Source organism: Trichomycterus rosablanca, chromosome 4 (genome assembly GCF_030014385.1).
Source record: "Trichomycterus rosablanca isolate fTriRos1 chromosome 4, fTriRos1.hap1, whole genome shotgun sequence".
Lineage (NCBI taxonomy): Eukaryota > Metazoa > Chordata > Actinopteri > Siluriformes > Trichomycteridae > Trichomycterus > Trichomycterus rosablanca.
This window is the reverse complement of record NC_085991.1, coordinates 20139248-20283426: the sequence shown is the minus strand read 5'-3', so window position 1 is coordinate 20283426 and position 144179 is coordinate 20139248. Positions and strand designations below refer to the sequence as shown.

The following is a 144179-nucleotide window of genomic DNA, read 5'->3' as shown; positions in this document are numbered from 1 at the left end:
TCAAAGATAATTTGTCAGTACTTTAATTTGGCCTGTCAAAGCATCCATTAAAAAAAACCCTAATGTTTGGAAATTACAATTTATAAGCAGACTTTAAACTAATTGTCACATGAACAAATTTTATTTTAATTATATTGTTATTGTGTGATTGTTTTACTTTCTGTCATCTCTCTTTATTAGGATTAAATGTACCAAATTGGAATAATTAAAATGTAGTGTTATTTTAAATGTTTCTTACAAATGACCTAATAAGACTAAATATACAAACACTATTGAGGTTTGCAAGAAAAAAAAATGATTGGGTATGTTGTGGTTAGCCAAGTTAACTAACCTGACACAAGGTTTAAATTAGGATAACAGCATTTTCTCTAACAAGCTTAGCAGATGAATGCAAAACTGAAATTTTCCAGCTTCAGATAACTTCATACAGCTAATCATCTGTAACGAGAGGAGTTTTAATTAGCTAGCCAACTTATTTAGCCAACTTGGTTTAGGGCCAGGGTTTTTCAAACTTTTTCTCAAGCGACCCATGATATTTTATGCGACCCAGGCAACACAATCATCTTACTCTTTCTATACAACATGTAACATAAAGCCTCGACAAGGGGGCGTCCGCATATAAGTTTATTTTATTATTAATTTTCTCTGCTACCCATTTTTTTTTTGGCTCATGACCCACCTAAGGGTTGCGACCACCTAACTTAGGCAACCACCTAACTATCTTAGTTAAAAAAAAATGGCAAGACGAAGTATGCTGTTAACAAGCTAAGTTTAACCTATTTTCAAATGAGAAAAGTGAGATGTTGCAACAAATAGAACTACAAAAGTCACAGAATTTTTAATAAATTATGTACATGCATTCCAACACATTAGTTTCATGTTGAAGTTCAAACTAATTTTAAGTTTACATGATTAAACTGTGGTAACTATACAGATTGGAAATTATTTACATTTTTGCCATTTAGCAGACGCCTTTATCCAAAGCGACTTACATTACAGTTACAGTATGAGCAACCGAGGGTTAAGGGCATTGCTCAAGGGCCCTATAGCAGCAACCTAGCAGTGGTGGGGCTTGAACCAGCAACCTTTGTATTACTATTACTGTGCCTTAACCACTAGGCTACGGCTTGCCCTAAATTATGGGTGTGTTTGAAAACATTGGTGTATTTGGACACACTACTTAGACAGCGATTACAGCAATTACGTCATCACTGTTTTGCTTACTAAACTAAAACACAACCCGCTAGCATGCCAGCTTACATCTCCCTCTATGTACAAAAAATCGTTACATTGTCACTGACAAACCCGAATTTGCAAATTAATTATAACTATACATCTTTATACAAATAAAAACCCAATAAGAATTTATTTACATTTGAAAAAACAATTACTTACTGTAATTGTAATTTTTTGCAAGTAAAGCACAGTTTTGAGCCTAACTTCAGTTTGTAGTACACAAATTCCCAGTACATTCCTGCCATAGTGACACAAAAGATTGTGGGGGTGATGCACAATTTCAGGGTCAAGGGAACCTGGGTTAAACTCTAAGTGGATTGTCAAGTCAAATGTATTTGTATAGCTTTTTTAACAGTGGACACACAGATTCCAGGACCAAAAGCCTTGCTGAGCAAGCCGAGGGCAACAGCGACAAGGAAATACTTCCTTAAAATTAAGTACAAGACACCTTGACAGGAACCAGACTCAACAGGACCCATCCTCTTTGGGTGGCCTAGAGCAGGGGTTTTCAACCTGTGAGTACTTGTCTGGGGGGGCGCGAGTGCCTGACCGGGGGGCGTGGCATTACGAGATTTTTTTACTTCTAAAACTAAAGCAATTCATTTTTCACCCACAGGAGACATATTTCATTACTCTAACTGACCACGCTCACACGCACGTTTAATGTTATTCAGTTCCGTCTGAAAAAAACCTTCAAAATAGAGCTATCAGCGAAGATAACCGGTGTCAAAAGCAACGACCGCTGTTATAGGATGTGTTTGTGTCTTTAAGAGAGACGATCTGTTCACAGTATCGATTATAAGTGACTCAGGAGTCAATTAATTTTAAGCGCAGCGTAAGTTTCTTTTCTCAGTCATCTCTCTGTGTTTACTGTTATAATGAATGTTGCGGTTGTAAATAAACACCAACTACTACAGAACATTTTGTGTGACTCGTTTACCTTTAAAAGCTCAGGCTTAATTATACTGAGTATTACCACAGAGTCAGAGTCGTTCTGCCTGTGGAGCTAAACGTTTTCAGTCAGAGCAGATGATCCCGAACTAACCAACTTAGCAATTGATGAACTTTTGTCTATGCTCTGTGAAGTAACGTTTTCTGCTCTCATCTACATAAAAAAGCAAGAACCGCTTATGATTTACCAAAGTGAACCACGAATTTATATAATGTGCTGATAGAATCGGCTCAGATGGGGTCGGACTGTATTATCTTTTTAAAATAATATTTTCAATCAGCAAAATTATATAATGTGCACAACATTAATTACGTTCTTTTAGCTTGTCAGAAGCTTTCTCAATGATTTCTGTGCGGTGGTTGACGAAGGGGAGGGGGGACGCAAGTTCACGGTTGGCACACGAAGGGGGGCGCATGTCCAAAAAGGTTGAAAACCCCTGGCCTAGAGGGTAAATGAGTTTATTAGAGTTTGATGAGTTTGATGGCTAAATAAATGTATTTCTTACAAAACTTACAGCAAGTAAAAAGCATGAAGAATTTAATCATTAAACTAAGTTTGAATCCCACAGTGAGGTAAGGAGATTATTCCAAAATCGTGGGGCTGCATGTGAGAAAGCTCTTCCCCTGCGGTAGATTTTTTTTATTCTTGGAACTGTAAGTAGACCTTTACATTGTGAACAAAGTAAATGTGCTGGGTTGTAGTGCTCAGTATGTTCACAAATACTGTATAGTCAGGCTATGTAGCACTCTGTACACACTGTAAAGTGTGTTTAAAATTATTACTCAAGTGCCTTTCGATACTATGAAATACAGGAAAGCTAATTTAGTAAAATAACTTCACAATTATAATGCTGGACGATGCATAACAAACACAACATGTAAAAATGTAATAAGATTTGCACTTAGTTATGCAAATGAAATAAAATAAGACTTTTCAAACAAAGATGAAAATAATATTTCACAAATCCAGTCTTCTTCTTGTTCCTCAGCCTTTGTCCCGATTTTTGGTTATGGGGTCGGCATTCCTGGCTTCTTCCCGTTAGGGGTCGCCGGCGGGATTTGGCACAGTTTTACGCCGGATGCCCTTCCTGACACAACCCTCCCTATTTATCCGGGCTTGGGACCGACACTACAAGCCCGGAGGAAACCCACGCAGACACGGTGAGAACATGCAAACTCCGCACAGAACGGACCCAGACCGCTCCGCCTGGGGATCGAACCCAGGACCTTCTTGCTGTGAGGCGACAGTGCTACCCACTTAGCCACCGTGCCGCCCAATATTTCACAAATCCAGTATATAATAAATAAATATATCAGCCTATCTGCTTATGTATGATCCTTTTATTTCATTAGCAGTAAAAAGTTTCTTGTTTGCAACATCACTAATTGCCATCCAGAGAGCATCTTTGGAATGGTACTGAAATCCACCTGAATCCACTTGCTGCTTCAGAACTGACCATTCATTTTCAATAAAGTTTAAATCAGTTGAGGAAGCAAGCCACTTCACTATCTGGCCAACAGCAAACTGTTACTTTGGAGCAACTTTGGCAGAACTGTTGCTCCAAGAAGGTACCCATCTGAGTTACATTTCACTTCATCTTGCACAAGAAAAGAGCCAATTAAGTCATCATTGATGATACAATCTCAACATATGACACCATCACTGGCTTGTTGATGCTTCAGATACAGCTTTTACATTCTTTTATTTTGCTGTAACATCTCTTCTTGTCCATTTTGAAACTGCTTAATACCAGCAACTAGTGTGTGCAAACATAAATGACTGGGTTTGCTAAAACAGCAAGAAAAAGTGAATTTATGTAACACTAATTCATGACCAATTAAGGATTAATTTGGAGCAGCTGTGCTAATTAATAAAAGGTTATATTGACATGTAGCCAAAAATACATGGATTCATAATAATTCTTAGGATAGTAAATGGGTTTTATAATTAATGAGAAATTGTAGTGTACTAATGCAGACTTTACTTTTGTGGTTTCTGAGCATTTATTATTTACATGAACAAATTGAGAATGAATCCTTTAACATCTACTGTATTTCTAGTTTATCCTGTAAAGTATTATAATCTCCAGTAAATGTTGCACTAACATCTAACAGAACAAAAGTCAGATCAGTTGCGAAAACCCTACAGCCTTGTCCCTGCATGTCCTATTTTAGTAATCTGTCTCCTTCATTTTTTTTCCCGTATATCCTTGGTGAATTAAATATATTCCTCCGTCTGTAAATTTACATTATTGCTGATGCTCTTTTTGGCATGATGGGGTCAGATTACAACCAAAGGGACAGAAATGCCATTCCACTGCAGAATTCATTCTAATTTTGTGTTCTTATTCTCTTGAACTATATATCTAAAAGAGAGACATGTTCAGACAAACACTCACATTTAACCCCATGTAAATATACATTTCACTCCAATGAACACCATTTTCTCTTTCTATCATCTTCACATTGTATTCTCCTGTGCATGTGGTAAAAAAAAAGCTTTCAGCTCAACTAATCTAATGATGAATGAAAAACTACTAATCTGACACTTTTAGAACCATCACTATTTATGTAGATAAACAAACATTCACACTTTTGTAATAATGTTTAGTTGTACTTTTAAAGTGACTAATTTTGGTTTAGTTTATCTTAACACCACTGTTGTTTAGTACTTTAAAACCACACCATTTTACACGATTTGTACATGATGCTTATGTCTCTTGGCACAAAACATAGACTTTTTCTATACTTTTCTATTTGCTCATTGAGGCTCTGCCAAATTAGGAATCTCAGTACAAATTAATTACCTAGAATAAATGAGATTTTGTGTGCTATTTATTTTCCTGCTGGGGTGAGAAAACTGCGTAAAGGAGTTGTCTGGTCTTTTAGAAACATTGCTCTTTGAAACACTTTACCACCTTGCGGCAAAATCCATTGTGATGCCATTGAGTCGCTGTTGTGCTGCCTGCTGGCAAACGATTGGTTAAGGCATTACTATGCATGATAGTGTGTCAATAAGCTAAGTTACTTGCAGGTAACAGGGCATGGGTTGGCAATCAGGCGTCTTCAGTATAAAGTTTATATGATGAGATCAAAATAAGATAACTACTGATAATGTGTAATGATGAAAGAAATGAAAAAAAGAAGTAAAGGGGAAAAGGTACACAAATATTATCAAATATATAAATGTATATCAAAACACGATGAAATGGACTACAGCAAAATACGAAGAAATTGCACTGCAAAGGGTTTATAATGAGCTAAAGTAAATACTGGGTATTGTGAAGACAAGGAAGCACTTAAGGTGCTGTTGGAGTGCCTGTAGTTGTTGGAGCGAGACTTAGATAGAACAAAGTGATAGTAAGACAGATGGATAATTGCATAGATAAATGGATGCTGATAGATAGTGAGGTAAAGAAAAAGATGAAAGTAAATCCAGCAGGTGGCTTTGGTGGGTTGGGGTGAACATGATAAGTAGAGACAGTATCTTCCAGCAAGGTAAAGTAATTCTGCAGCATCTGCCAAGCTCATGGGGCTATTTTTAATAGAATTAAGCATGTCTCGTTATCAGCTGAGCAGCCAAGCACTGAGTGAGGCGAGATTGAAATAGAGATTTCCAATTTTAGATAGTGTCACACGCATCTCTTTGCTGTAAGAGCAAATCAGATGCCATCATCTCTCTTTATCTCTTTTTTTCTTTCTCTCTGTATATACTCTATATGTACAAAATATGTCGAAACCCATTTTCTTTATGGAGTTTATCTCTTCATTGGTAACAGCTGTATTAAATCAAACATATTAAATAATTATTTGGGTCAACACTTTGGAGAATGCCATTTTCTTTTCAAGTAAGGGTTATAAAGACAGTTTAAAGTGTTTGGTGTGGAGCAACCTGCATAGCCTGCACAGAGCCCCCCACAAAGACCTCAACCCCTCTAAAAAATCTCTGGGATAAAATGGGAAGCTAATTGCAAGCCATACATTCTTGCCCAGCATTAGTGCCTTAGTCTTTTGGCTAAATGGGCACAATTTTCTACAGACACACTCCAAAATCTTGTGGAAAGCTGTCATTACCTCAAAAAGGAGGCCAACTCGATGCTACTAGAATATTCAACAAGCTTATGTTCAGGTGTCCACATACTTTTGGCCATATATTAAATTTACCATATAAAGCTTTTTAAATGTTTTATTTATTTATATTTAATTTTAATAAATGTTACTGCCTCAGTTTCTACATGCTCAAAATTTTAATAAATACAAAAGTTGTTTACATTTTGGATCTATACCACCAGGGTCCAAACAGAACCCTGGTTGCTGTGTGGCACATGTTCAACCTGCTTTTTATTCTTAACTTAACAAAGTTTTTTATTAACTAAACTGTTAATGCATTTATCTTTGATTTGTTATCTAATGATTCATCAGTCATCATTTTCTTTTTTTAGTTATTGCAAGTGTGTCAGGATGTGCCTGTTGGGGACTGGTTGGCTTTTTCTGCCCATAGGTTTCATAGCACTTTCATAGCACAAAAATTTTTAAAATTGTTTTTTCATCATTGCATTTAAGTTAAGTAACAATGGCTTTACCTTGATATTGTTTTCTTAATTGGTGACTTTTGATCTAAAATCTTTTGGGTGTAAAATGGCACCAAAAACAAAGGCATGAAATGACTCCCAGATACAAACAAAACATAGGAACCTGTTGTTGTCATCAAGGCTGTTGCTAAATCAGACGCCTGCAATTGCAGTGTGTCTTGAGGCTCTCAACCCAAAGCGGACTCACAGCAAGTAGTAGAGATGGACTTCTAATTACCTCCATCAGCATTGCCACACACAAACACTTACACACATGCACACACAGTCCTCTCTTCTTTTTTTGTCCTCTTTATGCCACACGGTGCTCTGATAATAGCATACAGTAAGAGGTGAGAGAGAGAATACCCCAGCACACACACACGTACATACAGTCCTCACTTCTTTCTTGCCCTCTTTATTCCTCACAGTGCCCTGATGATAGCACACAGTAAAAGGTGAGTAAAAGAATACCCCAGCACACACACAAACACACACACAATGTCTGTGTTAAGCTGGTGCCTGCAGGGACCACTGATCTTTCTAAATGCCGAATGGAAACCAACACCCACACCCTGCACTTAAGACCTGCTGAGGGTGCTTTGGATGGGAATAAATTAGAGAACCTAATCTGTGCTGGAGGCATAAAGCAGTACATCCAGAACAGGCAGCCAACTTGTATAGCTGATGCAGAATGTTTTCAGAAGCCTTCACGTTATTGTCTTGTGAATTTGATTTTAACTGAATATAATTGTCATTTTTACCCCTTTTTACTCACATCTACCCATAACTGACAAACTGAGAACTGATTATTTGAAAAACCAAAAACTGTTGAAAGAATATTGAAAAATTAAAACTAAGAGAGATTATCTTATTTATAAAAGTATTTAGACACTTTACTGTGGCACTCCACATCAGGTGCATCCTGTTTCCTTTAATTATCCTTGGGGTGTGTCTAGAACTTAACTGAAGTGTTCCTGTTGTAATTTAAATTATTCAAACATAGTTTGGAAAGGCAAACACCTGGGTCTACAAGGGCCCACAATTTACACTGCATCATCAGGACAAAAAACAAGCCTTGAAGCCCATAGAACTGCAACCTTGCTCCCACTCCCAAGAGGGTTGTAGATTGTTACGTGCCACAGATCACAGATAGCATTGTTGAGTATTGAGATCCATGCACGTACATCCTCAATTAATCACCCCCTGTGTAGGCGCCTCGACCAGCCAGCAGAGGCTGTAATTGCAGCAGCAATGAGGTATCGCTGCTTGATCCCTACGGACACGCAACCAATCATATGTCTGTGTAGTCTGGCCAGTTAAATAAATTTTTTGTAAAACTCAATTCAATGTAAATTGATGTCTAAAAATGGCAATTATGTCTATTAAAAATAATTGTTTAATCCTTAATTGTCCTTACAACCAATGTTAATTGTGTAGAATTGTTAGTGTGCCTTCAAAAAATGTTGCATTAACTACAATACTTACTTTTTTTGCATATTTGTCACACTTATATGCTTTAGTTCATCAAACTGCATTTAGTATTATAAAATCTAACCCAAAATGTCATGGTTTCATTTATTGAAGGAAGTGAAAAAGTAATTGGAAATAAATTAGCCAGTTAACCAAATTCAATTGACAATCAAGATAAATTTTATTAGCAGCAACAATGTAACATTACTACCAGACATGTTGAATTAAAATCTTAAATAGAACCTGTAAAGCAGGCTAGAGGGTCACAAAAAGATGTGAAACAAAATCATTTAAATCTACCAATCTGGAAGGAATAAAGCAATTGCTCTAGAACTCAAACCACAATGAGAGCCATTGTCTACAAATGGGAAAACTTGGAACAGTAGTGAACCTTACTGTGCCTCACTTGCCTCAGACTTGGATTACTTGTCAAAATTAATGGAACCTTGAATTCCACTCTCTATGAAACAATCCTGAAGGATAATGTATACCTATTAGTTTGTAATCTAAAGCATTGATGCATGTGGGTTATTCTCAATAGAAACAAGAATAAGGTTTTGAAGTGGCTTTGAAATCCTGACTAAAATACTAATGAGATGCTATGGCAGACCCCTAAAAGGACAGTTTGTGCTCACAACACTTTAACCATTCATGTCCTTCTAGTCAAAAGTACAGTAAGGTCAGGCACTGATGCTGAAGAGGTCTGGCTCAAAATCATTGTTTAAATTAATTTCACAGGTGATTAGTGGGGTTGAATTCAGGGCTCTGTGCTGGCCACCATAGTTTTTTCCAGACTTGTCAAACCATGGCTGCGTCCGAAATCACATACTTAAACAGTATGTACTAAATTTGAGGCAGTGCACACTGCTCAGCAGATAAAGCAGTAAGCTCTTTTAGTACACAAGTAGGCAGTATGCACACAATCTCAGACGTACTATGTCCGCCATCTTACCTACGTCAGGTGATGCATGACGTCACATTTCAAAATCAGACAAAATTAATTTTGTCATTCTCCACAAAGCTAATCATAATGTTGTTTAGGGTTGTACACAATCATAACATTTTTAATTTGTATTGTCTTACTTAAACCGCCGACTCTCCATTTTCCATCATCTTTCTTCTTTCGCTTCAAATGCCTTTGCAACTTCAGTTGAATTATGGGATAGATTATTGTGCTGTGTTTGCATACTTAAAAATGGCTGCCCATGCAGTAGGTCATCCAGGGACTTTTTTTGCATACTGTTTAATGAATACTACGTATTTGGACACATTACCCACTCTCGCATACTGCTGTTGCGTACTGTTCAGCATTGAAGTATGCGATTTTGGACACAGCCCATGTCTTTAGCTGGGCAATAAACAGACCCAAATGGCAGTGTCAAAGGGAAGGAATGTTGGATAGTGTTTCTACTTATTTATGCTGGGCATAAGGTGACAATTGTCTGCTGACAGGTCTAAAAAAGTAGCAGGCGATTTTACACTTGTTAAAGAGGGAAGGTGCATGCAACATTTTGTAGTGGGGACTACTTAATGGCTAAGGACTACTTTAAATTAAAATGGGAGGACCCCACCACCACCTTAACAAAGGGAAAACCATTATAATAATAAAACTATTATAATCATTATAAAAACTAACTAATTATTGATGTCACAGTGTCTGTATTGAGCAAGGGAGGACCTTGTATATTTTTCATATCATGCACATTTCAGTTAATGCCAGCACTTTTCTCACTGTATGATGACTGACATAATGACAATTTGTAATGAGTAATTTTGTTACAGAACCATGTCATTCTGCCTTCCTATAAATGGCCAACAGATGGAGCATGGAGGTGATGATAATTGATGTGTCAGTTTTTCCTATTCTTGATGAGCATTAATTTCTATTTATGACAGTTTTTTCCTGACAGATTTGGCAGCTCCTCTGTTGGCAAACTGCTTTTTCTTAAAACTGTGAAGATGGGCTTGGTCCGGTCTTGTTTTTTTTGTTGGCGGATGAGGCCAGCACACTTTTCAGGCATCACATGGGAGCAGCCCTGGAGGAGTAAGCTGCCCAAAGGCGATGTGATGGGCCTTTACCAGAGTCAACCCCACATTTAGACCCCACATTCTTTTCATGGAATCTGCTGGAGTGCAGAGCTGTGATTGAACTCTCAACCTTTTGGTTGAAAGCCCAAAGCTCTACCCACTAGGCTACCACTGTCAACATTGCCTTAAGGTTGCCTTGATGGCAGCATGTGTCTTTCTAAAATCCTCCATTAGTGGTACTTTCAAACATGTGCATATAAGTTATACCATGAACACTAAAACACCCACTTACCATTATAAATGTTGGCTTTTGCACCATTTTCTGATAGCAGTCTGGATGGTTCTTTTAATTTTTGGCATGGATAACTCAATGCCTGCATTTCCTAAAAACAAGCTGAAACATGGTCTCACCTCACCACAGCACACATTTCCTCTGTCTTTTGGTCTATCTGTGATAAGAGAACTTCTGCAATTAATGTATGGCTGTGTTTTTGAGTAATAGAGTTTCAGGTTGCATTTTTGATGCAGTGGTGTTACGTTTTTGTTTTTTGCCTCTTTATTCTTTCCTTTTTGTGACTGCAGTTTAATCATGAAAATTAATAACTTACAATTAACACAACGACTTCATTCATTCAACTTTTCTGGTTTATAAAGAAGTTTAATCCACAAAGTCTCAGAGGACCTGAAAAAATGATGAGCAAAGTTACCTCTTAGGCTTCTTCTCTATGGGTATTTTTAACTCCAATTCCACGCCATTGCTGAGAGTGAACATCATTTCTCTCATAAAGGTACACTATTAATAGAAAGGTGTGTATGTCTAAAAGGTTTAGATACTTACGAAAGTATCTATATCAACAATAAAACATGTTCTATATTGACAAGATGTGAAAGGCTGCTCAGCACGAAGAACCCACATCTTCTAAACCTCCACAAAAAAGCCAGGTTATAGTTTGCAACTGCACATCGGGACAAAGATCTTATCTTTTGGAGAAATGTATTTCCTTCTAATGAATCAAAACAAAGGCCATAATTACCATTGTTATGTATAGAGGAAAAAGTGGGAGGCCTGCAAACCAAAGAACAAAATCCCAAACATGAAGCATGGGGGTGGCAGCATCAAGTTGTGGTGGTGCTTTGTTGCAGGATGGACTGGTGCACTTCACAAAATAGATTAGGAAGGATTATGCAGATATTTTAAAGCAACATCTAAAGACATTGGCTTTTACAAACAAACAATGACCCCATGCTGGTAATTTTAAATTAATGTTGCAAAATTGTAAACTCATGATTTCAACTGTATGGATCATGAAGAGGTTAAATTGTATGTTGTTAATTCAGTGAGGAAAGCAATGTATGCAGTGTCTTTAACTTTTCTGGAATTATGTGTTGAAGTTGGGCATGGCTTGTATTCCCACCTTGAACTTAAGTGTACAACAGGGCTGCAGTCTTGCACAGGGCATCACACAGGCCCATTCGCATAACCACACCTTGGAGCAATTTAGAGTACAAGCTTGCAGAAGCAAATGGACACTAGTTTTAAATGCTCTACACAATCCACATAAATGCAGTAATTTCTCATCTATGTCTTAAAAGCATAAACTCTCATGTCACACAGATATGGTATGCAAGCCTGAGAGGAGAAACATTAAGCAAAAATAACATGTACATTTTACACTGATGTCCCTGATGTTAAAAGAAAGGAGCATAATTTTTTATTAATTCAAAACATATTAATTGGGTTGATGAAGGTGGCCTTTGAATTTTCATTGAACTAAGCTCATTTATATTATTTGTCATAATTTATGTTATGTAATTTATTTTATACACATTCTCCACTGGCCATTTTAAATAGATGTTTAAGTCAAAGAAAATTAATTTAGAGAAGAGTTAAAAGGCATGCAAAGGGAACCTTTTGTGTCTTTGCTATCAAAATTGGTCATTTTCTCTTTTCAAGCTAGTTTAACCAATAATGTCCATGTCTTGGGTCCTGGATTCCAAAATTAATAAATTTACATTTGTGACATTTGGCAAACACTTTTATCCAACACAACTTGCAGTTATGACTGAATACAATTTAGGCAAATGAGAGTTAAGGGCCTTGCTCAAGCTTTAACTGGCAACATTCTGATTACTAGGACTGCCCAGTTTCTTCTTATGTAACTTTTTTCTCTATTTTTACACTCGTACACAACACTAGTACACTCTAAGAAATGAATGTCCTATTATTTCTGTTTGTTTATTGCTATGGTGTGCAACTAAAACAGACTGGTACAAACTGGCTATGACTATACTTATATGTCTGTTTAATTTGTGCACTACCACTATTTTTGTTAAATATTATTTAGAATACACAATAGTTTGAACTTGGTTGTTTCTTTGAATATTTTACAAATAAATAGAGGAAGTTAAAATGTCAACCTGTATTGTGGCAGTTAGTCATGTAGCATTAAGACACATAAATTTCTAACCAGTTTACTCTGTGACTGTTAGATGACCTGTGCATTTCTGTTGTCTTTGCTATCGATGTAAGCTTGTACATACATATCAACTGAACACTTCTTGGCATTTCATTCTCTGTCTCATCACCACCCAGGGCTGTTCATGAATCTCCAATTCTCTCTCATTGCTGTCTGTTTGGTTTTGCATCTACCTCCTCCTTCTCCTCCTCCTCCTCATACTCCTCCTTTTAGCTGAATGAGGGATGACAGTATTGATGGTTGTTCTTGTGACAAGGAAGACGGAGGTGCTCTATTATTAGTGGAGACAATAACAACAACACAGGCCATAATCGAATGAAAAGTGCCTGCAGCAGTCTGACTACTTGTGCAAGGCCTGCAAGATCAGACCCACTGCAACAATGAACATGTAGACAGAGAGGCTGAATGTACAGAATTCCCATCACACAAATAGGCCCATTTTATGTGTTTTACATTAAATAAGCAGAAAAGTCAATGATTGAGTTAGCTCTTTAAATAAAAAGTTTTTACTGCCACCATATCAAACAACTAATGAAATTTCCCTTAAAGTGTTTTTGTTGATTGTGACATGCATCTCTGCATTAAATCTACTATAACTCTGACAGTTACTTTTTAAAATCCCTCATTTAAAATCCCAGTTACTTTTATCCCTAGGACCCCACACATTGTTTGAAATGTTTGTGTTAATCAATTAATTAGAGCTAGCTCTGCAACAACACAAACTATTTTAATACTTTTGGGGTTTAAATTCAAAACGCCACATAAAGCTAATAAACCCAAGATAAATTAAAATGTTTATGTCAAAACAATATTCTATATTACAGTTTTTCTGAGTTGCTAAAACACATTTCCTGAAATTTCCTCTCCTTTTCTCAAAACAGTAAACACAAAACCCAAAATGTAAGCTGCTCTCACAAAACCTGACTTGTCTTGCAAAATCAAACAATCAACTCAAAACTATCTTATCTTTGCTCAAAACCAAACACTGCCGTCAAAATACACACAGTCAGCCAATGCATGAACACTACACAGCAGTCATTACACACTACATAAAACAATACAAAACACTGTGCTTTTACCATAGCAAAACCGAACATCTTTATTCAAGAATTTTTTTGTATACATAAAAACATATTTACTGATGTGTTTATACATTTATATACTAGAGAATCAACAAAGAAATACAGTATATGAACAGCAATCAATCATTTATTCTGCCTCAGGATCATGTCTCTGGGCTCGATCAGGCCACACAACTTCATCTACATCACAGGCAATATTCTCTAATAATTCTCTAATATCTAGGCAGTGGGAAAAAAATCATTTTGCATTCCGTATCCAGGCTTGAAAAGAATCCACTCTAATGTCATCACATGCTGCATCCATTGACTGGAGTAGATTTTCCTGGATATACTGAGAAGAATTCCTCACATGTGTTTAGGAAGGGAGAGTATGCTGGAAGGCTTAGATTTATGAAACGGAGGTTATTGATAAACCACTCACATATGTTTTGACAACGGTGAAAGCTCACATTGTCCCAAACGACACAGGATGCGTTCTCAGCTCAGGATCCCCCGCTCAAGTCCAAGCAAAGCGTCTTGTAGACCATCCAGAAATGTTAGATGTTCTGTGTTGTAGGGCCCTACCATGGTGATGCAGAACCCCATTGCTGTTGATGGCCACACATACATTTTTAGCAATAAGCAGATGCTTTTATCCAAAGCAACTTACAGTATACAGTCTAAGCAACTGAGGGTTACAGGTCTTGCTCAAAGGTCCAACAGTAGCAACCTGGCAGTGGTGGGGTTTGAACCTGCAACCCTCTGCTTACTAGTCCAGTACCTTAACCGCTATTGTTGCCCTTCATTGCTAAAGTCACAATAGAGCTCAGAAATGCCACATGCATTTGAAATTACCTGTTTACCTACTAATTTTAACCCTTTTTACTGATATGACACGTGTGCACAGTTTTTACCTGTAGTGTGTTAACAATGACAATAGTGTGTTCGTTGTGTTTAATCTTTGTGACGTGTGTGCCATTTTGCATCAAAGTGCGCTACCATGAGAAATGTGTGTTAGTCAGTGAGAATGTGTTTAAAGTTTTGCAAAAAGGTTGAATCAGGTATGAAAAACGGTGTCAAACTAGGAGAAAATGGTTTAAGGTTTTGTGAAGAGAGTGATTCATTCAATAGACAAGTTTTGGCAGTTGACAGATGTGTTCCAAGAATGGGGTTTAGTGTTTTAGCGATTGAGAAAAACTGTAAGATTCTGGATAATAATACTGTAATAATATGCAAGTTGCTATTAAGTTGCTATTCAGATGTTATACTGTAGAACTTCTTACCTGAAATATTACAATTCTACAGGCTTTTGAGCAAAGATAGTACTACATTCTGCCCAGTGGCTTTGTAGTACCTTTAGTAGCTTTGTAGCTTCTTGCACCTGTCTGCTTGTAGTTTCTTAAATTGTGATCAGGACTTATTCAAGTCTAATTTCTAGAAGAATTTATTTTTCCTTGTCAAACTAAAGAAGGGTTTCCATTGCATTGTTTTCAATTTTGTGTCCTTATTCTATTTTAAATAATGCTTTGATTTCATTGCAAAACAAAAGCGTCCAGTACATTGTGGCACTAATATACAAAAAATAAAAAAAACAAAAGCTTATCTTAGTTTGTGTTTTTCAAAATTAGAATTTATATCTCTGTGTTGTTTCATTAGGAATATAAAGAAATAAATATCAAGATAAAGGTTCAGCATTAGAAATGAATTGATAACCACAGAAGTTCTGTTTCAGGACAAAGTTCAAAACACATGACAGTCACAGTCATGTGGCTCTGCAGACAGGTAATATTGCAGCTGACACAGTCAGTGGAACTTGTCATAAAGTTTGCAATTACAAAGCCCTGCAATGGTAAAACTGGTGAAAAATAACACATAAAGAGAATAAAAACATACAGGACATTTGTTTAAAATGATCAAGTAAAGAATGATAGTGAAGACTGGTTCATTTAGCACAAGAAGCACACCAAGAGACCAGAAAAAGAAGATTAATGAGAGAAGAAAGAAGGATTAAAGAGGCGAGAAAAAGCACAACAGGAAAGAAGGGGAAAACAGAATAGACGGGACAAAATATTGATTTTAAAAAGTAATGGACAGAAAAGAAGAAAACATACTTAGCCATCTTAGTGCTTAGATTGTAAATTGTTGAATTATTAAAACAATAATGCAGCAACTTGGTAAAATGGCACTCACCTACCCACAGGTACGGGACTTGGGTATTGTAGTGTTTAACTGTTAACTGAATCATATCTGTTAGTTGTTGTGTTGTTGCTGTGGAGAGCACTACCATTTATTGCCCAACTACACCATAGGCTTTAATATACTTTAGTGTTTCCTGTTAAAACCTTGTCAGAAAGGCAGGGGATTATGTATCAAGAAGATTAGACATTTCTTTTTGCTTTGAGGTTTGTGGTTTCGTTCAATTATCCATGAGCTAATGAGCAAAGTGGGGGACTGCCTCAATATCATTCCATTGTTCATATACGTTTTTTAATTAATGGATTTTAAAGTAAAATTGCAAAAAAAAAAAAATTGTTTTGTTTCAGGGGCAGAGTGTTAATTATATAAAGAGCATTAAAGTGTACAGGATTCAGACTAGTGATGCTATATTTGTCTCTGCTTGTGCCATATTTGTGCCTAGGTTCTCTCCCATTATACTTTACTATAGTTCTTTCTTATTTTCCTTTTTTTTTGTCTGTTGCTGGAATGTTTTTGCATGCCATTCTTCTTGAGGTAGATAGGAACCAAATAACAGGCAAAAGGTATCTGGGTTGTAACAAGATAAAGGCAGAAGCTTCACTCACTTGCGTATTGTGGAATTACTTTTTTATTACTTAGATTAATAAATAAGTAATGAGGCAAGATGTTGACCATGGACCAGTTGTGAACCATCTTATTTTGAAAACTCTGACTATTACTTTTCATCTTTGAATTATATCTGGCATTTCTTTCTTCCCACATTATTTTTTTCTTACTTATCTATCTGATCTAAAAAGTGTGGACGAAGAGAAACAGTCCATGAAAAATGGCAACTAAATCACCAAAACAATCACATATTCACAGCCAATCATCAGTGTCAGCTGTAAAAGAGCTCTAACACTTTACACAGCAGCTTATAAAGTGAGATTTAAGCCACTTGAGCCAACTAAAAGAGTTTCAAAAGGCCACACTGTGGAATGCTGAATTGCAGTATTACTGTTTTAAGGGAAACAGCCTTACCAGTGTATATCAAATTTGGCTAGTCAAATCACATTGACACAATTCTTCAGCATTATACAGGGCACTATACAAATATATTTACCACTATATCCTGTCAGGGTTGCTGTGGGTCATCCTGGTAATGGTCCGATTTACTAGGCAAAAATCAGAAAATACCTTGGACAGGTTGCCAGTCCATCACACGGCAGATACACAATCACACACATTCACACACACACACTCATACTTAGGTCAATTTTCTCCAGGCCTGACTGCATGTCTTTGAACTTGTGGGAGGAAACCAGAGCACCCGAATGGAAACCAATAAGGACACAGGGAGAACAAGCCAACTCCACACAAAAAGGACCTTGCCCGCTCAGTCAGGGAATTGAACCACTGTGCCATGTATGACGAATGCTTTAAATATTTGCCTAAAAGCCATTTACTAGGAGACACATTTACACACACAGTAGGGATTTTTCTGGAATGGTTTGATGAACACCAGGTTGCATTTAAATGCCACCCAAAGCCTAGCAAATGAAAGATATTTATTAACCTTTATGGGAAGGTATATATCTGCACCTCCTTTATTATTAGTTTTATTTAAAATGATCAAATATCCTTTCACAAATCATTTACAGTGTGTATAATGTATTTTAGAAATGTTTAAGCTGTTTTGAACCCAAAATTGCCCAAAAATTCTATTTGGCCATTCATATCGACGTTACCATCAGTTTATGTTATTTTGTCTATCCTCTGTATGTTACTCATACTCTCTCCTACAGTCTCTACAATTTATGTATCCCTCTTTCCTATATTCCTTTATAGTAGCTATTTAGAGGTTTTTGCAGCCATGGTAAATTAGGCTGAAGTGATTAGCTCTGTTTGAAACGTGATTACATTGCTTTGCTGATTTGCCTGGCAGATGCCCTTAGCCATGGAGACATTCTCGTCAGTTGCGTCTTTACACTCCGCCTGCTTGCACAGCTGGAGATTTTACCACAGAGATTCAGGTTAATTGCTTTGATCATGCATGCCGCACTAGCTCCCTTACGCAAATGCATTACCCACTTCATTGCTCTCTAAAGCCAGAAAGTGTTTTTTTTCCCCCACCAATTTTTTTTTTTACTCTTTCTATTCGTAGGGTTATAAATTAGTGGGTTTTGCTTATATTCCAAAATCCCCAGTGTACAGGGTTTTTATTGCTAATTATGTAAGGCCATCTGCAGAAAAAAGCAGAGGCAATATCATTGTAAAGCAAACTTATCACAGACTGTAACCAGGTGGATTGCTCAGCAGCTTTTACTTAGCTGTACTTGAGCCTGGCTGTGATAAAAAAAAAGCAGTACACACAGTCTTACTTCTGCTGTGCAACACTGCAATTTTCTTAAACATTTTTTTCCTTAAAATACATTTTCGGAAATAGAAGCATGTTTGTGCGTGACTAATGTGATGAGCACTTCACAGCTAGACAGAAAAAAGGCAGAAGTCTGTGTGTGTTCTTAAGGATTTGATTTTGGAATTGATGGTTTTAATTACAATCCCATACTGTGAATGAGGAGCCGGATGAGTTTAAATGAGCTACATGCATAAAAATAAAAGATTCCCATGATTTCTTCTTTTTTCTTGCCTTCATTGTGCTTGTTTTAAGCTTAGGGAAAGAGAGATGAGGGATTAACTTTTATCGTCTGCCAATCTCTAACTAGCTAGGCCTCCATATCTTGTTTATCCCTGCTATTTTAATCTTCCTCTTTTTCTCTCTAGCAATGGCTCTATGCACTCATTCCTTCTCTTGATTTAATCTGCATCTTATCTCTTTGACAATCATTTATTGCTTTCTCATGAATTCTTTTTCATTGTATGATTGTGTGTACTCGTGTCTGATACATTGCATCTACATATGCATTTAACAAGGAATTGTTCGTCAATATCTTTTACTGGTGTGCCTTTAGGTAAGCCTGTAAGGGTCAAAGAAACAGAACAAAACCAAAGCAATGTAAACCTTTCTAAGATTACTGACATTAGATTCACAAGATTTAAAGTAAGTGTTAACTGTCAATGATTTGTTTAATTATAAGAATATTATGGATAAAGGCTAAGGTAGAGAATATGATATGAAACATCGATTTCCACTGTTACGCAGATGACACAATTATGTATATATATATATAAATATGTATATACAGGGGTTGGACAAAATAACTGAAACACCTGTCATTTTAGTGTGGTAGGTTTCATGGCTAAATTGGACCAGTCTGGTGGCCAATCTTCATTAATTGCACATTGCACCAGTAAGAGCAGAGTGTGAAGGTTCAATTAGCAGGGTAAGAGCACAGTTTTGCTCAAAATATTGCAATGCACACAACATTATGGGTGACATACCAGAGTTCAAAAGAGGACAAATTGTTGGTGCACGTCTTGCTGGCGCATCTGTGACCAAGACAGCAAGTCTTTGTGATGTATCAAGAGCCATGGTATCCAGGGTAATGTCAGCATACCACCAAGAAGGACAAACCACATCCAAAAGGATTAACTGTGGACGCAAGAGGAAGCTGTCTGAAAGGGATGTTCGGGTGCTAACCCGGATTGTATCCAAAAAACATAAAACCACGGCTGCCCAAATCACGGCAGAATTAAATGTGCACCTCAACTCTCCTGTTTCCACCAGAACTGTCCGTCGGGAGCTCCACAGGGTCAATATACACGGCCGGGCTGCTATAGCCAAACCTTTGGTCACTCGTGCCAATGCCAAACGTCGGTTTCAATGGTGCAAGGAGCGCAAATCTTGGGCTGTGGACAATGTGAAACATGTATTGTTCTCTGATAAGTCCACCTTTACGCCCCAAAGAAGCGTACCACCCAGACTGTTGCATGCCCAGAGTGAAGCATGGGGGTGGATCAGTGATGGTTTGGGCTGCCATATCATGGCATTCCCTTGGCCCAATACTTGTGCTAGATGGGCGCGTCACTGCCAAGGACTACCGAACCATTCTGGAGGACCATGTGCATCCAATGGCGGTGCCGTGTATCAGGATGACAATGCACCAATACACACAGCAGACTGGTGAAAGATTGGTTTGATGAACATGAAAGTGAAGTTGAACATCTCCCATGGCCTGCACAGTCACCAGATCTAAATATTATTGAGCCACTTTGGGGTGTTTTGGAGAAGCGAGTCAGGAAACTTTTTCCTCCACCAGCATCACGTAGTGACCTGGCCACTATCCTGCAAGAAGAATGGCTTAAAATCCCTCTGACCACTGTGCAGGACTTGTATATGTCATTTCCAAGACGAATTGACGCTGTATTGGCCGCAAAAGGAGGCCCTACACCATACTAATAAATTATTGTGGTCTAAAACCAGGTGTTTCAGTTATTTTGTCCAACCCCTGTATGTATATATATATGTATATACTGTATATATATATATATATATATATATATATATATATACAGGTCCTTCTCAAAAAATTAGCATATTGTGATAAAGTTCATTATTTTCCATAATGTAATGATAAAAATTAAACTTTCATATATTTTAGATTCATTGCACACCAACTGAAATATTTCAGGTCTTTTATTGTTTTAATACTGATGATTTTGTCTTACAGCTCATGAAAACCCAAAATTCTCAAAAAATTAGCATATTTCATCCGACCAATAAAAGAAAAGTGTTTTTAATACAAAAAAAGTCAACCTTCAAATAATTATGTTCAGTTATGCACTCAATACTTGGTCGGGAATCCTTTTGCAGAAATGACTGCTTCAATGCGGCGTGGCATGGAGGCAATCAGCCTGTGGCACTGCTGAGGTGTTATGGAGGCCCAGGATGCTTCGATAGCGGCCTTAAGCTCATCCAGAGTGTTGGGTCTTGTGTCTCTCAACTTTCTCTTCACAATATCCCACAGATTCTCTATGGGGTTCAGGTCAGGAGAGTTGGCAGGCCAATTGAGCACAGTAATACCATGGTCAGTAAACCATTCACCAGTGGTTTTGGCACTGTGAGCAGGTGCCAGGTCGTGCTGAAAAATGAAATCTTCATCTCCATAAAGCTTTTCAGCAGATGGAAGCATGAAGTGCTCCAAAATCTCCTGATAGCTAGCTGCATTGACCCTGCCCTTGATAAAACACAGTGGACCAACACCAGCAGCTGACATGGCACCCCAGACCATCACTGACTGTGGGTACTTGACACTGGACTTCAGGCATTTTGGCATTTCCTTCTCCCCAGTCTTCCTCCAGACTCTGGCACCTTGATTTCCGAATGACATGCAAAATTTGCTTTCATCCGAAAACAGTACTTTGGACCACTGAGCAACAGTCCAGTGCTGCTTCTCTGGTTCAAAAGTGGCTTGACCTGAGGAATGCGGCACCTGTAGCCCATTTCCTGCACACGCCTGTGCACGGTGGCTCTGGATGTTTCTACTCCAGACTCAGTCCACTGCTTCCGCAGGTCCCCCAAGGTCTGGAATCGGCCCTTCTCCACAATCTTCCTCAGGGTCCGGTCACCTCTTCTCGTTGTGCAGCGTTTTCTGCCACACTTTTTCCTTCCCACAGACTTCCCACTGAGGTGCCTTGATACAGCACTCTGGGAACAGCCTATTCGTTCAGAAATTTCTTTCTGTGTCTTACCCTCTTGCTTGAGGGTGTCAATGATGGCCTTCTGGACAGCAGTCAGGTCGGCAGTCTTACCCATGATTGCAGTTTTGAGTAATGAACCAGGCTGGGAGTTTTTAAAAGCCTCAGGAATCTTTTGCAGGTGTTTAGAGTTAATTCGTTGATTCAGATGATTAGGTTAATAGCTCGTTTAGAGAACCTTTTCATGATATGCTAATTTTTTTAGATAGGAATTTTGGGTTTTCATGAGCTGTATGCCAAAATCATCAGTATTAAAACAATAAAAGACCTGAAATATTTCAGTTGGTGTGCAATGAATCTAAAATATATGAAAGTTTAATTTTTATCATTACATTATGGAAAATAATGAACTTTATCACAATATGCTAATTTTTTGAGAAGGACCTGTATATATATATATATACAGTGTATCACAAAAGTGAGTACACCCCTCACATTTCTGCAGATATTTAAGTATATCTTTTCATGGGACAACACTGACAAAATGACACTTTGACACAATGAAAAGTAGTCTGTGTGCAGCTTATATAACAGTGTAAATTTATTCTTCCCTCAAAATAACTCAATATACAGCCATTAATGTCTAAACCACCAGCAACAAAAGTGAGTACACTTCTAAGAGACTACACCCCTAAATGTCCAAATTGAGCACTGCTTGTCATTTTCCCTCCAAAATGTCATGTGACTCGTTAGTGTTACTAGGTCTCAGGTGTGCATAGGGAGCAGGTGTGTTCAATTTAGTAGTACAGCTCTCACACTCTCTCATACTGGTCACTGAAAGTTCCAACATGGCACCTCATGGCAAAGAACTCTCTGAGGATCTTAAAAGACGAATTGTTGCGCTACATGAAGATAGCCAAGGCTACAAGAAGATTGCCAACACCCTGAAACTGAGCTGCAGCACAGTGGCCAAGATCATCCAGCGTTTGTGATACACTGTATATACTGTATATATATTATATATATTATTTCCCAGAACTGCCTTAACTCTCCTGGGCATGGAGTTTACCAGAGCTTCACAGGTTGCCACTGGAATGCTTTTCCACTTCTCCATGACGACATCACGGAGCTGGCGGATATTCGAGACTTTGCGCTCCTCCACCTTCCGCTTGAGGATGCCCCAAAGATGTTCTATTGGGTTTAGGTCTGGAGACATGCTTGGCCAGTCCATCACCTTTACCCTCAGCCTCTTCAATAAAGCAGTGGTCGTCTTAGAGGTGTGTTTGGGGTCATTATCATGCTGGAACACTGCCCTGCGACCCAGTTTCCGGAGGGAGGGGATCATGCTCTGCTTCAGTATTTCACAGTACATATTGGAGTTCATGTGTCCCTCAATGAAATGTAACTCCCCAACACCTGCTGCACTCATGCAGCCCCAGACCATGGCATTCCCACCACCATGCTTGACTGTAGGCATGACACACTTATCTTTGTACTCCTCACCTGATTGCCGCCACACATGCTTGAGACCATCTGAACCAAACAAATTAATCTTGGTCTCATCAGACCATAGGACATGGTTCCAGTAATCCATGTCCTTTGTTGACATGTCTTCAGCAAACTGTTTGCGGGCTTTCTTGTGTAGAGACTTCAGAAGAGGCTTCCTTCTGGGGTGACAGCCATGCAGACCAATTTGATGTAGTGTGCGGCGTATGGTCTGAGCACTGACAGGCTGACCCCCCACCTTTTCAATCTCTGCAGCAATGCTGACAGCACTCCTGCGCCTATCTTTCAAAGACAGCAGTTGGATGTGACGCTGAGCACGTGCACTCAGCTTCTTTGGACGACCAACGCGAGGTCTGTTCTGAGTGGACCCTGCTCTTTTAAAACGCTGGATGATCTTGGCCACTGTGCTGCAGCTCAGTTTCAGGGTGTTGGCAATCTTCTTGTAGCCTTGGCCATCTTCATGTAGCGCAACAATTCGTCTTTTAAGATCCTCAGAGAGTTCTTTGCCATGAGGTGCCATGTTGGAACTTTCAGTGACCAGTATGAGAGAGTGTGAGAGCTGTACTACTAAATGGAACACACCTGCTCCCTATGCACACCTGAGACCTAGTAACACTAACAAATCACATGACATGCCGATAAGGTGCCTAAAAAGTAAATAAGGTGCAAAAATACAAGTAAGGTGCAGAAATTACTTGTGCAGTTCCAGGAGGTGTGCAAAAAATGCAAGTAACATAGTCAATACAGTTCAGTGTGTGGCAGCAGAAAATTTCCGGAGGAAATTGTTATGGTACTGAATTGAGGAGTCTGATTGCCTGAGGGATAAAACTGTTACACAGTCTGGTTGTGTTAGTCCGGATGCTGCGGTATCGTCTCCCAGACGGGAGCAGAGTAAAAAGTCCATGTGATGGATGGGTTGGATCGTCCACAATGCTTAGAGCTTTGCGGATGCAGCGGGTGTTAAAAATGTCCGTGAGAGATGGAAGAGCGACCCCGATGATCTTTTCAGCTGTCCTCACTACTCGCTGGAGAGTCCTGCGGTCCGACGCAGTACAATTTCCGAACCAGACAGTGATGCAGCCGCTCAGGATGCTCTCGATTGTTCCTCTGTAGAACGTGGTGAGAATGGGGGGTGGCAGATGAGCTTTTCTCAGTCTTCTCAAAAAGTAGAGACGCTGCTGGGCTTTCTTGGTGATAGAACTGGTGTTGAGTGTCCAGGTGAGATTCTCCTCCAGATGAACACCGAGAAATTTGGTGCTCTTGACGATCTCAACAGATGAGCCGTCGATGTGCAGTGGGGAGTGGTCCCTTAGTGTCTTTCTAAAGTCAATTACCATCTCTTTGGTTTTATCCACGTTCAGAGACAGGTTGTTGACTTGGCACCAGTTGTAGATGTTGTATCTCCTCTCTGTACGCTGACTCATCGTTGTTGCTGATGAGTCCCACCACAGTTGTGTCGTCTGCAAACTTAACGATGGAATTCGAGCTGTGCATTGCTGTACAGTCGTGCGTAAGCAGAGTAAACAGCAGTGGACTGAGCACACAGCCTTGGGGAGCGCCGGTGCTCAGTGTGGTGGTGCTGGAGGTGTTCTTACCGATCCGGACGGACTGAGGTCTCTCAGTCAAGAAATCCAGGATCCAGTTGCAGAGAGAGGTGTTCAGGCCCAGCGTGCTCAGCTTTCCAATTAGATGCTGAGGAAGGATGGTGTTGAATGCTGAGCTAAAGTCTATGAACAGCATCCTGACGTAAGTGTTCTTTCTGTCCAGGTGTGTAGAAGCCAGGTGAAGTGTAGTGGATATGGCGTCGTCCGTTGAGCGGTTAGGACAGTACGCAAACTGCAGTGGGTCCATGGTGGGAGGCAGTAGGGTCTTAATATGCCTCATGACTAGTTTCTCGAAGCACTTCATGATGATAGGCGTGAGTGCTACGGGACGATAGTCATTGAAGCATGACACAGATTACTTCTTTGGCACGGGTACGATGGTGGTCGTCTTGAGGCACGTTGGAACGATGGCGCTGCTCAGGGAGATGTTGAAGATGTCAGTGAATACATCTGCCAGCTGTTCTGCACATCCTTTGAGCACTCGGCCAGGAATGTTGTCTGGTCCAGAAGCTTTCCGTGGGTTGACTCTGTGCAGAGTCAGAGTCCAACTCTGGTTGGGTCTGGAAGTGATGGTTCTAGTGGTAGTGACGTCCTCAATGCATTTGCTGATGTAGCAGGTCACTGAAGTCGTGTACTCCTCTAGATCAGTGTAATCGCCGTATGTTGCAGCCTCCCTAAACATGTCCCAGTCAGTGCACTCAAAACAGTCCTGAAGAGCAGAGATGGATCCTTCTGGCCAGGTTTTCACCTGTTTCTGTACAGGTCTGGAGCGCCTGACGAGTGCTCTGTATGCTGGAATTAGCATTACAGAGATGTGGTCTGAGTATCCGAGGTGGGGGCGGGGCTCCGCCCGGTACGCACCGGCAATGTTCGTGTAAACATTATCCAGCGTGTTCGCTCCTCTCGTAGCAAAGTCCACATGTTGATGGAATTTAGGGAGAACAGACTTGAGATTTGCATGATTAAAATCCCCAGCGATAATAAACAGCCCGTCTGGATGAGTGTTCTGCAGTTCGCTGATGGCTCTGTAAAGTTCGCGATGGCTCTGTAAAGTTCCTTCGCGTTCGCGCTGGGCGGAAGATACACCGCGACAATAAGCACGCTGGTGAATTCCCGTGGTAAATAAAAAGGTCTGCATCTAACAATAGCAAATTCCACCATCGGAGAACAGTACGCCACAACAAGCACAGAGTCCTTGCACCATTCGGTGTTAATGTAAACACAAACGCCTCCTCCTCGTGTTTTACCGGACTGAGCTGCATTTCTATCGGCGCGATACGATGCTAGCCCGTCTAGCTGAATGGCACTGTCTGGGATGTTGTCGCTAAGCCATGTTTCAGTGAAAATTAAAACACAACAGTCCCTGTACTCACATTGGGTAGTTCGCTGAAGTCTGATACAGTCCAGTTTATTCTCCAGAGAGCATGCATTTGCGAGGAATAACGATGGTAGAGCCGGCCGGCTTGGGTTAGCTTTTAGCCTAGCACGGACCCCGGCTCGCTTTCCACGCTTCTGCTTCCTCGAGCACCGCTTGCGGCGCCCCCTCCCCTCAGCTGCTTCAGGTAACACCGAGGACTGCAGGTCTGGTTCGCGAAGTAGGCAGAGTTCATGCAGAGTTCGCTGCAGATCATCTTGCAGGTTGGTTTCTGACTGTTTTCTCAATTGTAGCAGTGTCTGGCGGTTGTAAACTAAGTCAAAAGTGCTTTCCATACGTTTATAAACAAAACTGTCCTAAACAAACTTACAAACTTTTCCTGAAAACAACAAAAAAACACCGTTTTTCGACCCCAGAGCGGCCGCTGCGTGTTAACGCGCCGCCATCTTGGATTTAAGTCATTAACTTTCTTTGATTTAGTTCAGATAAAACAGAGGTATTACATGTGAAACTTGAGCGTCACAAAGATTTTGACCCTTCCTTTGAAGCACATACAGTTTAAACTTATGTCAGTTAGGATCACTACTATATAAGAATGTAAAATTTTTGAATAATATTAACGATAATTATTTTTTATTCTTTATTTCTTTCATCAAATGTTAAACATGATGTATTTTATATGATGTATACATGCTTTTTTTTGTTCTGTTCTTAGATTGCTGAGTTATTCTTTGATCAGATTAGTCCATTTGGATGACCCCTTTTGCCCAAGGTTTAACTTCCTGGCTGATGTCTGAAGTTGTTGCTTCAATATCTTCCTCATAATGTCATCTATTTTGAAAAGTGCACCAGGCCGTCACAGCAAAGCACCCTCACATCATGCTGTCCCCCATGCTTCACATTTGGAATGGTGTTCTTTAGCTTGTAAGCCTCTCCCTTTTTTCCTTCATTCATAATGATGGGCATTATGGCCAACATTTCCAGTTTTGTTTAATTAAACCAGAAGATCTAAAGATCTTTGTTTCCATGTGCAGCTGCAAATTGTAACCTGGCTTTTTATAGTGGTTCTGGAGCAGTTGTTTCTTCTTTGCTGAGCAGCCTTTCATGGCAAGGTTTTACTCCTACAGTTTTTCTAAATTGCTAAAACACATTTCCTGAAATTTCCTCTCCTTTTCTCAAAACAGTAAACACAAAACCCAAAATGTAAGCTACTTTCACAAAACCTCTGACTTGTCTTGCAAAATCAAACAATCAACTCAAAAACAATTTTATCTTTGCTCAAAACCAAACACTGCCATCAAAATACACACAAATCCAGCCAATGCATAAACACTACACAGCAGTTATAACACACTACATAAACATTACAAAACACTGCTTTTATCATAGCAAAACCAAAAATCTTTATTCAGGAATTCTGGATTTTTTTTGTATACATGAAAACATAATTACGGACGTGTTTATATATTTATATACTAGAGAACCAACAAAGATATACAGTATATAAACTGCAATATATTTATTTATTGTATTTACAGTTTGCAAAGTCAATCATTTATTCTGCCTCAGGATCATGTCTCTGGGCTCGGTCAGCCCACAGCACTTCATCTATATCACAGGCAATATTCTCCCTATCTAGGCAGTGGGAAAAAAATATGCTTTTGCAATGAAACGGAGGTTATTGATAAACCACTCACATATGTTTTGACCAGGGTGAAAGCTCACATTGTCCCAAACAACAAAAAAACAAACACAGGATGCTTTCTCAGCTCAGGATCCCCCTGCTCAAGTCCAAGCAAGTGTCTTGTAGACCATTCAGAATGTTCTGTGTTTGGGGCCCTAATGTAACATGGGGATGCAGTATCCTATTGCTGTTGATGGCCGCACATACACTTTACATTTTCGGCATTTAGCAGAGGCTTTTATCCAAAGCAACTTACAGTATACAGTCTAAGCAACTGAGGGTTAAGGGTCTTGCTCAAAGGCCCAACAGTGACAACCTGGCAGTGGTGGAGTTTGAACCTGCAACCCTCTGCTTACTAGTCCAGTACCTTAACTGCATGTACATGTGCTGCTTTACACAGAATACAGTATTTGATATTACTGCTATTGTTCTTGGTCATCCTCATTTTCCTCCTTGCCCACCACCTCTGACACGCTGTCCTCTTCTTCTTCTATTGTTGCCCTCCATTGCTAAAGTCACAATACAGCTCAGAAATGCCACATGCATTTGAACTGCCTTTTATCCTGTTTACCTACAAATTTTAACCCTATTTACTGATATGACACGTGTGCACAGTTTTCACCTGTAGTGTGTTAACGATAACAATAGTGTGTTCGTTGTTTTCAATCTTTGTGGCATGTGTGTGCCATTTTGCACCAATGTGCGCTACCATGAGAAGTGTGTGTTAGTCAGTGAGAATGTGTTTAGAGTTTTGCAAAAAGGTTGAATCAGATATGAAAACTGTGTCCAACTAGGAGAAAATGGTTTAAGGTTTTGTGAAAAGAGTAATTCATTCCATAGACAAGTTTTGGCAGTTGACAGACGTGTTCCAAGAATGGGGTTTAGTGTTTTAGCGATTAAGAAAAACTGTAATGTACATACTTTTGTACCTGTTTCCCTCAACATTACACATAGTCACATACTTTCTTTTGTATTTTTTTATATACAAAATAAAAAATTTATATCTCAACAAAGTATGTTTGTCTGTAGATGAAAGAACACATCTTCTTTCTGAATGGTATAATATGGCTGCTTGGTCACATGGTGTTTAAACTTGCTTAAACAGATGAACATGGTACCTTCAGGAATTTAAAAATTGAAAAAAAAGATGTACCAGACTTGTGGAGGTCCAGGATTCTTTTTTTTTTTTTTTTTCTTTTTTTGTTGTTGTTGTTGTTACCCCTGTATTCCATCATCTATTCTACTGTCTACTGAAATCCAAAGTCTAAGTATGCCAGTGTAGGTAATTTACCTGACATGCAATGCAAATGTAGCACAATTTGGTACAAAACCAAATCTGCTCCTATAAAGTCTTTTAGGACTTACTGTATTTACATTAAATACAGTCAATTGATTTCTATTTGGATTCAAATTCTTCACACTATGCCCAATCCCTGCCTCTCTTTACTGTCTGTACCTACAGTGTATCACAAAAGTGAGTACACCCCTCACATTTCTGCAAATATTTTATTATATTTTTTCATGGGACAACACTATAGACATGAAACTTGGATATAACTTAGAGTAGTCAGTGTACAGCTTGTATAGCAGTGTAGATTTACTGTCTTCTGAAAATAACTCAACACACAGCCATTAATGTCTAAATAGCTGGCAACATAAGTGAGTACACCCCACAGTGAACATGTCCAAATTGTGCCCAAATGTGTCGTTGTCCCTCCCTGGTGTCATGTGTCAAGGTCCCAGGTGTAAATGGGGAGCAGGGCTGTTAAATTTGGTGTTTTGGGTACAATTCTCTCATACTGGCCACTGGATATTCAACATGGCACCTCATGGCAAAGAACTCTCTGAGGATGTGAGAAATAGAATTGTTGCTCTCCACAAAGATGGCCTGGGCTATAAGAAGATTGCTAACACCCTGAAACTGAGCTACAGCATGGTGGCCAAGGTCATACAGCGGTTTTCCAGGACAGGTTCCACTCGGAACAGGCTTCGCCAGGGTCGACCAAAGAAGTTGAGTCCACGTGTTCGGCGTCATATCCAGAGGTTGGCTTTATAAAATAGACACATGAGTGCTGCCAGCATTGCTGCAGAGGTTGAAGACGTGGGAGGTCAGCCTGTCAGTGCTCAGACCATACGCCGCACACTGCATCAACTCGGTCTGCATGGTCGTCATCCCAGAAGGAAGCTGACGCACAAGAAAGCCCGCAAACAGTTTGCTGTAGACAAGCAGTCCAAGAACATGGATTACTGGAATGCCCTGTGGTCTGACGAGACCAAGATAAACTTGCTTGGCTCAGATGGTGTCCAGCATGTGTGGCGGCGCCCTGGTGAGAAGTACCAAGACAACTGTATCTTGCCTACAGTCAAACATGGTGGTGGTAGCATCATGGTCTTGGGCTGCATGAGTGTTGCTGGCACTGGGGAGCTGCAGTTCATTGAGGGAAACATGAATTCCAACATGTACTGTGACATTCTGAAACAGAGCATGATCCCCTCCCTTCGAAAACTGGGCCTCATGGCAGTTTTCCAACAGGATAACGACACCAAACACAACCTCCAAGATGACAACTGCCTTGCTGAGGAAGCTGAAGGTAAAGGTGATGGACTAAACCCAATTGAGCACCTGTGGCGCATCCTTAAGTGGAAGGTGGAGGAGTTCAAGGTGTCTAACATCCACCAGCTCCGTGATGTCATCATGGAGGAGTGGAAGAGGATTCCAGTAGCAACCTGTGCAGCTCTGGTGAATTCCATGCCCAGGAGGGTTAAGGCAGTGCTAATAATGGTGGTCACACAAAATATTGACACTTTGGGCACAATTTGGACATGTTCACTGTGGGGTGTACTCACTTATGTTGCCAGCTATTTAGACATTAATGGCTGTGTGTTGAGTTATTTTCAGAAGACAGTAAATCTACACTGCTATACAAGCTGTACACTGACTACTCTAAGTTATATCCAAGTTTCATGTCTATAGTGTTGTCCCATGAAAAGATATAATAAAATATTTGCAGAAATGTGAGGGGTGTACTCACTTTTGTGATACACTGTATGTGTTTTATTCTTCTCTGGTGATTTTTTTCATTATCTCCTGTAATACCATTATTTTTTTAAATGGTCTGTCTCTTTTAACACACACAGACACATACACCAAAACTGCACAAACACTTATGCTGTGGAACCATAAATATATGCCAAATATGCTTTGTAGTATTAAGAAAATGTAAAAAAATAAATCTATATTTAAAACAACACAAATTAGAATAGAGAATAGAATAGAATGCCTTTATTGTCATACAACCCCAAATCTGAAAAAGTTGGGACAGTATGGAAAATGCAAATAATAAAAAAGACTTTCTTACAGTTGCTTTAAATTTTAATTCATTGCAGACAGTATAAACCTGTATGACGTCTGGTCAACTTCATTTCATTTTTTAATAAACATCCATTCCTGCATTTCAGGCCTGCAACACATTCCAAAAAAAGTTGGGACAGTAAGGCAAGTAAAGCATTTACCATTTTGCAGGTAGGCCAGTCCAGTACCTGTACCCTCTTCTTCCGCAGCCATGCCTTTGTATTGTGTGCAGCATGTGCTCAACTTTGATTGTATTAAGTGTACTAAACTACTAAATTGAGACCTACAAAAAATCGGGTCTAGAAAGACAGGACGTGGAAGTACTTTTTACTCTAAAGTAAATATATCTGAAGTCTAATTTTAAAATATTTCTAATGTACTTCAAGTGCACTTGGAATACTGATTAAATGTGCTTTATATTCACTTTAAGTGTATGTGAAACATGAAGTTAAATACACATGCAGTAGTATACTTAAGTTAAATTATATGTACTTAAAATAGTCCCAATTTAGTACAGTTTAGTAGACTTTTGTGGTTTTGTATTTTATAGTTGAAAAATGCATGGACATCCCTGGAAAGATGATGTCTTGAAGGCAGCATATGTTGCTCTAAGACCTCAATGTACTTTGCATTAATGCTGCCATCACAGAAGTGTAAATGACCTTTGCCATGGGCACTGACACATCCCCATACCATGACAGACCCTGGCTTTTGGACTTGCTGATTGGATTTTGCTGTTGCTGATAACAGTCTGGATGGTCCGACGAAAAACAAAAAGTCTTTGGTCCGGAGCACGCGACGTCCATTTAAAAAAAAAAAAGACCTGGAATGCTGATTCATCTGGCCACAATACACGTTTCCACTGTGTGATGGTCCATCCTAGATGTCTCAGAGCCAAGAGAAGTCGATGCCGCTTCTGGACATGTATAGAATATGAATAACCTTCGAGTCTTCAGGTGGCATTGCATGAAAAAACATCCTACTATTGTAGTATTATACTTAAAATAGTCCCAATTTAGTACAGTTAGTACAATTAAATACAATTCAAGTTGAGCTTTTGTATTATTTTTGTACAATTACAGTATAATTAGCACTCTTTAAGTGCATTGATCATTAGTGAGACAATAATACACTTTAGTGCACTGTAGTATATTGAAGATTAGTATACTTAAGTCTACTTTTTTCACCAGGGAAATAACTTTATGAAAAAATACATAAATAAACCTTTGTATAATGTATTAAAAGTGTGCTTTAAGTGAATTACTACAGCAGTTGTTTAAGAAGTATTTGAGAAGTATATTAAACTAAATGCAACCTAAATTTAACTAAAATTATACTTCATGGTAATATATTTATTAAAAGTATACTTTTTGATAATTTATTTATTTATTATAATTTTGATAAAGTATGGTAAAAGTTTACTTGATCAAAGTATGACATTAATACAGTTTAACATGTTTGAAATATGTACAGACATTTGCTAGCTTATTTATAGTATACTTAGACGAATCTTAGTGTATTTTAAGTACATTTAATTGGTATGGGTGTCTTGCATATGTGTGAAGGCATCATTGATATGGATGTGTTTATTAAGATTTTAGAGAAATGCATGCTGCCATCAAGGCAATGTCTTTTCCAGGGAAGTCCATAGTTATTTCAGCAAGACAATGCCAGGCCTCATTCTGCACATATTCTCATTCTACAACAGAGGACAGACTTTACGGAGTGCATGTGCTTGACTGTCCTGTTGTAGCAGCTGTAGTCTTGTGTCAAGCAATGATGGCAAAATATCCATGTGTTAAAGTGGAGCAATTAAAACACTTTGTTTCCAAATAATTAAAATGTGTGATTGATAGGAAAGGTGAAGTAACACAGTGGTAAACCATGCATTAAATTCTAAATTTACTCAGATTTACAAAATACAGTTACAACAATATTGGAGCACTGGGAATGTTTTATCTGTACTTTTGTCAGTTAAATAAAGGTTTTAGAGAGATACCAAATCACAAATTCGGTAACAGTTTAAAAAATGCAAATAAGGGGCAAGTAAAGTGTTACCACAAATTGTTGTTTTTATTGCATTTAACAAAATGTACTTGTTTAGAAATATTGTTTGTAGTACTATGCTAACACATATGCTACAATGGTGTATACAACTGTTTGTTTTTTGACTGAACAGAATTTAAGGTTGTTTTTGCAGGACACGTTTATTAAGGCAGGGGCCCCCTGACCCCAGTGGGCACCTAAAACAAACGTTAGTGCTGGTTATTAAAGTGCTCTGCATTGTATGCATCTACTGCAGGTGCACTGAGCCTGTTTAAACAGAACCTCCAGCCATTGTGGGTCCTGGCCACACATTACGAACCTTGGGCTGTGGCATGTTGAAATCAGTTCAATGTGAGAAGAGAGGGGAAAATAGGTATTTTAAACGGCTTTACTTTAAACTATAAGACATTATTTAGCTATGAGGTGAGCAAGTAAAAGTAACAAACAAACAGAGACTGTTAAATCCATTGATTTGTGTCTGTTACAGAGGACATGCTCTATTGAGTGTTTCTTTCCCATCACAGTCAAAAAGAACTAAGGACTTTAATAAATAGTTAAGCCACAAATTGAGTCAAATGGTTTTAAATGGAATTATTAGGTATCATTATTCTGTCTTTTTGATGTTGATTTTTTGTCTGCTCCTGAGGCTTTTAGTGCTGAAAATATTAAAATTCCATCACTATCCCTGCTCGATTTGGGTTCATTCAACTTGAAAATAATTCCCGCTTGTCTGGGTGTGCTATTGCTCTGCAGGTTTGCCCTTGAAAGGTAAAAGTAAAAATAAAAGAAAAAAGGATGAGAGAAAGAGAACGTGAGAGAGAGGGATTAATACCATTTAGGTCTTTAGAAAAATATATTTTAAAACAGTTAAAAAACATAAATATTGGTTCTTTCAAATGTTAAAAGTTATTTATTACATATTAAGGTGAATGAAAACCCATACATAAAGCCTCTTTCACAGTTCATATCTCACAAATAGAAAGATCTAAATTACAAAAATCTCTTAGCCTTTCGCAACATGGAAACAAATGGTTCACTGTTTTTTCAGCATTACAAAATGGACATTTAGGCCCGGATTCAGGTGTGCCATGTGTCTGTAGCTATGGCCCATGTGGATCTCTCCACTGTAGATCCCCAGTGCATTTTTCATTGGCGGTTTGTACAAACATTTTCTCTAAACCAGTCTAAACCAAACACTTCTGTTTTTCCAAACTCTGGTGTTCTAAAGGTTTTAAGGACCATGCATGATAAAGAATCATTTAAACTATTTTAACTATGATATATCATTTCATATAATTTTAACTATGATATGATGTGCTGATAGTTAAGACCCTGTGTCTGCTTCACAGTAATGGTAAGGTTTAATTTAGGCAATGTTTATATTTAACAGGGCTTGTAATGATCAATCCTGATCTAGTCTAATTGAACTCAGCTATCAAATTTGGTTAATTGGTTATTAATTGGAGTACACTTTAAGTCATTACATACACTTTGGTTGAAATCATTACATTTTGCTAAATTAATGTTGCTAAAACATTTTCTGAAATTTCCTCTCCTTAAAACTTTTCTTGCCTCTTCTTTGGTTCGAAAAGGCCTTCCCATGAGCATTGCGGCAGAGAAGTTAGGGAAGCATAAAGCACAGTTTATTTATGCATTTTTGTCAAATGTGAGGGAGAATATTTCCTAGAATGACAGTGCATGCTAGTATGCTTGTCTTTCATGCTATATGGACATTATTTTGAAATAGGGTTTTTAGCCATTTTTATTACCAGTTATAGTTAATGTTGGCTATATATTGTAGGTATAAATGTGTATGGGTAACTTTTTGTGAAAAATCCCACTGGAATGTTTTATCTGCAAGCAGAGTTAATAGACAGCAGAGAAAGGAAATAAAGAGGCAATTTGTAATTAGAATTTGCAGTCTCGTTAAGTTGGTGACAGCTTTCACTGCACTATAGCTTTCTGCAATCAATGACAAGAATCTACTTAGAATACTAATGAACCAAGATATCCTTAAGAGTTTGAAACCAAGGAAAGGAAAAATTATTAAGATATTTATGACCCCAATTAATCAGTTCACTAAGATACTCACAATGTCCAAAGGCTGTACTAGACACAGCATAATGTAGTGAGAATTTTCTAAAGAAGTGTTCCAAAGGGCATCTGAGAAGATTGGCTAACTGATGAAGCGAGACACAATACAGAGGGAAAGACATAGACAGAAGGATGATTGAGATGGAGGTAGGCCTGATAGGAAAAAGGAGACAAAGAACATATTAAAACAATACATGATAGCAGAGATGGGGGACTGGCAGAAGAACAGAATGTGAGATGGTGAGGTAGAGAGGGACAGGTGGTGAGTGGGAAGGGTGGTGAGAGAATTTAACTGCAAGAAACAGGCAAGGGTTTTTACAAATGCTAGGAAAGATTTCGATTGAAAATGAAAGTGGTAAAATGTGTGAACAAGCAACAGAGTGAGAAATGAAAGGGGGAGTGATGGATGGAGGAGAAGGGGTGGAGGCAGATCTTGTGGGATGTTTAGATCTCTGTCATGCCTCAGTGAATGCCATGACAGGGTTTTACAGCCAGTTCCTAAGTGTCATACAGCTAAGATGAGGACATTCAGAGGATAGTGCTGCAAAAATAAAGCAGAGCAGGACAGGTTTGGAAAAGGTTTGGAAACAATGATTTTAATGTTTCCCAAAAAATTAAACATTTAAAGCTGTTATTTTGCCACCACATACACAAAAGAAAATGAGAGAGAAAATTATCTTAAGTGATCGAGGAACATTGTAAGGTTTGTAGTAATCAGGTCTCAGTTGATTTGATGTGTTAGCATATATGGACCTTGGGGTCCACTGAGTACATATAGGAAATTAAAAAAAAAAAAAAAAAAAACCCTTGCAGCCATTCCAGTCCCCTGACCTAATAAACAATTGAAACCCTTAAAATGGAGCTGAAGACCAGAGAGAATCTAAAATCTAAAAATGACAATGAATTCTCAGAACACTTGCTCAGCCTTGATCAACAAACTCAACTAGCAAAGAGGGAAGGTCCAGTTCTCCTACATTAGTGACAGAATGTTGCAGGTGATGATGATGCTTCAGATACTTTTTATGGTTCAAAACATTCTAAGTCTGAGATTAAGCCTAAAAGCCCTTTTAATCTTTTTTTTTTAAACCAAGGCTTACTGTATTTGACTTTATATAGTGGTATAGTTTGCTGTTATTTAGTAGAATTGTTGCTATACTGTATAGTTTTATTAAAATATTACCTTTCTTTTTTAAAGAGTTATAAAGTTAATAGCGTAGACACACACCTCAAATGTCCAAATAAACAGCCTTACATTTCAACTTTTTCCTGTACCAGCATTAATGTGCCCCTTTGCACAAAACATGTACACAATGAATAAATAAATAAAATAAAAAAACAAAAAAGGAATGTAAAGGACAGTCTTGCTGACAAAAATGCTTGAATAACCAATTATGAAAATAGTGACTCTTCTGACAGAGCTTAATTTCTGCTGCAACATGGGTCAGCAACAGTTTAGGCTGCTGCTGCTGGTGGTGTGATACAGTGGGCTCCCTAATAATACTGCATAATGTAAATACCACAATTATTGTTACACAATTTACCCGTTCTCAAATAGCCTTTTTCAGTCAGCATAATGCACCATATTGCAAAGCCCTAAACTGGGTCCATGTAGATGATGAAAAATCAGACATGATGACAAGTCTAGCGTGATTCAGTGACTTCCTTAGTAACCATATCTTAATCCAATAGTGCATATTTAAAATGTGCTAAAATTAGAGATTAACAGCTTGAGCTGACAAATATGCATCAGTTAAGATAATGCCATCATGTTAACATAGACTGAAATCTCAAAGCAATGTTTTTAACACCTTGAAAAATCTATAACAAAGAAATGAGAGAGCTATTCTAAGCGCAAAACGGCATGGTGTTCCTAATAAAGAGTCTAGTGTATGTGTATGCTGTAAGCACTCTATAGATAGATAGATATAATAATTTACATTTTGCATTTTGCTAACTTAATAAAAATGATACATTCATATAGAGATACAAGTTAAACGAATAAGGCACTCATCATTGTGAGAAAAGTTTTATTCATGCTGGGAAATGCACCTGTGTAATGCATCATTGGCCAGATTCTATAACAGAGCAAATGCACCCACGTCGTATTAGTATATCACCCCTTATTAATTGTTTACCTATAAATTATAATTTAATCAATTTGCACAAATATTTTACCCCTTACTTTCTAGTGCATTTTATATTGCTCCTCTCTGGCATGTTTCAAATGTTTTTATGCTTTATTTAGATGGGCTGAGCACTGTTTAAATTACAGTGATCTTTCAGTATTTCTATAACACTGATATATTTACAAATGCAAAAGAAAGAACAGTTAAACACCCTTCTAATTTTTAAGTTTAAGTGTTCCAGCTTAACTGTGCCTCACAAAGTGAAGTCCTTAAAAGTTTGCTGAGTTTTGACAAGTTTGGTGTAGAGAAAGTGTAGTGGCCTGCACAGAGACTTGACCTTAACCATACTGAAATAATTTTAATGAATTGGAAGGTAAATTTAAAGTCAGACATTCTCACTAATATCAGTGACTGACCTCGGGAAAACTCTTTGTTTAAATGAGTACAAATTCCAATGGACATGCTCTAAAATCTTGCTGAAATTCTTACCATAAGATAAGAGGCTGTTAAAGCTGATGGTTTTGCATTGAATGTCCAACAAAGTCAGGTGTTTAAATACTTTTGACCATATAGTGTATATAACCTTAACAGATACCACATTCCTTATTCCTTACTAATCAAGAAGCATCAGAGGTTTACACATCGAAGTAAGAGCTAAATAACAAAAATTATCAAGATATGTCAAGATATATGGAGCCTAATTATGAGGATTTTTGTTTTTACTTCCATGCTGCATCAATCTATGCTTAATTAACATGCCGACGTGATTAAAGTTTTAACATAATTATCTTTATCTTTCCCCTCAGGATGATCTGGTCTCTATGGAAAACGGAATAAAGTTTTCTGCCAGCACTAGTGAAAGACGTAATGGAAAAAACGGCCCAACAAAGAAAGAAGAACTAAAGAAAAATGAAGGCAAACAGAAAACAAGAATTTCTGCTATAAACTATAACACAAACTGATAAAGCATAATCTACAATAACTCAACATGTGTGAGCAAATATTTCTGCTAGTGGTGTTTCTCTGCCTATGGGAGGGGCTTGTAGAGGGAGGACAAATGACAAAGGTTGTTAGCAGAAGAGGACTGAGCTCAGTTTACTCCCAGCTGCACGAAAGGTATGGGGTAAACAAACAATGGGACCCAAGTTTGGAGAAAAATGAAATGCCATTGATGAGGCTAAAAGAATTGATTGGTATTGACAAATTGGATGATAAATTAATAGGTTACTCAAATCTTGACCAGAGTAATAGAATTAAATTAGCGTCAAACCAGGTAGAACTTCATACATTTATTTCTCATTCTTCTTTGGTGGATGAAGACTCAAACATAAAGGTCTCAAGGGTGAGCTCTGCGGTCAGAGGTATGCTTGAGTCAAAAAAATATGGAAATGACACAAAAAACTCAGAGGATTACCCTAAAAATGATAGACTTGTTAAAGAGATTGCAGTTCACCGCAAGGTAGATCCTAGTTTATACTTAAATAAAACCAAATCTAAATCTTCTCCAAGATTTAGAAAAAGGACGAGGCTTGAACTGCTTAATAATGCCATAGGTCCAAAGCAAGCATTGCCAGACTCACCCCACAAACTGAACTTGACTGGAGACTTTGGTGTATTAAAGCTTATTTCTAAAGAAAACCTTGTGCGGATTGTAAATTCCAAACTCCAGAATGGTTTAAATTTCCGGAATAAAATGAATCACAGTAGGAAGAGAGATTTAATTGACGTTGGCCCAAGTCGGCTGGAGAATCTTAAAGTAAAAAGACATGATACAATAACTGCAAATGTTCATGAATCTGATCATCATAACAAGACTGTCGAGCCATACTCAAGCAGCATTACAAACCCAGATGTCCAGATGTCTCATATTTATAGGAAGCCAATTACTGGTTTTGATACAGAATTAAAAGAGGAAGAAAAGATGACCGAGTCAAAGAGTGTATCATCCAGTGCGGTTACCAAGCACTACTCACCCAATGTGGCAACAACATCCCGAAGTGAAATCTTGGCCAACACAGAGGCTAATCCCTTTATCAGCCATAGCAGTACTTCTGTGCATGAAGGGATATCACATATGTCTTTTCAGACTGAAACTGACTTAAATAAGAGCTACTTTCTGGATTTACAATCAGAAAAAAATGTAAATGCAAAACAGGACTTAGGTGAAACCATTTATTCTGCAGGATTAGGAATTAGTGTTGGTCAGGAACCAGTAAGTAAAATGTCAGATTCTTTAGACAGTCACATTCTACAGCTTCACCCAAACTCTGACTGGACTGGAGGCATAAACAAGGAAAACAATTGGGAAGTGACAGTGAACACCGTACCTAGACATACTGGACATGGCCTGGTGTTTCAAGAGATGGTGGAGGACGAAGATAAGGAGTGGAATCCAAAGGAAAGAGTTGGCTCTAGATCTAGAAGCAGGCGAAGTTGGATCTGGAACCAGTTCTTTGTCATCGAGGAGTATGCTGGCCCTGAACCTGTTCTCATCGGAAGGGTGAGGGTAAAAATCAATAGCTCTTTTTTAACACAAAGCACTATGTCTTTTATCCCCTCCATTCATGAATGCACTGTACCATCTAGCTCAGGGGTGTCAAACTCATGGCCCGCGGGCCAGATCCGGCCCGCCACGCCATTTTATGTGGCCCGCGAGAGCTTAAACGACTGTACGATTGTTGTGATGGTTCGAGTAGTTACAGAGACGCACTTATAATTTAATGGGAGTCCTGCGCCTTTAACCGGCAACTGCTGACTTCGTAGTCATGGCAACTAACTTTGACCTCGCTGAGTAGCCATGTGACTTTTACTGCAAAAGAACGCGGGGTAGCGTAGTCAGTAACGTAAACAATAATAAATAAATACAGATAATTATCTTGCAATATAATACCAAAGCATCATCTGTAAGTAGTGGCGTTTATATTCTCAGTTGTTTGTAAATGTTTAGTGAGTATATCACAGCGTTTTAGTTACAAATTTACCGTAATTAAATAAATTGTTACTGTTACTATAGCAATTAGTATCTTTACACAAAATGCTAACTCGTTAGCGCTATTTTACGTTTGGTTAAATCTCATATTGTACCAGATGTAACATATGACTACAGCTGTGTGCTTGTACTGTATTAAGTTCTTTATTGCTTTTATTGTTTGTAGTTTTACTTCATTTTGATGCACACAGTGTATCACACAGCTGGGAAGCAAATAAACCGACTGTATTCTGAAGAGAGCTGTCTGTATTAGTGAGGGCAGAATGATTGTCTTAAAAATATACTGTAAAATCCTAAACAAACTGCATCTTTCAAAATGCATGCTGATTTTGTGACCTGCAAAGTGACACATCCCGCCAGTAGATGATGTTACACATTTACACATGATCCTAAAATGTACAAGAAGATAAGTAAGAAAATTAAGCATAAGGAGGAAATTTAATGAAAGTGAAAACAAGTTTGTGCTTCAGGAAGAGAAAACGGTGCGTCTCTTGTGTGATGAGGCCGTGTCTGTGGTAAAGTAGGACAATATAAATACAGAATTTAGCTTCCAAGAAAAACAACAGACTGCAATCTGTCACGAACGGGGGCCTAGGCGAGACAATGGGGCGGACACACACGCAGAGATGCAAACACTAAGAATTTATTAGTAACAAAAGCTAATCACAAGGGCTAGGAACATAGCTAGTAACGCAAGCTAAACACAAGAGCTGGTAACGAGAGCTAAACACAAGAGCTAGTAACATAGCTGGTAACGCGAGCTAAACACAAGAGCTAGTAACATAGCTAGTAACGAGAGCTAAACACAAGAGCTAGTAACATAGCTGGTAACGCGAGCTAAACACAAGAGCTAGTAACATAGCTAGTAACGAGAGCTAAACACAAGAGCTAATAACATAGCTAGTAACGAGAGCTAAACACAAGAGCTAGTAACATAGCTAGTAACGAGAGCTAAACACAAGAGCTAGTAACATAGCTAGTAACGAGAGCTAAACACAAGAGCTAGTAACATAGCTTACAGAGCTAACAGAGTTTACAGAGCTTACAGAGCATAACCGAGTCCTGACCAAATGTCCAAACCAAGGTAACACCAGAGCAGTTCAAAACAAGCCACCAGAGCAGTTCAAAACAAGCCACCATAGCAGTCCAACAAAGCAACATTATAACAAAACAGTTCCCAGTGTGTGTGCTCCAGTGCACCTCTTAAATACAGGGCAGCTGGAGCCAATTAGTTCAAATGAACCAATCATGTGCTGGGGCGTGGCAGGAGACCTAGTGTGCTCATGGAGAGAGGGGCGTGGCACATAAAAGCACCAGAGCACACAGAGGCTTGGTGTGACATAACCCCTCCCTAAAGGCACTCCTCCTGGAGTGCCTAAAAAACACAAACCACAAGGAGGTCCTGGGCCCTGCGGGGCAAATTTAGTCATTAAGTTCATCTTGAGGCAGGCATGACATAAGTGCTGCAACGCCGGCTGCCGACAGAAAACCAGCCAACAAGAGTTCTGAAGCACCCTCTGGGGGTGCCAACTCAGGAACAGGAGCGCCATTGGGGGGCGCCAACTCGGAAACAGAAGCGCCATTGGGGGGCGCCAACTCGGAAACAGAAGCGCCATCGGGGGGCGCCAACTGAGGAACAGAAGCGCCGTCAGGGAGCGCCAACATGGAAACAGGAGCGCCATCGGGGGGCGCCAACTCAGGAACAGAAGCGCCGTCAGGGAGCGCTAACATGGAAACAGAAGCGCCATCGGGGGGCGCCAACTCGGGAACAAAAACCAGCTGCGTGGAGCCTGGTGAAGAGGCTTCGGGAGATAGCTGCGTGGAGCCTGGCGAAGAGGCTTCGGGAGTCAGCTGCGTGGAGCCTGGCGAAGAGGCTTCGGGAGTCAGCTGCGTGGAGCCTGGCGAAGAGGCTTCGGGAGTCAGCTGCGTGGAGCCTGGCGAAGAGGCTTCGGGAGTCAGCTGCGTGGAGCCTTGCGAAGAGGCTTCGGGAGTCAGCTGCGTGGAGCCTGGCGAAGAGGCTTCGGGTGTCAGCTGCGTGGAGCCTGGCGAAGAGGCTTCGGGAGTCAGCTGCATAGACCCTTGAGAAGAGGCGTCCGGAGTCAGCTGCGAGGACCCTTGAGAAGAGGCGTCCGGAGTCAGCTGCGAAGACCCTTGAGAAGAGGCGTCCGGAGTCAGCTGCAAGGACCCTTGAGAAGAGGCGTCCGGAGTCAGCTGCGAGGACCCTTGAGAAGAGGCGTCCGGAGTCAGCTGCGAGGACCCTTGAGAAGAGGCATCTGAAATAAGCTGCGAAAACACTGGAGAAACGTCATTAATCAGCTGCAAAAACCCTTGAGAAACTCCTTGAGTCAGCTGCAAGGACCCTGGAGAGGCGTCCGAAGTCAATTGTGAAAACACTGGAGAAACTCCTTGAGTCAGCTGCGAGGACCCTGGAGAGGCGTCCGAAGTCAATTGTGAAAACACTGGAGAAACATCGCTCAGCTGCGAGGACCCTGGAGAGGCGTCCGAAGTCAACTGCGAAAACACTGGAGAAACATCGCTCAGCTGCGAGGACCCTGGAGAGGCGTCCAGTTGCTTGGGACCTGAAGATTCGTCTTGAATCATTTGCTTGGAACCTGAAGATTCGTCTTGAATCGGTTGCTTGGAACCTGAAGATTCGTCTTGAATCAATTGCTTGGGACCTGAAGATTCGTCTTGAATCAGTTGCTTGGGACCTGAAGATTCGTCTTGAATCAGTTGCTTGGAACCTGAAGATTCATCTTGAATCAGCCGCTTGGAACCTGAAGATTCGTCTTGAATCAGTTGCTTGGAACCTGAAGATTCATCTTGAATCAGCTGCTTGGGACCTGAAGATTCGTCTTGAATCAGTTGCTTGGAACCTGAAGATTCATCTTGAATCAGCATCTTGGAACCTGGTGAGGTTTCTTGAATCAGCTGCTTGGAACCTGGATAGGTTTCTTCAATCAACTGCTTGGAACCTGAAGAGGTTTCTTGACTCAGCTGCTTGGAACCTGAAGAGGTTTCTTGACTCAGCTGCTTGAAGCCTGGTGGCGGCAGCAGCAGAGCTGAAGGAGAATTGTCTGTAGTAGCCTGTGTCTTGAACTCTGCAGGCTGGAACATAAAGCTTGGAACTTTGACAGGAAACAAAACTGGAGAGGACTTGGAACTGTTCGACTCTGTCTGGGTGGCAGGAGAGCCCGAACGTACAAACAGACCGTTTTGGAAACCCTGACCCGTTGACTTACTCCTAAGACCGAGCGAGACAGACGAACACGGAACAGGACTAGACAAACTAGAACTCCTGGAACCTGACTTGGAGACAGGACAGACTTGGACAGACGGACTAGAAACAGGCAAGATCAACGGACTAATAGAATTAACTGGACTAGACACAGTGGCTGGACGAGTTTGAACTAGCGAACATGACCTGAACTGGACTGAACTCGACAATGGCGAATATGAAGCTACTCGAACGGGCAGGATACAGTCATAAACTTTCCTAGACAAAGACTTAGACTGACTAGGAGTCACTGAAACAGACAGAACCGGCAGAGGACTCACCCGAACTTGAGTACCTGAAACTGGAGCCGGTGAACAAACAAAAGGACCCCTGGAGCCCTTGGGGTTACTACAAGGAGCTTCACTAAACAAACGATCCTGACTGGATCCTAACATGGATGTGGGACGGTTACGAGCATTAGTAGCGGGCACTGGCACCCGGACCACATTAGCAGTGGGCACTGGGGGAAATTTAACATCCCCAGTGGGCACTGGATGCCGGGTATAAACTGCAATGGGCGCTTTGCTGCGTGTAGCGTCTCCAATGGGCATGGGGAGGTCACGAGCATAGATAGCGGGCACTGGCACCCGGACCACATCAGCAGTGGGCACTGGGGGAAATTTAACATCCCCAGTGGGCACTGGATTCCGGGTATAAGCTGCAGTGGGCGCTTTGCTGCATGAAAATTTTGCTCTCATGAGGCCCTCGAACACCTTAACCGAGTTCAGCACAGCTCCCCTGTCAGACCACAGCTGCCGGGCCCACTCACGAGCGGCACCCCTCAGCCTGGACATCATAAATCGTACCTTGTCGATTTCAGCTGGCTGGGGGTCCAGAAGGTGCTGCAGGTAGAGCTGGCTCTGCAGAAGGAAGCCGTCGACAAATGAGTTGCTTCCATCATATGGAGCTGGCCTACTAAGCGGTAGGGTCTGAGGAAACCTCATGGAGTTAAACTCCGGAAACACATAAACCAAATACATCTCGCTGTGTCCTTGCCGGGGAACTGTTATGTCACGAACGGGGGCCTAGGCGAGACAATGGGGCGGACACACACGCAGAGATGCAAACACTAAGAATTTATTAGTAACAAAAGCTAATCACAAGGGCTAGGAAAATAGCTAGTAACGCAAGCTAAACACAAGAGCTAGTAACATAGCTGGTAACGAGAGCTAAACACAAGAGCTAATGACATAGCTAGTAACGAGAGCTAAACACAAGAGCTAGTAACATAGCTGGTAACGAGAGCTAAACACAAGAGCTAGTAACATAGCTGGTAACGCGAGCTAAACACAAGAGCTAGTAACATAGCTAGTAACGAGAGCTAAACACAAGAGCTAATAACGTAGCTAGTAACGAGAGCTAAACACAAGAGCTAATAACATAGCTAGTAACGAGAGCTAAGCGTTGCACATCAAAGCACCAGAGCACACAGAGGCTTGGTGTGACACAATCACAGCAGAATACGTTACAATCGGCCCTTTGAGGGCCACCATAATGCTGATGTGGCCCTCGGTGAAAATGAGTTTGACACCCCTGATCTAGCTGGTGTCATCAACTTTACCATTGATTTTCTACATTTCTGGATGACTGAGTTTTCTAACCACTCAATGACATTTAATTAATTATATAGCCAGCAGGGTACTAAAGATAAAAAGTTTTATTGTAGCTTAAAAGAATAAATATTCTTCTGAAAAAGATCTCCCAGTGAGCATTCTAATTAAGATTTTAGTATATGAAGAGTTTGATGAGCCTAGTTTGCAATCAACAGGTAAAGTATGTAAAAACCTGACTATGAGCTTTTTAGACATGCCATTCCAAAACTATGGGCATAAATATGAAGTTATGCACAATCCTGCTGGAACAGGACAGGGCCGTCCCCCAACTGTTGCATCAAAGATGGAAGCATGTCATGTAATAAAACTGATTGTATGCACTTGTTGGACACCTTTTGTATGCACTTAGCTGTTAGCAGTGGATGTGGCTAACATCTAAAAATGAGATCTGACAGAAAGTTTAAATTATATTTTAGTTTCTTTGACTTTCATAATAAAATGATCAGTTTTGGGGTTGACAGGGTAGTTCAGCTGGTAGTGTGAGTTCCATACAGAAACATCAAAAACATGTTTTTTAAGGCTTGATCCTTACTTCAATTCACTGTCTATAAGAAGTTTTGCAGGACCTTCCCTCCAACCATTCAAAAACATTCAGTTGGTCAGTTGGCTGCCAAAAATGCCAAAGAAAAAGATCATTCAAGAAACACACAATAACAAACACCCCCTAAAAAGTGCACTAGTTTTGAGTAAAGGCAAATAAATGTTTTAGCTCTCATCCAAAACTGTCCAAACCAATACTAAAAATCTATTTTTCTTCCACAACATTGATGAGAGAATGAAAAGAAAGAATGTTCTTTTAAGTGATCACATTGTATACAGTTTATTCTGAGTGTGCTCCAATCTACATCCTATTTAAGTTGCAAGTTTCCTTAGTGATGTACAAATACAAATCTCTTTGATATTCAAAATACAAACAAGTTACCTATCATTAAAAGAATGATTAGAACTGTCTTGGGGGGGGGGGGGTAAATTCACAGACATTTCACAATCAGTTGAAGACAATGTTATATAATGTGTTAATATTATAAATGTGACAGGGTGCTCGGGTGGTGCAGCGGTAAAACATAACAGCCCATCCATGTTGAAATTTCAAGCTCTTAAATCTGCTTGTGCAGCTAAAAAGAACCAGTTGGCAACTGTACACAAGTCAGAGAGATATAACCGAGTAACTTAATGTAACTTGACTGGGAGAGAAAGGGATGAAATAAAATAAAATAAAAATAAAATAAATGGACCATGCCTTTGTTTAAAGCAGTAAAATAAAGCAGTAATGTCACAACCAGTGTCATGAATACCAGTTCATTCATTTCACCAGTCAGTTCATCTATCCATGGGCTTCAGCTGTGTTATTAATTTACATGAGACCTGCTAGGCTTGCATTAAAGTTCTTCATGGGCTGGAGGCTCCTTAGCACCTGACAAGGACTCAACTGCTTTTAGATTGAAGCAGATGGCTTTAAACTTAGCAAAGGTTTACACACATCTAATGTATTTGTTTCATAAGAGTATGCTATTGGTCTGAGGAGAAGAGATAATCTGATTATGTTGGGGGTCATGGTTATATTAGACACCTGCTGTGTAAAAGATCACGAGACATCATTTAAAGATGTATCTCAGCAAACTACTTTGTGTTGTTAATTTCACGAAAAACTATTTAGCCTCATTTGAACCCAGCAGGAGCAAGGGAGCAATTAAAAATAAAGACAAGGACAGAGAGTAAGAGTGAAAGGCATGATGGTAGAATGCTATAAAAATTAATGCAACTTAGACTACTTGAACCCACTAATGAAGAAGGGACAACAAAAATACACAGTGTATTAAAATATGAATAAGAAACATTGAATAAAACATTGATTTCTACTGATGTTATGAAGTTGTTTAAATTGTGAGACATACAGACAAAGAAAACATATGAAATAAAAATAAGAAAGAGTGCACTGTTTGATTTGTTTGATTCAAGTGGAAGATGGAAAGAAAGTAAAAGAGTGCAATCGTGTTAAATTCAATTTAATTACAAACCCCTGTGGGGTCAACACTTCTATTCTGCAAGCAAGATCTAAAAGAAAGCAGGAGGAGGGATTAGGTCTGGACTGAAATTTAAATGCTTATAAGGGTGTCAATCTTTTGCTTTCTCTGTTGTGTGTATGGTTGCATGAATGTCTGTGTATGTCTTGGTATGTTTGTGTGTGTGCATTATTGTCATTATTGTAATAAGTGACATTTTTTTTGTCACTTATTACAATAAACAAGGTCCTCCCTAAGCTGCTATGCAGACTTACATAAGTGATTACAAACTTACCATAAATCTACTAATGATGATGATATTGGCCCCAGTTTGCATATTCTACAAATGAAATGATTCTTTCTTCCTAAATAATGCATAGATGGGGAAGTACAATAGAAGTAAATAAGTAAGGGTTTTCATAATAATGTAGAGCAAAAATGGTTATAAATAATAGATGCGTAGCTGGTGTGAGAAATGCATGCGAAGGGCAGGCTAGATTAAAAATAATTAGGTCCGATCTAACTCTCTCTTATTTCACCGCTTCAACTTCTTCAATAACTAGGGTCTGTGGCAAAGAAACTCTAAGGCTGTACAAAAAGAAGTACAAATCTGAATCAGAAAAAGTTGGGACAGTATGAAAAATGCAAATTCAGTTGGGACGGTAAAGCATTTACCACTTTGTAATGTTGCCATTGTTTTGTTAAAAAAATGCATGGACGTCCCTGGAGAAGATGTTGTCTTAAAGGCAGCATATATTGCTCTAGAATCTCAATGTACTTTTCTGCATTAATGCTGCTATCACAGAAGTGTAAATTACCTTTGCCAAGGGCACTGACACAACCCAATACCAAGACAGTTTCTGGCTTTTGGACTTGTTGTTGTTAACAGTCTGGACGGTCCTTTTTGTCCATTTCTTCAAAAAAAAAAAAAAATGGAATACTGATTTGTCTGACTGCTTATTTATTTATTCCCAGGACCTTCTTGCTGTGAGGTGACATTGCTACCCAACAAGCCACTGTGCCACCCTGTCTGACCACAATACACATTTCCACTGTGTGATGGTCCATTCCAGATGCCTGAGAGCCCAGAAAACTTGATTTCGTCTTTGGACATGGTTAACATAAGGCTACTTTTTTCCACATTAAAGTTTTAAGTAGCATTTTGTGAATGTAACTATGTACTGTAGTGGTTAAGATAAGATAATATAGCCTTTTATTATCCCACTGGGGGAAATTTGCAACGTTACATCAACTTTCAGGAATAAGTGATATAAAAAATGTTTATACATATTTTTAAAAATAGAAATGTAAGAAATATAAAAATATATAAGAAAACAAAAATTACAAAGTCTTTAACATCAGTAAACAGATATTGCACTATCCAGTATTGCACAAAATTTCAACAAATGTTGCATTGGTTTAAAAAGTTATTGCACATGCTTTAAGTTTGATTTAAGTGAGTGCAGGTATAAAAACCATATAAAATACTGTGATGATTGTCTGTGCTTAGGGTGGTGCTGGTTATAGAGTCTGACAGCAGCAAGAAGAAAGGAACTGAGATATCTCTCCCTCAAGCAATGCAGGTAGAGAAGCCTGTCGCTGAAGGAGCTGCCCAGTGCTGCCACTGTTTCATGCAGTGGGTGAGCGGTGTTCTCCATTAAGGATGACAGCTTGGCCAGCATCTCTCTCCCACTGAGTCCAGGGTGCAGCCCAGGACAAAACTCACCTTCCTGATCAGTTTGTCCAGTTTCTTTCTGTCTGCTGTCTTAATGCCACTACCCCAGCAGACAACTCCATAGAAAATGGCTGATTGCCACAAATGAGTCATAAAAAGAGTTGAGAACTTTTCTTGTACAGTGCTTGTTTATTGTCAGACCAGTCCAGTTTATTGTTAAGGTGAACACCCAGGTACCTATAGGTGTTGACGACCTCAATATTCCGTCCATGAATATTCACCGGTTTCAGTGGATGTAGCTTAGACCTGCGAAAGTTCACATATTTACATAAACTATTGATGAATGACAGTTGTTGCAGTGCTGTCAGGATTGAGGATCGCGGGTGTTCAGCTTAGGTATGTTTCCTTGCCCTTTACGCACTGAAATTTCTCCAGATTCCTTGAATAATTTTATGTTGTTATAAAACTGTTAATGGATAATTATGTAAATACCCTCTAACTTTTTTTAAGGAACATTGTTTTTAATCATTTCAATAATTTTCTCACGCATTTGTTGACAAACTGGAGATCATCTGCCCATCTTTGCTCCTCAAAGACTCAGCATTTTGTGGATACTACTTTTCTTCCAAACCATGATTACAATAACATAAACTGCCAACTTTTTTGGAATGTGTTAAAGGCCTAAAATGCAGGACTGTATGTACCTATATTAACATCTCACACTCTTTACACCAGATGCCTTCGGTTCTACAAGGATGTCTGATGCCCAGAACATTTTACTGTAAAGCTAAATACACAGATTTGTCTTGTTGGTCATGATGGCTTCCAGCTACCTTGTAACAGCCCACTTGTTGAATAGATTGGCAGGGGGTACAAATTGTAGTATAATGCTCACCTGTCATGCCATTGGGTCAGCAATTGAGATGGAGGTGCAGATAAGTGTCAATTTCCTAAACCAACAGCATCTGCACCTTATTAAGCATTAATTTACTTCAGCTATAAAGGCTAATATTCCAGCCTTATCAGACACCTCATTGCCGGCTCATTGTGTGTTGTGTAGGGTGTTTGTAGTCAGCTGCACAATCTGTAAGGCCGATACACTGGGCTAACCTATGCTTAGCCCTCTGTTCCACCAGCTCTTATGCAGGCTTCCATTTAGACTATTTTTAATTACCAGTGGATAAAGTATTTGGTATAAGTGGTGACTTTGCTCTCGTACTTTTATCTTTTGTTTACGTTTTGTCTTAGAAGTTGTGCATTTTGCTTGGGGCTTATCACAGATGCCTTTGTGGGGTAAGTGCATGGCTACCTGCCTTTTCTGCCATTTGCTGGGGGACAGCATAGGCTTATGTCCCTTTGGGGGTCCTTTTTCTTTTACAGGCGAGTACACATACTGTGATATGTTTTACTTCTTCTACTGCACTTTTTTTTTTTCTTTTTTTTTTTTTTTTTTTTTGGCCATTTGTTATTTTGTACTTATTTTCTCTCCTTTTGTTTGTGGATCTTTAACCAAGTGTCCTGGGTTTATTCTTTTCCAAACTCACAGCCAAGTGACTTCCGCCCAGTTACAGGGGTTGGACAACGAAACTGAAACACCTGGTTTTAGACCACAATAATTTATTAGTATGGTGTAGGGCCTCCTTTTGCGGCCAATACAGCGTCAATTCGTCTTGGAAATGACATATACAAGTCCTGCACAGTGGTCAGAGGGATTTGAAGCCAATCTTCTTGCAGGATAGTGGCCAGGTCACTACGTGATGCTGGTGGAGGAAAACGTTTCCTGACTCGCTTCTCCAAAACACCCCAAAGTGGCTCAATAATATTTAGATCTGGTGACTGTGCAGGCCATGGGAGATGTTCAACTTCACTTTCATGTTCATCAAACCAATCTTTCACCAGTCTTGCTGTGTGTATTGGTGCATTGTCATCCTGATACACGGCACCGCCTTCAGGATACAATGTTTGAACCATTGGATGCACATGGTCCTCCAGAATGGTTCGGTAGTCCTTGGCAGTGCCAATCTAGCACAAGTATTGGGCCAAGGGAATGCCATGATATGGCAGCCCAAACCATCACTGATCCACCCCCATGCTTCACTCTGGGCATGCAACAGTCTGGGTGGTACGCTTCTTTGGGGCTTCTCCACACCGTAACTCTCCCGGATGTGGGGAAAACAGTAAAGGTGGACTCATCAGAGAACAATACATGTTTCACATTGTCCACAGCCCAAGATTTGCGCTCCTTGCACCATTGAAACCGACGTTTGGCATTGGCACGAGTGACCAAAGGTTTGGCTATAGCAGCCCGGCCGTGTATATTGACCCTGTGGAGCTCCCGACGGACAGTTCTGGTGGAAACAGGAGAGTTGAGGTGCACATTTAATTCTGCCGTGATTTGGGCAGCCGTGGTTTTATGTTTTTTGGATACAATCCGGGTTAGCACCCGAACATCCCTTTCAGACAGCTTCCTCTTGAGTCCACAGTTAATCCTGTTGGATGTGGTTTGTCCTTCTTGGTGGTATGCTGACATTACCCTGGATACCGTGGCTCTTGATACATCACAAAGACTTGCTGTCTTGGCCACAGATGCGCCAGCAAGAGGTGCACCAACAATTTGTCCTCTTTTGAACTCTGGTATGTCACCCATAATGTTGTGTGCATTGCAATATTTTGAGCAAAACTGTGCTCTTACCCTGCTAATTGAACCTTCACACTCTGCTCTTACTGGTGCAATGTGCAATTAATGAAGATTGGCCACCAGACTGTTCCAATTTTGCCATGAAACCTCCCACACTAAAATGACAGGTGTTTCAGTTTCATTGTCCAACCCCTGTACATTCCCTGGTCAATAGGGCTCTGTAACTATTCCTAACTATATAAAATGGAAATGCCCCCATATCATACTGTCATTCAAAATAGCAGGTGCCAGCTGATAAACTGTCAACTTATCAGTCACCAGGCAATTACTTAAAAATTATTTAACCTTTACTTACTAAAATTATTTAGCCTTTTTATTTAGAATGATTTTAGATGTATTTATGTACCTAAAATAAACCAAAATCCCACACTTGGCTGGATACCAAAATACAGCTTTATCACTAGGTAGCACAGGTAGACAGGCAAGCTAATAATACAAGTGAAAAGTGGAATTTTAATACAGGATTCTCAGTTCACACCAGTTTTTTTGTCTAATTTGTCAATATTATATGTGAAACTATTCTACAATCAGCATGATTTTATTTATAACCCCAATTTCTATGTTGAGACAATAAGGGAACAATTTTACTTGGTGTACTGGGTACAGGGGAGAACAAAGCATACAGAGCAACAGGTTTGCCACATTCAGTAGCTGTATACCCACAGAAGCTTATAAAATCATCAATAAATGTACATACCAGATAGGTGAACCAAATAAAGTGCTTATTAAGACTGTATATGTGCTTACTGTAAATTTGATGTCTGTGACATGTTCCAAAAAAGTTAGAGCAGGTTTATCTCTGTATTACTTTACAGGAAATACAGAAGAAAATGTTTAGAAACTTGAAAAAGGTTGTGAAAGTGGATTTTTGTTCCATTCTTGCTTATTATAACAATTCAGCTGCTCCATAATCGGAGATCTCTTGTTATTGTGAATCATAATGCTCCACAGGTTTTAAATACTTAGGCAGGCCATTCTACCATCTGCATTGCCTTACCACAAAGCAACGTTGTTGTGGTTTGGCATTGTCTGGTTAAAACAAGAAAGACCATGCCTGAAAAAGATTTGGGGTCTGTTCGAAAACCTAGTGAGCTACTTTGTTGTTTACTGCCTACATAGGCAGCTGCCTAAGTAGAGAGGATTGTAATAAGACATCGACTTATAAGTCAGGTTAATCGAACGCATTATTAGACAGCATTTACTTCAGTTTTTGCTTACTAAGCTAACACGGTTAGCCTCAGGCCATTCAAACCAATGGGATGAAGTGGCACAATGCGCTAGCTTGTCAACTAACATCTCCTTCTGTGTACCGAAAACAGTTAAATTGTCACTGACAAGTCTAAATTAGCAAATAAATGACACTTGTGTGAGAATTTATTTATATTTGAAAATAACTCTGACCATTGTTCACATTCATCCACTATATTTCTAATTTTTTGTGAGAAAAGTTGTGCCGCATTGAATGCTGGGATTGCCTTCACCGCTAAGCCAGCATCCGGTGCTCCCTTGTTATTAAGTCAAAATAGAGTTCAAATCTAAGGTGCCTTACTAGGCAGCATTTTAAGGCATCTAAGAATTCGAACAGCCTTCTTCACGGGAGCGCGCATAGGATGACATAAAATGCTGTATATGTAGAGAGCTCATTATGTTTTCGAACACACCCATTGTTTATATTGAAACATATGTTTCTCCAAAATGTTCCCCTTTAGCATTAATGGTGCCTTACAGACATGCAAGTTAGCTATGCCGTTGGCACTAACACAAATCACCCCTTGTACAAATATTGACAACCCTGAAAAAGATGACAGGCTTTATTGCTAACTCATTAGATCTTTTCGGAATATAAGATAAGATAATCCTTTATTAGTCCCACAATGGGGAAATTCACATCGTTAAACAAGAAATGGTAACACATTGGGAGAGTAGGAGATAAAAAAACCCAGCAACCACATTGTGCTCCCTAAGGAGCACACGATGGTAACACGAAAAAAAGCTCCTTACAGCACACAAGCACATGTAAACATAAGAACATAACATAGTCACACAACGAGCCACAGGTTAGGGATGTGGGGATAGGAAAAGTAACCAAACTACGACAAGCAGCCCCAGCGATTCGCAGCCAGTATGCCGGCGCGCACTGCAGACCCGTCCTGCCGTATTGGTGGGATTAAGCTAAGAGAGTGGAGACGTTGGGTTGGGGTTTGGGAAAAGTTCTGTCAATCCTCCATTCCTGCAGCAAGAAAAGTCTGTACAAAGTTCGCGATAACATGGCTGTCTTACTGCCCAGAATGAAAAAACAGTCAGTGAAGGGGGGTAGGTACATCGCAGCAGGTCCTCTGGAGGAATTTACTTATCAGCGAGGTCGTAGCTGATAACAGGGGAGCCAAGAGCCGAAATTACTGTTGTTTTGTCTGAGCACTAATAAAAATTTAACACAAACTCTCAGAATGAATGCGTCTCTGGTTCATCTCATTTCGCAAAACCGTTAGTTTCTCCAAGATTAAATCCATATTGCGACTAATATTCACAGTCTGAGTTCCAACGGCTCTGCCCACCATCTCAATCAAATTGGGCAGTTTCTGGGGACCTTTGACAACTGACCCAACTCTTTTAATTTCCCGATACAGCAGGGCAAAGCCTAATCCAATCAGCAAAAACCCCACAATCAAAATTCCGAATAGGTAAACATCCTCTACGTCCTCCAACGAAAGAGGTGCCAGGCACACGACCCTCCACTTCCCCCACGAGTCCATCGCGTATCCTGCCATCTGTGTTCCGTCGGGGCATGTGGGTTCCCCCGAACCCGAACTTCTCGATGAGAAGATTGTGTCAATAGCATTCAGAGACCATTTAACCAATTCCATAATTTGTTCTTTGAGGAGCTGTGCTAAGAAAAACTCTGTAGAGTAGAGTAGACGAGACAATACAATACAGGAGAAGCCAAGCAGGGAAGATAGGGGAGGAGGAGGGAAAAGTGCGTCCGTCTTCCACGAGAGCGAGAGAAGGGTATTTCCTACCTTTTGCCCAATGAATCAGACTTACACTGACCAGATGATGAGACTGACCAGACATATGGCCAGACATCTGAAACCATTACTCCATACATAATATGGACTTTAAATTCTGAGGTACTGTTGAGCTACGGTTGACTGTCCTCTGTAGCTAATCTTACACATCTTATGGTTTAGGTCAGGAGATGCCATGGCAAAACCTTGTGAATGGCAATATTCTTCTGTTATATTTTACTTGTAAAAATTTCCAATGGTGCCAATAACTGAGGCATGCAGATTGAAGAAAACTATTTGTTTCAATATTTTTTTCATGAAGATTGTAACCTTTTGTTGCATTAAAATAAAAAGAATAGACAACATTTTTATAGCCTATTTTTTCTGGATTTTTACTTTTATCAAGTCAACTTGTCAAGTCAACTTTATTTATATAGCGCTTTTTACAATATACATTGTCTCAAAGCAACTTTACAAAATCCAGGACCAACAGATACAAAAACCCCTGTTGAGCAAGCCGAGGGCGACTGTAGCAAGGAAAAACTCCCTGAAAATTACAGGAAGAAACCTTGAGAGGAACCAGACTCAGCAGGGCCCATCCTTCTTGGGTGGCCTGGAGGACACTTTAAATAAATACACGATTTACACAAATCATACAAACACCGAATTAAATGATCTAAAAGTCATAACTGGTAATAAATAGATAAATAAACAATTAAATAATAATAGAGTTGTTATCCGCTCTAGTCTTCAATAAAGTCTGTAGTGATTTATTGTCGTTGCAATTACTCCAGACCCGTCACATCTGACAGGAGCAGCATCGTTGTCCCGGCAGTCTCGACTTTAATCCTTAACCTCGGCGGGTAAACAGGTTTCCATCAGAATGCCCTCGGGGTTATCACCCCAATCTAGTAATTTTTAATATCCATTGTGTATCTGTTGCTGCTGTCGGATCACCACACGCCCTCTCTGACACATGTCCAATCTTTGGCCGCTTTTAATCACCTGCCAGTGTTGGGTTCCCACATAGAGCTATATCAAGCACGGAGAGCCATGCTACGCTCCATGCGGGGTTGTCCTGATGTTTTGGGAATTTGTGCCCATTTAGTCAGAAAAACATTTGTATGGCTTGGCACTGATGTTGTTCAAGGAAGCCTGGAGGGATGGTTTGAACTGAATCAAAGATGCCATTAGTCATCCAGCTCCAACTCTCTGAACTGGATCTCTTTTTCAGTCTTCAATTCCAGTTTGCTTATCACCACCATCAGCACAGCATCAGCTTGGCAAGCTTTTGCCTTCTCCTCTGCCTGCATATGTAACTGCACCAACCAAATCCTGTACCAAGCATTTTCTGACATGCCAGTGGACACTGATGAAAGAGGATCATATACTGGCAAGGAATGAGTTACTGGAGGTGCAGCCTCTAACCCCTTGACTGGAGATGCCATATCACCATATCACCCTGAAACCCACTGTGGTGTCTGTCACAACATCTGCCTGTAGAACCCCTATTTTTAATCAATCTTTACCTAATTGCTTGATCTTTGTTCAGCAGCTGCCTCAATACACTAACTTTCTTCCAAACTTACTAATAATTATTCTTAACTTCCCCCTCTTTATCTTCTCACCCCCTGCACACAACATAAAAAAATCAGGGGATGTGAAGTTTTAACTAGTGGCAAAATTAATAGCAAAACGAATCTCATCGGACAAGCCCCCAATTAAATGTTTAATGGAAGAAAACAAAGCTTTTTAGGACAAAGTTTTAAGGACAAGCCCCCAAATTATTTTATAACCTGTTTAGGGGGTGAGCTGAAACACTAATTATTATCAGCGTTCATCAGCACCCCGAGCTGCATAGCACAAATGTAATAGTAAAACCACCACACAGTAAAGAAAATACAGCAAACATACTGTAGATATATATGGATGCTTTCAGAGTGGATTTAATATTGATGATTATTTCACACTAATAGATATTTGTGTCATGGTACACTTTGGTAATGTTTTCCCGCATAGCTCAAGCCAAGTGCTGAGCAAAGCAGCAATCTGCAGCAAGGCTTGTGGTAAGCAAAGCACAAAACACTTCTTATGTGTATGCACTAAAGAAAGCAACAACTTCTCTAGAGTAACTTTCTACATCTTCTTACACCAATAGTGGATCCATGATTTTTGCATACGAACATCTGTAACAACAGCACTTGTTACTACTCTGTACTTTTGTTGCGCAATGCCCACCGTTGATGACGCATGCTTGGCTCCCAAAAACTGGTGAAAACACAGCCGGTTCTCTAAAAAGCTCTTTAGGTAAAAAAGCGCTAACAGAGACACAGCCATCAGGATAAAGCTTAGCTTCCCAGATGTTTGCTGCATTCTTAGATTACCAATGTTGCTGCATTATAGTGGAATCACTATACCACCTTTGGTTCTGGAATCCAAACCCATTTCATACACATACATAAGTGTTATTTTTTGTATCTGTACAAAAATAACACTTATACATCTACAGAGGCAAACACATTCATTAGGGTAATGCAGAGACACAAAGTGCATTTTGGTTCTGTAGTTTTTGTGATTTATTGAACAGCAGAACCATAACATTTCAAATACATGCATTCACGTTATAAGTGATTTGGACGTTGACAGAGGATTTTCCCTTTACAAACATTATAAATGGTTAATAAAAAATTTTTTTAACTAGGGAACAGCATATTACCCTATTATAATAAAAGAAATATAGGTGATTTAGGGGTCTTTGAAACCAGGCTTACACATGCATGACCTTGGCACTTATGTTGTCTGGTATAATCACACACCTAATCTAGATTTTGATAGCATTGTTTTCTTGACACTGTATCTTAACTGAAGATATTTTGGTGTCAGCTCATTTAGGTGACATTAACAGTACTAGATGTAATTGCATGGTTGATCATTACTGTAACGTGTTTAAGCATCTGCCTAGCTATGCGTCTGAGACACATTTTGGTCTGTGACCCTCAAGTGTATGTGTGAATTATGGAGAAAATAAAATTGCAGAGTAAGAGTCAGACTCAATGTGCCATGTTCCTCTTACACTCTTCACCTCCCCATTAAGCTGTTTTTTCCTTCGTTCATCATCCTGCCAATGCTGGGTTTAATGAATGCAGCGGCTTCATTAAGAGCCTCGTTAAGTCCAGTTGTTAAGTCTCGTCGTTAAGGATAGTCATTAATGTCGTTCGTTAAAAACTGTATGCCTGGAACAGTTGGCAGCTTTGACTGACTGAGGCTGAGTATAGAGCTAATAGCTTAGGTTTTTTACAACATGGCATCTTGACAACTTCACATACAGTGGGGTCAAAAAGTATTTAGTCAGCCACTGATTGTGCAGGTTCTCCTACTTAGAAAGATGAGAGAGGTCTGTAATTTTCATCATAGGTACACTTCAACTATGAGAGACAAAATGAGAAAAAAAAATCCAGGAAATCACATTGTAGGATTTTTAAAGAATTTATTCGTAAATTATGATGGAAAATAAGTATTTGGTCAATAACAAACAAGAAAGATTTCTGGCTCTCACAGACCTGTAACTTATTCTTTAAGAAGCTCTTCTGTCCTCCACTCGTTACCTGTATTAATGGCACCTGTTTGACCTCGTTATCTGTATAAAAGACACCTGTCCACAGCCTCAAACCGTCAGACTCCAAACTCAACCATGGCCAAGACCAAAGAGCTGTCGAAGGACACCAGGAAGAAAATTGTAGACCTGCACCAGGCTGGGAAGAGTGAATCTACAATAGGCAAACAGGTTGGTGTGAATAAATCAACTGTGGGAACAATTGTAAGAAAATGGAAGACATACAAGACCATTGATAATCTCCCTTGGGGTCAAAATGATCATGAGAACGGTGAGCAAAAATCCCAGAACTACACGGAGGGACCTGATGAATGACCTGCAGAGAGCTGGGACCAAGGTAACAAAGGCTACCATCAGTATACACACTACGCCGAGAGGGACTCAAATCCTGCAGTGCCAGGCGTGTCCCACTGCTTAAGCCAGTACATGTCCAGGCCCGTCTGATGTTTGCCAGACAGCATATGGATGATCCAGAAGAGGATTGGGAGATTATCATGTGGTCAGATGAAACCAAAATGGAACTTTTTGGTAAAAACTCAACTCGTCGTGTTTGGAGGAAGAAGAAAAACCCAAGAACAACATACTTACTGTGAAGCATGGGGGTGGAAACATCATGCTTTGGGGCTGTTTTTCTGCAAAGGGGACAGGGCGACTGATCCGTGTTAAGGGAAGAATGAACGGGGCCATGTATCATGAGATTTTAAGCCAAAACCTCCTTCCATCAGTGAGAGCATTGAAGATGGAACGTGGCTGGGTCTTCCAGCATGACAATGATCCCAAACACACCGCTCGGGCAACCGTAAAAAGCATTTCAAGGTCCTGGAGTGGCCTAGCCAGTCTCCAGACCTCAACCCCATAGAAAATTTGTGGAGTCCGTGTTGCCCAGCGACAGCCCCAAAACATCACTGCTCTAGAGGAGATCTGCATGGAGGAATGGGCCAAAATACCAGCTACAGTGTGTGCAAACCTGGTGAAGACTTACAGGAAACGTTTGACCTCTGTCATTGCCAACAAAGGTTATGTTACAAAGTATTGAGTTGAACTTTTGTTATTGACCAAATACTTATTTTCCACCATAATTTACAAATAAATTCTTTAAAAAGATTTTTTTTTTCTCATTTTGTCTCTCATAGTTGAAGTGTACCTATGATGAAAATTACAGACCTCTCTCATCTTTCTAAGTAGGAGAACCTGCACAATCAGTGGCTGACTAAATACTTTTTGGCCCCACTGTAAGTGTCCTTAACTGCAAGACCCAGTCCACTGACTGGCCTGAAGGCCTCACTGAATTAACATTCACTTTTGGTTACCATATTATAATGTTCTCTGTAAAGAAGACATGCTAGTGATTCCCTTCAAAAAGCTGCAGAATAGGATGACATAGCATGGAGCTTTTTACCAATGTGAAACTTAATGCCTTTTCTGCTTGACTCCTGGATGTGTTGGGAATCTGCAGATTCCCAGAACTCACCAACAGTCTAATGAGGTGGTAGTGAGGTAAAACACAGAAAACTTGCCATTAAATTGATTCTGGACCCAAGTGAAGGGGCTAAACAGAATCAGCAAAAATAGGGATTCTTATGGTAAAACAGTTACAAAAAAAACAATAAATCTGTCTATAAATAAACAAAAAGACAGACAGTAATGGCTGGTTCAGATAAAGACTGTGAGCACAAGGGGCTGATGCTCTACAGAGCTATATGGAAAGCAATAAATGGATTTGTGCCCGAGACAAGTGTGCTAGCTACTCGGTCCACCAGTACAATGATCTCAACTAAGGAAAACATAAAATAAGTCACTAAAAGGAGCTGGGTTGCTGACTTGACTTATGAATTTTGCTTTACTGAAGTGAAAGTGAGTGTGCAATAGTGGATCAGATATCCGATAAACAATACAGACTTTGCCAAAAAGAAGCAAATGACGAGAGCTCTCTTTTAACAAAGCAAGGTATTGCAGTCTACCTTATTGGCTTGGTCAATAATTAAATAAAGACTTGCCGCTGTGCTCTCTGGGCTTAATCAAATAGCTGCAGAGTCAGCTGCACTGAATCAGTGTTAATGAACGCTGTCACCCCTGTGATAGACTTGGTAGAACTACAGTGGGTTGCTCTGTGTTTCCTGCCATGCAAGGAAGTGGTCGAAAGAAGAGGGGCCAATTACAAACAGGCTTAGACTGCACTAAAAGTAGATGAATCATAATTACATTTCTTTGCTTTTCACTTGATATATCTTTTGTTAGAAAAAATTTTGTTTATACATATCTACTCTATTTAATCACATTTTTATTAACCCAAATTATCCTCTAGACCACCCAAGGAAGATGAAGGTCCCTGTTGAGAATTATGGTTCCTCTCAAGGTTTCTTGCTATTTAGTACTTCTTGCTATTTAGCCGCTCTTGCCCTAGTCTTGCTTAACAGGGATTTTTTGGTAATGGATTCTGTAAAGTTGCTTTGAGACCATTTTAAAAAGTGATATAAAAATAGAGTTGACTTGAAATTTTACTTAAAGCTGTTCTGAACCCACTTAAGAATGTTGTTGACCCACACTGCTGAGCCAAAACATTAATAACACCCCCCACTGCATATGGCACTGCAGTCCACTGACCCCCTCTTATTCTTCTATTTTGTCTGCTGCAGGCACTGCCATTTGTGCCTGCTAAGGGGTGCCCAGCTGACTAGTAACAGAGTTGAGATTCAAACTCAGGGAGACTGGTGTGCTAATGGAATATCCCGGTCACTGCATTTTTGTAACAGTTGTGCACAGTCGTTAAGTCAGGGATATTTTAAATGTTAAGCTAAAGATAGTTCACACTACATGTGTTACATTCAGCATGTGAAAGGCCTAAGTGACTTTGAGAAGGGCAAAATCACTATGGACATACAACTGATTTAAATTATCTCTGAAACAGCAAGGAGTAGCCTCAGGCATTTGTGGTACCCATTAAAACTGGTCTGAGAAGAGATGAGTACAAAAAGGCTATGGTGTCTAGTATGGACTATCAAAAGGGCTACTGTGGCTCAGATTGTGGATAATTTTATACCAATATTCCAGTGGTCCTAGGATAGGATTTGACTAACCTTACAAGAACAAACAATTTAGTAAAGATTAATAACTAAAAACATGAAGGAAATTGCAGTTATATTACTTTGAAAATGTTCACTGATTTTAAATCCATCTTCTAGTCTGTATTCTCCTTGTGCTTTGTTTAATTTTCTTCTCTGTTTTTTTCTTCTGCTCAGCTGCACACTGACATGGATAGAGGTGATGGACGCACTAAATACGTGCTTCGAGGCGAAGGGGCAGGCTCAGTGTTTGTGATTGATGAAAAGACAGGAAACATCCATGTGACCAAGCCCTTGGACAGGGAGGAGAAGGACGAGTATCGGCTGATTGCCACAGCAACAGACAGCCAGACTGAGCATGCTTTGGAGCCCTCTTCCCAGTTCATCATCAGGGTGCAAGATATCAATGACAATCCACCTGTCTTCGAGGATGGGCCATACAGCACCACTGTCTCTGAGATGGCCAACATAGGTAATTACAACAACTTCTAGGTAATTACATCATGGATAATTCCAACAATTTTTTCACCCTCTTGTTCGGATCACCTCTCTTGTACAAACCCCATTTCCAGAAAAGTTGAGACTCTAAAAATGCAGGGAAACATAAAATCTGGTATTTGTTAATTCACTTGAACCTTGAACAGACAAAAAAAACAAAAAACAGATTTTAACTTAATTCTATTTATTAAATATAAAGAAATTTAGAAATTGATGCCTGCAACACACTGGCACGCTGCAAGCTGGGACATAGGTATGTTTACCACTGGGTCACATGATCTTTTTATTTCAATTATTTTTTAATCATTTGGAAATTTAAGATTTAAGAACACTAACTGTTGCAGTTTTGTAAGTCAAAAACTTAACAGTCTATGGTTGTTGTCTGATTTTGCCTGGCATTGTCCTGCTGAACTAGACATGGAGGTGCTGGGAAAAGACGTTGTCTTAAAAGCAGCATATATCTCTCCAAATTACTAGTATAAGCCTCTGCATCAATAATACGTATATGCAGATTAACCATGCCGTGGGCACTGATGCATCCCCATGCCATCAAAGATGTTGGTTTTTGCACTTCTCACTGGTAACAGTCTAGATGGTCTTTGTCAGCTTTGGCACATAGAATTCAATGCCCAAAATCCACCTGAAACAAGATCTTGTCTGATCACAGAACATGTTTTCACCATGTTTCTGTCCATGTCAGATGACTTTGGGCCCTGAGAACTCACCAGCATTGCTGCACAAAATTTATTTGTGGAAAAAGCTTACGTAAAACCTATAGATAAATACAGTGCTGTGAAACGTATGTGCCCTGTTTTCCAATTTCTTCAAATTTTTGCATGTCACACTTATATGTTTCAGATCGTCAAAATGCTGTTTATATTAGACAAAGATAACACAAGTAAACAAAGTACTTTTTTTAAATGATGATTTCATGTATTGAACGAAAAATACTGTTACCCTGCTTTGCCTGTGTAAAAAAAGTAATTGCCCCCTTAGCTACTAAATTAAACAGCTAACCAGATTTTGAATTTTGATCACTTGCCACACCCAGGCATGATTAACCTTAGGCCTTTAAATCTTAACATCACTTGTCTTGCAACGTGAGGCAGGCTAGAAAGTATCAAAAAGCAACACATGGTGCCACATTAAAAAAAAATTCAAATACAGATGCGAACACACAAAAGTCCTTGAAATATACTAATCTGGAAAGGATTACACAATTACACAGCCATTGCAAAGGCTCTGGGACTCCAGTGAACCACACTGAAAGTAATTATCCACAAATAAAGAAAACTTGGAACAATGGTGAACCTTTCCAGGAGTGGCCAGCCTACCAAAATTTCACCTACAATGAATCGCTGACTTATCCAGAAGGTCACAAATGAATCTAGATGAACATCTAATGAACTTCAGACCTCACTTGCCTTTATTAATGTATGCAATTCAGTGTATACAACAAGTTAAAGTATGTACAGTGTATCACAAAAGTGAGTACACCACTCACATTTCTGCAGATATTTAAGTATATCTTTTCATGGGACAACACTGACAAAATGACACTTTGACGCAATGAAAAGTAGTCTGTGTGCAGCTTATATAACAGTGTAAATTTATTCTTCCCTCAAAATAACTCAATATACAGCCATTAATGTCTAAACCACCGGCAACAAAAGTGAGTACACCCCTTAGTGAAAGTTCCTGAAGTGTCAATATTTTGTGTGGCCACCATTATTTCCCAGAACTGCCTTAACTCTCCTGGGCATGGAGTTTACCAGAGCTTCACAGGTTGCCACTGGAAGGCTTTTCCACTCCTCCATGACGACATCACGGAGCTGGCGGATATTCGAGACTTTGCGCTCCTCCACCTTCCGCTTGAGGATGCCCCAAAGATGTTCTATTGGGTTTAGGTCTGGAGACATGCTTGGCCAGTCCATCACCTTTACCCTAAGCCTCTTCAATAAAGCAAGTGGTCGTCTTAGAGGTGTGTTTGGGGTCATTATCATGCTGGAACACTGCCCTGCGACCCAGTTTCCGGAGGGATGGGATCATGCTCTGCTTCAGTATTTCACAGTACATATTGGAGTTCATGTGTCTCTCAATGAAATGTAACTCCCCAACACCTGCTGCACTCATGCAGCCCCAGACCATGGCATTCCCACCACCATGCTTGACTGTAGGCATGACACACTTATCTTTGTACTCCTCACCTGATTGCCGCCACACATGCTTGAGACCATCTGAACCAAACAAATTAATCTTGGTCTCATCAGACCATAGGACATGGTTCCAGTAATCCATGTCCTTTGTTGACATGTCTTCAGCAAACTGTTTGCGGGCTTTCTTGTGTAGAGACTTCAGAAGAGGCTTCCTTCTGGGGTGACAGCCATGCAGACCAATTTGATGTAGTGTGCGGCGTATGGTCTGAGCACTGACAGGCTGACCCCCCACCTTTTCAATCTCTGCAGCAATGCTGACAGCACTCCTGCGCCTATCTTTCAAAGACAGCAGTTGGATGTGACGCTGAGCACGTGCACTCAGCTTCTTTGGACGACCAACGCGAGGTCTGTTCTGAGTGGACCCTGCTCTTTTAAAACGCTGGATGATCTTGGCCACTGTGCTGCAGCTCAGTTTCAGGGTGTTGGCAATCTTCTTGTAGCCTTGGCCATCTTCATGTAGCGCAACAATTCGTCTTTTAAGATCCTCAGAGAGTTCTTTGCCATGAGGTGCCATGTTGGAACTTTCAGTGACCAGTATGAGAGAGTGTGAGAGCTGTACTACTAAATTGAACACACCTGCTCCCTATGCACACCTGAGACCTAGTAACACTAACAAATCACATGACATTTTGGAGGGAAAATGACAAGCAGTGCTCAATTTGGACATTTAGGGGTGTAGTCTCTTAGGGGTGTACTCACTTTTGTTGCCGGTGGTTTAGACATTAATGGCTGTATTTTGAGTTATTTTGAGGGAAGAATAAATTTACACTGTTATATAAGCTGCACACAGACTACTTTTCATTGTGTCAAAGTGTCATTTTGTCAGTGTTGTCCCATGAAAAGATATACTTAAATATCTGCAGAAATGTGAGGGGTGTACTCACTTTTGTGATACACTGTATGTAACATGTATGAAACAATGAAACAAGTCAATGTATATAATTCCACAATACAAAATGCACTGGGCAAAAATGCATTCATATGTGCGTTGCAAGACACAAAACACTGCCGACCAAATCTCCTAAAGCATGCTCAATAATCCAAGTACACAAATATAAATCAGTTCATCTTGACACAAAGTTGTGTTAGCATGGCAGCTCCATCTGCTGCTCTACTGTAGCTGTTAGCTTCTGCAATGTACTTTTAGCATTCATCCTATAACTTGTGTGGGACCTTTTACAAAACACTATGTATCTAGGTTAGACGAGCTATAAAATACATTTATATTTAATCCACAAAGTTGAATCAGTTCATCTGGACACAAAGTTTGGTATGGAGATACGTTTCGTCACTTATCCAAGTGACATCTTCAGTCTGAGCTGGTGGTGAATACCTTAACCTTATATGCAGCCGATTTGCCGACTAAAAAGAATACAAAAGCTCAGCTTGCATTTACCAAAAACAAACAAAAAAAACATCCCCAGGAATTTTGTGATACTATTTCGTGGACTGGTAAGTCATCTGACATAGAATGACCGTTGCATTCCACCATAAAAACATCATGCCAACAGTCAAGCATGCTGGTGATGCTGGAGGTAAGACCTTAAATGGGCATGCTTGAAAACAACTCTACAAAATTCTAGGCCAAATTCTTGATTAATTCCATATGTAATATAGGTTTTAATATATTTTTTATCTTTAATAAATGGAATGATCATTTGTAAGGTCCATTTTGTGTTTACTTGTGTAGTTTATTTTTAAGTTCCCACTTGCACAACCCTTTGTCTGACCAGAGAGACCCAGATCACCACACACTCCAACTGATATGTGTCCAATATGTGAACTCCATGCTGCTGTAGTTTGTGCAGAATGAGGCCTGGCATTTCCTTGCTAAAATCATGGGTTCATGTTAAGATGTGGAATGGAACTTGGATCAGTGACATGCCTCATGTTACATTATGTTAAGTTATGGCGGGGTTTATGGTCCAGCACAAGATGCGGACTGGAATTTGTATCGGTAAGAAGATCGGCCTGTCTGTCGGATATCTGATCTGTATATGACGTTGGGCCCATCTCTGCTCCATACCATGACATATTTTTACATTTACATTTTTAGCATTTAGCAGACGCTTTTATCCAAAGCGACTTACACAATGAGCGGAACACGATGAGCAACTGAGGGTTAAGGGTCTTGCTCAGGGACCCAACAGTGGCAACTTGGTGGTGGCGGGGCTTGAACCGGCAACCTTCTGTTTACTAGTCCAGTACCTTAACCACTGAGCTATCACTGAGCATATAACATATGTTAGCTTTTGCACCCCTTGCTAATAACAGTTTGGATGTTCCTTTTTCTCTTTTGAGAAAAATAAATGTAACTAACAGTCTATTGAAACGTAGCAAAGCAGTTTCGAATAAACCCTTATTTTTTTCCATCAGGTGCTGTTTAGTGATGAAGCTAATTTCTTACTGAGTGGTGAGGTCAACAAGATCATATATGCATGATAAAAATAGATATGCGGGAATGGGGGTGGGGGGTGGGGGGGGTCAGTTAAATTGGTGGGGAGCAGCACCAACAGTTGGAAAGATAAATACAGAGATAAAAGAAAATTGTTTAAACACATAAAGATAAATAAAGTGAGAAACCATGTGGTGTGAGAAGGAAGGTGAACATTGACATAAAAGAACATGAAAGAGAAAAAGTAAATAAACAGTTTGCCATGCTGACATAAAGGTAAGTTGTGGGGAAACGTAATCATAAAAATAGGGGGATGGATGGAAAAAATATATAATAATTTCACCTGAGAGAAATCTATGTTTGATTTACACTGTATGCTGTTCTTTATTAATTTTAGCATTAACCTCTCCACTCTTTCTACCTTACAGGCACGTCTATTATCCAGGTAACAGCGACTGATGCAGATGACCCAACCTATGGAAACAGTGCTCGTCTGGTCTACACATTGGTGCAAGGCCAGCCTCATTTTTCTGTAGACCCACAGACTGGTAGGGGTCTGTCTTCTTCCATTCACTGTCCTGGAATTTTTATAGTCAAATTTACAGTACATACTGTTAAAGACTTAAAATTATGTTTTACAACTACAGGTGACCTCTATTTTAGGGGGCTGAAAAACTTATTGTTGAAGTTTCACAGTATTAAACCCAATAGGCCTGTTTGGCACAGCTGGCTTTTCTGCCTTTGACACCATATCCCATCAGCTCCTCATGGATCGCCTGGCTAGCATTGGGGTCTGTGGCACTGTGAATCAGTGGTTTGCCTCCTACCTCGCTGACAGAACACAGTTTGTACAGATCCAGAATCACAGGTCAGAGTTTCTCACCGTCTGTAATGGAGTTCCACAGAGTTCAGTGCTGGGACCGCTCCTGTTTAACATTTATCTCCTTCCGCTTGGCAATATTTTTCGGCATTATGGCATTCATTTTCATTGCTATGCTGATGACACGCAGCTTTATGTATCCACTAAGCCAACTTCTACTACTCCTCCGATTACTCTTATTGCTTGTCTCCATGATGTACATACATGGATGACAAACAACTATTTAAAACTAAATAGTAGTAAAACCGAGATACTTCTTATTGGATCTAAGGCTGCACTTTCGAAAAATAATATTAGTTCATTTTCCATTGCTGAGGATATCATACCTGTGTCCACCCATGTTAAGAGCCTTGGTGTTATCTTGGATAGCACCCTTTCTTTTTCAACTCACATAAATAGTGTCTCCCGGATTGCTTTTTTCCACCTGCGAAATATCTCCAGACTGAGGCCCGTCTTATCACAGCACTCCACGGAAGTCTTAGTCAATGCATTAGTCACATCACGGATTGACTACTGCAATGCAATCCTGGCTGGCATTCCCAAAAAACTTATTCAAAGACTTCAGCATATCCAGAACTCAGCAGCACGGATAATTACATGCACCAAGTCCACTGAGCATGTCACACCACTGCTGATCCAACTGCATTGGCTCCCAGTATCACAACGGATCAATTTAAAAATTTTATTACTGACATTAAAGGCACTTCATAATTTATCCCCTGCATATCTCACAGACCTCCTACAGTTTTACACTCCTTCCCGCTCGTTGCGATCTTCCTCAGCAGGTTTTTTGGCAGAACCAGCCATTAACCTTAGTACAATGGGTACCAGGGCTTTCTCCTATGTTGCACCTAAACTCTGGAACACACTCCCCACCCATATTCGAACATTGCAATCCATCGCAGAATTCAAAACGGCTCTTAAAACTCATCTTTTTAAACTGGCTTATTCACTTTAACATATCTTGTACTTTTTGTTTTATGCTTGTGTGTTGTGATAATTTGTTTGTTGTAGTTGTAATAACTTATTGTATGTTTTAATTCTTGTTTTAGTTGATGTAAGGTGACCTTGAGTGTCATGAAAGGCGCCAATAAATAAAATGTATTATTATTATTATTATTAAGTGTAGTCCATTCGTCTTCAGCTGCTGGAGAGTCCATTGCTGTCAGAACAATTGGTTACATAATCTGTAACTAATAGTACAAGGAACCACAAATTTTTCCCTAACAAGTGTTCCACACAAGGTGTCTTCAGACTGGTAAGACAGCCTGCATGCATGATCCCAAAAAACATACCAAATGAAGTATGGAGGTGGAAACATTGTGAAATGGTTCTGGACACTGTTTAAAAAAATTTGTTAGATGCCATTAAAAAAAAATTCATGAATTAAAGTTTTACCATTTTTGACCTTTTTTGCAAAAAAAAAAAAAAAAAAAGAAAAGCACTAGGACATTGGATGTTAGGGATCCAAACAATTTTTATTTCTTTCGAGATTAATAAAGTATCTATCTTTCTTTTAAATAAGGGTGCTTAAAAATTTGTCCATATTCAAAATTTGTCCATATTAGGGACCCTCACATTCTTGCAAATTGCCATGTCAAATAGCGAATACAAAATAGCCTGAATACTTCTTAACTGCATTAAAGCATAAAGCAATGAACAGTGTAGGGTTAAAGGTCTTGCTTCAGTGGCAGTGGCTCTTTGGAAGTTCTAGAATTAAAAAATTTTTTCTTTTAGGTATTTTGCGCACAGCAGTCCCTGACCTGGATAGAGAAACTCAGGACCAGTATCTTGTGGTTCTTCAGGCTAAAGACATGGGCGGTCATCTTGGAGGGCTTTCTGGAACCACAACTGTTACTGTAAAGCTAACAGATGTCAATGACAACCCACCCCATTTCATAAAGAGTGAGTACCACCTTGCTTAACACACTTAAGATTCTCAAATAAATTCAATCATTAGAAATAGGTGTCCACATGCTTTTGGCTGTATAGCATTCATTGGATTTAGAAAATATTCAGACCTCTTGACATTCTTGTGTAGGTTTAAATTAAAAACTCTTATTTACAAAAGTATTCAGATATTTTGCAGTGACAACCGGCAAGGGTGTTGGAAAAGGCATGTGATAGGTTGTGACCCTAAATGGACAGCAGTGGTGTTATGTATTTGGCATAAGTTGCGATTGCAATGGGGAATAGACTGTGTCTATTATGATAGGGGTAAATAAAGATATTTCAGGCCTTGTTTTTCAACACGTTGTTTGTTTATGCAGACCTTTCAAGCCTTACCCATATAACTTAATGGTTTTCTTTTCACAAGTGCTTAGTACTTTAAAGTGAAAAAATGCTATGTTCATGTCATGTCCAGAGTGTTTCCTGCCTTTTGCCCAATGAATCAGACCCACCATGACCCTCAAGATAAAGCAATAAATAAAAGAATGGATGGATGGATGTATGGATAGATGAATGAAATAATTGATTTGCCATATGTTCAATTCACACATGGCAAAAATCGACTGATGCATCAGTAAAATTTGCTTCATAGCGTTTAAATTTAAAATGTCATAGATACACAGAAACACAGATAGACAGACGGACGGACGGACAGACAGATAAATAGATAGATAGACGGACAGATAGATTCAATCTTTAATGTCATTGCTCAGTACAGGTACAAGGCAGCTTAATGCGGTAGCATCTACCACAAGTGCAAATAGTATCTCTACCAAAACACTTGGGAATATTGTGTGTGATTTTGTTTCTTTCTTTATGTAAAAGTTTATCTGAATGTGGTACTTTTCATTTTAAATCTTAAAAAAAAAATTTATTTTTGGAGCATTGTTTTCCATATTCAGTTATGACTTCTTTTTTGAAATTTTCTGCTATTTATGTTAGTGTGGATCTTCTATCTGTATACACAGTTGAAATATAGAGGGTTAAAAAGTAACAAACTTTAAATGATTTTTTATTTATTTAGTGTGTGCACACTTTTGCATCATCCATTACAAAAGCAGGCACTTGTTCCATCTGCCGTAGCCTTAATTTTCTCTATCACAAACATTTAACCTTTTTAAAAACTTACCATTGATTATAAGGAACAGCAGAAAAGTGGGCTTAATTTAAGGAGACCTGGGTGGCACTCGTACACAACTGGCGAGTGGGTTAAAGTGGCCTCTTTAAGAAAATAATTTGTATCTTAAGAGACAGACTGACATCTGAACTTGCTATGATGTGTAGCAGTAGTAGCTAAGTGGTTAAGGTACAGGGCTAGTAATCGGAAGATTGTTGGTTCAAAGCTCATATCTGCCATGTCAATTGCTTGCAATGTATACGGTCACAATTGTAGTCGCTTTGGATAAAAACGTCTGCTAAATATAAATGTTTAATTAGCAACAGGTTCTTAAGAGTTGGCCAGTGATAGCTTGGTGGTTAAGGTACTGGACTAGTAAGCAGAAGGTTGCCGGTTCAAGCCCCGCCACCACCAAGTTGCCACTGTTGGGTCCCTGAGCAAGGCCCTTAACCCTCAATTGCTCATCGTGTTCCGCTCATTGTGTAAGTCGCTTTGGATAAAAGCGTCTGCTAAATGCTAAAAATGAAATGAAAATGAAGAGTGTACAGAAGCTTACCACGTGCAATGGTCTTTTAGTATACATCCTATCAGTGCCTTTTTTAATGAAAGCCTGGGCCCACAACTGAGCAAATGATAGCCAGTGAGAGTAAGAGTCCAATTACACATTGTAATTGGGTTTATGCCCATTTTTATTCTCTTTAATACTCGCCCTGCTTTTAGAAGTGTAAAATCTTATGCATTACTGTCTAACAAGATGTAGCTAAGGGTTGAGGATTCCATGTTGGGGAAATCCTTGCTGTCTCTTTTTTTTTTTTTTTTTTTTTTTAGAGAAATTCTGAGTATAATTCTGTGATTAGGCCCCTCATTATATTTGCAGGTAGAGTGTGAATAAAAATGAGAAAAGTGACTTTTTTGTTTCATTAAAAAGTAGCTCTTGCTTCATAAGTCTCCATTAAAAAAACTGTATCATATGCATGCAATGTATGCCTATAATCTAAATATGAAGGCCTGAAAAGTGACTTCTGTAGTAATTTATTACAAAACAAGCAAAGCTACACGTCATTGTTACAAAAAACATTCTTCAAATACTGCCAAACGCAGGGACTTCAAATACTTCAAATGACACATTTTTAATTAATAAATTGTTTATAAAAACATATTCAAAAACTGATTTATATCAAAATAATGTCAAAATTGTGTGAAATGTGATGGTCCATCCCAGATGCCTCCGAGCCCAGTCAAAGTTGCTTCTTGACATGATTAACAAAGGGCTTTTTTATGAATGGCGTTTTTAAGTTTAAATCACTTCAGATTGTAGTGCTTGACAAAGGTTTGACAAAATAATCGCTACCAATGTGGTTATATCAGCTAGTGATGAATTATGGTCCTTGATGCAGTGCCATTTGAGGGATTTGAGATCACAGGTGACCTTATACATTGATACAGATTTCTTGAATTGTTTAATGATATTATGCACTATAGGTGGAGAAATATGCAAATGCTTTCCAATTTTTTGAGGAATATTGTTTTTAAACATTTAAAAACTGGAGACCCATTGCCCATCTTGGCTCCTCAAAAACTCAGTACTCGGTACTGCTTTTGTACCAAATCTTGATTAAAATCAGCTGTTGACATCACCTAAAATCAATATTTAGTTTAGTTAGACTTATATACAAAATGTACAGAAGTATGTGGACACCCTCTTAATTACTGAGTTTAGATCATTTAGCCACACGAATTACCAACATGCATACAATCAGGTGAATAGTTTGCTTCAAACTTTGTGGCAATAGTTTAGGAAAGCCATTTCCTGTCCAAGCATGACTGTGCCCCTGTGCACAAAATACATGGTTTTTGTCACCTCACCAATGTTTTGTCAAATTTATCATATGTAGTAGGCTTTAGTTACTTGCCTGTTAGAAATTCATCAAAATTCAGGAGCCAGGAGACCGCCAGTCTTCAGGAGTAGAGTCGTTTATTAACACATACAGATAGATGTATGGGCACAGCTTGGAAGACCGGCAAAAAATCTAACTAGACATAGTTTTGGGGAGCCTTTTCTACATTCGAAGTGAGGGGAGGAATTAGGGAGAGGAGGAGGAGGTTAAGGGGGATGGAAATGACAATGAAGCGGGAGACTACAAAGGTGAACAAAGGTTGGGCTAGTGTAATAAAAGGGTGTTGGTTTTATTGTGGGTAATCACAATGGAGGGGGTCAGGATACAGACACGATTAGGTGTGTAGGAGACAGGGAGTGGGTAGGTGTGTAGGAGACAGGGAGTGGGGTGATACAGGATGGGGGATCAAACAGGGGGGCTCACTCAATATACAAAATGTAAGAAAAGAGGGGGATAATTTCTCTTAATCCTCCCTCTGATTCTGCCTAATGGAGAATCACAAAGCCAAAATACAAAACATACAAACAAACATTTAAAGGGGTTATAACTATACAGAATAGGACAATGCCTATTTCTGTAAAGTTATGCAGAGATTGTCCAAGAAGTTCATGCAGCCAAGTTCTGGAGCTGTTTATGGCTGTTACTTGGATGTATGTCGACAAAGATGTTGGATATGTCCTTAGAGAGATGTGGTGTCTTCAGGTGTGTCCACGATGGATGCAGTCTAGGAGCTTGGATGGTTGATTGCATGGCGATATGTCACACCTCCATTGTTCATCCATGTGCTGCAATCCCATGCAGTGAAACCATGTTGGAGTGTGGCAGGTAGACTTGTTGTTCTAGTGGGCTTCAACAGTCAACCAGGCAGATCGTCATGCAGACATACCCAGCTCACCATCCAACTTCTGGGTATTTCTGTGGGAAACACAAAGAAACGTACGCAGTGAACTGTTCCTCATTGAGTTTAGTCTCTTTAATTAATTTAATTAATTAATTTACTTGTCATGTAAGGTTACTTGCTGCTCCTCACTATCTGTCCCTTAGGGCTGCTATGGTAATATACAGTGTGTGGAAATCTTCACCACAGAGTTTGGCCCCCGTAGTTTTAGACACATACTGTACAGTTCTTCTCTTGTGGCTCTGTATATTACCCACCCCTCCTCCTACTGACCCTAAATTAATTCAGAGGAGCAGACACGACCTTACATGAATTCTCATGTTTTCAGTAATGAGCAAAACCTGATATGGGCCATCCCATCTAGGTTCCTAAATGTCCACAGTTCTTAGCTTGGAGAATCAGAATTTAACTTAGAGAGAAATGGAAGATATGTTATTACTGCTACACTCCGTGTTAGTAAGTGATGCAATACTTGCTGGTGGTAAAAACTTGTCATTTTAGCTGCTTCATCAGCAAATCTGTTGCCTTGTGCTTCAAATGAAATACCCCCAGTGTGTGATTTGACTTTAACAATAGCTAAATCTGTAGGTAAGTTAACTGCCTCCAAAAGATTCTGTACCGAATCAGCATTTTTAACAGGGGTACCTGCAGCCGTCAGGAAACCTCTATGTTTCCGCAATGTCCAAAATCATGGACCACCCCAAATGCATAACAAGAATTTGTATAAACCATAGCCCTCTTGCCTGATGCAAGTTTACATGCTTTAGTTAGGGCCACCAACTCAGCCTGCTGTGCTGAGTAAGAAGGAGGAAGACTACCACTGGCTGAAGTTAGGTAGCTGTCAGTTACTGCCCATCCAGATCTACGCTGACCATCACTGTGGTTTGAGAAACTGTCAGTAAAAAGAATCAAATCAGGGTTATCGAGAGGGGCATCTTTAAAAACAAAATGAGGATTAGATAATTCAATGCAATCATGGTCGTCTCCTTCCTCAGTGGCATCAGTCAGTGAAGACATCATAAGAGAGGAAGGATTGTTCATGGTTGCATTCTGAATTACCACATTAGGAGCTGTCAAAACTGCACGCCAGTTACCCCACCTGGAGGTAGTTACTGACAAGACACGACCATTATTGAGTAGTGCTGACACAGAATGAGGACCTTTGACTATTATATTTGTTCTAGCGTTCATGACGTTCATGACGTCATGATCGTATAGTGGTTGTGAAATTGCAGCATAAGAATTTATCCAGGGTCTCCAGTATTTGCATAGATCTAAGAAAGCTCGCAATTTGTGCACTGTTAGTGCACTGTAGTTGCCAGTGACATTGCATTAACTGCAGAGCTTCTAGCAGGCAAAATTAATCTAGAACCCTGGGTAACCCATTGTCATGAATATTGTACACCAGCACAACACAACTGTGCTTTGTCATGCAAGGCCTTGTGTTCTTTGCTAGCCAAAAGATCAGGAAATGCCTTCATATCTGTGTCATGTGTTTCCTTATTCTCACTACTCAATATAACATTATCAACACCAAGGTTCCAAACACAAGAATCTACAGAAATGAACAAAGAGCAGATAAGCTCTCTCAGAAAATCCATGCCAAAAATATTTGCAACTTTTCCTACCCAAAATTGCCATGAAATGCTTTTAGGCCCTAGATTAACAGATATGGGTGAAGATAAAGTTAAGGGAATACCAACATTACCCTTTCCCTCAGCTGTGATGTGTTTGTCTGTTAAAGGTAATCCTAAGTATATGCAAACGGTTTCAGACAAAGTAGTGACTTGAGCCCCTGTGTCTACAAGAATTGAAAAATTCTGTTCTCTGATTTGAACATCAACGCGTTTCTCAGATACTTCACTGATAGCACACAAAAGGGCTGAAGCAGCTGGGCAAATTGGTCGAGTTTCCTTGATTTCACCTTCCCTATTATGTACCTCTGGTGATACATTAGTCACAGGTCGCATTTGAATGTGTCTTGAAAAAGATACTTGATCACTAGCATGGTCAGAATCCTTATCAGATAAAAAGAATTCCCAATCCATCAGAGTGGTCAGTCTCATTACTCAAGGCATCCTCTGTGTAGCATGGCTGACCTGGCAGGGGGGTTACAGGCAGTGGTGTATAGTAACGAAGTAATAATACTTCGTTACAGTACTTAAGTAGTTTTTTGAAGTACTTGTACTTTACTGGAGTATAAAAATGTTCGGCAACTTTCACTTTTACTCCACTACATTTTCTAAAGAAATTGTGTACTTTTACTCCGTTACATTCGCTGTATGTAAATTCGTTACTCGTTACTACAGAATGAAAGTTAAATGATGCACCTGAGCTTGTGAGTTACACCAGGGGTTTTCAACCTTTTTAGGCATGCGCCCCCCTTCGTGTGCCGAGCACGACTTGCGCCCCCCCTCACACCACGCCCCCCTCCCCTTAGTGGAACAGCACTCGGTCGCGTGTACCACCACGCACCCCTCCCCTGGATAAGGCACGGCTCGAGCACGGATGCCAAGCACGGCTTTCGTCACGCGCCCCTCCCCTTTGTGGACCACTGCTCAATCACGGATGCCTGCCGCGTGCCCCGCCGGTCTCGTGTGCCACCGGTTCATAATAATAATCTCGTAGTGCCACGCCCCCCCGGACAGCCGCTCGCGCCCCCTCGGGCAAGTACTCAACAGGGGTTGAAGACCCCTGAGTTACACGGTGGTTAAACACATTAATGCGCATGTGCAAACGTTCTCTCCCCGTCCAACACACTGATCACAATGATTAACAAACTAAAGCTGCAGCATCAGCGGTTTTTTAATATTATTAGCATTAACATTGTTCAGATATCTACCTACCATTTTTACCGATTACATTCGAACCACAAATAAAACGTTTCACTAAATTTGTTTGGAATTCATTGACTGCAAACCTCATGAAGACACGTCCATTATTTTTAAAAACTCACCTACGGACAAATATTTCCTCAGATAACTTCTGTATTAGACCGGCAGAGGAGAGATTCATGGTGCTGAGGAACATGCAGCACGTCTTTAACCCTTTAATCATCTCAACAAGAACTCAACTTATCCAACTTATTATTAATGATTTTTCAGCTGTTGGCTTCAAGTTAGAAATGGTGTTTTCTTAAAGTGAGAATACCAATATTTTTTTAGTTTAACACATGCCATTCAGTGAGTAGATACAGCCCAAAAAAGATTATTTAAATACAGCTTATTTTACTCAATTATTTTGATTTAAATTAATGGTTGAACAGATCATTAAAGGGATAAAAGTGCCACACGTTTTGTTAAACTCTCTTGAGTTTTGCTTTAAATTAATTATGCCAAAATTATTTTTTGTTATTGAAATATACTACCCAAATAAAAAAATGGGACAGTATAGAAAATGCAAATAAAATAGATGCAGTGTTTCTTACATTTACATCGACTCACATTCTAAAAACGTTGGAACAGGAACATTTAGGGCTAGTAATAAGTTAAAAAAACAACCAAATAATGTCATGATTTCAAACAGGTGATGTCAACAGTTGATTATGATCATGAATTGACACAAATCATGTTCAGATGAAAGAAACAGGTTAATTGTTAAGGTGGTTTACAGGCTTAAAAAAACAATCTTTATATTTAAAATTACCGCTTCCATTTATACTAGCATTTACTTTTACTTCTACTTTTAATACTTAAGTACATTAAACATCAGATACTTTTAGACTTTTACTCAAGTAATATTCTAAAAGGTGACTTTTACTTCTATCAAAGTAAATTTCTGGTAAGATACTTGTACTTTTACTCAAGTATGGCCTTCAGGTACTTTATACACCACTGGTTACAGGTGGGGGACGGCACTGACGTTTCGGTTTAGATATGCAATTAGCATGTTGCTGCTCAAGATCTATTAGTGAATGCCGAAGGTTCACACATGTTCTCTGGGCATTTATAGCAGCTGTTTCATGCTTTTTACATTTACTGGTTAGTTCAACAACCTTTGCCTCAGCTTCTTTTAACCTTTCATCCATTGATTTCAACTTGTATTCCCAATATTGCTTATAAACAAACAGACATTTCTTAACTGAGTCATGCTTAAGGCCGAAGCCTAAAGCTGTTTTACACTCAGCAGGAGTCCATATTTTATTATCAGTGAAACCCTTGGATGAAAAGTACTGATGTCTCTTTTGTTCATTAATGTGGTTCTTTACTACGTCATTAATTAACTTTTCAAACTCTAAATCAGTCCACTCAGGCATTTCAGTCCCTCCCTTAACTAAGGTGCTGGATTTATAGTTAGGAGGCTTCCAGAAGTCTTTACCAATATCCTGGGCAATTTTACTTTTACTAAACATGGTGAGGAAGCAGAAAAAACAAACAAAACAAAACTTTCCCTACTGACCGGGATTGCAGCAAAACAAAGGCATTACAGCAGTAACCAAGATTTCACTCTTTTTAAGGAAGGTGATAGTTACAAGCACCAGTAACCAACCGAATTCTTAAACAGCTGTAAAACAGATTACACTAACAGTAACCAACAGCAAACACAGATTACGACAAAGGTAACCAACGAATTCTTAAACAGCTGTGGACGGATTACACTGACAGTAACCAACAGAAGTGGACGGATTACACCGACAGTAACCAACAGCAAATATACAGATTACTACAAAAGTAACCAACGAATTCTTAAACAGCTGTAAAACAGATTACACTAACAGTAACCAACAGCAAACACAGATTACTTTCAGATGCAATAACAATCAAACTTCCTTTCTTTCAGAGAAAATATCTGTTACAATCAGTAATAATGCATTACAATTTTCTCTTTTGCAAAGAGGATAACCTTTACTGACTCCGTTTTATCTTATTCAGCCAAAATTTCTCTTAGGTTCGAAATGGCGTTTACTTACCAAGAAGGTTTCAGTTTGCCATCTGGGTCACGGCACCAACTGTTAGAAATTCATCAAAATTCAAGAGCCAGGAGACCGCCAGTCTTCAGGAGTAGAGTCGTTTATTAACACATACAGATAGATGTATGGGCACAGCTTGGAAGACCGACAAAAAATCTAACTAGACATAGTTTTGGGGAGCCTTTTCTACATTCGAAGTGAGGGGAGGAATTAGGGAGAGGAGGAGGAGGTTAAGGGGGATGGAAATGACAATGAAGCGGGAGACTACAAAGGTGAACAAAGGTTGGGCTAGTGTAATAAAAGGGTGTTGGTTTTATTGTGGGTAATCACAATGGAGGGGGTCAGGATACAGACACGATTAGGTGTGTAGGAGACAGGGAGTGGGTAGGTGTGTAGGAGACAGGGAGTGGGGTGATACAGGATGGGGGATCAAACAGGGGGGCTCACTCAATATACAAAATGTAAGAAAAGAGGGGGATAATTTCTGTTAGTGTGAAGAAAAGACATTACACATTCACACAGGTCAAAGGAAGTTAATCAGTCTAAGGGACAAAAGACAGCAAGATAAGCAGCAGCAAAAGAAAATCAGAGGTAATCAGTGGTGACTCTATCTCTATTTCTCTCTCTCTTTCTTCCTTACCTTTATGTTAAAGCACTTTAATGGCCAGACATTCACACCGAAAATAAAACACAAGTGCCCAAGTGGGCCTCTTTCCCCTCAATTATCAAAACAATCATTGTGTGCTCCCAGCACATTATAAATCATATTTTACTGGTGTACCCTGGCATGTGCTGTGGAGCTATGCAACTTTTAATGACTATAAAGTGGGGGAGTAATGCTGAATGTAAAGACTATGATAAGATCAAGATCAACTTATGTCCAAAGTCTGTTGTGACTTCACATAGATCCCTAGATGCAGAAAAACACGATTTGTATTTTGGGCTATGTTTTTGCCACAGGCTGATTCAATAATTTGATGTTATGTTAGCTCAGCTATGTTTCAGCGATCCGTGAAGGGGTAATACAAATTAATAATTGTTAGAATGCATATAAATGCATCTTGACAGCCAGTTAACCAAGCATGAAAGCATTTGCAGTGAGAGATAGAAAAGGACAGAAGAGAGAAAAGCACTTTACATGTTGCAGCATGCTGGAAATAATTTAAATAATTGCAGCTGCCCATACAAAACTTTGATGGTTGTCTGATTGTCTGTAAAGTGGCTAAGTAAAAATGGTCTAGATTTGTGGACTTACTCCGCAAGATGATGAGGTTTAAATCTGGGCTTTGTATTAGCCACTTAAGGACCTCAGAGACCAAGTCCCTTCTTGCCCACATGCCAAGTTTGGCCAGATAGCTAACTCTAAGAAGGTTCAAGGTTGTGAAAAACTTCTTCTATTTCAAAATTATATAAGTCACTGTTGTCCTGTGAAAACTGAAAGTCAAAGTTATATTCTTTTTATATTCTTGTCCTGATCTATGCTTTAACACAATAATCCATGAACAATTTCTTGTACTCCATGGCTTGGTTTTTGTTCTGAAAATGTAGTGTAAAATTGTGGGACCTTGTAAACCAAGGTGCATGCCATCATGGCCAACCCACCAGCTACTTGGTCCACCAGTCAAATAGCATGCCGTCAAAGCCCCAATGCTTCTCTTTGAGAAGAATAGTAAAAGAAACTAAACACAAGAAAAAAATCTACTTTGAGTCGGTTTACCAAATCGGTTCAGTTATAAATTAATTCAGTTAAGCAAGACAAACACACGCAAGTGTAAACAATGACTCAGCACAGTGATCAAGTGTAGAACAGTTGGGAGGAATGGCAAATATATTACTTCAATATCACAGCACAAACTGCAGAAAATATCACATGGACTAAATATTTCATAAACCCCCTGTGGGTATATATGTGCAACTTCAGTTCTTCAGATGGAAAGGTAGGTATATGACATGTCAAATTGATAGAAAATTTCACCAGAGAAACAATGGTGTTCTTTATGTTAATGTAACTTTATTTGTTCTGACAGTAAAAGAGTTATGCTTTTTGTAAAAAAAGACAATTTACCTTAAGGACTACCGAATGTATTTGATATGATGTCCACCATGTTTTTTTATATGATGTGGCTGCAGGTGAGATGGAAGAGCAGATATACCCTTAACGCAAAGCTTCATCAATGTACTCTTCTATCATTTGTTGTTCTTTTTTGATAAGGTTATAGTTTGCTATAAACTTATAATATTATTATAATTATATAGAGTCATATTCTCTGTGGGGTGGAAGGTCACTGGCCTTAAGCTTGCATCCTCAAGTCTTGATATTCTGACGGGATATGGACTATGTACTGTGACTGTGGGCTTTCCATGGACGTGGTAGACAGTCTAGTCTGAGGAAATTGTAGGCAATTGCTGGAGCAATATTCGGACTAGGCAACAATTTATTTTCTTTTCCTTGAAATGTTGGGGTTCTGTCATTTTATCCAGAAAATTGCCCAAATAATCAAACACTTTGTAGATGTTGTGATAAGAAATCTTATTTCCTCATGATGTAGGGCACCGACATGCATCTGAAGGTGGACTGTACAATGGGTGATGAGAATACAGGTGTTGGGTGCTTTGTCGATCTCTTTCACACAAAGTGACTGAAGTAGCGGTCAAATTGGAATCTCTAATTCAGATACAGTTTTGGTTTCCATAAGATTAGCAGCATTTGAATCTATGATGGCTGGGAGACAGAACACTTTCTAAATGCATTATCATAAATAATACAAAATAATTCAGGACATAAAGTTGGTTTGTGTTGTGGAGGTGCATTGTGCAATAGGATGTTTAGGTGCACCACAGTATAAACAGAGCCGTTATCATTGCAGTCTCACTTTACACTTAGTTTTGCTGGGCCGAGTTGCATGGGTTAAGTGTCTGTTTATCAGCAGTACTGAGAAAACTGGTCTTGGCTGTGGGTCTTTTTTGTAGCAAATTATCAAGGTGTATAGTGAGATCAATTAAAGTGTCCAGAGATGCCAGTTTTGTAACAATGTTTTAGTTCAAGCCATTTCAGAATGCTACATTGAGTACTGGTTCATTCCGACCACTACCCCTTGCCAGCATACAGAACTCCAAAGCCTATTTCGCAGCATGCAGATTACCCTGCTTAAAAGAGAGTAGCAATTCCCTGGAGTTCCCCATGCTGTGATCAAAAACTTTGTGAAAATGGTCAATGAAATTGTCATAGCTTGATAAGATCTCACCTCCTTTGTTACTGTTGTGGCCCATCTCAAGGCTTTTGCCTGTAAGTACAAGAATTTGGGCAATCTTGTTTTGTTCTGACAGCCTCTCCTGGCCTGTAAAGTACAATAAACACTGTGATCCTGGCATTTGAAAGCCTCACCTGAATAACGCTCTGCTTGTGCCACAAGAGAATGCGGGTACCCAGCAACAGGGTAGATGCAGTAGGGTAGTCAAACATGGTTTAGTCATGAAAACACTTTAATGTACACTGTACAGTTTCTGGATAGCCACTAATACCCTGCACTGGTCTGTGAACACAAGGGAGCTTAAATAGACAGTTAACAAGACAATAAAAAAATGAACATAATCAACTGAAACACAAAACGGGTGTAAAAGCAGGACAAGATGAAAACAGGTAGTAAAACCAAAACAGGGCTCAGACCAGTGCTAGTGCTAACACAAATCATTTATATACATTATTCGCATATTAAATAAGCTGAAAGTATTTATCTGTTATTGTTACAAAATTTATTTAGAAGCCAGTGTAATTAGTGTAAAGAGGTTTTCTGTTTTTCTATTTCAAGATTATGGCTTTCCCTGTGATTAAGTGGACAGCCTTTAGTCCTTCTTTCAGCCTCTCAGCTTTTTACAACACTGTAGATTAAACTGTAGTGATATAGTACAAACCCAATTCCAAGACTTTTGGAACAGTTGGTCAAAAGCGGAAAGCAGTAAGTTGTAAACTGTATTTGTAAAATACAACACAAAAAAATGACTAATGTTTTACCTTGTCAACTTTTGATAACTAGAAAAAAAAAATTTTGTTCAACGTGCAATATCTTCTAATGAAATGCTTACATATTGCAAAAAAGTTGGGACAGGGACAAATTAAAAGAAATGTTAAATAAATGAAAATGAAGCTATTGTGATTAAGTATAAAATTAATGACTCTTTATGAACAAGAATTTGGATGAAACTTTGAGTGAATAGTGTAACATTATAAGCACAATGCATTGTTGTTAGGAATTTAGAGATTTCACTACAGACCCAATTTAGTGACTTCCAATTTCCTATTGTTAAGACTACTTAAGTCATGGCCATGAAAATCATGTCACGGACCACGAAATGAGTCTTTTATTGTGTAATATGCAATTTGCTATGAAAATCAAAATTAAAGGTTTGTGTTTAGCAATTTAACATTTTTCATTTACGTAGCATTCAAGGGCCTCACGTTTACTGGTTAATTTGCACTATAAGGCAATCCTAGTGTAATCGAGTGTAATAGAGTTTGCTAAGTTCATAAAGTAAAAAATAAACTGTACATAGACAAACTATCTTTTTCAAATTGTATACTTTTTGTCTATACCCGATTTGTGCCTCTTTGCAAGAAAAGCCCTGCCCAGTCGTAATGGGCTTACATAAACTGAAAGATTATAAAATTGCTCTATTTTTGTTAAGGGGAGGTCAGAGAATTAAAGTGGATCTTTGAAGTGTATTGGATTAGTGATTGTGCATCCTGAGTGCAATTACAGAAGCTCAGTGGGAGGTGTGATGGCTGTGAGCTCTGGTGCATTGAGCCCCTTCTTTAATGCTGTTCCATTGGTCCACTAAATACTGGCCTCCAGAGACTGACATAATATTCATGTCTGAAAACCCAGGGAAGAGGTTCTCTCTCTTTCTCTTTTTTCTTTCTCTCTCTGTGTGTGTATGTGTGTTGCAAGAGCATCTTACTGTATCATTTTAAAAAATGATGAATGATTTTTGGTCAGCAAAGACCAAAGCTGTAGATGACACGAAACGTCTGTGCTTCCTACTAACAGACTACTACTACCTAAAATGTTTTTTTAATGCATTTTCTCCTCTTTTCTCCCGATCTTTAGCACATCAAATTTTTACTCAATTGCGTTATGCTTCCTCTCTACTGGTGCTGACCCCCGCCCCAATTAAGGAGAGCAAACTGACACACGCCCTCTCTGACATGTGTGCAGTAGCTGCATCTTTTCACCTGCACGAGACGAGTTCATATGCGGATCAGCTTTGTGTACGGAGAGCCACACCCTGATCGCATTATCCCTCAACTCCGTGCAGACGCCATCAGCCAGCAGAGGTCATAATTGCATCAGTTATGAGGTCCCTATCCGGGTTTTCCCTCCCTGTATGAACAACCAATGTAGTCTCCCAGCCCAGCCAGATGGCAGAGCTAAGTTTCAAATCGATGAGTTCGAAATGTCAGCTCTGGAGTGCTAGCGTGTTTTACCGCTGCGCCACCCTGAGTCTGCTACCTAAAATCTTTGCATGATTTAAATAGTCATTATTTAGGATTCCTCCATTAACCAAAAATGTCCAGAATTAGTATCCCTGAAAGAGTTGTGGGAGATTTACATCCTATTAGGATGCTGTGGCAGAAAAAATCCTGCTTGCAAACCTCCCAGTATATACAAATAAAGCAAAAGAGTAAAGATTCCTTAACATTATTGTAAAACACTGATCTCTTGTTATCCTAACTGCTTATTTAGATAACTTCTTAGTAAAAGGAGGGATAATCAGTTATTCGGTTCAGAGGGTCAAGCCTGTGGAGATTACCTGTGGGAATTTGTGCTTTTTTATTCTAAAGTTTGTAAGGCTTCAGTTTTGATTTTTCTTTTTGTTGCTTAAGTTATGCTAATTGACAGATCATGACTGGCTCTCTGGTAACCTAATCATAATCTGTTATCATATGTTGTCCATGTGTATCCTTTTGCCTTCTTATTCATTCCTGTTCTGTTTCTTTTTTGTACTTTCATCCCTGTGACTTTAATTTTTGTGTTTTGCAAGCTGATAGAGTTACCAAGGTGGAAAAGCACATGCAGCGAGAGACAATTTAGAAGCAGTGAATAAGCATAGCAGAGCAGAGCTAATGTGCTGATTTAATGCAGGGCTTGGAAAAAAGGCTTGTACAAACCTGACAGCCAGGCATGGTCACAGTAATATAAAGGAAAACACAGTTTTGTTTAAAGTAGTGAATGTCAGTTTATTAACTATACCTACAACATAGCTCCACTAAATCAGTTATATCTATCCTATAACTATACTCCTTATAGTGCTAAACCACTTCTGCTTTGAACCCTGTGCCATCAGCCGGCTGGGTGTCTACATAATATAATATAATATAATATCATAGCTTATAGCTTAAAATTATTCAACATAATATAACTCATATGTGCAGCATTTTTTTATGTGGTGTTTCCAGTATTTCATCTTCTTCTGGTTGCTGCACTAAATAAAATGGTCAGAAGTACATGTACAGAGAATGTGGGCCAAACATTAGAGAAACTACTAAACATTTACTGTATTTAATGGCTTCTGTCCTCTCTGTTTTTCTCTTTTTCAAGGCTCTTGGTTGTTCTCTGTCTCTGAGTTGGCTGCACCGGGGGCGGAGGTAGGCCGGATCTCAGCAACAGATGCTGACTTGGGAGAGAATGCCAAGCTGGAATATACCATCCTGGAGGGGGAGTCAGGAAACACTTTTAACATCACTGGAGAGAGACAGGAGGCTATCATTATTCTAAATAAGGTAGGAGAGATAGTCATGAGTGAGTATATAGAAAGGTTTAAAAGAACAGACGACCGCATAAATGAATCAGGTCATAATGCTTTCTCTGCCAAATGCATGTCTAAAAGAAAAAAAAAGATAAATAAAAACTTTAGTGTGGGCATGTAAGTGCTGGGTCCACTGTGAGTCAGATAAGTTGATTCAACTCTTTTTAAATCTGTTAAAAATGTGTGTGTGTGTGTGTTTGAAAATTGGTCATAAAAACGATGTCATATTGTTCATGTGTGCATGTAATGAGACATAGCTTAATGAAGCATATCCTGCTTCTCTGTGTTAATGAACATTTTCGTGGACATCAAAGGTTGGTCTGAGGAAGAGGTCACTGATTTTAAAGTAATAAGTAAATAAACAGAACTAATTTGCCCAATTGATTGTTTGGCATGATGTGACTTTAAACATGCAAAAACTAAGCATAAACAATTTTTAAATTAAATTTTTTTTAATTATGTGCAAATTGTGTTCAACAGCTATGCCAAGTTCAGATCAAAGAGAAAAGTGCATGAATACTGTGATAGTCAATATTCTTTACAGAAAGGTGACATAAAATGAGTTTGCAAGGGGAATGAGATTTTCAATATCTTAAACATGCCTTTCAATCTTATGAGGAAAGTAAAAAAAAAAAAACCTGTGTTAATGCAAAACACTTAAAGGATGAACTGATAAAGGCTGGAAAAATGTGTCATTGGCAACCATAAGATGATAACTTAATAACCATGTTCAGACTATCTGATACCCGCAAACATGGGGAGACCACACAGAAAGGACCCGGACCGCACCACCTGGGGATCGAACCCAGGACCTTGCTCTGAGGCGTCAGTGCTGTGTGACAGGCATTATAGATTCATGGAATTACCAAGACATTTTGGGGAGCAATTAAATGCACTTTGCATAATAGAGTTTCAGGCTGCATTTATTGATGCTAGGGTAAACTGTGTTAATTGACAATGGTTTTTCCAAGGTATTTCCAAAACCCTGTGACAGAAGTTATCAGAATAAATAAGAATCATTGGTGGGACAAATCTTACTCCATTTGTTTCTTTCTTTCTTTTTTTTTTTTTTTTTTTCAAATATAAAGCTATTTGACCTCCTAGGTAAAAGGCAGTAGTTGTGGTACATTTAACTTTGTTTCTTGTGTGTATAGCTTCTACAGAGATGTATTTATTTCATCCCCAGATCTGCTGGAATCTTTCTGCAAAGTCATTTAGGTTATGATTTCTATTAATTATGGCATTTGATTCCAGATTTTTTAAGTAAACGGCCTGGTTAGTGTGGCAGTGATGAGATCTGGTTCAATTTGTCTATATAAATGTTCAACCAGTTGCAAAATGCATATAATTCTTTACAATAACAGAGACTTTATCACAGGTCATGTGAGAGAGGATATGTTTTAAGTCTTCACTCAACTGATTTATTGGTGTTGGAAAAGCACAGAGAGATTATACACGTTTTAAAATGATTTGCCTCCACAATAGATAGTGTATGAACTCATTTATTGTTTTTGTTTGGCTTGGCTGATAACAAGTAACCATCATCCCAGACCCTTCATGGACTGCCTCTTTATTTTTGTTTGTCTGCCCTGTGATGGACCTGTGTGATCTGTACAGGGTGTTTCCTGTTTTCACCCAATAAACCAGCGACTGTGACCAGGATAAAGCAGTAAATGAATTATTGAGTGGTGGTTAGATGTTTTGCCATTTTTGTGAATGCCATTTCACAAAAAAGACAGTAATGTTTTTATCACATATTTATTTATCAACAGCTGCTTTGATGTTAGCCGCAGCTTCCTCTCTAGGCCGAAGCTTTCTTTCATCATGGTTTCAGCCATCTGTTAAAATCTGCTACTGCTTCAAGAAATGCAACCTAAAAACTATTTAACGTAAAGAGAAAGCCATACGTTTCTATCAAGAAACACCACCAAATTATCTTGCCCAGAGCTCATTTTAGATTAGCAAAAAGATAGTTGAATTAATGAAAGAGCCATGCAGACTTATAAGCAAAAGCTGCAAAAGCCAACATGTGTCATGGTATAGGGTGCATCGGTGCCCACAACATGGGTGATTGCATATGTTTAAAGGTTCCAGATGCCCATGTTAGAGAGTCTTATACTGCCATCAAGGTAACCTCTTTTCCAGAATTTTTTTTTTTTGCAAGATAAAGTCAGGCCTCATTCTGTGCTACAACAGCATGGCTTAGGGTGCTTGACTGGCCAGCCTGCAGTCCAGATCTGTCTCTTATTGAAAATGCACATAATAAATAGACACTGATGACCATGGACTTTTGAGCTGCAAAAATTCCACTTTGAAAACTGCAATAATGTATTACTGTCAGTTCCCAAATGAATAAAAATGATCACCTTTAATAACAAAGGTGAGGTAGCACATTGGTTATTGTCCCAGTAGCTGATCCCTATAAGGATTCAGACAAAAGGCTGGAATTATGGATTATGGGCCAACAGATGCAGTTTCCATTGTATCTTGATGGGCTCACATATCATGTATGCACCCAATAAAATCCAATAAAGAAACAGATAATAGCCAATTTTTATTTATTTATTTTATTTTGTATTATCTAGCACTGACTTTTTTTTAATTTAGCACCAAATATACAGAACAGTGTTACTAAAAATAAGAACAGAGAACTGGAGAGAATAAGTAAGCAAAGGAATAAGAGAGAGGCAGATAAGTAGGTGCATTTACAAGGTACAAATAAATACATTAGATATACTTGTAACTGAATATAAGGATTAAAAATGTAGTAAATCCACATGTAATCTAGAAGAAAACTGACAACTCTAATAAAATTAAAAAAAAAGCCATAAATTAGTGGTAATTGTCTATTTCTTCTTTAGTAACTAAAAAAAGTTTTAAAACCATTTTGTGACAACCTTAACAGTATTTTTTTTTTGTCTGATCATTTGAATTTTTATGCTATTTGTTATTAAACAAAAACATAAAGTTAAACTTTAAGAAAAAATTCTTAGAAGTTTACTCAAGAATAAGAAAAAGCTGATACAATTAATTGAAAGACAGTTTATCAAATTACCTATTTAGTCAAAAGAGCATTTGTGAGATCAGGAACTGTTACTGGATGTAGGAATTTATCCCAGTGGTCTTTAGTGGAGTTAGGGTCGGGGCTTTGTGTAGGCCAATTGTTAAACCATGTCTTTATAAACAGTTCAAAACAAATGATAATACTTATACTTTATTACATATCTAATTACAATAACAATTCTTAGCAGCTGTTATAGAAACATCTACCGCACTCATTTCTATGCAGAGACACTGCTAAGTGGGTACAAGCTCATCTTAGATAGAAAGACAATAGAAACATGTGCTTCAGAGACACAGAGTACTTGTGCTTGGCCCACCTGCCCACAGGCCAGAACTATGCATCTTCTATCGAAAATCATAAACCACAATTCATAAGCCAAATCAAAAAGAGAATAAGACAACATCTGAAACTGTTAAAACAGCTGAGGTCTTGTATCAAGCAAGAATAAGTAAGTCCATTTGCAAAACTGCAAATTAGTATCCTTTCCAGGATTAAAAAGGTACTAATAGAAATGGGGATGTAACACAGTGGTAAACATGCCTCAGCCCCAATGTTTTAGAGAGTGTTGGCAACAATTTCAAAATGTATTTATTTTTACAAAATACAATTGAGATGGTCAGTGAAAACATTGGAAAATCTTTAGTCAGTTAAATAAGGGTTGACGAATTAATAAATCAAAGATTCTTTTTATTGCATCTCACACATTTCACTTTTATGGAAATAGGATTTGTATGTACAAAGGTGATTGTGATGTGATGTCTACCAACAAAAGTTAAGGTAATGTGTGGAGTTAATTCAGGTTAGTCGGGCTGCTTTGGTGCTAGACTATACTGCTTGGGTAAATACAGGCAATATTTGGGCCATTCCACCGAATGGGTGCCATTTGCATGTAGTAACTGGATGAAATTAAATTTTTTATCCTCATTCAACACTTAATTTAGTAGCACACATACTTAACTACTCAGAATGTGCATTGGTCATTCTAATGCAATTTTTACAAGGTTTCTAAGTGGAAGATGGCTGTATATGACAGGACTGAGTTTTTAACATAGAAGTAGTAAATACATGAAATATAGCAGCATAGAGTTCATTCTAAAAGCATGAGAACACTGGGCACAGTCTAGTGATTTATCAAAAAATGTTTTAAATACATAACTAAGAAAAAATGTAGGTAACAGGAATGTACATTGAGATTAATCTTCTTAGTCAGAGTTACAATATTATCAAACATACAGGGAGAAAAATAACTTACTTTTGGTCATCCTGTGGCCTTCAGTAGATATAGATAATGTAAATTTCTGTTGAAAGATGAAGATAAAGATCTTTCTTTAGAAAGATGAATATGTTAGGGTAAAAGAACTGAGAGAAAACCTGGGGACATGACTAAAACATGTATTTTAACCACATTATTATAAATTTCTTATAGAAAATAAATATTAGAAACATAGATGGGATGTAAAGTCACCAAACAATGCAAGGAAAAAGCATTTTTAAAAGATTGTACTCATCAAAGTCTAGTGTTAAAGAGTGGAAACATTGAAAAATACTATTTTTAAGTATTATAGGGGTTTTTTATGAATGTTTTAAATTATATATCCTAATATTGGAATTAGATCAATGTGCAGGACACTTTGCTCAATTAAATATATTATATTACATATAATGTCCTGGGAACGAAATTGGCACAGATTTGTCGGAATGGCCCATTTATTGTTGTCACCAAAAAGTGGACTTAAAAAAAAGCCTTGAATCCATTATTATTTGAAACCAGTTGTTGAATTAAAACTACCTAGTAAGTGGTTAATAGTATTTAGTTTAATGTATTACAAGTTTAAAGCATGTATAACTAGCCCTGCCATGCCCAATAATTATATAATGGTCACTTAAGGGGCAGCACCCACGCCCACACCAGCAGCACTATCCTACTTTGGTGTAGATAATGCACCATTTTCTGCACCATTTCTGCCTCCCAAACCCAGGTGTGAAGCTGAAGAAGTTGCCAGGTTTTCCCTATAACTAAGGCCATACCTAATTTACGGCCGTGAAAATCGTGACACGGACCATGAAATGAGCCGTTTCCCGTGAAATATGCAATTTGCTGTAAATATGGGCAGAGAATGTCTCAGCCTTGGTGTTGTGTGGCAGATCGGTTCTAGATGCAATGCTAAGTGGGTAGCACTGTTGCCTCACAGCAAGAAGGTCCTGGGTTCGATCCCCAGGTGGGGCGGTCCGGGTCCTATCTGTGTGGAGTTTGCATGTTCTCCCCGTGTCCGCGTGGGTTTCCTCCGGGTGCTCCGGTTTCCTCCCACAGTCCAAAGACATTTAAGTGAGGTGAATTGGAGATACAAAATTGTCCATGACTGTGTTCGATATAACCTTGTGAACTGATGAACCTTGTGTAATGAGTAACTATCGTTCCTGTCATGAATGTAACCAAAGTGTAAAACATGACGTTAAAATTCTAATAAACAAACAAACAAACAATGTCTGTTCTGACCTCTTAGGAACCCACAGAGCTCTGAGCAGCATCGCCTTTTGGCTTAATCACACATAAATGCCCACAAACACACACAAAAATATAAGCCAGTTCCACCAACATCGGGCAGACATGAACTGAGATTTAATGATCTCATTACACCTCTCAAACTATCATGATGAGCACTGGGGTTCCCCAGGGCTGTGTCTTGAGTCCTCTGCTGTTTACCCTGATGACACATGACTGCTGTGCCAAATTCAACTCAAACCACATCATAAAGTTCGTGGACGACACAACAGTGGTGGGCCTGATCAGCAACGACGATGACTCGGCCTACAGAGAGGAAGTGAACCAACTTATTGTCTGGTGTGAAAATAACAACTTGTCACTGAATGTCAACAAAACAAAGGAAATCACTGTTGACTTCAGGAGGAAACACATGGTACATGCACCGCTTACAATCCATGGAAACGCTGTGGAGTCAGTCAGAAGCACCAAGTTTCTGGGGGTGCACCTCACAAACGACCTGACATGGACTACACACACCACCACCCTTGTCAAGCGGGCACATCGACGTCTTCACTTCCTGCGACGGATGAGAAGAGCAAACCTTCCCCCTCCGAACCTCACAACTTTCTACAAAGGTGCTATAGAGAACATTCTCACCAACAGCCTCCCAGTCTGGTATGGAAATTGTACAGCCTCAGACCAGAAATCCCTTCAGAGAGTAGTGAGGACGGCGGAGAAGATCATCAGAACCTCACTCCCTTCCATACAAGAACTATACCAGTCATGCTGCCTCAGAAGAGCCACCAAGATAATTGCTGACCCCACACACCCGGCCTATGGACTGTTCAGTCTCTTGCCCTCTGGCAAACGCTACCGCAGCATGCGATGCAGGACCACCAGACTCAGCAAGAGCTTTTTTCCACAAGCCACCAGATTACTCAACTCCCTATAACAGCACACACAACATACCAGCTCACACTTACAGACTTTCTAACCACATTTATTTATTAAGATTTAAATACCTACACCATGCTGCTACTCTTTTATTATATTCTGTGCAATAACTTAAGTGTTTAACACCAGGCATTTTATTTATTTATTACACCGATACCTCATCACTGCAAATTAAGTGCAATATTTCCTACTAGTGTGTATATATTTTTTACTTTACTTAACGTGTATTTTATGTCTGTTTACAATGTATGTGCAATAGTGCTTTTTTATTTTTTTATTTTTTTACTTAATGTATATCTTTTTTTAAAACTTAATGTATATTTTGTCTTGTATATGCTCTTTTTCTTTCTTGTTTTATATTCTGCACATTGGAGCTTGGGAAACGTAATCTCATTCAGCTGTGCACTCCTAGTTGTATAGTCTGAATGACAATAAAGTTCACTTTGACTTTGACTCTAATGTTATGATGTAATTATATTTACATTTAATTATTTGGTTAATTGCTTCAGTTCCATAAAACACTGAAAATTAATTTCAACATGACCATTTAAGAAATAAAGGATAAAAATAATTCAAGAAGAGGAGAAGAAAAAGTTCAAATGAAGGCTGTTTGGGGCTGTAAGAATGGAGGTGTGTGTGTGCGTGCGTGCGTGCGTGCGTGCGCGCTTATATCAGAGTGTTTATGGGTCAGGCCTGGCAGGTTTGGGTTATAGTTTGTTGGTGATGTGTCAGCAGCTTTTATTGTACAGATGTGATTGTAAGTGGGCTACTTTGTTAGCTCTACACCTTGAGCCAGTCTAGCACAATTTGACCTTGAGAGGCCACATGAAGTCCTCCTGGCAGAAAAGTATTGTAAAATCTAATCAGATTGAACAGATTTTGTTTACACATTTATGTGTCTGTCTATGTGTAGTAATATGTATAGAATAATAATTTTTTTTTAAACAAATCATTTTTTCTGAATTTCCAAATCCCTTTTGGCTTTTCACCTTCTTCTCTCACATGTGTAACTTCTTCAGCCTCTTCTTTCTAGCCTCTTCTGTTTTAGAAATGCAAATCAGCTGATGACAAATGTTTAAAACAAGTGTTAGGTGGTTAAGTGTTTGTAGCCTCACAATGGATCTGTGCCCTGTCCATGGTGTATTTTTGCCCCTTGTTTAAATAAATGAATACATGCACACTGTTTAACTTTAAAATAAACTTAAAAAAATATTTTTCCAGTCAACACTTAATGGTCTATTTTTAATACGTTAATTAGTGTATATGATATGTGCGCTGTTTATTTTTCTATCTCTGTGTGTGTATGTGTAAATGTTGGTGTAAGCATCTGTGGTGTTTGTGTGTGTGGGCGTGTGGGTGTGGGCGTATGCACGTGTGTACTCTTGGTTGGTACATTTCTCTGATTAAATGCTGATTGCTGAGTCTGACTCAGTGTGTGGGAATGTGTGTATGAGTGTTTCTGGATGTTTAGTGGCACCAGTTGCTCTATGGTTTAGTTAGCAGATTAACTGTACCCTCAGGTGCTGATATAGCAATAACCATGCTGTTAACTCTTTTCTTACTACTGTTTTTGTACATTAAAATTGTTTTATCCCTTCAAAAACAGGCTGAGCTTTATTCCACAGCCATCTAGTGAAGAATTCAGAACTACACTATATTGACAATATTATTTGGACACAAGACTGGGAGCTTGTAGGCCAACCTATTTAAAAATAATGGGCATCAATTAGTCCTTTGCAGCTCTAACTGGGAAGGCTCCAATGTTCAGAGAATGTTTTCCACAAGACTTTGAAGTGTGTCTGTGAGGTATTTAGTTAACTGAGCATTTGTGAGGTCTGACACTAATGTTGCATAAATTAGGCCTGGCCTGCAATCTATGTTTCATTTTATCACAAAGCTGCATGCCACTTATATTTTTTTACACCAATAATGAAAAACTACTTTTCTGCACAGAATTATAGTTTTGTTGGAATAGGAAATCACCTTTTCTAAATATGAAAAGCATATAATTTGTGTGTGTGTGTGTGTGTGTGTATGTGTGTGTAACAAGCCCACCTGTCATGGCTTGATTATAGAATCATGTCCTTCTGTCCTCTCAGATTTGGATGGCAAATGGGGCATGGACGTTGCAAATGATTGACGTGTCAGTTCCTCTTAACTTTGCGGCCACCTGAATCTCGTTAAGCATTATTTTGCTCCAGATGGGAGTGTATATTATTCATCACGGTTACTTCCTCACAGATTTGCCAGCTTTTCTGTTCAAAAACCTACTCTGATACCGTGATGCCAAGCTTGGCCCGATTCAATTTTCTGCAAACTTTATCTTTTTTTAAGGGAACTCAGTTAGTGTCTCTGCACTTTTTGGTCATCAAGTGCTGGTCCTTTTCCACACTAGGCCTGAACTTTTGTGAACTTTGTTACTTTTTTCATCTCTATTATTTTTCTTTATTGCTTTTTAGTTAGTTTCTCTATTCTCTATTGCTTTTAGCCTTGGTCAAGAATCCTGCAATTGGTTAAATAAAAATAAAAAAAGTTCTGTTTGAAGTGTGGCTAATGGGAGCCACCAGCCTACAACACTGGCAGGATTACTGGTGTTTGTGTTTGCACTGTGAAAAGAGATTGTTCTAACCTCCCCTGAGAGAGAGATGGTGAAAAAAAGGAACGATGCTGAGAAAGATGGCGGTGGGTGGTGGAGAGAATGGAGTAGAAAATAGCACAAAAGGAAATAGGAAAGTCAAATTGTGATATAACAAAAGAGTGAGGACAAGTCATTAAAGCCAGATAGTGTGTTATAATTATTTTTCAATACCTACATTACTGTAGTTATACTTTGGACAAATGATGTGTGCATTGTATGTTCCAGAAGCTCAACATCTACTTTACCGACAGATTCATGTAATTTACTAAGTAATCATTAGTTGCAGCCCAAAATTTATATCAGTTTATTTCAGTTATTTTAAATCTTTTTAAGGTTATTAAAGATAGACAGTTTTTTTGCAGTTTGTGCTCCGTAGGCTCAATTGTGTTATGATCTAGTAAGTGTGAAGCCAGTACAGAATGTTATGTCAAATTCCACAATTGGTCCTGTGAAATTGCTTGGCAGCGGATGGTGGATTGAAAGATTCAACCTCCTCCAAAAAAAAAAAAAAAAAAAAAACCAGGGGGGCATGTTTTGTGCTTCTTGTCTATATGTGCTTTTCTGTGCATCGTTGCTTTCTACAAAATGTTTCTAAATGACAACCCACAAACTTTCATGTAGCTTAGGGTGTATGGTTTATTGTTACAGTTTTTTTGCAGTTGCTAAGGCCCGAAAAATGGTACTAGTAGCACAATTTTAGAAATTACTAACTCAAATAGCCTTTCTATTGACCTGGTACTCTAAACTATAAGCTCATTCTCTACCTTACACTCAGCTAGCAATTCTAAAACACACTTTTAGCCAAACACTAAACACAGGTTGCTACATTAAATAGAGCAATACAGACTGAGTTTCTGTGTTTCTTTTTGGAATACGCTGACATGCAAACACCACACCCATGAACCAATTGCCCTAACCCAGCCCCCACAGGTGAAAACACTTCTAAATAATCTTTACAAATTAGCACCTGAGCCCTATAAAAGAGGTCACAGGTTACACATCTTGGTTTGCACAACAATGGAGGCAAATGCAGGAGAAAGAGGACAAAGCCAGGGAAGAGGACAAGGACAAGCACGAGCACCAGCAATTGCACCAGCACCAGCAATCGCACCAGCAGCAAGAGCACCAGCAAGAGCAGAGGGTCCAGCCTAATCTAAGCCGCTACACTGTAGCAAACATTATCCGGACCTTTCGGAATGAGAATAGGTAAGTAAACCTATTTTCTATACCATACTACTGAACTCTCACAACTGAACTGTGTACACCACTGTACTACTGCAGTGTAGTGCCAGATCATTATTTACAGTAGCATTTCACTTTAAACCATTCACATCATGTTTCTGCAGAACTGCAAGACTACCTCTTACTGGAGGAAGAAGACGGCTGTTCACCCCAGAGCAGGAAGAGGAAATCATAAACATGGTCAGAGCAGACAACAGCATACGCCTTCGACAAATACGACAATACATCATTACAGACAATGTCACATTTAGCAATATCCATTCCGTGAGTTTATCTGCACTGGGCCGTCTCCTTCATAGACATCAAGTAAGCATGAAGCAGATATACAGGGTCCCGTTTCAGCGCGACTCTGAACTGGTGAAGCAACTGCGCTATGAATATGTGCAGGTACAGTATGCTATCCTCTCACAGGTACTGTAATCCATTGCTCTGTGCAACATAATGTTGAGTACTTTGTATATTTAAATTTTCTGTAATGTTTGGTTTCAGAGGGTGATGGAGCTAGATGCAGCTGCTGTGGAACACAAGTTCCTTTACACAGATGAAGCTGGCTTCAACCTTGCCAAAACAAGGCGCAGGGGGAGGAACATTATAGGACAACGTGCCATCGTCCGTGTTCCTGGGCAGCGTGGTGGCAACATCACAATGTGTTCAGCTATAAGCCAGAATGGTGTTCTTCATAATCATGCCACCCTTGGTCCCTACAACACAGCACACATCATCACCTTCCTTGAAACACTGCACAACATTCTTATTCCCCATTACCAGGGGGAGGGACCAGGGCAGTCCAGGATCGTTGTTGTCTGGGACAATGTTAGTTTCCACCGGGCTGTTCAGGTTCAAAACTGGTTCACTGATCATCCACAATTCGTTTTGCTTTACCTTCCACCATACTCTCCATTCCTGAATCCCATTGAGGAGTTCTTTTCAGCATGGAGGTGAAGGGTATATGATCGGCAGCCCCACCAACGCATCCCGCTTCTCCAGGCAATGGAGGAGGCCTGTGGTGACATTGATGAGGGGACGTTCCAGGGGTGGATACGTCACTCCAGACGGTACTTCCCTCGCTGTCTGGCCAAAGAGGACATTGCTTGTGATGTAGATGAGGTGTTGTTGCCAGACCCAGACAGAAGACAAGATGCACCCTAATTTTTTTCCCTTTTTTTTCTTTGGAGTTACAGGCCTATTATATTTTTGTGTTTTGTAATGTTTTACAGTATATACAGCATGCTTGTTTCAGTAATGTTCATACTCAAAAAATAAACAATACCCTCATTGTGCTTTACTAATTTACTAATTATGCATAAATAGCCTGTATATTTATGAAAACATATGAGTACTATGACAGACTTTTACAGCAGACTGCTGAGTCCTGCACACTGAACACTCAAAAACCACAAGCTAGTAGTGTTTTGCATTTATTCCATCAGTGTGTAGTTGTCATGTAGAAAAATCTATTCAATTGCTGTGTGTGTCGAGTTTGGATTCAAAAATACCATTCTAGCAAGAGTTTACAGAGCTTTGGGTGAAGTGTTCACTTTGTCCAGAAGTGTAAGATATTCTGCATATTGTGTATGTTGTTTGGGCAGCTGTGTGTTAAGTTTGGACAAAAGAAGAGATAGTTCCAGAAATTGGGTCTAAGCGAACTCAAAAAACTGTAAGACATGGGTCATAGTGGTGCTTATTTTAATTAAATCTGTAAAACAATGTTTACATTTATATAATACTAAACAAACCCAGTTTCTGGAAATGTTGGTATATTATGTAAAATACCATTAAATCAATAATGTCATTTGATTTTTTTTTTTTTTTTAATCAACCTTTTTATCATGGTCAGGGTCGTGGCAGGTCCATTTTCACTCTAAAACACTTAAGACAAGGCAGGAATACCTGACGCTCCAATCTATTGCAGGGCTTGACCATCCCCCCTCATACATATTTTTTTTTGCCAATCATGTCTGTGTAGACACCCAGCTGGCTGATAGTAAACCCAGGGTTGAATGTCAGCAGTGCTATCAGTGGTGCTATGGTTGGCTAATGTTAGAGACAGCTGTGCCACTCAAGCTTTCTGTAATTTGTTCTCCTGTTCTCTTTAACCTTTTTTCTTCTAAACCTAAGTTTCTTAAAAAGTTCATACAATTTATCTAAATCTAAGTCTTAAAATGTATACAGACCATGCCCTAATCCGCCCAAATGACAGTTCCAGATGAATTGTAAAGCTAAATGAAATTGAAATAGGTCACATGAGTGTCCATTACTTAATGAAAACATGCTGCAAGGAATTGGCATCTTGCAAAAATTACAATAAGAGCTTAATGCTAAATAAGGTAAAAAAATTGATTCATGTCTTAAGAAGCTTGTCAAAGTTGCACTACAACTTTGAGATGCTATTCTGTGTAAATAAGCTATAAGCTAACTTTTTGCCAGAACTTCTCAGTGCTTTGTATGGAAATAAAAAGCCACTGCACACAACATCAGCTTTTCTCTGACCGTGAAGAATTATGGCTTGAGGCTTGTTTTCTGCCTCAGGCTTGAACAGCTTGCAATCATTAAGGAAACACTGAATTAAAAATTGTGTCCAGTCTTATATATGAATGTGAGGATAGTGTTTGAGAACTTAAAGATAATAAATATTGGGTAATGCAATAAGATTTATTCAGTCAAATGATAAAAGTACAATGACATTATTTTTAGTGTTTTCACTAAGAAATGTAATTGTATTTTGTAAATATAAAAAGAAAAAAAGAGAGAATGTGATGCCTGCTACTCACTCAAAAAAGATCTAAAGGAGGCAAAATACAACTAAGGTTATACAAATAACACTATTCTGGAGCTTCCACCAAAGGCTTACCACTTTTGTTCCAAATTTTGTGAGAAAACAATATTTATCAGTGCAAGATTGCAAAGAAATAGGTCTGGCATCATCTACAGTTCAAACTATAATGAAAAGATTCAGAGAGTCAGGAAATATCTTCGTGCATAAAGGCCAGGGGTGGAAATTGCTGTTAAATACGCATGACCATTGAGCCCTCAGGTGGTATTGTTTGAGAAATCGCATGCTACTGTAATGGTCATAAGGGCTCAGGAATACTTTGAAAAATGATTTAAATAGTTGAAACACGTTTTGTGGTCAGATTAGTCCACATTTCCGTTTGATTTTGGGAAAAATGGATGTGCGATTCTACATACCAAAGATAAAAAACACTATTCAGACTGTTAACAACAAAAAATGCAAAAAACAGCATCTGTGATGGCATGGGGGTCAATCAGTGCCCATGGCATGGGTGATCTGCATATATGTGAAGGTACCATTAATGCAGAGGCTTATATTGGTATATTTGGAAAGACAACATATTTTCCCAGGAACTCCAGATCTATGTCAGCAGGACAATGCATGGCCTCTTTGACATAGTGTGTTTGACTGGCCTGTCTGCAGTCCAGATCACCTATTGAAAATGTGGAGCATCATAAAGAGAAGTCTCAGACAATGGCAACTACAGACTGACGAGCAGCTCAAGACTTGTATACAACAAGAATAGTCAAAAATTCCCAATTCTTAAAATTTAAATAGTTTACATTATATTTAACAAATAGAACTAAGTTCATCATTAAAAACTCTGTAAATCTTTCTTTGTACATTTGTCTGTTAAATAAAGGTGAACTAACGAATACAAATATGAATAAAGGTGAACTAACAAATTCCAGATTTCAGTTTTAGTGCATTTTTAAAAATTTCCCTGCAGCCAGGGGCTATTAAAAGTATTTTAATGACAATATTAATTACCATGATTTTGGCATGGGATGTCCAACAAGCATGTATTTGGAATGTACAAAAAGGATAAAATTATATGGCTAGTTTATAATAACAAAAAAGGAAAGAGTTAGGCAAGTGCGAATGGGGACATGTGTAAACCCAAAAGCACATGCTTTAACAAACTTATTGTTAATACAGAATATTTTAATAACTTAAAGCTAATACCTTTATCACTAATATCTAAACTACTTGATGTGAATACTATTAATACTAACGTGAATATAAATCAATTTCTCTTTACCTGCTATTTAAATAGTAGTAGTATTAGATTTGATGATGACATGGTGAAAAGAATGAATATTGTTTTCTGTATTTATTGCCTGTTTTAAAAATACAAACAATGTTACATAACATAAGCTAAAGCTAACTAGCTAAAAAATGCTTATAGTCTTACTGTGCAATAAATCCAGATTTTAGTAACAAGGTGCAGGATCATAATTTTGCGAAAAACGAATACATTAATGGACCCAGCATGTCTTGTATTAACAGGACCTATGTTACTGTAAAGGTTTGGGAGATGTTTTAGTAGCACACATTGGGTGATGTTCCTGATAAAGTGGCCTGGTGATGTTAAATTAGAAATGCCCAATTCTAAAATTGTTGAGGCAGTAATTAAAATGCAAATAAAAATGACAGCACATTTTAAACAAGCATTTCATCCAAAAACAGCAGACAGAAGCGGGATTCATTGGTATATTCACTGGAGTAATTCAGTGATGGAGTGGGAGAGTAGAAATTATGATTAGTGTTTACTTACAGTATAAGTGACATCTCCCTTACCCAGATTCTCATTATATTGCCTAGGTGTTGGTACCAATGCATTTAAATTGTACTTACTTAAAATGTCTTAAAAATAACGAGTGTATATAGAGATATTGCAAAACAAGGCTTTGTAAACACCAAACTGCAAATGTGTATGTAAATGTGTGCAGTAAGGCAGTAGGGGAATTTATGGTGCACAGTCTGTGTTCAGTCATTCCAGTTTAATTCAGCTCATTTTCACTCTGGAACTCTGTGCCTCCATCTGTTCAGCAAACAGAGAGGCCCAAAACAGTGTATCCATAGGTTTCCCCTGGGACATCAGGCAAAGCAGGCATGAGTTCAGCTACCATTATTTATATATATACAGTGTATCACAAAAGTGAGTACACCCCTCACATTTCTGCAGATATTTAAGTATATCTTTTCATGGGACAACACTGACAAAATGACACTTTGACACAATGAAAAGTAGTCTGTGTGCAGCTTATATAACAGTGTAAATTTATTCTTCCCTCAAAATAACTCAATATACAGCCATTAATGTCTAAACCACCGGCAACAAAAGTGAGTACACCCCTAAGAGACTACACCCCTAAATGTCCAAATTGAGCACTGCTTGTCATTTTCCCTCCAAAATGTCATGTGATTTGTTAGTGTTACTAGGTCTCAGGTGTGCATAGGGAGCAGGTGTGTTCAATTTAGTAGTACAGCTCTCACACTCTCTCATACTGGTCACTGAAAGTTCCAACATGGCACCTCATGGCAAAGAACTCTCTGAGGATCTTAAAAGACGAATTGTTGCGCTACATGAAGATGGCCAAGGCTACAAGAAGATTGCCAACACCCTGAAACTGAGCTGCAGCACAGTGGCCAAGATCATCCAGCGTTTTAAAAGAGCAGGGTCCACTCAGAACAGACCTCGCGTTGGTCGTCCAAAGAAGCTGAGTGCACGTGCTCAGCGTCACATCCAACTGCTGTCTTTGAAAGATAGGCGCAGGAGTGCTGTCAGCATTGCTGCAGAGATTGAAAAGGTGGGGGGTCAGCCTGTCAGTGCTCAGACCATACGCCGCACACTACATCAAATTGGTCTGCATGGCTGTCACCCCAGAAGGAAGCCTCTTCTGAAGTCGCTACACAAGAAAGCCCGCAAACAGTTTGCTGAAGACCTGTCAACAAAGGACATGGATTACTGGAACCATGTCCTATGGTCTGATGAGACCAATATTAATTTGTTTGGTTCAGATGGTCTCAAGCATGTGTGGCGGCAATCAGGTGAGGAGTACAAAGATAAGTGTGTCATGCCTACAGTCAAGCATGGTGGTGGGAATGCCATGGTCTGGAGCTGCATGAGTGCAGCAGGTGTTGGGGAGTTACATTTCATTGGGGGACACATGAACTCCAATATGTACTGTGAAATACTGAAGCAGAGCATGATCCCCTCCCTCCGGAAACTGGGTCGCAGGGCAGTGTTCCAGCATGATAATGACCCCAAACACACCTCTAAGACGACCACTGCTTTATTGAAGAGGCTGAGGGTAAAGGTGATGGACTGGCCAAGCATGTCTCCAGACCTAAACCCAATAGAACATCTTTGGGGCATCCTCAAGCGGAAGGTGGAGGAGCGCAAAGTCTCGAATATCCGCCAGCTCCGTGATGTCGTCATGGAGGAGTGGAAAAGCATTCCAGTGGCAACCTGTGAAGCTCTGGTAAACTCCATGCCCAGGAGAGTTAAGGCAGTTCTGGGAAATAATGGTGGCCACACAAAATATTGACACTTCAGGAACTTTCACTAAGGGGTGTACTCACTTTTGTTGCCGGTGGTTTAGACATTAATGGCTGTATATTGAGTTATTTTAAGGGAAGAATAAATTTACACTGTTATATAAGCTGCACACAGACTACTTTTCATTGTGTCAAAGTGTCATTTTGTCAGTGTTGTCCCATGAAAAGATATACTTAAATATCTGCAGAAATGTGAGGGGTGTACTCACTTTTGTGATACACTGTATATACAGTATATATATATATATATATGACGCGCCCATCTAGCACAAGTATTGGGCCAAGGGAATGCCATGATATGGCAGCCCAAACCATCACTGATCCACCCCCATGCTTCACTCTGGGCATGCAACAGTCTGGGTGGTAAGCTTCTTTGGGGCTTCTCCACACCGTAACTCTCCCGGATGTGGGGAAAACAGTAAAGGTGGACTCATCAGAGAACAATACATGTTTCACATTGTCCACAGCCCAAGATTTGCGCTCCTTGCACCATTGAAACCGACGTTTGGCATTGGCACGAGTGACCAAAGGTTTGGCTATAGCAGCCCGGCCATGTATATTGACCCTGTGGAGCTCCCGACGGACAGTTCTGGTGGAAACAGGAGAGTTGAGGTGCACATTTAATTCTGCCGTGATTTGGGCAGCCGTGGTTTTATGTTTTTTGGATACAATCCGGGTTAGCACCCGAACATCCCTTTCAGACAGCTTCCTCTTGAGTCCACAGTTAATCCTGTTGGATGTGGTTTGTCCTTCTTGGTGGTATGCTGACATTACCCTGGATACCGTGGCTCTTGATACATCACAAAGACTTGCTGTCTTGGTCACAGATGCGCCAGCAAGACGTGCACCAACAATTTGTCCTCTTTTTAACTCTGGTATGTCACCCATAATGTTGTGTGCATTGCAATATTTTGACCAAAACTGTGCTCTTACCCTGCTAATTGAACCTTCACACTCTGCTCTTACTGGTGCAATGTGCAATTAATGAAGATTGGCCACCAGACTGGTCCAATTTAGCCATGAAACCTCCCACACTAAAATGACAGGTGTTTCAGTTATTTTGTCCAACCCCTGTATATATATATATATATATATATATATTAATCAAGCACCTATACTAACGGTTCTTTCTAAAAACTTATTTACATGGCCAAAAGTATGTGGACATAAAATCAATTATATGTGATTGCTTTCTACTTATTGATAAAGGTAATTTCCTGTTCCATCATGTCTATGTACAAAGCAAGGTCCATAAAGACTTTTAGCAAGTTTGATGTAGAGAAATTCCAATGGCCTGCAGAGCCCTCTACTCCACCAAACACAATTAAAAACATAAAGTCTGTTGATGCATGCTCAATAATCCAGGTACACAAATCCACAAAGTTGAATCAGTTAATCTGGACACAAGTTTGTTGTAGAGATATGTTTCGTCACTCAATCCGAATGACTTCTTCAGTCTGAGCTGGTGTTGAATACCCCAACCTTATATGCAGTTGATTTGCATAATGACCGATCACTGCCAATTGCATAACAATGGAACCGGTGATCAGGTCCATATGTAATTCACAATGACCATTAATTACAATGGCCATGTGTGTCTTTCACACATGATTGGGGTAAAGCTCCTATTACGCTGTTGTATGATGGTGAGAGATGTACTCTCAGGCCCCCTCCCTGGTTCAGGGATGGTCGTTCCCTCTTCACGTAAATGGCCTCTTTGACTCCACGTTCAAACCAGCGTTCCTCCTTGTCAAGGATCTGCACATCTTCATCATTAAATGAGTGGCCGCTGGCTTGCAGATGGGTGTAAACCGCGGAGTCCTGGCCAGAAGAGGTTGATCTATGTTGGGCCATCCATTTCGCCAGTGGCTGTTTAGTTTCCCCGATGTACAGTTCCCGACAATCCTCCTGGCACCTAACAGCATACACTACGTTACTCTGTTTGTGTCGAGGAACCCGGTCCTTAGGGTGAACTAATTTCTGGCGTAGCGTGTTCTGGGGTTTGAAAGCAACTGAAACACAGTGTTTGGAGAATATCCGTCTTAATTGTTCCGATACTCCTGCCACATACGGAATCACCACTGGTTTGCGTTTAGACCGCGATTGTTGTTCTCCGCCCTTCAATCCACTGGAGCTGTGTTTGGGCATTTTTCCCGCTTTTACGAATGTCCAGTTGGGATAACCACATTCACCCAGGGCCTTCTTGACATGAGATTTCTCTCTATCCTTGGCCGTAGTGTCTGTGGGGATGCTGTTCGCCCGGTGGTGCAGCGTCCTGATGACTCCTAGTTTGTGCTCCAATGGATGATGGGAGTCAAACCTTAAGTGCTGGTCCGTGTGTGTTGGTTTGCGGTACATATTTACTTTCAAACGTCCCCCATCTTTACTAGCAATTTCACAGTCTAAGAGGGCTAAAACGTTGTTGCACAACGTTGTGAACTTGATGTGTTCGTCCACCGAGTTGATGTGGTCCGTCAAATGTGGTAAAATCAGAGGATTTTATTTTAACCCAGGTGTCGTCCACATATCTGAACCAATGACTCGATGGTGTCCCTATGTAGGACCTTAGTGCCTTCTTTTCCACTTCCTCCATGTACAGGTTTGCAACAATAGGTGAGACGGGGGACCCCATAGCACACCCATGTTTCAATTTGTAGAACTGTCCTTTGTACGAGAAGTAGGTGGACTGAAGACACAGTTCTAGGAGTGTGCACACCTGATCCGTGGTAAGGGTGGTCCTCGTGCTCAGGGTGGGGTCGCCTTGTAGTTTCCTATGGACCACCTCCACTGCCTCAGCAACCGGAATGCACGTGAAGAGGGATGTAACATCATACGAGACCATTGTTTCCTCCGTCTCAATGATGACGCCCTTCACCTTGTCCACAAAATCCATGGTGTTCTGAATGTGGTGTTCCGTGCTACCTACCAACGGGTTGAGAATCGATGCTAGAAACTTAGAAATGTTATAAGTCACAGAGTTAATCATACAAACAATGGGTCGTAAAGGTACATCCTGTTTGTGTATCTTAGGTAACCCATACGGACTAGGTGTAGCCTCCCCCGGATATAATTTGTAGTACAAAGCCCTGTCAATAGCATTGATCTGTTCTAAAACTTTCAGACAATCTATCACCTTTTTCTTGTAGCTACTACCTGGATCTTGTTTCAGCAGCTCATAAGTGTTAGTGTCACTAAGTAACAACATCACTTTCTCATGGTAGTCTATCTGGTTTAACAGAACAGTACATCTACCCTTGTCAGCAGGAAGTTTTGATGATGTTATTGTCCTTACTAAGTGTAGTAAGTGCATACCTCTCGTCTCTGCTGATGTTGGATGGCGGTGGCTTTGCATTCCTAAGGCAAGCTGACACTTTCATCCGCAACTGTTCCGCTTCCAGGTCGGAGATGTTGTTGTTGCGGATTGCTGATTCTGTGGCTGTGATCAGTTCCACTAGTGGGAATTGCTTTGGTGTAACAGCAAAATTCAACCCCTTAGCCAATATGTCTTTCTCCGCTTGTGTGAGTTGTCTGTCCGACAAGTTCTTCACCCACTTGTTCACATCACCAGTGTGTGTTTGCCCTTCATTCCTCATTCGGCCATCCTTGGTCTGTTGGTGTTTCTGTCCTGCAGCAAGCAAGTCAAACTTTTTTCGCTGCCTGGTTTTTGACTTTTCATGTTGTCCTAGACGAGCCTTCTGCGTGAAGTTAATCACCTGTTGGAGAGTGGGCTCATCTAGACGTGATGTAAGTCTCAGTACGATCTGCTCCTCTCTGTTTTTTAAGACATCGATTGTGAAGTTAATTTGTCTCACCCGTTCATTCAATAGCTGGTTCTGTGCCTTCTGAATGATCTTGCTAGCTCGGTGACCCTTGACAGAAGATCTGAGTTGCAGGCTCTTAGGTGTGATCCTGCTCTGTCTGCATCTGATGTTAAATTGCAGGTGGTTCCTGTAGTCAGCCATCTTACGTGCCGTTTTCTCGTACTCTCTTACGAGTTTGAGGCAATCCTTACCAAAGTGAGTCAGAATCTGTTGATGTATGCTTAATAATCCAGGTACACAAATTCACAAAGTTGAATCAGTTCATCTGTGAAATTGCTAGTAAAGATGGGGGACGTTTGAAAGTAAATGTGTACCACAAACCAACACACACGGACCAGTACTTAAGGTTTGAGTCATCAGGACGCTGCACCACCGGGCGAACAGCATCCCCACAGACACTACGGCCAAGGATAGAGAGAAATCTCATGTCAAGAAGGCCCTGGGTGAATGTGGTTATCCCAACTGGGCATTCGTAAAAGCGGGAAAAATGCCCAAACACAGCTCCAGTGGATCGAAGGGCGGAGAAGAACAACCGCGGTCTAAACGCAAACCAGTGGTGATTCCATATGTGGCAGGAGTATCGGAACAATTAAGACGGATATTCTCCAAACACTGTGTTTCAGTTGCTTTCAAACCCCAGAACATGCTACGCCAGAAATTTGTTCACCCTAAGGACCGGGTTCCTCGACACAAACAGAGTAACGTAGTGTATGCTGTTAGGTGCCAGGAGGATTGTCGGGAACTGTACATCGGAGAAACTAAACAGCCACTGGCGAAACGGATGGCCCAACATAGATCAACCTCTTCTGGCCAGGACTCCGCGGTTTACACCCACCTGCAAGCCAGCGGCCACTCATTTAATGATGAAGATGTGCAGATCCTTGACAAGGAGGAACGCTGGTTTGAACGTGGAGTCAAAGAGGCCATTTACGTGAAGAGGGAACGACCATCCCTGAACCGGGGAGGGGGCCTGAGAGTACATCTCTCACCATCATACAACGCCGTAATAGGAGCTTTAACCCAATCATGTGTGAAAAACACATGGACATTGTAATTAATGGTCATTGTGAATTACATATGGACCTGATCACCAGTTCCATTGTTATGCAATGGGCAGTGATCGGTTGTTATGCAAATCAACTGCATATAAGGTTGGGGTATTCAACACCAGCTCAGACTGAAGAAGTCATTCGGATTGAGTGACGAAACGTATCTCTACAACAAACTTGTGTCCAGATGAACTGATTCAACTTTGTGAAAAACATAAAGTGTTTTTCTCCAACACAATTGCCTGATTTCACAAATGTTTTAGACTGAATAGACTTAATTTTTTGCACACCCCATAATCCTGAAGACAATCTTGTTATTTCTGTAAGCTTTATATTATATTATCCAATGGTTTTGGAATGGAATGTGTGTGTGTGTGTGTCAGGTGATTATATACAGTGGGGTCAAAAAGTATTTAGTCAGCCACTGATTGTGCAAGTTCTCCTACTTAGAAAGATGAGAGAGGTCTGGAATTTTCATCATAGGTACACTTCAACTATGAGAGACAAAATGAGAAAAAAAATCCAGGAAATCACATTGTAGGATTTTTAAAGAATTTATTTGTAAATTATGGTGGAAAATAAGTATTTGGTCACCCACAAACAAGCAAGATTTCTGGCTCTCACAGACCTGTAACTTCTTCTTTAAGAAGCTCTTCTGTCCTCCACTCGTTACCTGTATTAATGGCATCTGTTTGACCTCGTTATCTGTATAAAAGACACCTGTCCACAGCCTCAAACAGTCAGACTCCAAACTTAACCATGGCCAAGACCAAAGAGCTGTCGAAGGACACTAGGAAGAAAATTGTAGACCTGCACCAGGCTGGGAAGAGTGAATCTACAATAGGCAAGCAGGTTGGTGTGATTAAATCAACTGTGGGAGCAATTGTAAGAAAATGGAAGACATACAAGACCATTGACAATCTCCCTCGATCTGGGGCCCCACGCAAGATCCCCCCATCCTGTGGGGTCAAAATGATCATGAGAACAGTGAGCAAAAATCCCAGAACTACACGGAGGGACCTGATGAATGACCTGCAGAGAGCTGGGACCAAAGTAACAAAGGCTACCATCAGTAACACACCGCCGAGAGGGACTCAAATCCTGCAGTGCCAGGCGTGTCCCCCTGCTTAAGCCAGTACATGTCCAGGCCCGTCTGAAGTTTGCCAGAGAGCATATGGATGATCCAGAAGAGGATTGGGAGAATATCATGTGGTCAGATGAAACCAAAATGGAACTTTTTGGTAAAAACTCAACTCGTCGTGTTTGGAGGAAGAAGAATGCTGAGTTGCATCCCAAGAACACTATACCTACTGTGAAGCATGGGGGTGGAAACATCATGATTTGTGGCTGTTTTTCTGCAAAGGGGACAGGACGACTGATCCGTGTTAAGGGAAGAATGAACGGGGCCATGTATCGTGAGATTTTAAGCCAAAACCTGCTTCCATCAGTGAGAGCATTGAAGATGGAACGTGGCTGGGTCTTCCAGCATGACAATGTTCCCAAAAACACCGCTTGGGCAACGAAGGAGTGGCTCCGTAAAAAGCATTTCAAGGTCCTGGAGTGGCCTAGCCAGTCTCCAGACCTCAACCCCATAGAAAATTTGTGGAGGGAGTTGAAAGTCCGTGTTGCCCAGCGACAGCCCCAAAACATCACTGCTCTTGAGGAGATCTGCATGGAGGAATGGGCCAAAATACCAGCTACAGTGTGTGCAAACCTGGTGAAGACTTACAGGAAACGTTTGACCTCTGTCATTGCCAACAAAGGTTATGTTACAAAGTATTGAGTTGAACTTTTGTTATTGACCAAATACTTATTTTCCACCATAATTTACAAATAAATTCTTTAAAAATCCTACAATGTGATTTCCTGGATATTTTTTTTCTCATTTTGTCTCTCATAGTTGAAGTGTACCTATGATGAAAATTACAGACCTCTCTCATCTTTCTAAGTAGGAGAACTTGCACAATCAGTGGCTGACTAAATACTTTTTGACCCCACTGTATCATTATAGGTGATAATATAGCTTACATGTCAAGTGATACTAATATATTGTACCAATGTAATAATAACGTTCTTCAATAAGGTTCCTCATTGCTGCTGCAGTTGCATCATCTGCTGCCTATTTGTAAATGCCTTTGTTAATTAAAAGTTTCAACCATCCTTGTTAGTTTTACAGTTTTACAAGGGGTATAAATCTTTTTCAATCTTTATTTAAATCTTACTTTTATTTTTTTTTCATTAGTATTATTATTTATTTGATGGTGTTTAACGCTTTAAGTTTAAGGGGGGTTATTTAATTTGGCATGTTGCAATGTCATTTGCAATGTAAATAGTGCCATGATGACTGATTCTCAAATAGTTAATTAATCAACATGCTTGCTGCTTATATATGTATGTCTGTGTGAATCTGGGCTGGGCATTTAAAGCGAGTCATGGACTCATGAGATATTCTTAGTGTAACTTAATTTTTTTGGTGGCTAAGAATTGTCAAACCCAGATCCTTGTACTGTGTTTTTGTATTGACTAAGGTATGCTTCCAATTTTGTGGCAACATATTTGGAAAGGACCTTTTATGTATCAGCATAGTTGTGCCCCTGTACACATGAAAATAATGGTTTGACAAGTTTGATGTTGAAAAATTTTAGTTTCAATTCTGATATGTGGACCAGATCTGCTTTGGTCACCCTAAATACAGGAGCAGCCAAAAGAAAAAAAAAAATCACAATTTGTGTGTAAAATAATTATTTATATGGTGTATTTCAAGTAACTTTTTATAGCCTGAATGAAGTAATATAATAATAAATATTGTCCATTTGATATAAAAAAAGAGTTTTGTGTACAAGTATAAAGTAATAATTTTATAACTAGATCAGGCTAATTGGCCACACCTTACATTAATTGTAGTGCATTTAATTCCTTTGGAATCTTTACCTTGAGGAGTTGCAGTAAATGTAAACACAAAGAAAGAACACATCACCACAATCAGAACAGGGTTTACAGGATAAAGTTGTAAAAAGGTACATGTTGGGAAAGGGATAAAAATTATTTTAGAGGCTTTAACTATCCTTATAAGTGAAGTTCAGCTGAACATTATAAAGAAATGTAAATTGTATAGAACTACAAACACCTTGCCCAGATTGGGCTGTCCCTGCAAACACGATGGACAAACCAGGAGAAAATTAATCAAAAATGCTACCAAGAGGCCTATGGTAACTTGGCAGTTGGTCAGGATTGGAGAGAAAATGGATGCTGCCAAGTACCCCCAAAGTCTCAAGGAAAATATTTGGCCCTCTACTAGACCACTAAAGATTGGCAGGTGGTTCACCTTCTAGTGCGACAACAACCCTGACCATGATGCCAGAAAAATAAATAAATAAATGCAATGGCTTTAACGATTAAGTGAAAGCCACTGAGTGGCCAATTCAAAGCCCTGACCTACATTTGTTAAAAAATCTGTAGATAAACTTAAAAGAAGTAGTTCATTGCTGTTCACAACATTTTGAAAAAGAAAAACAAATGGGAAAATGTTCCCTGGTGTGGGTCTGCAAAGCTGGTAGAGATATATCCAAACAAACAAATGACAGTAAACTAAGCAAACTGTCAAGTGTTAAATCAGAGCAGTGATTACTTTTTCAAGTCCTATATTTAGAATGTAAAGTCTTTGACAATTGACTTTTTAAAGTGATGTGATAGTGTTCTATAAGCACTAATTAAAGCCTGTGCTGTGTTGTTGTAGCAGTGATTTAAGTGATACACATTTGTTTATACACATAAATAAGAACACTCATTATAGATTGACTTTAATCTGTGTGTTGTACAACAAAGTACTTAGTTACTAATAAAGTCTGACTAGCAATAAAGAAAGTCAATAGCACTGTGTTTATCATTTTTCTTGATTAATCACACTTGGCCAATCAACAATAAACAATGTAATGTTTGGCACTCCACTGTGTTTTCAATAACACACTCTGTAACTCTGTAATTTTAAATAAGCTCAATTATTTAGTGCACGCTTAAAACTATGCTGGTCTTAATTTTTCTTACAGGCTGTTGATTATGAAAGTCGAAGCTCATATTCCTTCTCTGTGGAAGTGCTTAACCCAACTGTGGATCCTCGCTTCCTGCGCCGTGGTCCTTTTAAGGACCGTGCCTTAGTTCGGGTGGCTGTACTAGATGCAGATGAACCCCCACATTTCTCAAGAATTCGTTATCACATGGACGTGTCAGAGAACTGCCCTCCAGAATGTACTGTGGGGCGGGTTAGTGCTGTGGACCCCGACACTGGAATCAGCAGCAACATCAGGTATGTACTTGCTCGGTCTGAAAAGCCATGTTTTGTTTTGGGTTTTTTTCAGTGTAACATTGGTGAGAAATCTTTTAACAAATGTAAGTAAAATATGGCAGACAGTCTGTTAGGTAAATAGCCTAACCAACAGCAAAAAAGCATTCAGGGCCGACTAATGCTAATATAGAATGTAAATAATTATTTTTTTAAGGTAGCTAGTAAGGTTGGTAGTGTACAGCAACATAAATCCTGGACACTTGGGTTCAATCGTCCATTCTCTTTTTCTCGAATCTCCCAAAAACATGCAAAATGAGGACTGGCTCTTCTTAAATTCCCCTAGGTGTGAGTGATTGAGTGAATGTGTAGTCAATGTGTGGGTGATTCCCTATAATGTATTGAGCATGGGTTGGCACCCTGTCTAGAGTTAATTACATTCTTGCGCCTGTAGTTCCGAGACCCATCCAACAACCCTGACATTGATTAGTAAAATAAATAAACTGATTAATTTTGTTGGTGCTGTCCATGATGTGTTGGCTAGTGTTTTCAAAATAGACTCTGGGCTCACTGTGACTATGATCAGGTTAATGTTAATGTTAATGGAAATAAATTAATAAACTTACTAAATTGTCATAGCTTGTCTGTTTGCTTTAAGTGTATACTATTCATACTATTTTTCTCAGTGTTTGAGAATTAAAAGCACTCAGACCCTTTGTTCAGTTCATTGTAGAAGACCTTGCAGCCATAATTAAAGCTTTAGATGTTATTTGATACATCTCTACAAGCTTTGCACACCTGAATTGGGGCAGTTAATCATACTCTATGTTGCAAATCCTTTCACAATCCTAAGACTGGATTGTAAGCGTCTTCAAACTGTTATCTTTAGGTTACTCGACACATGCTCAATGAGGTTCACAGGTCCCAGCCAAAGCCCAAGGCCTTTTTTGCCTGGATGCCAAAGTGGCTGGACTGCCAACTCTTAAAATTATCGAGGCCCCTTTGCACATCTACAGTATTTTCTACATTGCAGTTAAGCTAGCATTCAGGTGTATTATTATATCATATCTCTTTCTGCCATACTTAATTACTTAATTACTTTCTGTCATGCCTGTAATGTGTCAATATTTTTTTCTGTCCACTCTCTTTCTCATGCTGGGAAACTAGGTAAATGCAGAACTGCTATGCTGTGGAAAAATAGTGCTCCAGTTATGCCTAATATCTGTTTTTTTATGTGATTATAATAAATAAATAAATTCATTCCAAGTTCACTTCTGAGATTTGAGTTTTTTGTGTTAGTAAGTAAAACCAAAAAAAAACTACAAATCTTGAAGACACAGGCTGAGACAAATGATAACAACAATAAGGAAAAATAAATAGAACTAATGATGTGGAGAATTGAGAGCGAGTGGAGGCTAAGAGAAGGGAAGGACAAAGAGTTATGGAACTAACTATAGTACAGGACTGGCAATTTTATTTTCAAAGAGGTCAAAATTAGCTAATATAATCTAATCTCAGAACATGGCAAAATCTTATTAGTGCAAGCAGAAATATCAAAAGAATACTACTTTTTATTTGTTAATGTCTATTCACCTAACTACAGCAGTGAAAAAAACTGACTGAAATTGCACTCTAGATGTCACGTTGTACAAAAATAGGGAGGAACCCCATACAGTCTGCTTGAGTGCTAAATAAGGTCTTTTTGTAAAGCTGGGGTCAAAAAAATATTTAATTTCACGCGCCCAGGTGGTGCAGCGGGATATTCCGCTAGCACACCAGCACCGAGTTTCTGAACTCCTCGGTTTGAAACTCTGTGTTGCCACCGGTTGGCTGGGTGCCATCTGGCGGGCATAATTGGAAGTGCCTGCAGCAGATACTAATTGCCCACCGTATCTGCAGGGTGGGGGCCGGACTATGTGTGGGTGGGTATTCATACGCTGTGTAAGGAAGAGACACCTGTGCAGAAAGAGGAGGGCTGTACACGTGTCGGAAGAGGCGTGTACAGCGACATTCTCTCCTGGATGCAATCTGGTATCTCTCAGCCGCGGAAGACAAAAATTGAGAGGAAAATTGGGAGAAAATGCATTAAAAAAAATTAATTTCATGATGGGATGATGGGAAAACACAACTCAACCTTTTTTGCATTCATCAAAAGTTGTGAAGATTGAACTACAGGAGCTTGAAATGGAGGTAGAACACCAACGGTGCTCCCTAATAACACAGGAAAGAGAGAGATTTTTGAAGGAAAGAGAAAAGTGCTGGGTTCTAACCTGTTTAGGAGAGCTCTAATAAGGCCTTGCTTTTCTGGAATTAACAAAATGGATGCTCCTGGTGCTTTCTTCCTTAATATACAATGAGAAACAAATGCATCTTTGTTAGACTAATGGAACTACTGAACAAAGAAGGACTGCAGTGGATACCTCTACAAAATGGTACAGAATTAAAAGCAGTTAATATCTACTTCATGCTACTGTAGTTAAGTTTATCTTTCTTTGAGATATGTTGTCCATAGGGCTGGTACAAACTTAATAAAGACATAAGGGATTAGTTAGCTTATTTTAATTGATTACATCATTTAAAAGAGTTCAGAGATATATGAGCAATTGGGTATGTTTTGATATATTTTGTTAAAAATAAGTAATGATTGAAAAAAAATTGTTTTATTTATTTATTGTCATTATCAAGCTTCTTTGACCACTAAGGAAATTCTAAAAGTCGAATCTCTTTTTTTGCACTTGGGTGGTGCAGCAGTAAATTATGCCAGCTCACTACTACTGGGATCCAAGGTAGGAATGACCAATGGTGCTATCGGCTGGTCAAGGAAGGGGGGGGGGTAGCTTGGTGATGATGGATTGGCCCTGTCCAGGGTGTGTTGTGTCCAGTGATTCCCAGGAAACCAGACCCTTTGCAACCCTGATCATGATAAAGCAGTGGTAAAACATGAAAATAAAATAAAGAAGTCTCTTTTTCTTCTTCCATCTGTGTCTTTCTCAGGTACTCCATTGATCCCCAGTCAGATCCTGAGGCTTTGTTTCGCATTACCCCAGACACTGGGTTTATCACCACAACAATGGAGCTGGACCGTGAACATGAGCAGTGGCACAATATTACCATCATTGCCACACAAAGAGGTAAGTATGAGCTTCAATCTCTCCTGTTCTCTCTCACTCACACACACCCACACCAGCAGAATGATAAAATATATTAATATCATACTTTAATCAAATGATTGCAAGTACACTTTAAAAAAATATCAAAAAGTATACTTTTAATAAATACATTACCATGAAGTATCTTCTTCTTCTTTTCCTTGGCCTTTGTCCCATTCGTTTGCGGGGTCGGCTCTTGGCGGATCACGATTCGTGCATCGATTTGGCACAATTTTTACGCCGGATGCCCTTCCTGACACAACCCTCCCTATTTTATCCGGGCTTGGGACCGGCACTACAATGCACTGGTTTGTGCATCTAGCGGCTAGGTATCTATAGGACAATTCAGTGTTTCCAATTAGCCTGGTGGCATGTTTTTGGACTGTGGGAGGAAACCGGAGCACCCGGAGGAAACCCACGCGGACACGGGGAGAACATGCAAACTCCGCACAGAAAGGACCGCCTCACCTGGGGATCGAACCAAGGACCTTCTTGTTGTGAGGCGACAGGGCTACCCACTAAGCCACCGTGCCGCCCCATTAACATGAAGTATACTTTTAGTTAAATTTAAGTTTCATTTAATTTACTATTAACTATTTAATCTACTTCTCAAATACTTGTTTTCAAATAGATGTTTGGTATATTTCTGCAAAGTATGTTAAACAACTGTTATAGTAATACACTTAAAGAATACATTTAACACATTATACAAAAGTTTGCTTAAGTTTTCAGAAAGTAACTTATTGGTACACTGTCCTAGTAAAAAATGCACTTAAGAGTATTTAAAATATACTGAAATTTGTCTAAGTATACTATAAATAAATAGCAGATGTCTGCACTTATTTCAAACATGTTAAAAATACATTGTCATACTTTAATCAAATGATTGCAAGTACACTTTTATCATACTTTTAAAAAATTATCAAAAAGTATACCTTTAATAAATACATTACCACGAAGTATACTTTTAGTTAAAATTTCATTACATTTAATATACTTGTTTTCAAATAGATGTTTGATATATTTTTCAAAGTATGTTAAACAACTGCTTAAGTGTATTTTTCATGAAGTTACTTATTGGTACAATAGTAAAACATTTTTATAATTTGTGTTATATTAAAATATAATAATTTTAAATATATTTCAGTATTATTTAATTCTATTATGAAAAATATATTAATCATATTAACAAACATATTCAAGTACTTTTTAATACTATGTTATGTATTTTTTACTTTGCATGTAATTAATGGATTTCACATGATGCTGTAATTATACTTGCAAAGAACACACTACATAAATATTCATTCAGTGTACTTACAGAGTTTAAATAGTAACCTGTATAAACTTCATTAGATAAATGCTTTTAAAAATACAACTTATTAGGTGTCTCCCTGCGTTTCACCTAATGAGCTCCGAGTTAAACTTTAGCACCCACATGACCCTAATTATGATAAGAAACTGATTAATGAACGAGTTAAAATATACATTTCAAGTGTATGTTCAAGTGACTAGAGCTTACAATAATGTTTAACGGTTTATTTAAAATACCTTTAGTATTACAGAGCAAATTTACTCCAATTGAGCAGATTTTAAAAACATGTAAAAACATTCATTTTAAAAACAAACTGGTATAAATCTTTGTGTCTAGTCATAAGAAAAGGAATCTTAAGCTCTTAAGGTAGGTATTAATGCAAGTGTTTACGGCGCTCTGGTGGTGCAGCGGTAAAACACGCTAACACAGGAGAAGTGACATGTCAAACTCACGTCTTAGCATATTGAAGATTAGTGTACTTAAGTATACTTTTTTCACCAGGGACAGCAATAATCATTGGTGTAATTTAACACTTATTCTTCCAGGCTGTTGTGGCACAGAGGCAGCAAATCAGCTTCAAACCAAAATTATCCCTCTACCATGCTTTGCATTTGGAATAAGGAATTAGGAATTAATTGGAATTTGGAATTAGCTGTATCCTCTGGTGTTGCTGTGCTGGGCCTATTTTCTAGAAACATATTGTTGAGAATTTTTTATATTTACACAGTAGACAAGAACTTTAACTGTAAAGACCCCCTTCCAAACTGGGGAAAGAAAATTCAAAATGTTGGAAGCATATAGTTTGTTTGATAGAATTTACTTTAAACATCTATAAGTAATGGATGTAACTGAAACACCTGAACCCAATAATAAAAAGCTGTGTCCTTATATCTTTGGCCTTATTCTGTATCTATGCTTTTTTTAAACTTACAGTTAACAGCCAAACAAATTTTTACATCTTTAACTTTAGTGCAAGCAGAGTGATTGTAAGAGAGGGGAGAAAGGGGAGAATGTTGGGCAGGAGTTCAGGATGGCCCCCTTTTTGTGTTTTTATTTATTTGGTTATTTTGTAAATCAGTTTAGATTTAAAGTTACATCTAATTGTTCATTGATTTAAACTCTTATCACAACAGACAACCCCAGTCAAGTGTCCAGAGTGGTGGTGGCTATAGAGACACTGGACTTAAATGACAATGCTCCAGAACTGGACCGACAGTACAGCACAGCCATGTGTGACTCTGCTTCAGTTGGACAGGTGAGAAAGTGGATTATATTCCTTTGTGAATAGACTAGTGCTTGGAGATAATAAAATTTGGCATAATTTGCACAAATGACTGTACATAACATATGTGATCATATTTATTTATTTTGCTGTTCAGTGGATTTTATTACCAGTCCAGCTTTTCTGCCACATGCATAGTGTTAGTAAAAGTAGCTATAGATTAAAATACATTTATTCTGTTCTTATTAATTTATTGTTTCCTCTGTGTATTTATAGCAAAGGAAGCATTTAATGCTAAATACTATTATGCTTTTGATATTTGCCCTTGGCTAAATCCTTTCAACCTGGATTCAGCCATTTTGTAATTTTAGGTTCAGCGACAATGCATTACATTAATGCTTCTTCTGTCTTTAATATTTATGTTATCGCTTGTTACCTACTTTCCTTGTTTTAAAAAATATATATATTACAGGCATTAATTTGGATAAAGAGTATATTTACACAAACTTGATTATCTTTTTTGTTGTTCTTAATTACAGTTAATGTAAAAATCATTGCTTTTTGTTTATTTGTTATTTGTTTCAGAGGTGTAAGCTAGTGGGATGTGATTATCTTTAGCCTTACTGTGTCTACTGGGCTGTAACAGATTTTCTTAAAAGCATGCTAACCTGTATGCTAGTGTATACACCTTGTTTAATTGCAGGTTTTAATCAGGTTCATGCTACTAAGTCTAACATTCTTCTATGTTTTTAATGTGGATTAGTTTTTTTTACCATTTATGTATTTATTTATTTTAATCCATTTTTGCTGTGTTTTTTTGCTCTCTATTTTTCTATCAGGTGGTGCAGGTGTTGAGAGCAATCGACAAAGATGAGGGCGGAAATGACAGCACTGTTCATTTTAACATTTCTCCAGAATCCAGTGCTGCACTCAATTTTACCATCAGAGAGAGTGGAGGTGTGCATTTGTTTACCCCCACATTCTTTCTTTTTTTCTTTCTTCACTTTTAATCTGATTTTGGGAACTCATTTTCCATTAGCTTTTCCCATAAGATGGCTAAATGGCTTTAAGCTGTGTTTTGCACAAAGGTTTAACAACATAACTTTCATACTGGTCAATAAGATTGTTTCGTATAAAATATCAATCAATTTTTGTTATTCATTTTTAATACATACAGTTGATGTCACAAATTTACATGTGCCATCCAACTAGTTTTTTTAGAATTCCAAACACTTAATTCTAGTAAACACATTCAACTACTTTTTTTACAATTCCTGAAATTTTATCTTAGTAAACATTACCTCTTAGGATCACTTAGGATCACTACTATACTTTAAGAATATGAAATATCAGAGAATAATACTAAAGATAATGATTTATTTTATTTCTTTCATCACATCCCCATTGGTTCAGATGTTTACATAAATATATTAAGTATTTGGTAGCATTGGCTTTAAATTGTTTAACTGGGTTCAAAATCTTTAGGTAGCCTTTCACAGACTTTTCACAATAAGTTGCTGGATTTTTGTCCCATTCCTCCTGACAGAGCTGGTGTAACTGAGTCAGGTTTGTAGGCCTCTTTGCTCACATGCTTTTCAGTTCTGCCAGTAAATTTTTTATGTGATTGGGGTCAGGGCTTTGTGAGGGCCACTCACAAACTTTCATTTTGTTACAATGTCATGTCAGAAATTTTGGATAGGGTGCCAATTGGGTTCTTTTTTACCTCCCTCACCAAAACCCTTCTTAGCCAGAAGGTCAATTTGGCTACATGGCCACATCTAAGGCTCATGGTTGTGCCAAGATATTTTTGTATATATATTTGTATTATAATGAAACTGTGATCCTGAAAACACAACATAACATACTGTTTTATATCCTTGCCTAGATCTATGTCTTACCAAAGTTTGACCAAGGAGATCTACAGACAGTTCCATGGACTTTATGGCTTCATAATTTTTGTCCTAAACTGGCAGTGTAAATTGTGGGTCTTTATAGACCCAGGTGTGTGTCTTATAATTTTTTTTAATATCCTTAAGTGGCCCATCCAATGAGCAGTATTAAACCTTATCAAGCATTTGTGCAGAGACTTGAAGATGGGAGTTCACAGATGATTGCAAATCAATTTGACAGAGCTTTAGAGGATTTGCCATAACAAATGGGAAGACTTGCAGCTGTAACTGCTGCAAAATGAGATTCTGCTAAATGTTGAATAAAGAGTATTAATAATTTTTGTAAATAATATACTTTATTTTTTGATAAACTTTTTTATGAATTAAAAAAAAGCTTTTAAGTACTAGGATGTGCATCTGGATTACCACAGGGTTGTTCAGTATGGAGCTTAACAATCTTTTCTTTGATAGTGGTTTCTTTCATGGCAAGTTTATCCTTGTGGCATTGGCTCTACCAAAAACCTAACAATATTTTGTGTAGTTTATAACTTGTTCTAGTAGTATTTTGCAAATAAATGCTATTACTTCAATTAGAGCAATAAGATGAATGATTAAATTACTGTAGAAAAAAAATTGGAAAGTAAAGGGATTTGAGGATGGGCTTTTAGAGATGGTTTTGCTCCATCTAGATATAAGTTGTTGATGTACTTTCTAAAGTTGTGAATTTGTCACTTGTAGCTGCGATATGTTTTTTTAATGACCAGCACCTAAAAAGTTAACCCGTATGTTTTGAATGTCTAGATGGGCAAATAATATGAAAATAGCTGCTTCAGGAAAAAAAATAGTTCAGGGTGAAAAAACTTTTGGCCCTTAGTAAAATTTTTCTCATTTTAAATATGTTTTAACTTCCACTTAATAATAATGAGCAATTTTGAAAAACATTAAACTAAACTCATAAAAATTGCTTAAAGTGTATTAGAAATTATTATGTTGGGTCTTATGGTCAAAACTGCGCATGTGCATGAACAACTTTTTCCGGGCTGATGGCAGCCATTTTCCACACTTCGTCTCTGAGGAGATTTTGTTTATCTGAGAAGACTTTATCAACTTACAATTACACGGTAAGATATTGCATATTATCTATTATTTGACATTATGGACACGCATCTAACATATGCATGGCATTTACAGTATGTACATAAATATAATTTGTTACATAAAAAAGTTAAAGGAGGACTTAATTTTTGATAGTTAGCTAGCTAAATGGCTCAAGGAACACATTTAAAGTAGACAAGTTGGTTACCAAATAATTATTAAACTCACTAAAGCTGATCACATTGTTTAAATTATACATGTTGATCTGTTAGTTTAGGTAAATACCCTTCATTTTAGTAGGAATAAATGCTGAGGTCACTTGAGGGCCTGAGTATGCTCATGAACACAACCAATAACATTACATTTGTTTGTTTGTTTGTTTATTAGGATTTTAACGTCATGTTTTACACTTTGGTTACATTCATGACAGGAACGATAGTTACTCATTACACAAGGTTGATCAGTTCACAAGGTTATATCAAACACAGTCATGGTCAATTTAGTGTCTCCAATTTACCTCACTTGCATGTTTTTGGAATGTGGGAGGAAACCGGAGCACCCGGAGGAAACCCACGCAGACACGGGGAGAACATGCAAACTACGCACAGAAAGGACCCGGACCGCCCCACCTGGGGATCGAACCCAGGACCTTCTTGCTGTGAGGTGACAGTGCTACCCACTAAGCCACCGTGCCGCCACGTTACATTTGAAATACGCCAATTTCTACAGTCCATTGCAGGCGACTGCGTCAACTTGAAATTATACAGCAAAATATTGTATATTTTACAGTGTTTTAACTGATATAGACACGCACATAATGCACTGTTATATACACACACACACACACATATACAGTATATATATATATATACTGGTGCTGGTCATGAAATTTGAATATCATGAAAAAGTTGATTTATTTCAGTAATTCCATTCAAAAAGTGAAACTTGTATATTATATTAATTCATTACACACAGACTGACATATTTCAAATGTTTATTTCTTTTAATGTTGATGATTATAACTGACAACTAATGAAAACCCCAAATTCAGTATCTCAGAAAATTTGAATATTGTGACAAGGTACAATATTGAAGACACCTGGTGCCACACTCTAATCAGCTAATTAACTCAAAACACCTGCAAAGGCCTTTAAATGGTCTCTCAGTCTAGTTCTGTAGGCTACACAATCATGGGGAAGACTGCTGACTTGACAGTTGTCCAAAAGACGACCATTGACACCTTGCACAAGGAGGGCAAGACATAAAAGGTCATTGCTAAAGAGGCTGGCTGTTCACAGAGCTCTGTGTCCAAGCACATTAATAGAGAGGCGAAGGGAAGGAAAAGATGTGGTAGAAAAAAGTGTACCAGCAATAGGGATAACCGCACCCTGGAGAGGATTGTGAAACAAAACCCATTCAAAAATGTGTGGGAGATTCACAAAGAGTGGACTGCAGCTGGAGTCAGTGCTTCAAGAACCACCACGCACAGACGTATGCAAGACATGGGTTTCAGCTGTCGCATTCCTTGTGTCAAGCCACTCTTGAACAAGAGACAGCGTCAGAAGCGTCTCGCCTGGGCTAAAAACAAAAAGGACTGCTGAGTGGTCCAAAGTTATGTTCTCTGATGAAAGTAAATTTTGCATTACCTTTGGAAATCAAGGTCCCAGAGTCTGGAGGAAGAGAGGAGAGGCACAGAATCCACGTTGCTTGAGGTCCAGTGTAAAGTTTCCAGAGTCAGTGATGGTTTGGAGTGCCATGTCATCTGCTGGTGTTGGTCCACTGTGTTTTCTGAGGTCCAAGGTCAACGCAGCCGTCTACCAGAAAGTTTTAGAGCACTTCATGCTTCCTGCTGCTGACCAACTTTATGGAAATGCAGATTTCATTTTCCAACAGGACTTGGCACCTGCACACAGTGCCAAAGCTCCCAGTACCTGGTTTAAGGACCATGGTATCCCTGTTCTTAATTGGCCAGCAAACTCACCTGACCTTAACCCCATAGAAAATCTATGGGGTATTGTGAAGAGGAAGATGCGATACGCCAGACCCAACAATTCAGAAGAGCTGAAGGCCACTATCAGAGCAACCTGGACTCTCATAACACCTGAGCAGTGCCACAGACTGATGGACTCCATGCCATGCCGCATTGCTGCAGTAATCCAGGCAAAAGGAGCCCCAACTAAGTATTGAGTGCTGTACATGCTCATACTTTTCATGTTCATACTTTTCAGTTGGCCAACATTTCTAAAAATCCTTTTTTTGTGTTGGTCTTAAGTAATATTCAAATTTTCTGAGATACTGAATTTGGGGTTTTCATTAGTTGTCAGTTATAATAATCAACATTAAAAGAAATAAACATTTGAAATATATCAGTCTGTGTGTAATGAATGAATATAATATACAAGTTTCACTTTTTGAATGGAATTACTGAAATAAATCAACTTTTTCATGATATTCTAATTTTATGACCAGCACCAGTATATATACAGTATCTCACATTTCAGTATACAGTATCTCACATTTCTGCAAATATTTTATTATATCTTTTCATGGGACAACACTATAGAAATGAAACTTCGATATAACTTAGAGTAGTCAGTGTACAGCTTGTTTAGCAGTATAGATTTACTGTCTTCTGAAAATAACTCAACACACAGCCATTAATGTCTAAATGGCTGGCAACACAAGTGCGTACACCCCACAGTGAACATGTCCAAATTGTGCCCAAAGTGTCAATATTTTGTGTGACCACCATTATTATCTGGCACTGCCTTAACCCTCTTGGGCATGGAATTCACCAGAGCTGCACAGGTTGCTACTGGAATCCTCTTCCACTCCTCCATGATGACATCACGGAGCTGGTGGATGTTAGACACCTTGAACTCCTCCACCTTCCACTTGAGGATGCCCCACAGGTGCTAGACCTTCAGCTTCCTCAGCAAGGCAGTTGTCATCTTGGAGGTGTGTTTGTGGTCGTTATCGTGTTGGAAAACTGCCATGCGGCCCAGTTTTCGAAGGGAGGGGAGCATGCTCTGCTTCAGAATGTCACAGTACATGTTGGAATTCATGTTTCCCTCAATGAACCGCAGCTCCCCAGTGCCGGCAGCACTTATGCAGCCCAAGACCATGATACTACCACCACCATGCTTGACTGTAGGCAAGAGACAGTTGTCTTGGTACTCCTCACCAGGGCGCCGCCACACATGCTGGACACCATCTGAGCCAAACAAGTTTATCTTGGTCTCATCAGACCACAGGGCATTCCAGTAATCCATGTTCTTGGACTGCTTGTCTTCAGCAAACTGTTTGCGGGCTTTCTTGTGCGTCACCTTCATTCTGGGATGACGACCATGCAGACCGAGTTGATGCAGTGTGCGGCATATGGTCTGAGCACTGACAGGCTGACCTCCCACTTCTTTAACCTCTGCAGCAATGCTGGCAGCACTCATGTGTCTATTTTTTAAAGCCAACCTCTGAATATAACGCCGAACACGTGGACTCAACTTCTTTGGTCGACCCTGTGGAACCTGTCCTGGAAAACCGCTGTATGACCTTGGCCACCGTGTTGTAGCTCAGTTTCAGGGTGTTAGCAATCTTCTTATAGCCTAGGCCATCTTTGTGGAGAGCAACAATTCTATTTCTCACATCCTCAGAGAGTTCTTTGCCATGAGGTGCCATGTTGAATATCCAGTGGCCAGTATGAGAGAATTGTACTCAAACCACCAAATTTAACAGCCCTGCTCCCCATTCACACCTGGGACCTTGACACATGACACCAGGGAGGAACAACGACACATTTGGGCACAATTTGGACATGTTCACTGTGGGGTGTACTCACTTATGTTGCCAGCTATTTAGACATTAATGGCTGTGTGTTGAGTTATTTTCAGAAGACAGTAAATCTACACTGCTATACAAGCTGTACACTGACTACTCTAAGTTGTATCCAAGTTTCATTTCTATAGTGTTGTCCTATGAAAAGATATAATAAAATATTTGCAAAAATGTGAGGGGTGTATTCACTTTGGTGAGATACTGTATATATCTATATAATCGTTTGATCCCACTTTATTTGATAAATGACAGATTATGGTTAGTTAAGCGGTGGCTCTTCATACGATATTTTGATTTTACAATGGGAATCCTATGATGCAAATTAATACACATAGAGCAGAAGCCATATTCTGAATTTTGAATTTGGGGTATACAGTAGCCATAATAATAATTTAAGCGATACGCAGTACGATAATCTTCCACAGATATTGACTTAGCATTTTAAGGTAGGCTATGATACATATCAGTATATATAAAAAACCCTTGGTTTACCAATCAATCAACTTACGATGGATTTGTCGAAACCTGACCCTGTTGTAAGTCGAGGAGCGTCTATATGATTCAAATTATAGTAATAACTTTTATTCATCGCGCTGGTGCTGTATTGGTTGATGTGAAGTTAAATAATACATATTGTTGTATTTCTGCCAAAAAAGAACTCATATCTGTAAATTATAATGTTTATGGCTTGTTCCAGTTTTTTGATTTAACGTCATTTAAATGCCATTTCTTTCATAGAAAAAGGTGTGATAAGGATTCTGTGACATTGCCTCAGGTCTCTGGTAAGGGCAGTTTTCTGTTTCAGTTTTGATATTTATATTGAATTAAGTGACAATTATATTTTATAAAACTAAATTTGTATCTAATATTGAACAATTTGTAATAATCTATATAGTAATCTAATGGTGGTTATCTTACTATGTGGCAATATAGCAAAAAAACATGCCAGTATTGTTGTGAATATTATATTGCCTATCCCTAGTGTTAGGACTTTGGCAGCACAGTGGCTTGGTGGGTAGTGCTGTCGCCTCACAGCAAGAAGGTCCTGGGTTCAATTTCCATGTGGAGCTGTCTGGGTCCTTTCTGTGTGGAGTTTGTATGTTCTTCTGATGTCTGTGTGGATTTCCTCCTCCCACAGTACAAAGGCATGCAAGTGAGGTGAACTGGGGTGATGCTTTTTGTGCATTAGACACACTAATAAATTGGCCTTTCAGGAATGCCTATTCTAAACAAGAGTTTTAACAGATTCATTGAAAGGTGTGTGCACAATGTTTGTAATAAAGCAATATATGGGCTGTCATATGGAAGACTTTTTGGTTAAATCCTGCTGTGTTAGGCAGATTTAGAATCATTACAGAAAGTGATTTATATTTGATAAAACTGTCTAAAGTACCTGAAAACCACACAAAAGGTATTTAGAAAAGCTCAAATGAGAAAGTGAACTTAGCCTTTAAGGAACAAGTAGTACAACAGAGTATTTATAACAAGATTTCATTTGTAGGACATTCAAGGTGAAGACTTCTTGAGAGACCAACACAACACTAAAATGGGCATTTATGTCTTCGAACAAGACGTTGAAGCTTTTGGAGAATATTCTGGACAACATCAAATCTGTTGCACAAGCCTGTGCGGTAATACTCAGAGTAATCTATGCACTGAATTTGGCTTGACCAAAAGAGCTTAAGTCCTTGAGCAAATGGATGGATCAAAGCTCTCCCCTAAAGTTCTTGGTCTGAAGAACAAAACACTTGGGTAGTCAAATTAACGTTTGAACAACAATGAAGTCATGAAACAAGAATGGCTGTGATTGTCGACATCTCTTTAAATTGAGTTTGTTAGGGACATACTAATCTGTAAACATTTTCCAAAATGTCTTGTAAAAATTACATCATTAATGAATATGTTAAAACTGTAGACTGGTATCTTGTTTAATGGCAAACATGTTAAGGTAATTCTGTATTTGATTTGTTCTCTGCTATTGTCAGGTTGTGCACTCAACTCATTCATATTGAATGCATTAAAGCACCTTTTTTTCTGAGGGTAGTATTTTTTCTTAAGTGCAGTACAGCAGCACCTACAAAGTCTAATTTTATTTGATTTTATTTGTATTTTTATTTTGTTTTATTGACTAATATTCAACATTCTGTTTTTCTACATTGGTAAATCAGATCTTAAGATAATGCTAATAGGTGTGAGCATTTGGTGTTACTTAATAAAGTTACTTTGTTTAAATAAATTGTCAGTTAAATTTGTGATGTTTAATTTGGGAAAATTACACTACAAGTATGTAACATAATTAAGCTGAAGTGGCTAATAAACAATAAGTAAATGTAACTTAATGCATAAAAATTTCATAGTTTTCACTTAAAACAATAAGACTAAATCCAAATCATTTTATTAGGTATCCACAGTATGCACAATACTAATTACACACACTACTAATTTTAATGAATTTTTAGAAACTTCAGGAGCCATTCTTTCAGGAAGGGGTTCTGTAATGAGTTTATCTGGCATGGAGATTAGTGGCATGGCTTGGTTACAGGATCATGCCCTTCTGCCTTCTCAGTAGTGAGTGCAACCCTACACAGTCTTGATAGATTTTGCAGGCATGCTTGGATAGATTCTAAATAGGAAACATAAGGTTGATTAGTCTTGCTTTGTTTGATCGTAAAATCAATGTATCATCTACAATTGTGAGGACATACTGTATATGCCTGGATAGTCTGCAAGATTAAATGCTTTGTAAATTTATAGTACCATAAAAAACTGGGTTATAGAGGTAGATGGTAAGAAATATCCAGAGAGTGTCATGTGAAAGCAGCGTAGGATATTGTCCAAGGTGATTGGTAGGTGTCAAGATAAAAAAATGTGGTTTATATGCTTTTTTGAAGAAGGGTGACCTGTGGGAGGTTGTGTAGAAGTCGACAGTTGTGCAATAGTGTGTGGTTCAGTAAGCTCAATATAAATTGGTGTGTATGATATAGAATAATTAAAAATGTCCAGTATGAAAAAAGCAAGGTGTAGTTGCATTTAATGTTTTGTCTTGAGCTGGATAAATTAACTTGAACTGTTGGGGTATTGAAATGTCCTGAGGTGTAAACAGTTTTGAAAATAAATGGTGTTTATGGAATGCCAAGGAAGAGTGAGTATTCGAGAAAATATTAGGAATCATCACATTTGTACAACTGCCAATTCTGAGTAAATTTTTTGTTCCTACATGCAATTGAGACAGGAATATTGGCCCAGTAGATAAAAATTTAATTAGTAATCAAAGCTTTTACAGGGAATGTCCTAGTTCTGTGCTTGAAAACAACTTCTTAATAGGAAAGGTCATACGAGAACAGTCTGAGAACAGGAAGGCTACTGCAACCTAAAAAGTTAACAGTGGTGTACAGTAAGGCTTCTCAGAACCCTAATACAAATCATTATTTAAATGTCAAATCCTGTATGATTATGGTTGTTGACCTTGTTTCCTTTTAAAGACATGATGTACATCTTAAAATGGCTACTTCTAGCATTATATTATACAACAGTTAGTTCCGACCTTACAATCTGATTGGTTGAGAAGCGTTCTAAGCCTTTTCACACCACAACTGTATTACTCCGCTGATGAGTTGATGATCTATGGCACTCGCCTTTGGCTCATGCCTGCGACCGAATCACAGCCGTGATGTTATTCGCAATAACACACTCCCTCTCGTGTTCTATTGCTTAAATGCATCATATCATCTCAAACTGGTTACATGAACATGACAATGAATTAGGTGTGCTTTAACGTAGTCCTTTTATCTTTGGTATCCATAAAAGTTCTGAACTATGAAGAAGGTTATGATTTACTTCCTCTGGTCCTACAACACTTCAGAGGAATGTGGAGTATTATTTGTTTTTTTAAATCTAGAAAATGACCAAAAATGCCTTGATGTCAACATGTCTGTTTAAAAACCTAGTGAGCTGCCTTGCTGTCTATTGCCTATATAGGCAGCTGCCTAGAATTTTTTGTTAGTAATCAAAGCTTAGTAATTTAAGCTAACTTAGAATAGTCAGGTTATTCAGACGTGCTACTTAGACAGCGATTACAGTGATTCCATCAGTTTTCGCTTACTAAGCTAACGCAGTTAACCTCATGTCATTCAAACCATTGGGATGAGGTGGCACAACGTACTAGCATGTCAAAATACATCTCCCTCCGTGCACCATAAACAGTTAAATTGGCACTGACAAGCCAGAATTTACAAATAAATGACACGTTTATATGAATTAAAAATCAATGGTAATTTATTTATGTTTGAAAATAACTCCGTTCGTTGCTCCTCATTCATTTTTTGTGAGAAAAGTTGTGACACAGAATGCTGGGATTGCCTTCACCGCTAAGGCAGCATCAGATGCTTTCTCGTTATTCAGTCAAAATGCAGTTCAAGTTTAAGGTGCCTTACCAGACATCATTTTAAGGCATCTAGAAATTCGACAGCCTTCTTCTCGGGAGCATGCGTATGATGACGTAAACTGCTGTCTATGTAGAGAGCTCACTAGGTTTTCAGACACCCACTGTCTGTCTCTCTGTGTATGCCTTTGTGTTAATGGTACCTTTAAACATGCAAGTAACCTATGCACCCCCATACTATATACTGTAGATGCTGTCTTTTGCACCTTTACAGTCTAGATCAGTGGTGGGCAAACTACGGCCTGTTAGGCTGTTTAATCCGGCCCGCTGAGTATTTACAAAATTGTCCTACAACCGCATTAATTTCACCTTTTCCCTGCCATACCTTGCATTTCAATTGATTCCACTAGATGGCGCACGCCAAACACTACCGACCTTTGTTAAAGCCGAGTCTATCTGGTCTACACAGAGATACTCGTTTTTCACATTTGCCATCGCACTGAGCCCTACTACACCTTTGGAGTCGCCTATCACGCCAGCGTGATCTAACCACTTGGCTGGTTTAAAACGTCACACATAAACCATTAACTTATGTCGAAAGTGCTGCTTTAAATGATTAATTGGTTTTGTTTTGATGGCTATACACCAAAGCTGCGTCCGGAATCGCATACTTAGAGAGTATGTACTAGATTGGAGGAAGTATGCACTACTCTGCCAGTAAAAAAGTACATACTTCCAGTACAGAAGTATGCAGTATGCACACAACACTGCTACGCACTACATCCGCCATCTTTCCAACGTCAAGTGATGACGTGGGACGTGATGACGTAATATCACCATGGTTACAGACTCATTACAAACCCCACTCGCCAAACTTTTGGATATTTATCGTCTTTTTGTTATTAATTCGTCTTTAAAATGTTTTATTTTATTTATCTTACTTACACTTGTAAACAGAGGACCACTATCTTTCTTGTTTCTTATTACGCTTCGAACGCCTACGCAGCTCCAGTTGCATTATGGGATACATTAACGGACCGCAAGTGTGCATCGCTTGCATACTCAAACATGGCTGCCCAATAAGTAGGTCATCTGGGTACTTCTCGCGTACCTCTTTGTGTATACTATGTATTCGGACATACTAACCGCTCTCGCGTCCTCATTTCGCGTACTATTGAGTATGGAAGTATGCGATTCCGGACGCAGCCCAAGTATTTAATCATGAAAATAAAGGTTTGAATGTCACCAAAATTCGATACACTGGCAAAAAAGGGTAACCAACAACACTGTTCCCACTGAAACTGAATAAGGTAGGTGGGCAATCTTTATTTCTTAGATTTCACATGAGTTTCACATGTACAACCCCTGGCAAAAATTATGGAATCACCACTCTTGGAAGATGTTCTGTCAATTGTTTAATTTTGTAGAAAAAAAATAAATCACAGACATGCCACAAAACTATCATTTTTCAAAATGTCAACCTTCTGGCATTAAGAAACAATAAAAAAAGAAACAAATATAATAGTTGTGGTCAGTCACAATTGCTTTTTTTAGATCAAGTAGAGGAAAAAAATATGGAATCACTCAAATCTGAGGAAAAAATTATGGAATCACTCTGTAATTTGCAGTTTAAAAACAAAACATCTGCAGCAGATTAGATTTGCTAATTATTCTTCAGTTTAAAAAGAGTGCTCACACCTCGGAGAGCTGTTGCACAAAGCAGATTGTCATGAATCATGGTTCCAACACAAGATATGTCAGTTGAAACAAATGAGAGGATTATAAAACTCCTTCAAGAAGATAAATCATTGTGGAATGTCGCAAAAGATGTTGGTTGTTCCCAGTAAGCTGTGTTTAAAATCTGGACCAAGTACAAACAAAATGGGAAGGTTGTAAAAGGGAAGCATACTGGTAGACCAAGTAAGACATCAAAGCATCAAGATAGAAAACAAAGCAATATGTCTTGAAAACAGAAAATGCACAACAAAACAAATGAGAAACAAGTGGCCGGAAAGTGGAGTCAATGTCTGTGACTGAACTGTAAGAAATCACCTAAAAGAAATGGGATTTACATACAGAAAAGCCAAACAAAAGCCACCATTAACACCTAAAAAGAAAAGAACAAGGTTAAAGTAGGCTAAAGAAAAGCAATCGTGGACTGTGGGTGACTGGATAAAAGTGATCTTCAGTGATGAATCGCGAATCTGCATTGGGCAAGGTGATGATGCTGGAACTTTTGTTTGGTGTCTGTCCAATGAAATTTATGAAGATAACTGCCTAAAGAAAACATGTTAATTTCCACAGTTGTTGATGATATGGGCCTGCATGTCGGGTAAAGGCACAGGGGAGATGGTCTTCTATAAATGCCAAAGTCCACATTGAAATTTTGGACGCTTTTCTTATTCCATCAGTTGAAAGGATGTTTGGTGATGATGACTTCATTTTTCAAGATGATAATGCATCTTGCCATAGGGCAAAGGACGTGAAAACTTTCCTTCAAGAAAACATATAATGTCAATGGCATGGCCTGCAAATAGTCCGGATCTCAATCCATTTGAAAATCTCTGGTGGAAATTGAAGAAAATGGTCAATGACAAGGTTCCAACCTGCAAAGCTGATCTGGCAACAGCAAGAGACAGTTGAAGGCAGATTGATGAAGAATACTGTTTGTCATTAGTTAACTCCATGCCTCATAGAGTTTAAACCATTATAAAAGCCAGAGGTGGTGCAACAAAGTAATAATGGTGCAGTGTTTTCTAATGATTCCATAATTTTTTCCTCAGATTTGAGTGATTCCATATTTTTTTCCTCTACTTGATCTAAAAAAAAGCAATTGTGACTGACCACAACTATTATATTTGTTTCTTTTTTTATTGTTTCTTAATGCCAGAGGGTTGACAGTTTGAGAAATGATAGTTTTGTGGCATGTCTGTGATTTCTTTTTTTTCTACAAAATTAAACAATTGAAAGAACATCTTCCAAGAGTGGTGATTCCATAATTTTTGCCAGGGGTTGTAATTTATATTAGTTCCAAACCCCCACACCCACACCCACCCAGCCCATCTGTCAATTCTTAAAACCCAGTGTGGCCCAAAAAGTTTGCCCACCCCTTGGTTCTAGATGGTCCTTTCCATCTGTGCCATAAAGTACCTAATGTCCTTTTTTTCATAAAACATGCTAAAATATGGACTCATCTGACCACAGCATACATTTTCACTGTCTGAAAACATGGTGCAAGAAAAATTTATTTATGGTTCTTTTTGCATTACAGTGCTTTAGGTCGCATTTTTAATGCTGTGGCTAACTGTCTGACTTTGACTTAATAAACACCTGTTTTCTTTGGAGACTTCTTATGTTTGTTGAGCTTACATCAGTTTACGGTCAATGATGTAAGGGCTGAGAGGTGTCACATCTACTGGGCTTTTAGAAGAGGTATTGCCATTTCTTAGCATCAAGACTTTTATTAGCTATCCAACATTCTTGGCTGCAGGTTTAAGCTGAGTCATCCTGTTAACACTGGAGTAGCAGCAAGCAGGGTCACTCATTTAAAACTACAAGGACTTGTTAAAAACCCATTAGATATTGCCCCATGGACATATAGGTATAATAATGATTTTTCCTCAAGTAAATGGTGCCACTGCTGTTGGGTAAATAAATGAGGATGAGGCATGACTTTTGTTTAACCAAACCCATTTTAAGTGTTTTTTAAACAGCTGTAAAGGAAGTCATTTACACACTTGGTCTGTTTAAAAACCTAGTGAGCTGCCTTGCTTTCTACTTCCTACATAGGCAGCTGCCTAAGTAGAGAGAATTGTAATAAATCATCGACTAATAAGTCAGGTTATTCAGACGCGCTACTTAAACAGCGATTACATCAGTTTTCGCTGACTAAGCTAACACAGTTAGCCTCATATCATTCAAACCAATGGGCTGAGGCAGCACAACGAGCTAGTATGTCAACCAACATCTCTCTCAGTATACTGAAAACGATTATAGTCACTGACAAGCCCGAATTTGCAAATAAATGACACTTGTACACTTTTATACGAATTAAAAATCAATGATAATTTATTTAAATTTGAAAATAACTCTGTTCGTTGCTCTGCATTTGTCTGACATAATTTTTTTGTGAGAAAAGTTGTGCCACACTGAATGCTGGGATTGCCTTCACCGTTAAGGCAGCATCATATGCTTTCTCATTATTCAGTCAAAATACAGTTCAAATTTAAGGTACCTTACTAGACAGCATTTTAAGGCATCTAAGAGCCTTCTTATAGTCTTCGGGAGTACACGTAGGATGATGTAAAATGCTGTCTATGTAGAGAGCTCACTAGGTTTTCGAACACACCCACCATGTGTAATGGTCTGCATGTCATGCCAATCATCTATCTTAAGTCAAGCCTTTGTTTTAGCTTTATGTATACAAATTTACTGGCTTACAAACTGATTTTTATTTTTTGTTATACATTTTTTCCCATAAAACTTTCTTTTATGTATTGTCTTTCTTTAAGTTTAAGTATCTTTCTAAACCCCTTCTCTTTTTAACAATGCATTTTTCTATTTTCTTTGTTTATCTCACTGAAGGTCCCACTGCAAGCCTGGTGCTAATATCACCCCTCCACACACTCTCCCGGTCTTCCTTTTCGTCTCTTACATTTTATGTTCCACTGATAATCAGGGACGCATCCTCAGGTCTGACAAGCACAGGGACAGTCACAGTGTCAGTGTGTCCCTGTCTGAGAGGAGGTGCACAGGCTGGGGAAAAAGAAAAGCAGAGCCATGAGGAATGGGACAGGGAAACTGTTTGTCTGCTCCAACAATCCTCCCTGCCCTCTCCAGGACTCAGCACAGCTGCACTGCTGGCAATTTTGGCATGCGGAGCCACACTTCTGGGTAATTTATCTGTGCCTGCTGCTTGGTAAATTGAAATTCAGTGGTATCAGTTGAAGATTTTCTCTTTAGAGCACACTGCAATTTTATTACAGTAACAATGAGTAATACCACAGACAATATGCTCATCCATTTTTGTAAATAACTAAAATTTATTTTCACCTTTTTCTCCATTTTCATTCTTTCTCTAGCTGTCAGTGCTCTGTCTCTGGCCCTACGTAGACAAAAAAGAGACTCCCTTTCTCCTCTGGAAGAGGACGATGTGAGGGAAAACATTATCACATATGATGATGAGGGAGGTGGTGAAGCAGACACTGCTGCCTTTGACATCACAGCGCTTCAGAGTGCCCCCCACAGTGCTCACAGGGGATACCGCACCCTTGACAGCAGAAATATGTAAGTCAGTCTGGACTAAATTTGTGCTGACAGATTAGACAAGCAGGCTGTTCAGTATTTCTGCCTGGCTGGCATATGTTAATAGTGAAACAAATATACAATACTTTGTAAAAGTTTTTGCCCCTTCCCATTTTTTCTATTTTGGCATATTCGTCACACTTAAATGTTCCATAATAATCATCATAATATTGTAAATATTAGACAAAAATAACACAAGTAAACAGAAAATGCTTTTTAAATCATGATTTTATTTATTGAAGATAAATTGCTGCACTGCCTGCCCCCTGTAGATATTGCTACCTTAGCTACTGAATAAACAAGTTAATCAAATTAATCTGACAATTAACTAAACACATCAAGGCATGCCAGATCTGCTGAATCTGAATATCAACACAGTTGTAAACCTTCCCAGGGGTGGCCAGTCACCAGAATTTCATCAAGAACACATTGACCAGGGATCTAAAATACCACAAATAAACTTGAATGAACATCTAAAGAACTGCAGGCCTCACTTGCCTCAGTTAAAGTCAATTTACACAATTCCACTATAAGAAAGACACCTTCCATGAGTTGCAAAGCACAAGCCACTGCTGACCAAAAAGTACATAAATGCTTGTTTCATATTTGCCAAAACATCTAGATGACCCCTAAGATAGTTAGGATAGTATTCTGTGGACTGATGTCAAAGACAGAGGCGATTTAATCTGCCTGTGGGCCCAGGGGCTACAGATGCTTGTGGGCCCCCACGTATAGTTTTCATAAAATCAGTACACAACGCAAGACAACAGAGTGTTCAGTGGCAGCTCATGGGCCCCAGTACAATAAAAATAAAATAAAATAAATAAATATATATATATATATACAGTGTATCACAAAAGTGAGTACACCTCTCACATTTCTGCAAATATTTCATTATATCTTTTCATGGGACAACACTATAGACATGAAACTTGGATATAACTTAGAGTAGTCAGTGTACAGCTTGTATAGCAGTGTAGATTTACTGTCTTCTGAAAATAACTCAACACACAGCCATTAATGTCTAAATAGCTGGCAACATAAGTGAGTACACCCCACAGTGAACATGTCCAAATTGTGCCCAAATGTGTCGTTGTCCCTCCCTGGTGTCATGTGTCAAGTTCCCAGGTGTAAATAGGGAGCAGGGCTGTTAAATTTGGTGTTTTGGGTACAATTCTCTCATACTGGCCACTGGATATTCAACATGGCACCTCATGGCAAAGAACTCTCTGAGGATGTGAGAAATAGAATTGTTGCTCTCCACAAAGATGGCCTGGGCTATAAGAAGATTGCTAACACCCTGAAACTGAGCTACAGCATGGTGGCCAAGGTCATACAGCGGTTTTCCAGGACAGGTTCCACTCGGAACAGGCTTCGCCAGGGTCGACCAAAGAAGTTGAGTCCACGTGTTCGGCATCATATCCAGAGGTTGGCTTTAAAAAATAGACACATGAGTGCTGCCAGCATTGCTGCAGAGGTTGAAGACGTGGGAGGTCAGCCTGTCAGTGCTCAGACCATACGCCGCACACTGCATCAACTCGGTCTGCATGGTCGTCATCCCAGAAGGAAGCTGACGCACAAGAAAGCCCGCAAACAGTTTGCTGAAGACAAGCAGTCCAAGAACATGGATTACTGGAATGCCCTGTGGTCTGACGAGACCAAGATAAACTTGTTTGGCTCAGATGGTGTCCAGCATGTGTGGCGGCGCCCTGGTGAGAAGTACCAAGACAACTGTATCTTGCCTACAGTCAAGCATGGTGGTGGTAGCATCATGGTCTTGGGCTGCATGAGTGTTGCTGGCACTGGGGAGCTGCAGTTCATTGAGGGAAACATGAATTCCAACATGTACTGTGACATTCTGAAACAGAGCATGATCCCCTCCCTTCGAAAACTGGGCCTCATGGCAGTTTTCGAACAGAATAACGACCCCAAACACAACCTCCAAGATGACAACTGCCTTGCTGAGGAAGCTGAAGGTAAAGGTGATGGACTAAACCCAATTGAGCACCTGTGGCGCATCTTATGTTGCCAGCCATTTAGACATTAATGGCTGTGTGTTGAGTTATTTTCAGAAGACAGTAAATCTACACTGCTATACAAGTTGTACACTGACTACTCTAAGTTATATCCAAGTTTCATGTCTATAGTGTTGTCCCATGAAAAGATATAATGAAATATTTGCAGAAATGTGAGGGGTGTACTCACTTTTGTGATACACTGTATATAGTCTAGTAACGTTAAGCAGGTTACACAGATTCCCAAAATCCCTTGCTGTGCACTCACTGTGTAGTGTGATTACATGCATTCTGATATTTTATTGTCTTTTAGTTATTTTTATATTTTACTTAACGAAAACATTGCCGTGTTTTTTTTACTTTCGTTATCGCGGCACTTTACCGCTAGCATTAGCCACTTGCTTCCGTAGAGGGTCGGCTCACCTAGCCGCTGTCCGGTGGGGATGTTACGGGTCTATTGCTTTGCGGTGGTGGAGGTGTGGGAATAAACACACACGACAGGGTAGAGTCACTTTAACTGTTTAGTCAGGACTTCAATGAGCATTACAGCACTTTAGATCGCCTAGTTCCAGAACCCGAACTTCAATGCTGGAACCATAAGGCGAGTCTCATATACAAAACTAACTGCAGAACGTCCGAACGGACATGTATAAACCTGGTGCTGCATTCTGATTGGCTGAGCTGAATGTCACTCACATACTAGCTCTAACGTTCACGTTGCTTAACTGAAACCACCAATCAGAATTACGGCAGCTCGTTTATCTGGCCAATCAACAGTCAGAAATATGAATAACGCGTAAATGATTTTGTAAGCTTCCCCATTCTTATTAACCAAAATAACTAACAAAATAAATAAAAAATAAAACAGCCAATCCGGGGCCCTCAATTATTCGGGGCCCCTGGGCTGAAGCCCAGGTAAGCCCGTGCATTAAATCGCCCCTGGTCAAAGGTAAAACATTTGAAATAATATGGGTCCCATTACGTCTGGTGTAAAGCTAACATAACATAAGAAAATCATACCAACAGTCAAACCTGTGTGTTGGCCTTGGGCTGCTTTGCTTTCGCAGGACCTGGATGACTTGTCATAACTGATGGAACCATGAATCCTGAAGAAGTATGTCTGCCCATCAGTGTGTGATCTAAAGTTTGTGATCTTAAGTTTATTTGAGTTATGCAGGAGGACAATGATCCAAAGCACACAAGCAAGTTCACATAAGTATGGCTAAAAGAAACAAATTTAATGTTTTTAGTAGTGGCTGATTCAAAATCCTGACTTGAGGGCCAAAGTTCCTCCACAGCTATAAAAAAAGACTACTCACAAGTTATTCCAAACATTACCTTGCAGTTGTTACTGCCAAAGGTGGCACAACCAGTTATTAGGTTTATCGGGGCAGTTACTGTTTAACTAATTTGTGTTCTCTTTATCCTGTATTAAAATTTGTCGGAAGATCTGAAACATTTAAATGTGACAAATGGGCAAACATAGAACAAATTAGTTGAGTGACAAATACTTTTCACATCACAGTAAATATGTTGTATATAGACACCATACTGTGGATAATAATATGACTCTTATTGTCTAGACGCTACTCTCAGCGTGGCCAAGATAAATCACAAACATACAGCAACTGGACCCAATCAGCAGCTCTGGACAGTGGACAGTACCCCAGCCATGCTCCACTTTACAGTGGTCTGTGTTACAGCAGCCAGACTCTCCCTGTGGTTCGTCGTTCACAGGGTCCCTACGAGTCTAGTCTGGCTGAACTAGGATATCACTTTCCTGGAGGTCAGCTAGATCATTCACTCGTAATACAGAATAAAGGAGCAATGGTGTCTACAGGGGCCTTGTACATGGGACCTGGAGAAAGAAGCTACAGCTCCAAAGAAATAGCTACACCCCAAGATGGAGCCACCATATCTGAAGAAGAAACGCCACAAAAACATGATTCCAAGGATGATTTGGGCAGTAATGCCCAGCTAAGCCAAGATCTGAACTGGGTAAACAAGTTTCTGCTTTTAATAAATTTGAAATTTATTAGCTTACACATTAACACACTGGCCCTATTAACCCTCTACTGCACACATTATTATCCCATCATGGAAACATTTTTTACAGTGTTTATCACTTAAAATTAATACATATTTAATTTTTGTCTTTTAAAAAACATTTTTAAGGGGTTCTTTTGGTACGTTGCCATATGGTAACACTATGCAACAACGAATATGGTATATTCATATTTTTTGATGTGCAACATGAAATTTTATAGATCATACAACTTACTTTTATTCACATTTTTCCCATTTACATTTTCAGCATTTAGCAGATGCTTTTATCCAAAGCGACTTACAGAACTAAGACAGTATACATTCTAAGCAATTGAGGGTTAAGGGCCTTGCTTAAGGGCCCAACAGTGGCAGCATGGCAGAGGTGGGGCTTGAACCAGCGACCTTTTGATTACTAGTCCAGTTCCTTAACCCGCTAGGTTACAACTGTCTTTTTATGAATTTAATTATTTTCACTGGAAAAATGTTAAAACCATCAGAAACTGTCAGTGTACAGTATACATAAGTGTAAGAATAACAATTTTATCGAAAAATGAATTGATTGTCCTTATTGAAAATATACCAAAAAGGTATACATGTGCATGCAGGCATATGTCAGTGTGAAAGCTCTTGAAGCAGTTTTTCTCCTTGGTAAGGCAGAGGTACACTTTGCACTTAGAGCAATTCACCCTGATGATGCCTTTGCAGCCAGATTTTTGTGCCTTCCTCTTGCTGCGACCATCTCTGGTCAGTACAGTCCAGACGCATGCTGCTTTGTGGAACAGGCGCAGCTAGTCATCTGTGACACTTCTCTTTAAGACAGAACTCAACACTTTGAGACGTCTCCCTTTTCGTTTGCTGGACCTCTTATTTTGCCATGTAAGACAGTCTGCCACACTTATCTTGAAGTCAAGCAAGCTAGACTCACTTTCTTCAGGAGGAATAGCCACCTGTGCCCTGTTTTCAGCCATATTTTCAGCCCTCTTTTTAGCCTTGACATAAAGCATTGATAGGTTCATGTTCTAAACAAAAGAATACATTTATCATTTTAAAAACACAAGTCCATCATTCCATTCATATATCAATCTGTCTAGGTCTCTTGTGTAAAAGTTCAAGGATATTCAGGTGTCAGTAACTAGAGAATACACTGGCTGCACTCCATTGTTGCACAATGTTGCTGTTTGACTCCATACCTAATTTATTGAATCAAAAGACAATAATTTTGTATAAACTAGATTTGCATGATTAAAACCAGATCATAACTTAGCACAGATTTAAGTCTTTTTAAATGCTGCAAATATATGCATAAGAGAATTAAAACGCCTAGGGATTTAAAAGGGACATCATTCTGCCTCTGGGGCAGTCTGCACTCCTAGGGCAGTTCCATCATAAGGCCCAAAAACTCCCAGCAGGAAGTAAATGTGCTGACATTGCACACCACCATAAAATATCAATTTCACCTGCTTTGTTGCAAATGAAACAACAGGTACATAAGAAGGTTTGCTGTAGCTTAAGAGCACAGGGGCCATTACACAAGGAGAGCTGGATAGGACTGGTATCTGCTTCATTGTAAAAGGTGGAACAGGTGGAGTATTGCCAGATCCCTACAAAATGACCCCCAACAGGCTACTGGTGTGCATGTTTCTGACCAAACTGTCAGAAACAAACTCCATGAGGATAACATGATGCCCCGACATCTTCTAGTTGGACCTGTACTCACAGCCCAGCACCATGCAGTTTGATAGGCATTTGAGATAAAACACCAGAATTGCTGCACAGTTTCCTTTACAGATAAGAGCAGGTTCACGATGAACATGTGACAGAAGTCTGGAGACACCATGGTGAACATTATGCTGCCTGGAACATCATCCAGCATGACCAGTTTGTCGATGGGTCAGTGATGGTCTGGGGATGAACATTAGTGAGGGGTCTCACAAACCTTTAAATGATAGCCAACTGTACCCTGACTGCTATTAGGTAACGGGATGAAATCCTCAGAGTCATTGTCAGACTAATGCCCGGCTTTATGTGGCCAAAGTGTGTAGGCAGTTCAGTTAAGAGAAACTGACACATTATTTAGCATCAATCACCTCTGTGCCCCCTCTGCCAGCCAAAAATGGCAAAGCAGAAGGCCCCGACTCCTATGTCACTTACTGCCAAATTAATTCAGCAGATAAGCCATGTTACAGTACCATTACATACATTACAATAAAACATCAGAATGGTACGGCTTCTCTGTCTTGATAAGTATAAACATATCAGCACAAGGCAATTACATACAAACTGTAATCAGTAATAGATTGTAGCTCATGTATTGAAACAGGCAGTGTCTGTAAAACTACCACAAACTGTCATGTTTCACTCACACATTAATTTAAATATTAAGAGTAGCTGATTACACAAATTTAGTGTGACCCTGCCTTTTATAAACTATATAATATAGTGTATAGAGTTTATTTTTTTAAAATTCATGATTAAATTAAACATTCTGCTAAGTTAATGTCTAACTGAACCCATGTTAGCTTAATTTATGTGAAATTATCACCACTTTGTTTGGAATGTGATTCCACAGAGCATATTTATTTTAGTTTTTGGACTCAAGTCTATATTTTGGGGTTGACTCTCACTTCTCAATGCCTAAGATTAGAAATTTTGTGTTTCCAAGTACTTTAGGTTTGGCATGTGTACATTTAATTGAAAAGTTTAGTGTTCATTTGTGGTCTTCTGCTACTGGGTCAAAAATAGTTAAAGTATTTAAAATGTATTTAAAACTAGTAACTTGACTACAAACCAGAAGGATTGGAACATTTTGTTAAATGCAATACAAATCTATAAATAAGAATACAATTGAAGTCATAAGTTTACATACACCTTAGTATATGGGGAACAAAACTCAAAATTGTCCGTGAAATTGTTTTTTTTTTTCCGTAATTTCTAAGGTATATTCCAATTTCACATTCCTACTGTTTGGTTAGTTAGGATCTTTACTAATAATAATAATACTAGAATGATTACTACAATTAACTACAGTGATTTATTTCTTTTATCACATGTCCAGTCTCTCACTAGGTATCAAATACTAACCATGTTTACATACACTTGGTTGGTATTTTGTATCATTGCCTTTGAATTATTTAACTTCAATTTAACATTGCTGAAATGTTGGCACATTCCTCCTGACAGAACTGGTGTTACTGAGTCAGGTTTGCAGACACATGCTTTTTAGTTCTTTCCGCACATTTTCTCTGAGATAGAGGTCAGTGCTTTGTAATGGCCACACTATTACCTTTACTTTGTTGTCCTTAAGCCATTTTGCCACAACTTTGAAAATATGCTTGAGGTCATTGCTCATTTGGAAGACATATTTGTGCTCAAGTTTTAACTTTCTGGATTCTTCAGTATAAAATTATACATAATTTTCCTTCCTCATAATTCCATCTAATTTGTGAAGTGCACCAGTCGCTCCTGCAGCCAAGCACCCCCACAATATGATGCTGCCAACCCTGCACTTAATGGTTGAAATGGTGTTTTTTGGCTTAGAGCCTCCCCCTTTTCTTGCATACATAACAATAGTCATTGTGGCCAGACAGTTCCATTTCATCAGACCAGAAGACATTTCTCCAAAAAGTACTTTTGTATATGTTTACTCCACAAAACCCATCTCCTTAATGAACAGTGGGGTGACTACATGGTCTCATGATGTTTAAACTTGCATATAGGGGTATTAAATGCACATGCAATTTGGTGTATGTAAACTTCTGACCCACTGGGGGGGGGAATTATTATTATTTAGCTTATGCATTTTCTCCCCTTTTTCAGCGTGTCCAATTGCCCGATTGCGTTATGCCTCCTCTCCACCAATGACGATCCCTGCTCTGATTGAGGAGAATGAAGCTAACCCATGCCTCCCCTGCATCTTATCACCTACACTTTGACGAGTGCAGTGCAGCTCAGCGTTGTGTACGGAGAGACACACCCTGAGAGCACTCTTTTCTCATCTCTGTGCAGGCGCCATCAATCAGCCAGCAGAGTAATTGCACCAGTCATGTGAGAGAGACCCCATCCGGCTTAGTCCCACCCATATCTAAACAACAGGCCAATCGTTGTTCACTTAGCCGGCAGGCAGAGCTGAGATTCGATACGATGTATTCGAGATCCCAGCTCTGGTTCCAGCATGTGTTTTTACCGCTGCGCCGCCTGACCGACCCGACCCACTGGAATTTTGATATAGTGAATTATAAGAAAAATGATCTGTTTATTTGTTGGACGAAAAAAAATGCCTGTATCATGTACAAGGTAGATGTTCTAAACAACTTGCTAAAACTATAGTTTGTTGACACAGAATATGTGAACAGGATAAATATGAGTTCATCCTGACTAATATATTTTTTAAATGACTTCAACCCAAGTGTATGTTTGTAAATATAAACAAATGTTACATTTAATGCTTGCACCACACTGAAAAAAGTTGGGACAGGGCAAAATAAGAATAAAATGTTTACAGAATATTCATGTTACATCATTTCCTAGGGCGGCATGGTGGCTCAGTGGGTAGCACTGTTGCCTCACAGCAAAAAGGTCCTGGGTTCGATCCCCAGGTGGGGTGGCCCGGGTCCTTTCTGTGTGGAGTTTGCATGTTCTCCCTGTGTCTGCGTGGGTTTTCTCTGGGAGCTCTGGTTTCCTGCCACAGTAGAAGGACATGCAAGGAATTGATGATACAAAAATTGTCCATGACTGTGTTTGACATTAAAACTTGTGAACTGATTAATCTTGTGTAATGAGTAACTACAGTTTCTCTTTAATATAATCAAGAGTGTAAAACATAAGATTAAAATTCTAATAAATAAATAAATAAAACATAATTTCCTACATTTCATAAGAAGCTGAGGAAGTGATAGCAGGTGAGGGTATCACAAGATCACGAAGGTTCAGTCTTTGCAAGGAAAGAAGGGTCATGGCTCACCACTTTGTGCCAAATGTTGTGGGAGGATTGTCAGTTCAAATTTAGATACTTTAAATACTTTACTTTTTTTTAATTTAGCATACATATTAAAAATCTGTGAAATTGTAGTCCATACATGGCAAGGCCAGAAATCACTGCTGAATGATTGTGACCTTTGAGCCTGCAATGCAACTGTCATGCTACTGTGATAGCCACATGGTATTATTTTCTCAATCGCTGTCACTTAGCAGTCTTCCAATGCATAAAAAATGTGTGTTGTGGTTAGATGACCTGTTCTGTGAAAACAAAGTTTAAAATATGTATGCCAAAGGAAAAAAAATGACCATCCAGACTGTTACTATCAAAAGCTGCAAAAGCTGGTATCAAATGGGGGTGCATCAGTGCCCACGACATGGGAGACGTGTGAAGGCATATTTTGGGATTTTAAAGGGACATACACTGCCATCAAGGCAACATTTATGGTATTTCATAATGGTATTTCAGCAAGACATTTTGCATGTGCTATGTGCACAGCTTGGTAGGACACAGAGCTTGTGAGCTTGACTAGCCTGAAGTCCAGATCTGTCTTATATTGAAAATGTATGGTGCATCATGAATAGGAGAATCAGACAACAGCAACCATGGACTGTTAAGCATCTGAAGTCTTGTATCAAATTCTACTTGCAGAACTGCAACAATTAATATTCTTAGTTCTCAAACATCACCTTTAATGGGAAAATTGATGTAGCACAGTGGTAAGCATGCCTTGCTCCCAATTTGAGTGTGTTCTAGGAAAAATCTAAATTTGTTTATATTTACAAAATACAATTTCTGTATTGCCATTATATGCTAACTACTTTGTCTGCTTTTTAATACCTCTGATCTCTTTTATTTTTCCATAATTTTCCCTAAAGAGCCGTAGGCTCATCCTAACCCACTCTGACCTTCTTGCTCCCTCCCATCCCCAACAGGTGCAGTCAGATTTGGCCCCTCGTGAATTGGTGCTGACCCGCTCAGGCTCACTGGCACAGCCTGTCGTTTCACGTGGATGGGTGTGCGATTCGGCCATGATACCTGAGACAGGGTGGCGGTCCTCACATGGTCAACTTTCACCAAAAAAGAATGCAGTTGGATCCATGGATGTCACAAATGGTACAAACAATACCATGCCATTTCTCAGCTGCAGTTATGCCACCTTTCTGCAGGGTGAACAGCAGAAGGATGACATAGGCAGCTTAGGCCAAGGAGGTTTGGAAATGGGAAGTAGTTTTATGATGGCAAGGTCAGAGGGAGGAATTCCACTGTGCATCCCAGAGGGCAAACAATTAATGAATGACTGGCAGGACCAGAAGGGATTGGGGGGTTATGGCCTGGTCAGAAGAGATATGGTGCCCCAGCTGCTGCCCCACCCTGGACAAGGTCGTGGGGCATTTAGTCGGATTCTAGGATATGGAGGAGCTTGGCCCACTGTGCATGAGGCAGTTGGAAGAAACAGGCCAAGAGGAGGTAGTCAGTCTCTGGCTTTAAGAGTGGGCGAGTTTCTACGGCTACGCCTGGCACAGGTGACCTTTGATCCGACTCAGCCACCATATGACTCTGTGCAAGTGTATGGGTTGGAGGGCACAGGGTCAAGAGCTGGATCACTTAGTTCCCTAGAAAGCGAGGGAGACAAAGAAGCCAACATCGAGGAGTGGGGTGGTGCACTGGAAGACTGGGGTCCAAGGTTTCACAAACTAGCCCAACTTTTCCAAGAGAGGGAGAAAGAGGACAAAACTGAAAAGGAAAAGGGGAAGGCAAAAGAAGTAGCCCAAAAACAAAATGATAAAAAGAAAGAAGAGAAGGAGGAGTAATTTGGAAATGGAAGGAAAGACAAAGACTGAAATTAGAGAGTGGGTAGTGGTTGAAAGAGAAGTGGGATTAAATAGCATCCAGTGCCAAATTATTGGAGAGAGAAAGAGAGCGCAACATGATTGATGCAATTTAAAGCAATAAGTGTTGAGAAGCAGAACTGGCAAATACGTGTAGACTAGTGTTCTGTTTTGTATTTACCATTCTGGGCAAGCACATAAAAAAAAAGAGTGTGCCTGAGAAGAGAGTAAGAAAAGTTGAGATGCATATGAGTTAAATTATATTTTGAACCATGTGTAAGACAATATAACCACCAGGGAGTCTGGAAGAAGTAGTCTAGCACAACTGATAAAAAAAATACAGGGTGCAGTATACATGTTTATACAAAAACGTTTAAAACC

General features: G+C 39.1%; 1 protein-coding gene across 1 annotated transcript; it reads left to right on the top strand.

Annotated features, from left to right (window-relative positions):
* The first annotated feature begins 39618 nt into the window (after nucleotides 1–39618).
* On the top strand, nucleotides 39619–143936 carry LOC134311870 (cadherin-24). The gene is made up of 14 exons (XM_062993516.1): nucleotides 39619–39854; nucleotides 61467–61761; nucleotides 66827–66946; nucleotides 69016–69183; nucleotides 84647–84828; nucleotides 110512–110768; nucleotides 113739–113875; nucleotides 116342–116463; nucleotides 117270–117387; nucleotides 132211–132519; nucleotides 132708–132912; nucleotides 136529–136943; nucleotides 137597–137650; nucleotides 142845–143936. Exons 1-14 carry the CDS (start codon nucleotides 39717–39719, stop codon nucleotides 143778–143780), a joined length of 3456 nt encoding a protein of 1151 aa, XP_062849586.1. The 5' UTR covers nucleotides 39619–39716; the 3' UTR covers nucleotides 143781–143936.
* The last annotated feature ends 243 nt before the right edge of the window (nucleotides 143937–144179 follow it).

Bases quoted from the DNA above. Each gene is read 5' to 3' on its own strand.
- LOC134311870 (XM_062993516.1), top strand. From the start codon at position 39,717: ATGGTGGAGGACGAAGATAAGGAGTGGAATCCAAAGGAAAGAGTTGGC. The intron at 69,184-84,646 runs GTGAGTACCACC...CTCTTTTTCAAG, and splicing joins CCCACCCCATTTCATAAAGA to GCTCTTGGTTGTTCTCTGTC. The intron at 116,464-117,269 runs GTGAGAAAGTGG...TTTTTCTATCAG, and splicing joins ACTCTGCTTCAGTTGGACAG to GTGGTGCAGGTGTTGAGAGC.